The sequence below is a fragment of the Ranitomeya imitator genome, chromosome 2, assembly GCF_032444005.1.
Source record: "Ranitomeya imitator isolate aRanImi1 chromosome 2, aRanImi1.pri, whole genome shotgun sequence".
NCBI classification, from domain to species: Eukaryota; Metazoa; Chordata; class Amphibia; order Anura; family Dendrobatidae; genus Ranitomeya; species Ranitomeya imitator.
In genome coordinates this window covers 579,345,409-579,456,846 of record NC_091283.1, presented here as the reverse complement: position 1 = coordinate 579,456,846, position 111,438 = coordinate 579,345,409, and the positions used below count along the sequence as shown (strand labels likewise).

Here is a 111,438-nt window from a genome sequence, read left to right as displayed (position 1 = left end):
TCTCCTGTGCTCCTCGTGGCGCTATAATGGCGGCAGTTTTGGCGGGAATCTTGCGGCAGATAGCAATACACAGTCTTTGCAATAAATCACAGTCCAACACGTTCCAAGGCACACATGACCCAATTCTTCAGGCTTAAGTACGATCCTGTTGGAGCGCCCCCAGACACAGGGCCACGAGTTCTCGGTACCGGGCCTCTCTGGTTCGGTTCTGAGGCTGTCACGGTGGCTAGACCCGGTCCGTGACCCTGCTAAGGGGCGTCCAGTAATGGGATTTGTACAGTTTGTCAATGGTTCGTGACGCCACCTGTGGTGTTCGGTCAGGGTGACCGACGCTGCTGTGGGGTCCGCTGGGGTGATGGAATGGCAGCTGGATGGTGTACCTTCCCACAGGTGAAGTATATCCCAAGGGCTTCCCAGTAAGGTGGAGGGTGATGGTGTTAGGTGCAGGCAATAACGAGGACACAAGGTTGCAGTCTCTTTACCTCTTTACTCAAGGCTTCAGGATCCTCAATCCAGAGTACGTTCAACCGGGCTCTCAGAGACCAGCCGGTCCGATGGGCACATCCAGAGTTTCTCTCGCAGATGGAAATCGTTGCCAACCAATAGCGCCTGTGTGTTGTAGTCCTACCCTGCTGAGCATTCGGAATAGTCCTCACAACTGCTGTTCTCGTTCGTTCGTTCTCTACAGCTCTCTCTCTCTCTCTCGTTCTTTGGTTCCAGATGTTGCTAGTTTCTAACGTCCCCCAGATATGTTATGGCTAGGACGCCACCTGTTTGACGGGAAGGCTTGGAGGTCTTCAGGGACCCTAGAGACGCCCCTCTCCCAATGTTGCCCCCTATGTCTTCGTAGGTGTAGAAGGTAGACAGCCAACCTATAATCAACTGTCCAGCGGAATTTGAAGTAAGGCCTTAAGTCAGTTACTCCTACGGTGATCCGGCCACCGACTACGCGCCTCAGTAAGATGTTGCCTTCCTCTCTCGGCACGACTCTTACTGGCTCTCCTTTGTGCTGATCTCATTTACACTGTTCCACAATATTCTTCCCTTCTTGTCTCTCTCTTAGGATACCGCCGCAAGGTGTGCAGGCGCGGTTCCGTTACATTCTGTTCTGTTCGCTAGGCACCTGCCAGGTTCCCACGCCTGACAGGGACCCCCCTGTGTCTTCTCCCTGCAACACCCCCTGCCACGGGGTGTTGCATGGTTCCAACCCAGTCAGCTTCTGACTAACTTCCTCCCCAGCCCCTAGTTTTACCAGTGTGAGGAGTGGCCCAATAAATAAAGCCTTTTTCTCCCCCTAGTGGCCGGAGTGTGAAGTGTAATGTGTTCTGGTGATACCTGGTCAGGAGAACTCTTTAGTGCCATCGGACGTACCGCTACTCGCCTTGGGGCCATACTGCAACGACCAGGTCTCTGGGGCGCTGCACAGACACTGGAACATAATATACAAGCACACACAAATGCTCGGATAACACACGCGTGTGCTTGGATAAGATGTTATTTGAGCACGTTCGCTCAACACTAATGCCTTTCAGTTATTATGCCCACAGTGGAACTAATATCCTGCTCTGACAAAATGCTAGCGACAGGGCAGTCCAGCACCTCCAAAGAGCAGAGGGACAGTTCATGCCAAGTGTCCAGCTTGGAAGCCTTAGTGTCCACAAGCCTAAACATCAACATTTCCAAGCCAAGCAGGCTAATCTGCCCCTTTAGTGTTTGGGCCTGTGGGTGGGTGGCTGGGTATTTTCACTTGCATTCCAACGCCTGGGGTAAGGACAGCTGAACACTGCGCTGGGCGAAAGAAGTGGACATGGTTACTGATAGTGCTTGCATATATGAAACAACAGGTGCAGCGCGGGAGGCATCTGTGCCTGAGTCTTGGACAGGGGATTAGCAAGCACGTAGCACAGTGGAAGAGGCAGACACTAATTTTGTACCCAGGTGTTAGGCCCACATAGTCGTGTGCCTTGATGACAAATGCCCCTGCTCATCTTGATATGGCACAAGCTGCAAATAACCGTTCTTTTATTGTCTGCATATTATTAAAAATTGTGACAGACTGGGGAACAACTAAAGGTACCTTCACACTCAGCGACGCTGCAGCGATACCGACAACGATGTCGATCGCTGCAGCGTCGCTGTTTGGTCGCTGGAGAGGTGTCACACAGTCCGCTCTCCAGCGACCAACGATGCCGGTAACCAGGGTAAACATTGGGTTACTAAGCGCAGGGCCGCGCTTAGTAACCCGATGTTTACCCTGGTTACCATCGTAAAAGTAAAAAAAGCAAACACTACATACTTACCTTCCGCTGTCTGTCCCCGGCGCTGTGCTTTCCTGCACTGACTGTGAGCACAGCGGCCGGAAAGCAGAGCGGTGATGTCACCTCTGTGCTTTCCGGCTGGCCGGCGCTCACAGCCAGTGCAGAGAAGCACAGCGCCGGAGGACAGACAGCGGAAGGTAAGTATGTAGTGTTTGTTTTTTTTACTTTTACGATGGTAACCAGGGTAAACATCGGGTTACTAAGCGCGGCCCTGCGCTTAGTAACCCGATGTTTACCCTGGTTACCAGTGAAGACATCGCTGAATCGGCGTCACACACGCCGATTCAGCGATGTCTGCAGGGAGTCCAGCGACTAAATAAAGTGCTGGACTTTCTGCAGCGACCAACGACATCACAGCAGGATCCTGATCACTGCTGCGTGTCAAACTGAACGATACCGCTAGCCAGGACGCTGCAACGTCACGGATCGCTAGCGATATCGTTCAGTGTGACGGTACCTTAACCCTTAGCTTAGGAATTGCATTTAGTTCACAGGCTTCACCAGTCTAAGAGTCCTACTCCTTACAAATGGGAAAACATTTCAGAAATCTCATTCCTTATTCTTTTTTTTCCTTACTGAAATGGAAAACTGCTGCATTTTTGAATGAAGCAAGTCAATTCTTTCAGTGTTTTTGCAGCGTTTTTTCATCATTGAAAGCAATGAGAAAGTGTAAAAACGCAGCAAAAACGCTATGTGTGAACATCGCCTAGGATGGAGGGGACATTTTTTTATTTCAATCTTTTTTTATTTGCCTTATCTACAAGTCATTATACTGAAAATATTGTTTCGTAACCTTTTTTCCTGTAAAATATTATCTTCGATATGTTATGTTTTATTGTCAGTCTGTAAAAGAGGCGCAATACTCTGACAACATGATTCCCAGCAGCAACCTTGGAGTCAGAGATGTATCCAGGCATCTCCACCTGCTCTTCCCATTCCACTTGAGCCTGAAAATGTTCAAGTTTCCCATTGACTTCCATTATACTTGCTACTCGAGATGAGCACTCAAACATTATAAAAAGCTTCTTGCGAGTAACGAGCATCCGAGCATTTTATTTCTTTATCATCACTACTCCAATAATAAAATGATCCACTAGCTGCCACTGCAAAGTATTTGTACAGGCATATTGGACACCTGTAATATGTAGCATATAGCTTCAGGGGTGCAGTTTACAGAGCTAGAGGGACTGAGCTATTCAATTTTATATACCATAGTTAATCTAGAAAGGTAGACAGTGTTTATAAAAAATAGTTGATGCAAAATGGGGACAAAACAATACAGTATATACAAATACATGCAATAAAAGGATTAATGAAAGAGAAGTATGAAACCTGATGTTCCAAGAATTGCTCTTATCTTTATAGAGGGAAGCGCTCTTATAGAGAAAATGGAACACACTAACAGTGAACTGTGTCTTCCAGAAATGAACAATGACAGAAACGCAACCTCTTATTTTTTTTAGATCAAGGTTATACCCACATACCTCCCCTTTGTGATTTCATGCGATGGGCGGTTGTGGGATGTGCTAGTTCTTTTAGATGTTTATGAAATCCCCAACTTTGAGGATATCTTTGCCCCTGGAGGTCCTAGGCAGTAAATATTGTTGTCATGTTTCCTATCACAATTTTACTTTTCTATACAGGTGAAATATTGTCCCGATATTAAGTTGGTGTGATATGTTGTATGCGGTATCATTCTGTCTATGTTAATATTTTTACTGATTTTAGGAGTGTTGTCTAGTTGCTCTGTATCATTCTGTGTATTCCCATTCTCATCTAGAATCTTACCTCTCTGGCCCAGATGTCATCTCTCTGCTGTCCCGAACCCGGAGTGTCTATCAGCCATATCCTCCTTCTTCACCTCTCGCTTCCTAAAACTCAATGTAGGCAAAGCCGAACTCATCATCTTTCCTCCATCTCGCATGTCTCCCCTACCCAACCTATCTATTATGGTAAATGGCATCACGCTTTCTCCCGCACCTGAAATCTGCTGCCTTGGAGTAACTCTCGACTCTGCCCTGTCCTTCAAACCGCACGTCCAAACTCTTGCCAGCTCCTGTCGCCTCAAACTCAAAAATATTTCCAGAATCCGTCCCTTCCTCAGCCCTCAATCTACTAAAACTCTTATGCATGCCCTCATCATCTCCCGCCTTGATTACTGCAACATGTTCCTCTGTGGCCTCCCCGCTAACTCTCTTGCACCACTCAAGTCTGTCCTCAACTCTGCTGCCCGACTAATCCACCTCTCTCCTTGCTACTCCCCTGTTTCTCCCCTCTGCAAATCCCTCCACTGGCTCCCAATTCCCCCAAAAATCCAGTTCAAACTACTAACACTGACCTACAAAGCCATACACAACCTGTCCCCTCCCTATATCTCTGAACTAATCTCCCACTATCTTCCCTCACGTAATCTTCGATCCTCCCAAGACCTCCTACTCTCCTCCACACTTATTTGTTCCTCACACAACCGCCTCCAAGATTTCTCCCGAATATCCCCCATCCTCTGGAATTACACGCCTCAACACGTCCGATTATCCACTACCCTCGGATCCTTCAAATGGAACCTGAAAACCCATCTCTTCAGGAAAGCTTACAGCCTGCAATAACCATTCTGCTGCCTCACCACCACCCGAACTGCCGCCTCACCACCACCACCAGAACTGCTGCGCCCCCAACCTTCTGTCTCTTCCCCATTATCCTGTAGAATGTAAGTCTGCAAGGACAGAGTCCTCTCCCCTCTGTACCAGTCTGCCATCGTAATTTTTTTTTTACTGCAGACGATATCTATAACTTTGTATGTAACCCCTTCTCATGTACAGCACCATGGAATTAATGGTGCTATATAAATAAATAATAATAATAATACTTACCTTACAAAAGGTCCAATAATTGAATTAGCTCAGTTACGATCTGCAGCCTGAATGTGTCCAATGGAAGGCAGTTTGTTTGTCAAAAGGCTTGACAGCAATAATGAGTGTCTGCAGGCATCAGAGAAGCATGGTGGAGGTTCCCTGCAAGGTTGGGAATACATTTCTGCAAATGAAGTTGAGAGTCTGGTCAAGATTAATTGTGTCTTCAATGCTGAGAATTACAGGCAGATAGTTAACCATCATATAATACCAACAGGGATGGGACTGATTGGCTCCAAAGTTATTCTGCAGCAGGACAACAACCCTAAATATACTGCCAGTGCCATTAAAAACTATATTCAGTATAAAGAAAAACAAAGAGTTCTAGAAGCTATGATATGCCCCCCCAGAATCCTGATATGAACATCATAAAGTCTGTCTGAGACAGAAGGATCTGCACAAGCCTATATTTGCAGAAGATCCATGGTTAAACTATTAACACTTCAATTTTTGAAAGCATTCTTACTTGCAGCATTTTCTCCACACCTGTAGTGATTATACTCATTACTTGAGATTTTCCGAGCTTGCTCAGGTGGTCTCCGAGTATTTCGGCATGCTCAGAGATTTAGTTTGTTGACGCAGCTGCATAATTTGCCGCTGTATAATTTGCAGCTGCTAGACAGCTTGAATACATGTAGGGATTGCCTAACAAACAGGCAATCCCCACATGTATTCAAGCTGTCTAGCAGCCGCAAATCATGCAGCTGCATTGACAAAAACTAAATCTCTGAGCACGCTGAAATACTTGGAGACCACACAAGCATGCTCGGGAAATCTCGAGTAACAAGTATAGTCACTCATCACTACACACCTGGCTAAAGCTTTTGCACTGTGCTGTATGTGACATTAGTGTCAATATAAGCCTATCAACAATGTCCATTTGTGTCAGGATTAGTAGCTCATACTAAATATAATTTGGGATATTTTCCCTTTTTAATAGAATAAAACAGATGGCGGTATATTTACGTTCTATAACCATTCCTGGAATAAAGTGATAATTGCTTCCATATCTGGAACGAATAGCCTATTTGTTATGCAACACATCTGTTCAACTAACGTCACTATCATTCCATGATCAATTTTTTGCACAGCAGTGATGTATCTTCATTTTATGTGGACAGACTGTATTCCATCACAGTATAGGTACAACCCCAATTCCACAAAAGTAAAATGTAAAAAAAGAAAAAAAATGCAATAATTGGAAATTTTGTTATTGTCCTATTTGTATTCACATCAGAACATAGGACACAGATCAGAAGGCGAAAGTTAGACATTTTTCCCATTTCATGTAAAAAAAATAACTTTTACAATTTCATGGCATTTTCATATCTCAAAAAAGTCAAGACAAGGCGATGTCTAACATTGTGCAACATGCCCTCTTCTTATTACCACAATCTGCCTGGGAAGTGAGGAGACCAATTGCTGGCATTTTGGGAGAGGAATGTTGTCCTACTCTTGTCTGATTTAAAAAAAAAAAACAGAACACTTTAATATAAGGTAGAAATTAACTTTTTCAGAATAGAACTTTCATTAATAGTAAATACTAAATATGAAATGGAGATTACCCGTTTGGCGTAGCCGAAGAAACGGTCCAAAGAGGAGGCCAGTCATGTCTTGCAGCATGCCCAAAGCCTACGTTGGGGGTTTACGAACGGGTCATTGCTGAATGTTAGTGAGAAAAACCTCACAATTTTTTGAAACTGAAACTGTTTCTGTTATAATGAGAATTACTTGAATAATGTTTGCACCTTTTATTGCACTACCTCAGAATAGAAAAATGTTGACTTGTTGCACTTTGTTTAATAGAGTGATAGTGTTTGAGGGTATGTGCACACGTCGCGGATTCTCTGCGGATCCGCAGCGTTTTTTGAGGTGCAGAAATGCTGCAGATCCGCAATTGATGTACAGTACAATGTAAATCAATGAGAAAAAAAAAATGCTGTGCACACTTTCCGGAAAATCCGCTGCGGAAACGCTGCGGTTTAAAAGAAGTAGCATGTCACTTCTTTTTTGTGAATCTGCAGTGTTTTTGCACCCATTCCATTATAGAAAACCGCAGGGGTAAAAAATGCAGCAAATCCGCAAGAAAAACGCAGCAAAAACGCACAAAAAACGCTGCGGAATCGCACAAAAAACGCGACAAATCCACAGGTGCGTTTTTTGCCAGGAGAGGCAGAATCCGCACCAGAAATTCCTAAGCCTAATCCACAACGTGTGCACATAGCCTAATACTGGGAGTATAAATGTAAACTTTACCAAGAGAGGTGTTTATATTCACCCATACATTCAGATATTAGCCATAGGTAAGTGTTCACACTGGGCAGGTAGGTCAGGGACCCATCAGATTCATGAGATTACCTTGATGGTTGATGGACTCACACTTTTTGGCCAAATTTTATGCTAAACGTCTCGTGTATTTTTCCTAAATTTCAAAAGGCATTTTGCTATTCACATTCCATGCTTTTCACATTGAAATGCTTTAACACTATTGAGTGCAACCATTTTTGCATTTTGATACACAACCTCAGTCACACTCCAAACTCCACTATGGTGAAGACCAAAGAGCTGTCGAAGGACACCAGAAACAAAATTGTAGCCTTGCACCAGGCTGGGAAGACTGAATCTGCAATAGGCAAGCAGCTTGGTGTGATGGAATCAACTGTGGGAGCAATAATAAGAAAACGGAAGACATACAAGACCACTGATAATCTCCCTCGACCTGGGGCTCCACGCAAGATCTCACCCCGTAGGGTCAAAATGATCACAAGAACGGTGAGCAAAAATCCCAGAACCACACGGGGGACCTAGTGAATGACCTGCATAGAGCTGGGACCACAGTAACAAAGGCTACCATCAGTAACACACTACGCTGCCAGGGACTCAGATCCTGCAATGCTAGACGTGTCCCCCTGCTTAAGTCAGTACATGTCCAGGCCCGTCTGAAGTTTGCTAGAGAGCATTTGGATTATCCAGAAGAGTATTGAGAGAATGTGATATGGTCTGATGAAACCAAAGTAGAACTGTTTGGTAGAAAAAAAAACTCGTCGTGTTCAGAGGAGACAGAATGCTAAGTTGCATCCAAAGAAAACTATACCTATCGTGAAGCATGGGGGTGACAACATCTCGCTTTGGGGCTGTTTCTCTGCAAAAAGACCAGGACGACTCATCCGTGTACATGAAAGAATGAATGGGGCCATGTATTGTGAGATTTTGAGTGCCAAACTCCTTCCATCAGCAGGGGCATTGAAGATGAAACGTGGATGGGTCTTTCAGCATGATAATGATCCCAAGCACATTGCCAGGACAACGAAGGAGTGGCTTCGTAACAAACATATGAAGGTTCTGGAGTGGCCTAGCCAGTCTCCAGTTCTCAACCCCATAGAAAACCTTTGGAGGGAGTTGAAAGTCTGTGTTGCCCAGCGACAGGCCCAAAACATCACTGCTCTAGAGGAGATCTGCATGGAGCAATGGGCTAACATGCCACCAACAGTGTGTGCCAACCTTTTGAAGTCCATTCCATATAGTAAAAAAGAAGAATATGTGGCACTCACCCAGAAAAGCTGCTGAATTAAAGTCCTTTATTCATGATGCGATAAAACAGAACACTTTTGGAGAGGCGGCTGGGATCGGGAGATGGTGCTGGGAGGAGGAGAGGTGGACGACGATCGTTTCGCGCAAATGCGCTTCAACGGGTCCAGTGCTGGACCCGTTGAAGCGCATTTGCGCGAAACGATCGTCGTCCACCTCTCCTCCTCCCAGCACCATCTCCCGATCCCAGCCGCCTCTCCAAAAGTGTTCTGTTTTATCGCATCATGAATAAAGGACTTTAATTCAGCAGCTTTTCTGGGTGAGTGCCACATATTCTTCTTTTTTACTATATGGAATGGACTTGATTTTTCTATGTGGAGCACCGCCGTAGTCTGCTTTATCTGTGCTTGCTACACGAATCCTGCGCAGACATTGTGCTGCTTTGCGTCAAAGATTGGGTGCATTTTGAGCCTGGTGCCGTCTATATTCTTTGTTTTGCCAACCTTTTGAAGACTTACAGAAAACGTTTGACCTCTGTAATTGCCAACAAAGAATATATAACAAAATATTGAGATGAACCTTTGGCCTTTCGCAGATTACTAACTCTCCAACGCATGAAAACGGAAACTCCCTCGACTTGGTTTTCTCCTGGCTTTGCTCAGTGGATGATTTCACAAACTCCCCTCTCCCACTCTCTGACCACAACCTTCTTTCATTCTCCATCAAGAACTGCCACCCCACTCAGGTCACCCCTACTTTCCACACATATAGAAATATACAGGCCATTAACACCCAGAAACTTATGAAGAACTTGCAGTTATCGCTGGCCCCTATCTCGTCCCTCTCATGTCCTGAAAATTGATCATATCCGACAGGAAATTATATCCCAATCCCCTCATACCATGCACTGTCCTTCCTCCCCCACTGCATCTAGCTCACTCTCTGACTTCGAACCAGTCACAGAAGAAGAAGTAATCAGGCTCCTTGCATCTTCTCGCCGACCACTTGCACCAGTGACCCCATTCCATCCCATCTCCTTCAGTCCCTTTCCCCTGCTGTCGCTACTCATCTAACAAAAATATTCAACCTCTCTCTCTTCTGGTATCTTTCCCTCCTCATTTAAGCATGACATCATACATCCATTACTTAAAAAACATCCCTCGATCAATACTGTGCCTCTAACTATAGACCTGTCTCTAATCTTCCCTTCATCTCTAAACTGGAACGCCTGGTCCACTCCCGTCGTATCCACTTTCTCTCAGATAACTCTCTTCTCGACCCTCTACAATCTGGTTTCCGCTCTTTACACTCTACAGAAACTGTCCTTACTAAAGTCTCTAATGATCTACTAACAGCTAAATCTAGCGGTCACTGCTCCCTGCTAATTCTCTTGGATCTCTCTGCAGCATTCGACACTGTGGATAGTCAGCTTCTCCTCACTATGCTCCGCTCCATCGGCCTCCAGGACACCATTCTCTCCTAGTTCTCCTCCTATCTCTCTGACCACTCCTTCACTGTATATTTTGCTGGCTCCTCCTCCTCTCATCTTCCCCTTACTGTTGGGGTTCCTTAAGGATCGGTTCTAGGCCCCTCCTCTTCTCTTTGTATACTGCCCCTATTGGTCAAACAATCAGTAGATTTGGTTTCCAATACCATCTCTATGCTGATCACACCCAGTTATATACTTCTTCTCTTGATATCACGCCTGCCTTTTTAGAAAACACCAGTAATTGTCTTACCGCGGTCTCTAACATCATGTCCTCCCCCCTATCTGAAACTGAACCTGTCAAAAACTGAACTCCTTGTGTTTCCTCCCTCTACTAATGTACCTATGCCCGACATTCCCATTTCTGTGTGTGGTTCCACCATATGTGGATTCTATCCAAGACACCAAGGAGAGCAGACGTGTCTGTCTGCTCTCTGCTGGATGAGGACAATAAGGCGCCGTGCTAGTGGCAGCCCATTGCAGCAGCAATAGTTTGTTTTGTTTTATTTTGTTTTGTTTTATTTTACTTTATTTTTTTTTTAATTTGGAATTATTTTTATTTTTGTTATGTGTGAACCTTTTTCTTTCTGAACCTCAGTTTTTGGTACTCCTAAGGAATTTTCTTTTCCCCAGTACCTTCTCCTTCTGAACTTGGATCTGCTGGAATGCTTCCCTTGGATTTATGCTGAACCCTTGGATTTCCCCTTGGCTGGTTGCTTCTGAACCTGGGATCCTCTGATTTGTTTCCCCTGGATGCATACTGCTACCCACAGCTTTCTGGATGTATGCTTCTGATCCTTGGCTCCCCTGGAAGGTTTCCCTTGGATGTTTGCTGCTACCCGCAGCTATCTGGATTTACAGTGCATTTGTGATCACCTTGCAATCTAGGACTGGTATTATACGCACCTACTGCCAGGCGGCCACTACCTGTCTGGGAATTGGCAGAGCTATGTCTGGAGGAGTGCACTGTATGCCTCCCTACATGGAGAGGCTTAGTGCAACTAACATGGGCAAGGTTTTGATTGATGTCCCTAAGTCTGTTCATAAACGTGTTGCTTACTCAAGGGGCCGACTTCTGGAGCTGCGCAGGCTAATGCCTTCTCCTGCAGTGGGCAGACCACGTGTCCCGTGTGAGGTAAGGCGACCCTACAGAGGATGCAGAGCGGGCAAAAAACTTAAGGCAAGGCGAAGACGGTTTAAGCCTGTAGTTCCGTCCATCATCATGGGGAATGTTCAATCACTGGGTAATAAGTCGGATGAACTGCTGGCATTAATACGGACCCAGAGGGAATACAAGGAATGCAGTTTGATGTGTTTTACTGAAACATGGTTACGTGGCGAGATCCCAGACTCAAGTGTCTCAGTACCAGGATTTCACATGGTCCGGGTGGATAGAGACACTATGAAGAGCGGCAAAAAAAGGGCGGTGGAGTTATACTCTACATAAACAATGGTTAATGCAATCAGGGGCATGTGACTGTAAGGGAGCGCCATTGTTGTCCGAACATTGAATTGCTAGCTGTTGGCCTCAGACCTTACTATATTCCTAGAGAATTCTCACTTGTTATTGCAATAGTGTTGTACATACCACCAACTGCAAACCATGAGGCTGCAGGTGAAGTGCTGTCAGGAGTCATTGCTCGGCTCCAGCTGAAACACCCCAACTCGCTTACTGTAATTTCTGGGGATTTTAACCAAGCTAAAATTTCTACTGCCTTACCTAAATTCTATCAATTTGTTAAATGTACAACACGTGACAAAGTTACTTTGGACTTACTCTATGCGAATGTCAAGAATGCTTATTCATCCTCTACCCTGCCGCCCTTGGGGAAGTCTGATCACAATCTTGTACTATTGTCACCAGTCTACCAACCTGTTGTTAGTACACAGCCTGCTACCATTAAATTAGTTAGAATGTGGAGTCCAACAAATGAACAGGCTTTGCAGGATTGCTTTCATCTTACATTTAAAAAACCTGACCGCCACATCCAAACATAGACTAAGTGTGAACAGGTGCTGAACCTAGAGTCGCCAACTCGTATATAGTTAAGAAAATAAGGCAGCACACTGCAGCGCTAGAACATGCAAACTTGAAACATGAAATTTGAACTGCATTACTGCACTAGAAATTTTAAAAATGAGAGCGTTTAGCGCATAAAAATGGCCAATTTTATGTGTACCTGGTAGCCCCTTTACGGCATCTCTCTTATACCAGGTCCTAAACTTGCCTTACCTCACTGAGAATAAACGTCTCCATCTGAATGGGTACATGTGAAACCTCTTCCTAGACTAAAATTCTCTCTCTCTGTGGAGGGGTATTGGACCTGCTGTAATTAAAACACCTGTGGCTAGGAGGCGGAGTGCACGATCAGAAGGCTAAAGAATACATTTCAAAAACCTGACCGGCACATCCAAACATAGACTAAGTGTGAACAGGTGCTGAACCTAGAGTCGCCAACTCGTATATAGTTAAGAAAATAAGGCAGCACACTGCAGCGCTAGAACATGCAAACTTGAAACACGAAATTTGAACTGCATTACTGCACTAGAAATTTTAAAAATGAGAGCGTTTAGCGCATAAAAATGGCCAATTTTATGTGTACCTGGTAGCCCCTTTACGGCATCTCTCTTATACCAGGTCCTAAACTTGCCTTACCTCGCTGAGAATAAACGTCTCCATCTGAATGGGTACATGTGAAACCTCTTCCTAGACTAAAATTCTCTCTCTCTGTGGAGGGGTATTGGACCTGCTTTCATCTTACAGACTGGGATGTGTTGCTTGGGACAATGGACGAGTATACAAATGTTAATGAAGTGGTTGGTAGAGTGACTGACTACATTAACTTCTGCACTGATATGTTGGTGCCGGCTAAAAAGATTAGGTGTTTTGCAAACAACAAGCCATGGATAACAAAGGAATTGAAGCATTTGCTCAACAGGAAAAAAAAGGCATTTAAACTGGGTGACAAAGAGGAAATTAAAATGATACAGCATGAATTGAAGCATAAAATAAAGGAGGCCCAGGAAGCCTTCAGAATTAAACTTGAAAAGAAACTGTCCCAAAATAATAGCAGGGAGGTTTGGTCAGGAATGAAATTACTGACTGGGCTTAAGGTGAGGCCTGAAAATGATCGAGGAACAATGGACAAGGCTAATGAGATGAACGAGTATTTCAACAGGTTTAGTAGTACATGCGCACTGCCAACTGATAGTGGATGGGAACTGGGTGCAAATTCTGCAACATCGATATTGGAGGATGAGCAGACTAAATTTAGAGTATCCGAAAATGATGTGAGGAGGCAGTTTAAGTCACTTAAGATTGGTAAAGCTGCAGGACCTGATGGTCTCAGCTCACGTGTCCTTAAAGTTTGTGCAGACCAGCTGTGTACTGTCTTTACACGCCTATTTAATGGAAGTATACAAACACAGAGGGTACCAGTGTTATGGAAAACTTCCTGTCTGGTGTCGGTACCCAAGACTTCTTCTCCTGCAACCCTAAATGACTATCGTCCTGTAGCCTTAACATTTCACGCTATGAAGGCCTTGGAAAGATTAGTGCTTGCTCACTTAAGACCAAGGGTCAATGCTTTTATCGATCCCCTTCAGTTTGCTTACCGACATAGATTGGGGGTGGATGATGCTATTCTTTCTCTGTTACATAGGGTACATTCATTTCTGGAGATTGACGGAACCATGGTGCGAGCAATGTTCTTCGATTTCTCGAGTGCATTTAACTCCCTGCAGCCACTTTTACTACACAAAAAGATGACTGATATGAAGGTTGAGGAGGGGATGAGAAATTGGATAACTGACTACCTATCAGATCGGCCACAGTTTGTACAGATGGGAGCAGTTGTGTCAAGCAGATTACTGAGCAGTGTAGGTGCCCCTCAGGGAACGGTGCTTGCGCCCTTTCTATTCACACTGTATACTTCAGACTTTCAGTATAAATCTGAACTTTGCCACCTTCAAAAATTTTCGGATGACTCCGTGGTTGTGGGATGCATTAGGGGAGATCAGGGGGATGAGGAATATAGAAGGGTGGTGTCGAATTTCGTGGATTGGTGCAATGGTAACTATCTACAACTAAATGTTAAGAAAACCAAGGAGTTGGTGGCCAACTATAGCAGGATTAAGTTGGAATGCTTACGGATCACTATTGCTGGTCAGGAGGTAGAGCAGGTGGAGAGTTACAAATATTTGGGGGTCCATTTGGATAGCAAACTGGACTGGAGATGCCACTCAGAGTTTGTCTACAAGAAGGGGATGAGCAGATTGTATTTCCTAAGGAAACTGAGGTCTTTTAATGTGTGCAGCAAAATGTTAGAAATGTTCTACCAGTCTGTGGTGGCAAGTGCCATCTTTTTTGCAATCACATGCTGGGGTAGTAGTGTGCGGGCCTCTGATGCTAATAAGCTGAATAAGATTATTAAGAAGGCAAGTTCTGCTGTGGGCTGCAATCTGGACTCTTTTGGGGAGGTAGTGGAGAAAAGAACTCTGAGAAAGTGTATGGCAATTATGAACAATAATGCACATCCACTATATGAGCTATTCATGAGACAGAAGAGCACCTTCAGAAACCGGCTAATACTTCTGAGGTGTAAGAAGGAAAAATATAGGAAATCGTTTGTGCCAACTGCCATGGGAATGTACAACAATAACATTAGGGTTAAACCACCAAGGTGAATGTCTACTTATTTCTTTACATTTCAGTTCACTCATTGTGTATGTCCTATTCTAATGTATAATGTATAATGTTCTTCTGTCAACTCCACTGTCATGTCAACTATGTAATTCTTTTATGATTTTTATGATTTGATTTAAGTTGTGCTGCTGTGATACCATAATTTCCCACGGGATCAATAAAGTGTATTGTATCATATCGTATCGTATCGTACTCCCCAGCAGCATGCCCGCTGTCTTGGTCTCATACTTGATTCCGAGCTTTCATTTCATTCACCCCCTATATCCGATCACTGGCTCGCTCTTGTTATCTGCACCTCAAAAACATTTCTAGAATTCGACCCTTTCTTACTTTCGACTATGCAAAAATTCTCACTGTTGCTCTTATTCATTCTCGTCTGGACTATTGTAACTCTCTACTAATCGGTCTCCCTCTTACCAAACCCTCCCCTCTCCAATCTGTCTTGAATGCTGCAGCCAGGGTCATATTCCTCACCAATCGTTACACCGATACCTCTACCTTGTGCCAGTCATTACACTGGCTACCCATCCACTCCAGAATCCATTACAAACTTATTACCCTCACACACAAACCACTCCATGGCTCAGCACCACTCTACATCTCCTCCCTCGTCTCAGTCTACCATCCTACCCGTGCCCTCCGTTCTGCTAATGACCTGATGTTAGCATCCTCCATAATTAGAACCTCCCACTCTCGTCTCCAAGACTTTTCACGTGCTGCGTCAATTCTTTCGAATGCACTACCCAGGTGCATACGATTAATCCCCAATCCCCCAATTTTTAAGCACCCTAAAAACGCACTTGTTCAGACTGGCCTACCGTCTCAACACATTAACCTAACTATCCCTCTGTTGCCCATTCAAAATTTTTACCATAACCAGGTTCTTTGCATCATGTTCTCACATGCTTAATGTATTTAATAGCCCTCTGTGTCTGTACTGTTGCATACTTAGGCTGACAACCTGTTCATGCAGCATTACATGAACACCCGATTCTTACACTATGGCTGGTCCGAACAACGAAAGCAATTGTTACCATCCACCTTTTGTGTCTCCCCTTTTCCTCATAGATTGTAAGCTTGTAAGCAGGGCCCTCATTCCTCTTGGTATCTGTTTTGATCTATGTGTTTATTGTTATGCTGTAATGTCCATTGGATGTACAAGTCCCCTCTAAAATGTAAAGTGCTGCGGAATATGTTGGCGCTATACAACCCCTGGCAAACATTATGGAATCACCGGCCATGGAGGATGTTCATTCAGTTGTTTAATTTTGTAGAAAAAAAGCAGATCACAGACATGGCACAAAACTAAAGTAATTTCAAATGGCAACTTTCTGGCTTTAAGAAACACTAAAAGAAATCAAGAACAAAAAATGTGGTAGTCAGTAATGGTTACTTTTTTAACCAAGCATTGGGGAAAAATTATGGAATCACTCAATTCTGAGGAAAAAATTATGGAATCATGAAAAACAAACAAAAAAACACTCCAAAACATCACTAGTATTTTGTTGCACCACCTCTGGCTTTTATAACAGCTTGCAGTCTCTGAGGCATGGACTAAGGCCTCTTTTACACTTCCGTTTTTTAGAATCAGTCACAATCAGTTAAAGTCTTGAAAAGATGGATCCTGTGCTGATTGTAAAAAGCTGATGCACTGGATCCGTTTTTTTGACGGATCCGTTGAGGTAGTTGCAGCCAGAATTCTGAGAAAGAGAAATTTTCCCCTGAATGGAAATCCTTCCAGGCATGCCCAGTTTCAAAAAACGTAATCCGTTTCTGGATTCTGTTTTTTGATGGTCAGTGACGGATCCTGCATCCATTGGCTTCCATCATAGCCAACGACAGACAGCGCAGGATCCGTCACTGGGCGATTTTACGACGTACACAAAAAAAGTTTCTATGTGCGTTGTCTGCGCCCGACGGACACAGAATTTACGATGGATCCGTCGTACGACGGATGAAACAGAAGGCTATCCGTCACAATCCGTCGCTAATACAAGTCTATGAGTAAAAAACAGATCCAGCAATCCAGCAGCAACATTTGTTTGATCCTTTTTTTCACAAAACGATGGATTTGGACGGAAACAAAAATACTGTGAAGTGTGAAAGAGGCCTAAATTAGTGGCAAGCAGTACTCTTCATCAATCTGGCTCCAACTTTCTCTGATTGCCATTGCCAGATCAGCTTTGCAGGTTGGAGCCTTGTCATGGACCATTTTCTTCAACTTCCACCAAAGATTTTCAATTGGATTGAGATCTAGGCTATTTGCAGGCCATGACATTGACCTTATGTGTCTTTTTTCAAGGAATGTTTTCACAATTTTTGCTCTATGGCAGGATGCATTATCATTTTGAAAAATGATTTCATCATCCCCAAACATCCTTTCAATTGATGGGATAAGAAAAGTGTCCAATATATCAACATAAACCTTTTTTCTCCCCTGACTGAAGGGAGACGCTGCCCAAATGCTCCTGATATGGAATAAGGTGCCAATCCCCTGATGAATCACTTTTTTGAAGAAACGCGTCGGGAGGCACGCAGGATCAGTCCAGGGCTGGCTAGATATAGGGCTAGCTGTGGACTGCCCTTGTAAGGGGAGGAGTCATTGGGGTACCAGGGTCAGCTGAAATTAGGGACTGACAGTGATTATTTGGACCCAGACTCCAGAATTTGCATTAAAAAAGAAAAAAAAAAGGAAAAAAAAAAGCTGGATATGGTGAGATTGTTCCTTTTTTTTCCTATATTACACTGGTCTACAAAAATAAAAATTTCTGGCATGGACTTTAAGAACAGTTTTAGACTAATTTGAGGGTGCTGAATTCAAATCTGATCTTATAATTTCTCTATCACATCACGTTTTTGAGCTATAGGTATATAGCCCATTTTCATGAATTCCATGATAAATATAAGTAGTGTATGAAAAGTGCCGGTGTATACGGTTCACTAAGGTAAATTTAGTTTTCATTTAGTCTCCCAATAAATGTGAGAATATCTTTGTTTTCTTTGAACATGCATAATTCCCATTTGTTATGATAAGAAAGTAAACAAACAGTTTTCAACGTCCACAACAGTCGTGTGCAGGTACTGTTTTATGTATTGAAATTTTCAATGAATTTTGATATTTATTGTTTTTATCCTGCTGTTTTTCTTTTTTTTGTTTGTGAATCAATACCTAAGGCGTGTGTGTGTATGTGGGGGGGCGGGGAGGGGGGGGGGGGAGGGGAGGACAGAAATTCAGGTAGCTAACATCTTTTATCTTGTATTTCTCTGCAGGATGTTTTGCTGATCTAACAATGGCCTCTATATCTCGCAGAAGACAGTGCTCATATGATCCAAATATTTTTTGTTACATCTGTGGAAACTTTACTGTGAAGACTCAGAGGCGCAACATTACTGACTTTGTTAAGAGGGTGTATTTTGCGTACTTCGAAGTAAAACTTGGAGACCAAGACAAGCATTGGGCTCCTCACAAAGTGTGCAAAACCTGTATTGAGTGCTTGAGATCATGGTCTCAAGGAAAGAATGCTAAACTTCAGTTTGGAGTTCCTATGGTTTGGAGAGAACCAAGCAATCATTTAGAAGACTGCTATTTCTGCCTTGTCAATGTAAAAGGTTTCAATAAGAAAAACAAGCAATATTTGCAATACCCGAGTATCCCTTCAGCTATTCGACCAATTGCCCATAGTGAAGACATACCTATTCCAAAATTTACTGCGCTTCCACAAAACGTTGACATAATTTGCATATTTCCCAGAGGAGCATTGCAGCTTTAAGTCTCCTCACCTCCACATGCTTATCCTGTCACTCTCAGCAAGGAGAAACGAAACGTAATGTGGTGCAGAATTTTCTAGGGAATAAGAAAGCAGACAACTATGAAGAGATTGTGGAAGAGCTACTGAGTCTGCGAAATCTTGGATGTAGAATGAGTAGCAAGATGCACTATTTACACAGCCATTTGGACCTTTTCCAGAGAACCTTGGGGATGTGAGCGAGGAACAAGGGGAGCGTTTTCATCAGGACATTAAAACAATGGAAGAACGGTATCAAGGCCGGTGGGACTCACATATGATGGCTGACTATTGCTGGAGCTTGATGAGAGACAACCCAGAAGCTGTACATCAGAGATCAGCCAAGAAAAGAAAGTTCAAATAACTGCCATTTGTCATTCATCTGTGCCAAATATATGTGTTTTTATATTTTGTAGTTTAATTCTGTAAGTATATTTGATTTGCTGTACATAGACTTTGTAATCTTTGTTATTCCTTGATTAAAAATATACAAAATGTAGTACCGAAAATCATGTGTTTTTATCATAAAACATTAGATAGGAGTAATTTTCATCAAAAATTGAAAATATCTTGAAATCTTGATGTGATAGCCAAAAACGGAGTTCATATTCGTGATCAGCAGCCAAAATTGACTTAAAATATGTTTTAAAACCTTTTGCCAGAAAAATTGCATTGACCAGTGTTATGTATGAAATAATTTGTGGCAGATTTACTCTGACATTAAGATATTTGTGAATAGTATATATAGGAAATAACTCAAGTGGATCTCTCTGAGGTGGGGTTCTGGGTTGTATACTTTGATTCACATTATATATCATAGGTAAAAAATCTATTCCACTCTTATCTCTGACAGAGAATAGGGATTTGTATTATATTCCCCCAGATACCGGTTTGAGGGATCTATTTGGAGATGTGTGATGGGAAAATAGTCACATTGTTTTTATAGAGGTAATGACCTCTTTTTAGATGAGTAACTAGTAAAAGTTATGTTTTAAAACAACATTTTGATTTTTTGCTCATATTTTTTTACATGATGTAGGCACAGATAGTGTTAGAACCAGGGGCGTAACCACCGCGGTCGCAACGGTCGCCACTGTGACTGGGTCTGGTGGGTCAGGGGCCAGGAGGTCAGAGGCACGCCAAGGCCAGCAAAAGCTTCAACTGTATGTGCATCCACGGGTGTGCGCACCACAATACATGCTGCCGGCCAATCAAAGGCCAGCAGCTGATGTCAGTGTGCACATGATGGGGCGCATGACAGTGATGTCACATGCTCCCATTGCACTCTGAAGTCAGCTGCCAGGTTCATAAGAGGACGCATGCGGTGTGGGAACGAAGAAACGTTGAGTATTTATAAAAATAAATAAATCAGGGGCCATATTACTATGGATAACTATGATGGTGCATTATACTTTATAGGATGACTATGGGGTACATTATATTTTATAACAGGGGTGGGGAACCTCAGGCCCCAGGGCCATTTTTGGCCCTTGATGACCTTTTATCATGCCCTCGAGCAGATTCTCAGGGACCGCATTCTTGGGCAGGGAGCTGTATTTTGATTACAACCAGGTCATTAATTTCTTCTTGCTCTGCTAGCACACACACGCAGTGTTCACTACTGAACACTGAAGGGCATGCAATGAAAGATTACATCCTGAAACCAGTGCCAGAGTCAGGATGTACTTTATGGGTGGAGTTTGTACGGCCCCCGAAGGATGGTATAAATATCCAAATGGCCCTTGGCAGAAAAAAGATTCCCCACCCCTGCTTTATAAGATGACTATGGGGTGCATTATACTTTATAAGATGACTATGGGGTGCATTTTATTACTATGAAGCACTATGGGGTACATTATACTGTATTGTGGACTATGGGCTGTGCATTATACTTTATGGATGATTATGGAGGTGCATTTGATTATACTACACGGATGACTATGAACTCTATATTATAATATATAAAGGACTATGGGGGTGCATTATATCATATGGAGGACAATGGGGGTGCATTAAACTTCTTATATGGATTCCCATAACTTCTATGTAAGCCACTGGTGAGTATAATGGTTTATTTTCTTTTTTACATTACAGAACAGCGGCAGAACGAGGTGCAAATGTATACTAGGATGGGGCACCGGATAAGGTACATATAGCAGAATGGGCAATATATATACCAGAATGGGGCCAGAATAAGGCACATACAGTTAGGTCCATATATATTTGGACAGAGACAACATTTTTCTAATTTTGGTTTTAGACATTACCACAATGAATTTTAAACAAAACAATTCAGATGCAGTTGAAGTTCAGACTTTCAGCTTTCATTTGAGGGTATCCACTTTAAAATTGGATGAATGGTTTAGGAGTTTCAGCTCCTTAACATGTGCCACCCTGTTTTTAAAGGGACCAAAAGTAATTGGACAATTGACTCCAAGGCTATTTCATGGACAGGTGTGGACAATCCCTTCGTTATGTCATGCTCAATTAAGCAGATAAAAGGTCTGGAGTTGATTTGAGATGTGGTGCTTGCATTTGGAAGGTTTTGCTGTGAAGTAAACATGCGGTCAAAGGAACTCTCCATGCAGGTGAAACAAGCCATCCTTCAGCTGGGAAAACAGAAAAAACCCATCTGAGAAATTGCTACAATATTAGGAGTGGCAAAATCTACAGTTTGGTACATCCTGAGAAAGAAAGAAAGCACTGGTGAACTCATCAATGCAAAAAGACCTGGGCGCCAACGGAAGACAACAGTGGTGGATGATCGCAGAATAATTCTCCATGGTGAAGAGAAACCCCTTCACAAACAGCCAACCAAGTGAACAACACTCTCCAGGAGGTAGGCATATCAATATCCAAATCTACCATGAAGAGAAGACTGCATGAAAGTAAATGGAGAGGGTTCACTGCACGGTGCAAGCCACTCATAAGCACCAAGAATAAAAAGGCTAGACTGGACTTTGCTAAAAAACATCTAAAAAAGCCAGCACAGTTCTGGAAGAACATTCTTTGGACATATGAAACCAAGATCAACCTCTACCAGAATGATGGAAAGAGAAAAGTATGGCGAAGGCATGGTACAGCTCATGATCCAAAGCATACCACATCATCTGTAAAACACGGCGGAGGCAGTGTGATGGCCTGGGTATGCATGGCTGCCAGTGGCACTGGGTCACTAGTGTTTATTGATGATGTGACCCAGGACTGAAGCAGCCGAATGAATTCTGAGGTATTCAGAGCCATACTGTGTGCTCAGATCCAGCCAAATGCAGCCAAACTGATTGGTCGTCGTTTCATATTACAGATAGACAATGACCCAAAACATAAAGCCAAAGCAACCCAGGAGTTTATGAAAGCAAAGAAGTGGAATATTCTTGAATGGCCAAGTCAGTCACCTGATCTCAACCCAATTGAGCATTCATTTCACTTGTTAAAGACTAAACTTCAGACATAAAGGCCCACAAACCAACAGCAACTGAAAACCACCGCAGTGAACGCCTGGCAGAGCATCAAAAAGGAGGAAACACAGCGTCTGGTGATGTCCATGAGTTCAAGACTTCAGGCAGTCATTGCCAACAAAGGGTTTTCAACCAAGTACTAAAAATGAACACTTTATTTAAAATTATTGAATCTGTCCAATTACTTTTGGTCTCTTTAAAAACAAGGTGGCACATGTTAAGGAGCTGAAACTCCTAAACCTTTCATCCAATTTTAATGTGGATACCCTCAAATGAAAGTTGAAAGTCTGAACTTCAACTGCATCTGAATTGTTTAAAATTCATTGTGGAAATGTCTATAACCAAAATTAGAAAAATGTTGTCTATGTCCAAATATATATGGACCTAACTGTATATACCAGGATGGAGGGTGCATATATATAATTTATTCAGGATGGCAGGGGGCCCAATCCAAATCTTGCATCGGGGCCCATCAGACTCTAGTTATGCCACTGGTTAGGACCCTGCCTTTCCCTGTACATAATCTAGTCGCTGAGGCTATGTGCACACGTTGCAGATTTTGCAGCGGATCCGCAGCAGTTTTCAGTACCATGTAAACCTATGGAAAACAAAATCCGCAGTGCACATGCAAAACGCGCGGAAACATAGCGTTGTTTATTCTGCAACATGTCAATTTATTGTGCGGATTCCACAGCAGTTTACACCTGCTCCATAATAGGAATCCGCAGGTATAAAACCACAGGTGGAATCTGCATAAAATCCGCAAAAAAATCGAGATAAATCCGCCGTAATTCCGTAGGTAATCCGCAGTGCACTTTTCCTGCGGATTTACTAAAATCAGTCCGGAAAAATCAGCACCACTTTCCGCAACGTGTGCACATGGCTTGACAGTAGTGCCTTCTTGTCTCCTGCAATACAGCATGCAATAAATCTAATCACAAAATATACACTATTCTAATTTATTTCAGTGGCTGTGGTTTGTCTACGGGAGAAACAAAGCAATTGATATGACGAAATCCAAAATGTTTCACCTTTATTTCCTGCGGATGACAAGCTTCTTACCTCCAGTACCTTTCCTCAGGAGAGAGTTGTCAGCCCCCATACATATTAGATTGGCAATTTCCCCCAGCCCAGTTTACTTCAAGTATATGGGCTGCATTGCCTTATAATCATTCCAAGAGTTTCTGGCTTTGCTTTTACAATATATACTGTTTATCCAAGTCTACACTTCTCCATTCGTGTCCTATTATTTTTGCTGTAGACTTAGAGGGGTGCCGTCTAGTTTGGAAGTTATCACCTATCCATTAGATAGGGGATAATTTTTGGGAGGCCAATCACTAATCCCTTCAACCGAGGCTTGAAAAGCCCTGTGTGACTGGAGCACTGGTCAAACTCCTGCACTATTCATTGTTGATGGACCCCAGGAGATAAACTCTTTGATACTCCCATATGAATGAATGGAGTGATAGTGCACATGATCAAACACCACTCCATTCACACGTGGCTCTTCAGAGCCCTGCTTCTCAGGATCGGGGGTTCACAGCAGTCAAATAGCTCTGACCAGCGGGCAACCTTAAGACTGACCTGAGTGCTCCATCTTCAGGAGCATACCACTACCCGCAGGAAGCCAAGGAGCAGGAAAGCAGTGCACCACTGAAGCTTGTTCTTGAAAAAACACCTTCAATGTTCTCAGAAAGGAAAATCAATCCTTAGCAGAAATCATAATATTTAGACAAATTTATCTGTGATAACTGGGCGCACCAAGGGGTATTCAACCAATGAAAATAGAAAAAAAAATTGGACTCCGGCTTAACAGGACTGGATTTTCCTTTTCTTTTTTCAAAAGAAATTATAGTGCATACATAAGAAAAATGTACGTGGTCGATATGACCCAGTCGATGCGTTTCAACTGCACTAGGCAGTCTTACTCATTCAACCAATACAAAAAAATATAGGGGTGACAAATCTGAATCCAACTCCGCTTCAGTAGAGCTCAATTTTGCAAAGTGAAAGTTTGTGGTGAAACTATTTAACTATGAAGGTTTAAAGGAACACAACACTTCTCCCAAGTTGTCAAGATTGTGACTAGTATCGCTACCTAATATCTACAGTGGGTACAGAAAGTATTCAGACCCCTTTAAATTTTTCACTCTTTGTTTCATTGCAGCCATTTGGTAAATTCAAAAAAGTTCATTTTTTTTTCTCATTAATGTACATTCTGCACCACATCTTGACTGAAAAAACTCAGAAATGTAGAAATTTATTTTTGCAAATTTATTAAAAAAGAAAAGCTGAAATATCACATGGTCATAAGTATTCAGACCCTTTGCTCAGTATTGAGTAGAAGCACCCTTTTGAGCTAGTACAGCCATGAGTCTTCTTTGGAATGATGCAACAAGTTTTTCGCACCTGGATTTGGGGATCCTCTGCCATTCTTCCTTGCAGATCCCCTCCAGTTCCATCAGGTTGGATGGTGAACGTTGGTGGACAGCCATTTTCAGGGCTCTGGCTGGGCCAGTCAAGAATGGTCACAGAGTTGTTCTGAAGCCACTCCTTTGTTATTTTAGCTGTGTGCTTAGGGTCATTGTCTTGTTGGAAGGTGAACCTTCGGCCAAGTCTGAGGTCCAGAGCACTGTGGAAGAGGTTTTCAGCCAGGATATCTCTGTACTTGGCCGCATTCATGTTTCAATGGCAACCAGTCGCCCTGTCCCTGCAGCTGAAAAACACCCCCATAGCATGATGCTGCCATCACCATGTTTCACTGTTGGGATTGTATTGGGCAGGTGATGAGCAGTGCCTGGTTTTCTCCACACATACCACATAGAATTATCACCAATCTCTCTGGGTATTGTAGCTCCCCATCCCCTTTATTAATTTTGTTGACCTCCTTTGTACTCGCTCTAGTTCCATTATATCATTCCTGAGCACCGGTGCCCAAAACTGTACACAGTACTTCATGTGCGGTCTAACCAGGGATTTGTGCAGAGGCAGTATAATGTCCTTCTCAGCTGTGACACACAGCATACATAGGCTACATTGGATGTTTTTGTTACAAATGCTCAGCTGTGACACACAGCATACACAGGCTGTATTGGATGTTATTGTTTTGTTTTAATACATAGAGTTGCTATACTGAGTAAGTAGAGATGTCTTTTACAAACTTATTTTGTGTGGACAAGGAGGCGATAATCTGTGTAGGCATCATGATTTCTGGTAGGCTGTCTCACATTTGACTTTGTAATGAATGTAAACCATTCATGTCAAGTAACAGGTGTACGTGGTTTTACGAAATGAAATGGGTATATAAGGCTGTTTTTATGTATTGTTCATATCAATGCCTATGATTAAGAACTTTGTTTGAAACGCGTCAGGCGTTTAGGGGCTGCGTCCCCGCATGACGTTTTTTCCCTTGACATGAAAATAAAATATTGAAGATTTTCATGAAGAGATGCCTGGTGCTGAACTTTTTTTTTCCTTTTTGCTATTGCTAATGAGTGGTATCCAGCCACTTGTTCCTGGCACCTGTGTTCATCTGGATTCCGGTGAAAGATTGGAGCACTCCATAGGACCGTGGGGTACTCAGGCTGGGTCCAGCGGTACTTAAAGGTGTGGTCACGGCAGCGGTGACCTGGTCCGTGGCCCTGAGAGTCCAATTAAAGGGGATGAAGTGTAGTGGGAAATAATGTCTATGTAGAAATGTCCATGACGACACCTGTGGTACTCGGCCAGGGATGGCCGTCGCTGCTTAAAGGTGTCCACTGGGGCTGATGGTGTTGCAGTAGAGTTGGTATAGCTCCCCACAGGTAGAGCTTAGTCCCCAGGGCTACCAGTGCTGTTGGTAAGGGATGATAGATGGTGGGATGCAGGACTGAGGGTGCAGGAAATAATGGGAGGACACAGGGTTTGCAGTTTCCTTGAGCTTTTACTGGTGAAGTTCAGGTGCAATCCGGGGCACAGGTTACAGGTGTAGATGGGGTCCAGGCGGCCTGGGAGTAACTTGGGATCCACTTAGCCAGGTGGGTTCGGAGGCCTTTCTTCTGTGCTGAGTTCTCTGTCCCTTGCTGCCTGAAGCTTTACACAAGTTCCTCTCAGTGTCTGTTACTCCTAACCTGTATGGTTAACAGCATAAGCCTTTCATGGGCAGTGTCTTCTCACTGGCAGCCCCAGGCTCCTCACTCGCTGTGGTGCCTCCAGGTACTAAATGGGCCAGGACACCTGCAATCTCCAGCCCTCCGGTTCTAGCTGCTGGGCCTTTAGTACCCGTGCAACTACGGACTGCGGTGTCTAGTTTCTTTTGCGCTTAAGCCTGGGAAGAGCTCAGGCACAGCTCTGCTCCCAATCTCTTTCCTCACGTCCTTCCTCTCCCTTCAGTGTCTCACACTAAACTAACTAACCCCGCCTCCAGACCAGAACTTATAAGGAAGTTCCCCTGAAACCGGGTTTAGAGCTCCCCCTTCTGGTCTGGAGTCAGGAAGGTGTTGCATATTTGTGTTACCTCCAGGCATGACATCACTCCCCTTGTGAGGAAGGCAATGCCATTGTGACAACCAAACTCCTGAGGTGCCACAGCACCACTAATCCCTTTCCCTCCTCCCTGTATGATATCTTGCTTGTGTAGCCAGAGGTGGTCATACCATTGATGCAGCCTGTGCTGCTGCGTATGGGCCCAAGAAGTAACGAGATCCACTTCCACCTCCAGAGCAGCAAGCAGTAGGTCTTACAGACACATAAAGAGCAGCATTATAATGGATTTGCTTGCAATAAGCCCATATACTGTTTTTGCACAAGGGCTCTCCTCTATCTGTGTACACTCCTGCTGGTGACATCCCTGTGACATATTTTAGAAGACCCAACAGCCGCTGACCTTGGATATGCTCATCTGCCACCATCTTGATATTGTTAGCAGTGGCTACCAAGGCAGTGCCAATAACCCATCTAATATCACAATGGTGGTGTCATCACCTGCAGGAACAGCCCTGCAGGCAGGGTAGGCAAAATAGACATCGTGCCAACCAATGCTGCAGTCCACTGGCCCACGGCATTGTCGACCCCGGTTGTAGTCCACACAACTCCACTTAAAGAGATGGTTCTCAGTGCTACTCTGAGCTATACCAGTGAACCCCATAACACTGAGGCAATGTCACCTTCCAGCCAGACTGCTCCTCCATCCTTTCAGAACTCTTCTTCAACGTTGTAGCCATCTTTATCCACAACATCCAATTCTTATACTCCAGTTTCTTGTGGTCTCTGGCACTTAATGCCCGCACTCTCCACCAATTGTAATGATTGACTCGCTCTGTTAGGCATTAGTACTTAGGTAGTGTTCACACAGGCAATGCAGTTTTGGTCCAAACACATGCAGTTTTTATTGCTTTCCACAGGTTGTCCAGCATTAAAAGCTAAGGTATAAACACAAATCTCTAGCTTGTCCAGGTGCTAACTAAATAGTAGAGAATCTGGCTACTCATACATGACTGAACTAGCCCCAGCTTGGTCAAATAAAACAGTTATTGTCCATAGCGACCACTGATACTTGCAGTTCTCTGGTCAAGGCCTGTGCATTTAATCATGATCATATATGTTTGTGAGGGCACACCCAAACCGATTACAGTCCTTTCTCCCGGAGCAAACTTTATGCACAGAAGAGGCACAATCCTACCAGTTTCGGTATCCCTTTCAGCACGAGCTCTGTTGTTTTTTCCTCATCTGAATTCAATAGTTCTGAATTTGATTCTGATAATTTCGTACATGGACATGATAACCACCAACATGAATCATGACACCCTTCTAGTACTCCGGCAAAAAACGCAGGAGGTGCAGGAGAGGAGGTCGGAGGAAGAGAGCAACACACCTGGAAACGTTATCCTGTGAGAAACAGGCGAAAAAGGTATTAGAATCCATTTCCAGTGTCGTGGTTTGACACCTATTGTTTTGTCTTAGGCTCAATTGGAAGTTTTGGAAAAGGGACTGAATTTTTTGCCTACCAAGAAATTTGATTTATTCCAGACTATAAAAGACATAAACAGATTTACAAGATTTTTGATGGTTAAAAGTTAATCAGTGCTGTATAGCCACGTATGGGGTATTGCCGCTTTCAGCAGAAATTGTGTAACAAATTTATGTGCAATTCTAACCAATTTCCCTGTGTGAAAATGTAAAATCTGGGGCTAAAACTGAATTTTTGTTACAAAAATGTACTGTAATTATATTTGTATTTACTTCCCAATGGTAAACCATTCTGTGACACACCTGTGGTGTCAATATGATCGCTGCACTCCTAGATGATTTCATTGAAAGGTGTAGTTTGTAAAATGAGGATATTTATGGGGGATTCTGCTGTTCTCGCACCTTAGGGGCTCTGCCAATGTGACTCCCGCAAACCATTCCAGCAAAATCTCCATTACAATATGGTGATCCTTTTGAGCTTTCCACTGTGCCTCAAAAGTAGTTTTCGACCACATATGGGTATTGGCGCACTCAGGAGAAATTGCATAACAAATTGTTCTGTTTATTTTCTCCTATTATCCCTTTTGAAAATTGCTCACTATCCCCCTGGATGAATTCCTTAAGAGGTGTAGTTTCCAAAATTGGGTCACTTGTGTGGGTTTCTGCTGTTTTGGCATGTCTGACTCTTCAAATGTGACATGGCATCTGCAATCTATTACAGCCAAAATTGATCTCCAGAGTTCAATTGGTACTCCTTCCCTTCTGAGTAGTTTTCCACCTGTGTACTCAGGACTAGCGATGAGTGAGTGTACTCGTTGCTCGGGTTTTCCAGAGCACCCTCGGGTGACCTCCGAGTATTTGTTAGTGTTTGGAGATTTAGTTTTCATCTGCTTCAGCTGAATGATTTACAGCTACTACCCAGCCTAAGTACATGTGGGGGTTGCCTGGTTGCTAGAGAATCCCCACATGTAATCAAGCAGGCTAGTAGCTGTAAATCATTCAGCTGCTGCGATGAAAACTAAATTTCCGAGCAGTCATAAATTATCGGAGGTCACCCGAGTGTGCTCAGGAAAACCCAAGCAACGAGTATACTCGCTCATCACTACTCAGGGCAAATTCCACAACAAATGTTATGGTCCATTTTCTCCTGTTACTCTTGTGAAAATGAAGCAACAATTTTGCGAGAAAAATATATTTTTTCATTTTCATGGCTCAACGTTTTTCAATTCTATAACGCACCTGTGGGTTCAAGGTGCTAACCACACCTCTAGATAAGTTCCTTGAAGGGGTAGTTTCCAAAATGGGGATGCTTGTGGGGGCTTTCCACTGTTTAGGCACATTAGCGGCTCTGAAAACACAACATCGCATCCACTATCTATTTCAGCCAGTTTTCCACTCCAAAAGTCAAATGGTGCTCTTTTCCTTAAAGGGAACCTGTCACCTGAATTTGGCAGGACCGCTTTTCGGTCATATGGGCGGAGTTTTCAAGTGTTTGATTCACCCGTTCCTTACCCGCTGGCTGCATGCTGGCCGCAATATTGGATTGAAGTTCATTCTCTGTCCTCCGTAGTACACGCCTGCGCAAGGCAAGATTGCCTTATAGATCATCCACCATATCTTAATTATTCATTAATAACCTATTGTGTAGAAAGGCAATAAGTTGTGATTGTTGCTCAACTGATATAATTGTTAACATAGATTATAAACAGCATAATGATAAAATATTGATATATGATATTATTTTATTATAACTCCAAAGTCTTAAAGCATCCCCATAGTGAGCATCGTAACATTTTCTCGAGAGTGTAATCCTCACATCTATGAAAACTTTTTCCTGAACTTCTACCTCCCAAATAAGCATATCCACAAATTTAAAATGTTGAATATTTTTATTTTTTGATATGATTCACATAGTCCTAGCAGACATTTTGTTATGCACAGTCGCTACATCAATAGTGAGCTTTCGCAGATGTTCTGCTCAAGTCAAACTTACCCATCTCTGCCAAAACTGACTGTACAGTATGTTACCTGTTAGTTAAGGATTGTTACAAGATTATTCACACGTGTTAAACAGATTTTTTTTCTCAGTGATGGTTAAATTCCTCAAGCAGTTGACTCCTTTTTAGAATTATTAAATAGTCTTTTTTAAGTTGGTAGCAATAAATGTTTCTCTGTGTCTGTTTCTACTTGATCATGATACATAAGGTTTCTCTGAAGCTAGTGCCTCCTACCAGTCACGATTGGTACCCTTATAAAGTCTAACCACATCCATTGGCAAGTCCTCTACACTGTGGTATTGATTTGATTGAGTTTGAGGGATCACCTTAAGTCAGAGACACCTTAGACTTGTGATAATCCAACACAGAACTATCTCTTAGATGAACTTCTAGTGACCAACATGGAATGTTGCTGTATTGTGGAGCTCAAATGGCCTCATTAGTTCCTTGGGTTGTTTCTGCTGGGGCAGTTGGGACAGGACGGTTTTTCTCAATGACTTCTCGGAGACTCATAGAAAAGTGCAAATCACCACCAATAAGAATAAATCCCTGGAGAGAAAAAAATAATGCCATGAATGATGACTACATGGCAATCTCATCCTTACAGTAATATTAAAGGTATGACAATACTTACAGCATGGTGAGTAGTGGTCTCCCGAGTAAAATCCAAACCCTCTGGCAGAGGGATACTAACGCCTTTCTTTGTTCTCTCTGCAAAACATAATTAAACAAGTAGTAAGACCTAGTAATCCTCAAAGCCAGCAAAATTATGAGCTGTGGAGAATCTATTGCCTTACCATTAAGGACGGGCATCACTGTCAACTGTAAAAGGGTCTTTAATGGGCTTTGTAAGGGTATGAGCTACAATATAAAATGGCAAGTTTATCATAATTAGCAGCAAACAGACTTAAATGCTGAGTTCAGAACTATACTTACTGCCAGAGACTCCAGAGCTGACTTGTTGGAGTATATTCTAAACCTACAAGTAAAAAGGGATAGAAATACTAAATATATACCATAAATATAAAAGCCACAATGACACTCAATTTGTTCCTTAACGTTGCCTATAAAACACCAACATATTCTGCATCTTTAAAGACATTGTGAGCCCCAATGCGGACAGTGATGACAATCTAAATTACCTCTCAGTAAGGCTAGGTTCACATTGCGTTAAGTGCAGTCCGTTCAACGCATACGCTAACAGACTGCGTTAACGCAAGTGCTGAAAAAGATCGCGTTTATGCGATCGCGCTAGCACAGATGTTCTATCTGTGCTAGCGGTGATGGACCCGAAAACGCTGCTGACTGCGTCCGAGGGTCCGTCACAGAATGACGGCACATCACTAACGCATGCCGATTATGACATGCGTTAGTGATGCGCTACATAATGGCAGTCAATGGGTGCGCTAACGGATCCGTTACATAGCGTTAGTGCCGCTATGTAACGGATGCCATCAGCAGACGGCACTTAACGCAATGTGAACCCAGCCTATGTCTTTTGCAGTGTTTGGAAAACTAGAGAACCTGGGTGAAAGCTACACAAACATGGGGAGAACATACAAACTCCTTGCTGATAATGGCCCGGTGGGGTATGAACCCAGGACAAGAGCACTGCAAGACTACAGTGCTAAGCACTGAGCCAAAAACACAGGTCTCTAAAGGTAAAATTGTTTGAAAAGTAAGAGGTGATTTTTATATACTTTTGATAGCTGAACGCAGTCAAAATATGGAAAAATTTTCAACACATACAGTTTTTCACAAACACTGACTCCATAGGCATTTTCTTGCACCATACTTTCACCCTTTGCATGACGATTCGTGGATGATTTTGGTGTCATTAGATTGAATAGAAACTAATGGATGCTGTGTTGTAAAACACAAATGAAATCTGTTGAAAAGACTTGAGATTCTTTTAAAGAAGTCATAAAGAAATTTCTAGGTAACAGCAAAGATCTAAAATTTAAGTTCATTGTGGAGAACATACTGAAACGTTCTAAAGCCTTGGGTTGTCTGATGAACTTGGATTTACATTTTTTACATTTCCATTTGGACTACTTTCCTGAAAACCTTGGAGCTGTTAGTGAAGAGCAAGAAGAAAGATTTCATCAGGATATCAAGGAGACGGAACAACGATACCAAGGTATAGTGGCTTGAGAAAGTATTCACCCCCTTGGCATTTTCTGTGTTTTGCTACCTCACAACCTGGAATTTCAGTTTTTTGAGGGTCTGCATTATTTCATGTAAAGAACATGTCAAAACTGTTAACATTTGGTTTTCTATTTTTTTGTGACGCAAACAACAAATAGGACAAAATAACTGAAAACTTCAGTGTGCATAACTATTCACCCTCCTAAAGTCAATACTTTGTAGAGCCTCCTTTTGAAACAATTACAGTTTCAAATTGCTTTGGATAAGTCTCTATGAACTTTTCACATCTTGCCACTGGGATATTTGCCCATTCCTCAAGGCAAAAATGCTCCAGCTCCTTCAAGTTAGATGGTTTCCTCTGGTGAACAGCAATCTTCATGTCTGACCACATATTCTCAGTTGGATTATACTCTGGGCTTTGACTAGGCCACTCCAAAACATTTACACATGTACACCCTTAAACCTCTTGAGTGTTGCTTACGCAGTATGATTTGGGTAATTGCCTTGTTGGAAGGCCAACTGTGATTTGAGACTATCCCAGTCTCAAATCACTGACAGAATGAAAAAGGTTTTGTTCAAGAATATCCCTGTATTTCAACCCATCTATCTTCCCCTCAACTCAGACCATTTTCCCTGTCCCTGCTGAAAAACATGGTGTTCTTGGAGTGATGACCAGTGTTGGTTTGGCCGCCAGACATAGCATTTACCTTGGTGGCCAAAAAATTCAATTTTGTCTCATCTGACCATAGCACGTTCCTCCTTACATTTGGGGAGTTTCCCACATGTCTTTTGGCAAACTCAAAATGAGCCTTACAATTTTTGTGTGTAACTAAAGGCTTTCTTCTGCCCACTCGTCCATAAAGCCCATCTCTCTGGAGTGCACGGCTTATTGTGGTCATATGAACAGATACACCACATACTGCCTCTCTGATTAATGCCCTACTTGCCAGGCTGAGAGTTTTGGTGACCGGCCCTTTCTTGGCAGGTTTGTTGTGGTACCATGTTCTTTCCATTTGATGATAATGGATTTTATGGTACTCCGGGGGATCATCAGATATTTGTATATATTTTTATTACCCAACCCTGACTTGTACTCCTCAATATCTTCGTCCCTGACTTGTCTGGAGATCTCATTGGTCTTCATGGTGTTGTTTGGTTAGTGGTGCCTCTTGCTTAATGGTGTTTCAGCCTCTGTGGCCTTTCAGATAAGTTGTGTGATACTTAGTGAAATAAATTTGCGGAATGAAAGTTTCATAAATTTTCATATAAAATATGGTGTACATTTTTGGCTACAATAAAAATGTTCTGGTTAATCTCACTTATACATAATTTCACTCACTTTTTGTACAAAATCCATAAGTGGTGGTTACAAATAGAAGTGTTTTTTAAACCAGGGCATAAGAAATATAAGAATCACTCATTGGATTTGACAAAATGTCCATAAACCAATAATTGTATACATGTTTAATCAGTCTCAAATAATACTACTAATTCGCCTTGATTTTACACATATCTAGATCTAAAATCACTCAGACTGCATACCAAAGAGATGAAGAACATATGTATACTGCATGTAATAAATCAAGACCTTTGACAGAGGAAGAAGGATAAAATTACAATTTAGGTTTGATTACCTTTTAAGGTCCAGCTGAATCTGTAAAGTGGTCTTCTTCAGAGTCACCTTAGCACTGAGGCGTGATTCCTATGGAGACATAAGCATTTGAAATTAAACTTTACAATATAATAATAAAAAAATACATAGGTATAATAATAAAAAACAATTCCTAGAATAAAAAATGTGTATATGTGATATGAACTTCTCCAAGAGAGCACCTCTTTGAAAAGATGTATAAGATAGATATAAAATATTATGCATTTAGATAAATTGGTTAAAAATGCTTTATATTCCGAGTCAGTTCAGAGAATAACATTTCGGGAATTGAGCTAGTTTTCATTGACATACTAACAGAGAGGTTCATCAATTGATTTAATTTTCCTGCACTCATGATTTACAAATAATGAAGAAGAGATTATTTTTTTACAGCTTTTTCCAAGAGATTTGAATGCATTAGTCAGAGGCTATTTAGTCACAGGAACACTATTAGTACAATTTTCAATAAAAGTGATGGTTGTGTTGTGATTGGCAGGGGCAAAAAAAAGAATTTAATTAGAGTATATTTTGTAAGGGAGTAAAAGTTTCATGTGTGATGAATATACAGGGTGGACCATTTATATGGGTACACCTGGGTGGGCCATGTATATGGATACACCCAAATAAAATGGGATGGTTGGTGATATCAACTTCCTGTTTGTGGCACATTAGTATATGGGAGGGGGAAAACTTTTCAAGATGGGTGTTGACCATGGTGACCATTTTGAAGTTGGCCATTTTTGAATGCAACTTTGTACATGGCCCACCCAGGTGTATCCATATAAATGGCCCACCCTGTACATATTAGTTATAGTAATTGTCCTTTCACTGGTGGTATTCCTTGTGGTCTAAGGTTGCATGGATCAGCGGACCACAATTCACAGTGGCGGATCAATCATGTTATATCGTGGTTGCTGACAGCAGGAATTTTGATATCCCAGTTGTCAGTGTATGTATGTATGTATCTATGTATGACACTGAACTGAGTGTGTGCATTGTTGCGACAGAGCTTTGGACCTGACCTGCTAATAATTAGGCTAAGAACATCGCATATACAGTGAAGAGCAAAAGGGTAACTTTTGACTTTTAGGCTCCATCTCTCATTATCCACTTCTGCTTTGAACTTGAACTTGTCATTTTACAGACAATCATCTTGGATACCTCATACTTAAATTTGACTTGCAACTATTTAGCATAAGATTACTTATGCAGATTCTTGTCATGGCAATGAATTATTACTGTTTTTGTCCTAAAGATGTAAATTTAAATTTTTAGTATTTTGTTAGTATTTTGTAAATCCGTCGTGGCTTTCAACACTGCCTGATTCCTTTTGGCCATGCTCTCGATCAGACTCAAACATGTGTCGAATGAAATTTGATCGCAGGTCTCTTCTACACGTTCCCAAAGTTGGTGCATACTGGGTATATACAGTTTTTTCTTAAATTATACCCACAAATGTTTGATTGGGCTGAGGTCTGGGGACTTGGGTCCATTCCAGCACCTCTACTTCATTGTCATTAAACCATTTCTTCACCAATCTCGATGTATGCTTCATGTTGTTGTCCTGTTGGAACACTGTTGTCCATTTCATACCCATAGTACTTGAGTGTGTGAAGTAACACATCTTGTAGGATGCTCACATATAGCTCAGCATTGAGACCACCATCAATCCTGGTCAAGTATCCAATGCCTTTGGCTGTGAAACAACCCCATATCATTAGGCTTCTTCCACCAAACTTGACATTTCCTTCAATTTCTCAATTGGTTAGCCTCTTTTCTCTTGTTTCTTTCAGACCCATTTGTACCCATCAGAGCTTGTCTATTGACTTTCATGTCATCGCTCAAAATCACCTGTTTCAAATCTTTAAATGTCAACTTTTCGTACTTGCTTGCAAACATGAACCGACTATTCTTATGACAACATTGAAGTTGAGGCTTCTTCACTTTTTTCGGGCCACCATTGCAGACTTGTGTAATGTGCGTCGCATGATGCTTGCATCAACGTCTGTGATCTCACTATTATGAAGCATATGAGCCACTACCACTGCTGTGTTTGTCACACCAGAACTGATAGACCTTGGTATGAGCCAACTTGTTGCCTCCGATATTTTGCCTGGATGTCCATCTTTTGGATTCTGAATGGATGAACAGACTTCATTTTGTATTCTTACAACTGTTGTGGCACTCACATGATGCAGTTTGGCAATTTTCTTGGCCGAGAGACTGCTATTAGTGATGAGCGAATATACTCTTTACTTGAGATTTCTCGAGCACGCTCGGGTGTCCTCCGAGTATTTTTTAGTGCTCAGAAATTTAGTTTTTGTTGCCGCAGCTGAATGATTTACATCTGTTAGCCAGCATAAGTACATGTGGGGATTCCCTAGCAACCAGGCAACCCCCACATGTACTTATGCTGGCTAACAGATGTAAATCATTCAGCTGCAGCATGAAAAACTAAATCTCCGAGCACTAAAAAATACTCGGAGGACCCCCGAGTATGCTCAAGAAATTTCGAGTAACGAGTATATTCGCTCATCACTAACTGCTATCGATGAGCTGGATAATGCAGTTTCTCTTTTCTTGGGAAATCATCTTCATGGCTACTCCTCAATTCAAACCAATGACTTTTCACTTGGGAATCAACCTATTAATACATGGACCTATTATAGAATGTGAGAACAGGTTGTATTTTCTAGTATTCAGATAGAACAATATTTTTTCACCACCAGGAGCAAAACAATTACAATGCAGAGTGATGACAAGAATCTGCATAACTAACTATATGCTAAATAGTTGCAGGTGAAATTTATGTATGAAATAGCCAAGATGATTGTCTGTAAAATGATGGCAGTCTCATGATCAAAGCAGTAGTGGATGGTGAGATATGGAGCCTGAAAGTCAAAAATTCAATACATTGTTACCCTTTTGCTCTACACTGTAAGTGGGTTCTTTGGCATAAGAGCGTAGAGTACAGTTGAATTGCGTATGTTGCCCGGAAAGCTTATGGCTGGCCTGCATGGCTACTAGGTTTCGGGAAAACTAGTGACCAGTGTATAGTGAGCAGCTGGCTTTGCCAAGGACTGTATTATGGCAAATATAGATCAGGGCTCGTGGGAGTGGGGCCAAGTGCATAAGAAGGCAATTATTGGGTGTTATTAAGTTCATCTGTGCTAAGTTTGTCAGTGTGAAAATAACACGGACCTTTGTTATCTATAAAGTAGTTACGATTGGAAGTTGTATTATGTGAAGATATGAAGAAATGTGATTCTGTTGTTCAGCTCCACCAGGGTGACCAGCAGACATCAGGCTTTATTATACCACCTGGAGTTAGGAGTATCAATCAATAATTGTGCGCTCTTCTTCGTGAACTGTAGCCAATGTGCCACCAGTGTGTGAAGTATATAAAGTGGAGTCATTGGGTATTAGAGGGTTTTTTTTCTATTTACAAACTGTAGCATCAGAATCAGTTACAGACAGAAGAGGGCTACTGTGCAAAAAAAAGCACATGGACCTTTTGCTGTCCAATAACTCATCATGATGCACAATTGTACCTGTTTTGGAAGTGAAAATGGGTCCTTATGCTACTGCATGCATAGGTTGCACCAATGGTATGTCCCCCAGGTGTAGTATGGAATTTTTATGGTGTTTTCCCCATTTATAGCAGTAATAATACCCTATCAGCTTTACAGGTAAGATACTTGTTAAAAGGAACCAGCTAGTATTTTTTACTCATATAAGTAGTGGTATAACTTCATAGATCCTTTTGCCTCAATAAAAATAATAAATAGCTTTCTTTGTAGAGATCCCATTATCCAGCAATGAGAAATTAAGCATGGAAGACAATGCATATGGAATAATACATCCAAATACACTGACACACCCCTAGTGCACTTCCAACCTGATTTGCCTATGGCTTCTATGCTTCATTTCTCATGACTGGAAAATGGTATCTCTACAAGAAATGTATAATTTTTGGGGGGTACAAGTGGCTATACAGCAACACCACTAGACCCATATGTAAAAAAGTGCTGACTGGCTCCCTTTAAATCAGGGGTCCCCAACTCCAGTCCTCAAAGCCCACCAACATGTCATGTTTTCAGGATTTCCTTACTCTTGCCCAGGTAATAATTGCATTACCTGTGCAATGCAAAGGAAATCCTGAAAACATGACCTGTTGGTGGGCCCTGAGGACTGGAGTTGGGGACCTCTGCTTTAAATGAACACTAGTTTGCTCAGTTGGTGACACCATGGTTGTTTTTTTTATTTTAAGATCCAATTGTATGCTTTCTTTTTTAACAAGTCAATAAATGTCACTTTCTTTATTACTTGAAGTCAATGGAAGAAAAAAAATCAATGCAAAGGCCACAAAATACCAATGACAGTAATATTCAATAAACTCCTCAGAATATATTGTGCTTTAATACATAGTGTGATAGAACTTTTAAAGAACAGCTAAACGTTTAGAAACTTTTTAATGTGTCCTTTTAATTGCAAGCGAATTGGTGGAGGTTCAGGTCCGGAGTTCCCTTTAAAAAGGCGACAGGAGCATACTGCCTGAGTGTGCACAAAGAGTGGAATACGGATTCAATTGACAGCATAGGATATGAACACTATACGTACTATTGAAACGAAGCCCTGACATGTGTGCGTTCTCAAGCAAGAGATGTGCGCTTCTTTCTCCTAAGCTGCACACTTCTCAGAGGTTATTAGTGTGACGCCCAAGAGACCGGGATACCCAGCACCGGACCAATGGGGTCTGTCTCTTGAGGGGGATGTCACGGGTGGCTTGACCCGGTGCTGTGGCCTCAGGCAATGCACAGTGTAAGGGGTATCGTGAGGGGGACAGGCACTTACTTGATCAGCAGCAGGTTCTCCCAGCGGTGACGATCCCGATCCTGGATAGATGGCTGTTGTCCAAATGAAAGACTGAGGCACTGAAACGTTTAACCAGTTTACTTTAACATAAAAGGATTTACAACCAGTCCTGTCACCGGAGTCTGTATGGGAACTCTGAGTTACTTTGGACCCTGCCGGGGTCTTCGCCTCTTATTGTGCGCAATTTCTGTGTGGCCCTGCTGCTGTATGTGAACTGGCTGCCGGCCCAATCTGTCCCCTCCGGGTCCTGGTTCGACGGGCAACCCGAGTCCTTTTATCGGCTTACCCCCTCCGGGAGGACCGCTGAACTCTGTGTCTGTTGCTGCGTCCGGCCCTAGTGAAGCTGATATCACCTCACGTTTTTCCGGTTGCTGTATTATATATAATGAATACAGCCACAGATCCGGTATCCGTCTTTGCGCCTGTTCTGGGTAGTGATTAATGCTACCCGGTTCTCACAATGTCCCTTTTCTCTGTCCCTCTTCTCCTCAGGCCGGTGATTTGGGCCTGGAAACCGTCATACGGCTGTTAGAAATTCAGCTGTATGACCTCTAACTATCAGCTCCTTGGCCCAACTGCCAGTTCTTCTCTCAGACCAGAATGGATTAAGGGGAGTCTCTGGAGCTCCCCCTTCTGGCCGGAGGTGGTAGTGCAGTTTTGCTATCTTAATATTTGTGTTTAGTGTCAGTAACTATTTTTGTGGCAAATACCCCTAGGGGTGCCACATTAGCAATCGGTGGGAGTTTCTGGACTCGGACCCCCACCAATTTGCTTGCAATTAAAAGGCCACTGAAGCATAAAAATAAAATTTTATAAGGTATAGTTTCTCTTTACCACTTTCCTTCCTAGCTTGGTAACACATAGCCACTATGGAAAAATACAGGAGACTGAAGAAGCATTGGGGCAGATTTATTGTTTCTGACGTCCCAGAATTTTGTCATTACTTGTACATTAATCACTGTAGACACATTTATTATTATTTGCACTAAAATGAACAGATGTTGGCGCCTTTGTAGTTCTATGACTTGGTCTAACTGTAACATGTGCCAGAATTATTTCTGATGTGCGCCAATTTTCAGGTGCAAGAAACATCTCTAAATTATATCACCCTGGGGAATATGTAAAGTGGAAACTGATGTGCTCCAATTCTGTCACACAGCACACAACACTGCTGTAAAGTTGGCACGTTCGGTGATTGTGAAAAAAACTACACATGGAATTATTACAGACCTACACAAAGCCAGTAGTGTTATATCGGAAAATAAGAGCGGCAGATTAAATAGGAAGCTTAGAAATATATAACCATTAGAATGGAAAAAAAAACAGAGTAGAAGCTGAGGGTCCTACCATAGTCATGCTGCTTAGCTGTATCGGGGGCTGGTCTTCAGGAATCAGGTAGATATTCAGAATTGCATTCACCGAAACACTGGTTCCTGATGGCTTTATGGTGAACCTCGGAGGAGTAGAAACACGCAGATCTAATTTCATTGGGGCGTCTGCCACCTCAGGATCCTGTAATGTTAATGAAATAGCATTGTGAAGCATGAACAGTATGGTACATGATATGGCCCACTGAGGAATGCACAAAGCGGGAATACTACTGTCACTAGTAATGCACAACTTGCACTCATTATATTGCACTGCTCTGTGTGGCTCCCCCTGTTGTATGCATGGCTCCTCCGGTCCCCTCATTGTATGCATGGCTCCCCCTGTCCCATCCTTGTATGCATGGTTCCCCCTGTCCCATCCCTGTATGCATGGCTCCCCCGTCCCATCCTTGTATGTATGGCTCCCCATCCCATCCTTGTATGCATGGCTCCCCCTGTCCCATCTTGTATGCATGGCTCGGCTCTCCCGTCCCATCCTTGCATGCATGACTCGGCTCCCCCATCCCATCCTTGTATGCATAGCTGGGCTCCCTCATCCCATCCTTGTATTCATGGCTCCCCCGTCCCATCTTGTATGCATTGATTGGCTCCCCCCGTCCCATCTTGTATGCATGGCTCGGCTCCCCCGTCCCATCCTTGCATGCATGACTCGGCTCCCTCGTCCCATCCTTGTATGCATGGCTGGGCTCCCCCGTCCCATCCTTGTATGCATGGCTCCCCCGTCCCATCTTGTATGCATGGATTGGCTCCCCCCGTCCCATCTTGTATGCATGGATCCTTTCCCACCCCGTCCCATCCTTGTATGCATGGCTCCCCCATCCCATCCGTGTATGCATGGCTTGGCTCCCCCATCCCATCCTTGTATGCATGGCTGGGCTCCCCCGTCCCATCCTTGTATGCATGGCTCCCCCATCCCATCCTTGTATGCATGGCTCCCCCTGTCCCATCCTTGTATGCATGGCTGGGCTCCCCCGTCACATCCTTGTATGCATGGCTCCCCCTGTCCCATCTTGTATGCATGGCTTGGCTCCCCCGTCCCATCCTTGTATGCATGGCTGGGCTCCCCCGTCACATCCTTGTATGCATGGCTCCCCCTGTCCCATCTTGTATGCATGGCTTGGCTCCCCCGTCCCATCCTTGTATGCATGGCTGGGCTCCCCCCATCCTCTCCTTCCTCCACCGTCATACTCATCCTCTTTGTGCCGTCGCTGCACGTCCCTGCATCTCCATTGTCCTGATGGCAGTTCTTCCTGTGCTGAGCAGTCACGTGGCATCGCTCACTAAGGTAATGAATATGCGCTCTACGCCTATGGGAGTGGAGTTCCGTGCATATTCATTACCTTAATGAGCGGTACCATGTGTCAGCTCAGCAAAGGATGCGCTGCTGCGCTGGGACAACAGAGATGCAGGGACGTTCAGCGACGGCGTGACGAGGGTGAGAATGATGTCACAGCTGCCGGCTCCTGCCGCTGCTCCGCTGCTCCCCTCCCCGCTGGCTTTCCGGACCATGACTTGTGTATAAGCCGAGGGAGGCATTTTCAGCACAAAAAAATGTACTGAAAACCTTTGCTTATACACAAGTATATATGGTACTTACTTATGGTTCAACCTACTGAAACACCGCACAACCAGCTCTACCCTCTCCTAGTGTATCCTCACCCATCCCCTGCAGACTGTGAGCCCTCGCAGGCAGGGTCCTCCCTCCTTATGTACCTGTGTGCCTTGTTTTTTGCTCATGTTTAATATATTTGTCTATATTTGCCCCATATTCACATGTAAAGCGCCATGGAATAAATGGCGCAATAAAAATATATAATAATAATAATAATGGTACTTGCTTCTTGGAATAAAGCCCTTTTTGCCAGGGTGTATATTAACTCTTCCTGCATTTCATTAAAGTAGAATTTTATGTTGGATACTACGGTGTGTGTGTACTGTATTTATTCTCCAAGCTCACATATCATATATATATCTAATCTGGCCTTCCACATCAACTGTGGTGGGCCCACATTACAGAGCTGGCCGATGGACCAAAGTCACGAGAATCGATTCACCAATCTCGCAGTGATCTGATGCTGCTTACTTTTTATTTTTATTATTATTATTTTGTATTGTTTATATAGAGCTATCATATTCCATATTACCTTATAGTAATTATCATCACTGTCCCCATTGGGACTCTCAATCTAAATTCCCTATCAGCATGTCTTTGGAATGTGGGAGGAAACAAAAGTTCCCGGAGGAAACCCATGCAAACACAAGGAGAACACAAACTCCTTGCAGATGTTGTACTTGGTGGGATTTGAACCCAGGACCCCAGCACTGCACAGCAACAGTTTCCTTTACCCATTCATAAAACTTTTTTTGATATATTATGGATAGATTTATGTTATATTATTGCATATGACAATAAGATACACAGAAAATGTGCCATATTACCTAAGAAATCGAACATTTCTGTTTTGGGGGAATCTACTATATAATCGTCTAAGGGTCACTTCCGTCTTTCTGTCTGTCCTTCTGTCTTTCTGTCACGGATATTCATTGGTAGTGGCTTCTGTCTGTCATGGAATCCAAGTCGCTGATTGGTCGTGGCAAAAATGCCCACGACCATTGCCACGACCAATCAGCGACGGGCGCAGTCCGGCGGCAACATGGCCGCTCCTTCCTCCCCGCAGTCAGTGCCCGCTCCATACTCCCCTCCAGTCAGCACTCACACAGGGTTAATGGCAGCGCTAATGGACCGCGTTATGCCGCGGTGTAACGCACTCCATTAACGCTGCTATTAACCCTGTGTGACCAACTTTTTTACTATTGATATAAATACCACTGATGCATATCACCGCACAATATCAAACAGGGATTAACCCTAGATGGACATCAGTAACAGGGAGAACTCCACTAATGAATATATCCTACAACGAAAAGGAGTAAATACAACCCATCTCCATATATGATATAAAAAGTAACAAATTTTATTATGAATATATAACACAACATATAAATGAACACAATAAAGACACGGTACACGCAGAGCCAATGTACAATGGACCTAGGACACTGAAAAAGTAACACCATAAGCAGATAGACCTATAGGGGGCCAAACACCTCTGAATAGAAACCCTAGGACAGCTAATGTGTCATAGAAAGTGCATAGTGCTAAGTGAATAATCCTCTTAATTGCATAATACTATTCAGCTCGCCCAAATGGGCACAGAGGAGTCCAAACTCCCCACCCTATCTTACCCATTAATAGGTGCCAGTGTCCATCCAAATAGCCCCGACGCGCGTTTCGCGTTTGCTTCCCCCGAGCTATATACTACGCGGGCTGGGCACTATACTACGCGGGCTGGGCAATGTACTACGCGGGCTGGGCAATGTACTACGCGCGCTGGGCAATATACTACGCGGGCTGGGCAATATACTACGCGGGCTGGGCAATATACTACGCGGGCTGGGCAATATACTACGCGGACTGGGCAATATACTACGTGGGCTGTGCAATACTACGCGGGCTGGGCAATATACTACGCGGGCTGGGCAATATACTACGCGGGCTGGGCAATATACTACGCGGGCTGGGCAATATACTGCGCGGGCTGTGCAATATACTACGCGGGCTGTGCAATACTACGCGGGCTGTGCAATATACTACGTGACTGGGCAATATACTATGTGGCTGGGCAATATACTCTGTGGCTGGGCAATATACTATGTGGCTGGGCAATATACTATGTGGCTGGGCAAATTACTATGTGGCTGGGCAATATACTATGTGGCTGGGCAATATACTATGTGGCTGGGCAATATAGTACGTGACTGGGCAATATAGTACGTGACTGGGCAATATAGTACGTGACTGGGCAATATACTACGTGGCTGGGCAATATACTACGTGGCTGGGCAATATACAACGTGACTGGGCAATATAGTACGTGACTGGGCAATATACTACGTGGTTGGGCAATATACTACGTGGTTGGGCAATATACTACGTGGGCTGTGCAATATACTACGTCGCTGTGCAATATACTACGTGGCTGGGCAATATACTACGTGACTGGGCAATATACTACGTGGACATACATATTCTAGAATACCCGATGCGTTAGAATCGGGCCACCATCTAGTTAATCAAAAGGGGAATTCAGGTTTGCTTGTGCTTGTGACTGAGTTGCCTTTATTTGCATGATGTTGGATAAAACTGGCACATCTTTACATAGAATACTGTCTAGCCAGTTGTTTCTACTCTCCCTAGCCCAACTTTCTGCTACCAGAGTAAGATTTTTTACTTATTTGCAACTTTTTAAATTCTCGCTTCATATATCTGGCTTAACTTTGCTAACCATGTCCACTTGGTGTAAAAATGCAATTTTTTTGCATAAAAACAGCATGCAAAACATGACCAAAAGCCTTGATATATCCCTTAATACCAATTCAAAATATCTATGTATACATAGAGTTTTATCAGTTTATAACATGGGTAAATAATTTATAATATTTGTGTCCTTATATACGGTACTTTATTAAAAAGAAAAAGATGCTAGAAAGACAGGGACCACCTATAAGATTTGTATTTATTAGTTTAAACACCACGCCAAAACACTAAAACCATTTAAAAACAGACATGTGAAATATAACCCATTAGTTTTGTGGTACATTCAAGTGCGGTAGGCATACCCCATTAATGGGTTATATTTCACATGTCTGTTTTTAAATGATTTTAGTGTTTTGGCGTGGTGTTTAAACTAATAAATACTAATCTTATAGGTGGTCCCTGTCTTTCTAGCATGTTTCTTTTCTGTTTAAAATATGTTACTGTATACTGACATGCTTCAGGTTGATCCTATTTCCTGATTTGGGTTGATGGTGCCCTCCCTTCCTTTCCTCTTTTCTAATATATTTTATTAACATAAATCTTTACAATACAACAAGGTTTACAAGGTTAAAAAAAAAATTCCTTACCAGAAGCATAAGACTTCCAAAGTATGAAGTCCGCAGCAAGACTTCCAAGTCCTTAGGCATCTGAAAGACAGACATGATTTAAGTAACAAATGTCCCATAAATTCCAGTGTGTTATATCAGGGGGCAGTATTTTATTACTATATAAAGCTTGGTTCCCCTGTGCAATGTATAGACTTCCATAAAATAGTAGGATCCTCTTATCCAATGTCAAGTCAGTTGCCGTCAATGACAATATATTAGGGGTTTGTTCTTTAAAGATTCTAAATATATTCTGTTTCCCACCTGCGTAGCTGGAGGTGCTATTGAATGGCCTGCTGGCCCTTTAGGGACATTGATCATTGCGTGGAGTAGTACTGTATGTATCAAGATATAGAATAAATACTTACCTGTTCATTTGCAATTTCCAAACTGAGAATATTTGACCGATAGTAAGCGTACATGGCTGAATCAAAAAAATACTCAGAAAGGGCGATGTAGACCATGCGTTCCTTCTGCTTTATGTGGAGTGCTGGGGATGTGTTGGGGATTGTGTCATTCTCCGCATTTAGGGAGTAGAACATGCCCTGAAAATGATGAGAAACAAATTTAGTGGTGCCGATATGACGCATGCAAGAGCATTTTGACCCTTAATGGAGCGTAGTTTGTCACTTTAGATGTCGTTGGTCCATGATGGTTCTTTGCTTAGTTCTGTTTGGACAACTGAAAAAGTTTTGAGATTATCAGGGCAAGAGCTCGATCTACCACCTTGATTTTTTTGTATTATTGTATTAGGCCAGGTTCACATTGCGTTAACAGCAGCCCGTTCAACACATACGTTAACAGGCTGCCGTTAACGCAAGTGCCGATGTGTCATCGCGCTAGCGCAGATAGAGCTAGCAGATGCTTTATCTGTGCTAGCAGTGATGGACCTGGAAACGCTGCAGCCCGCGTCCCATGGTCCGTCAATCAATGACGGTACATCGCTAGGGCACGCCCATTGTGGGCGTGCGCTAGCGATGTGTCCGACATTGGACTCAATGGCGGCATTAACAGACTGCGTTACACCGCGTTATGCCATGGTGTAACGTAGTCCGTCTGATGGACGCCAGTAACGTAATGTGAACCCAGCCTAACGGACTACGTTACACTGCGTTATGCCGCGGTGTAACACAGTCCATCTAACGGACACCCATAACGAAGTGTGAACCAAGCCTTATAAGAAAAATGAGCTCAGCTAAGTTTGTAATCTGTGAAAGCTGGATTGCAATGAGGCAGACACATTTTTCAAGTTTTTTTTTTAGTCGACCTAAGAAACCATTTATTTTTGTTAGAGATATCACAGAGGGACCTAAATAATCTTCTACATCATTTTCTGATGCATCACATAGACCAGTCCAAGAAGTTTGAAAGATAGTTGGGGGAATGGATAGCGTTACCTTTTATAGATCCAAAGACATGCTTATTGTGTATCTTGAGAGGCTATGTGGGGAGTTATGTAAGTGTTCATATTGTATATTGGGAGCAATGTAGTGGTTTATATTGTATATGGGGAGCAATGTAGGGGTACATATTGTATATAGAGAGCTATGCAGGGGCTCATATTGTATATAGGGAGCTAAGTAAGGGTTCATATTGTATATAGGGAGTGTAACAACTCTGCTGGCATCACGTCATGCCCTCACATCTCTCACACTATCTTACCCACTGCTCCAGGTCATGATGTGGTTTCTGTTTCATGCCAGCTCCATGTTCTGTGTCTTTGCTCTCTGCATGCCTCATGGCTATGTGTATAGGGGGCCGGCGCCTGAACTCTCTGGTTCTTATAGGAATCAGGTGCATCTGTCTAATCAGTTCCTGACCAATTATCAAGAGGCCTCCTGTATATAGTGCAGCTCCACCCTGTGCTCTGGGCCTGTGCAATGTGTTTGCTCAGTTAGTGTTTAGCTGCTGAGTTTGCCTGGCCTTGCTCTGAGTTACTCCCTCTCTGGAGGCTTTTCTCTGTGCTATTGCCTTGATCTTGTAGTCCGCCCTCCAGGAGGCAGAATATCCTGGTCCCTGTGTCTTTGTCCCTGTGTCTTGTTCCATTGCCTTGTTTGTACTTAGTCTTATCTCGGTCTTCTTGTCTGTGGCTTCCTTCCCTGCTGTATCTTTCCTTGTGTTCTCAGTCTGCTTACACTCCGCACTCTTGTGGCTCTGCCTGCTCTGTATCTTGGTGGCTTTGCCGCAGCTCCGCACTCCTGCGGTTCTGCTCCGTTCTACTCTGCTCCGCTCCCGTTGCTGCAGAAACCTTTTGCTGCAGTTCCTCTCTGCAATCCTTGCGGTTCCACTCTGCTTAGCTTCTGCAGTATCTCTTGCTGCAGCTTCTCTCCACATTCTTTGTGGCTCTGCTCAGCTTTTGTTGCTACGCTATCTCTTGCTGCTTTTCCACTCCTATCTGCAGTCTTGCACTCCTCTCCTGTGTGAACAGGTCCCTACCTGTTTCTTCATATTACATATCTGTTCCTGCACCTCCAGTGTGAACCGGTCCCTACCTGTTTCTTCATACCTCATTCCTTTCTGCTTGTTTCCTTTCCTGCAACTCCTGTGTGAACAGGTCCCTACCTGTTCCTTCATATTTCATATCACCCAATCCTGTGTTCCTGCCAGTCCTGCCGTTCCTGCCATGCCTTCCAGTCCTGTGTTCTCTGCAGTGCCTCCCAATCCAGTGTTCCTGCCGTTCCTGCCCTGCCTTCCAGTCCTGTGTTCCTGCTGTCCTAGCCAGTCCTGTGTTCTCTGCCGTATCTCTGCCAGCCTACTCGTCTGAGTTCCAGCCGTGCTCTTCTGCCAGTCCTGCCTAATGCCCGCACCAATCCTGGTGTTCCTGTCTCCCAAGTGGGATCAGCATCCACAGCCAGACACCACCCTGGAGTAGCACGAGGCAGCTGCCTGCTGCACAAGCCTGACCTCACCATCAGAGGCTCCAGTGAAAACCCAGGCAGCTGTCATAGTCACGCCCCTTCCAGGGTAGTCTGGTTTGTGGCACAGTGGGGCCACAAACCCCCCGAGCTCACGCCCACCAGTCAGGGCGTGAGCGTGACAGGGAGCTATGTAGGGGTCCATATTGTATATGGGGAGCTATGTAGGGGGTTCATATTGTATATAGAGAGCTATGTAGGGGTTCATATTATATGTAGGGAGCTTTGTAGGGGTTAATATTGTATATGGGGAGCTTTGTAGGGGCTCATATTGTATATGGGGACCTTTGTAGAGGTTCATACTCTATATGGAGAGGCTGTGTGGGGGCTCACACTCTATTTAGGCGCCTAGTTTCTGGTGCCCTCATCCAACACTCACACACACACACACACACAAATACACGCATGGCTCCCCCACTCCTTCCCACGGCATGCTCAATGCTGCATCCACTGACCCTCTTCCGGCTCTTAAAGTAAGCCTGCATTTTGACTACCTGCTGTTATTCCCATTCTGTCTTGCAGTGTTATGCCTATCTCCTGTTGCATATTCCACAATCACTATGCCTCACCACTGGTCTTATCCTGACTTTCCCTACAGCTAAGGCTACTTTCACACTTGCGTTATTTTGAATCCGTCGCAATCTGCCGTTTTGGGCAAAAAACGGATTCTGCAAATGTGCCGCGCATGATGAGTTTTTACCATTGACTTGTATTAGCGACAGATCGCGACGTATGGCCACATGTCGCGTCCATCGTGCACTGGATCCGTCGTGTTTTGGCGGACCGTCGGCACGAAAAAAGGTTCAAGGGAACGTTTTTTCATATGTCACGTCCACCAATTTCTACCGTGTATGCGCAGCCTGAACTCCGCCCCCTCTTCCCCAGACTTTAGAATGGGCAGCGGATGCATTGAAAAACTGCATCCGCTGCCCACGTCATTCATAATTTTCACAACGTGCGTCGGTACGTCGGGCCGACGCTTAGCGAGACCCGTACCAAAGCAAGTGTGAAAGAAGCCTTAGGCCTCCTTCACACTTCCGTCTTTCAGCTCCCATCACAATCCGTTGATTTTTGAGAATGCGGGATCCTGCATTTTCCCATAGACTTGTATTAGCGACGGATTGTGACGGATGGCCATCCGCTTCATCCGTCGTGCACTGAATCCTGCGTAAAAAAAAACGGTCCATCGGGCAGAGAAAACGTTCAGAGGAACGTTTTTTCTGTACATCAGAAAATCGGTCAGCGACGCATCCTGCGCTGCCCGCCACTGGCTACAATGGAAACCTATGGGCGCAGTCATGCGTTGCTGACTGTGAAAAGCAGGAATCCAGCGACGGGTCCCATCTTTTCAAACTGAGCATGCGTGGAAGAATTTCCCGTCAGGAATATTCTCGCTCGCTCGCTCTTTCTCTTTTTACTATTGATGCTGCCTATGCAGCATCAATAGTAACAAGATATAATGTTAAAAATAATGTAAAAAAAAAAAATCGCAATATTCTCACCTACCGACATCCCGCGCAGCGTCACCGATGCTCCCGGCAGCTAGCGTTCCTAGTAATACATTGCGAAATCTCGTGAGAAGTCACGTTCTTGTGCGACCGCGACTTCTCGCGAGATTTCGCAATGTATTACTAGGAACGCTAGCTGCCGGGAGCATCGCTGCGCGGGACGCCGGTAGGTGAGAATACTGCGATTTTTTTATTTTTTTTACCTGGTTTGTGTTGTGTATGCATTTTCGCAACGGAAAACCGCTGCGAAGACGCATACACAACAGGTGCACATAGCCTCGACGGTTCCGTCAGAAAGACGGGCCCAGTGCACACGTTTTCCACAATCTGCACAGGATCCGTCATTTCAATGTCTTGACGGATCCTGTGCAGATTTGGAAGACGGAAGTGTGAAAGAAGCCTAAGCCTGCTCTATGACTACATACAATTTTCACCATTCTGCCTACACTACGTAGGCCTACATATTACCATCCACCTCTCGTGTCTCCCCTTTTCCTCATGGTTTGTAAGCTTGCGAACAGGGCCCTCATTCCTCTTGGTATCTGTTTTGAACTGTGATTTCTGTTACGCTGTAATGTCTATTGTCTGTACAAAGCCCCTCTATAATTTGTAAAGCGTTGCGGAATATGTTGGCGCTATATAAATAAAATTATTATTATTATCAGCATTCCTCCTCATTACTGGTCTCATCTCCCATTACTCATACATATCCCCTTGCCCATATATTTACCTATGCACTACACAGATTTCCATTAATCAATTATTTTTTAATCATTTTCACCTTCCCTTTTCTGAGTTCCACCTTGTCTTCATTTCCAGGTCTACATTCCAACCTTTTGATCCTTATGTCTGTTATTTGAACCAGAGTTACCGGTAATAACTCTGACTAAATAACAACCTTATCCTTTCCTGTACCCCCCACTCTTCGCAGTTTCCCTACTTGTTACCATCATTCATTCCTAACGTTTACCAATTAATCCCATGTTTTTAATACTTTTTTTATTAAATACAATTGTGTAACTTATTTTTATTCTAAGATCTATCAATGAAAATGTACCACTTTAAGCTTATTTCCATATGAAAACGTTCGTCGTTATATTTGATGAGAAGAAAAAACTTCCTCAATTGTAGACATTTCTTTAATAAATATCAAGGTTGGCCCGCAACATTGTCCAAGCTTTTAATTTTGACCCTCTGTGTATTTGGGTTGAACATCCCTGACGTAGAGGCACACAGGCGATGTAGTACGGTATACCTACCCTAAAATCCATATCCAAACTGTCTTCTGACACATCAGGATCGCTAAGAAGAGAATAGTCGATGCCTATGTAATCATCCACTGGATTCTTTACTGCAAAAGAACAATGAATAATAAAAACATATCAAGACATCGTGGCCAAACCCTCAAGTTTACATAAATTTGTGGCAGAGCAAACCTCAACATTCAGACGTTACACCAAGGGCTTTGTCTTCCTACTCACCTGGGATGTGAATACTTTTCTGCCCAATGATGACAGAAGTATTCTAGGAGTGATACCTTTATTGGCTAACCAGAAATAGCCAATAAAGGTATCACTCCTAGAATACTTCTGTCATCATTGGGCAGAAAAGTATTCACATCGATTTTTCTGGCCAACACGGTACCACAATAAAATTTGTTATTGTACATCATGATAATGGAAGATACTCACCTGGGACAGTGTTAAGCATGGAATTTAGCAGCACCATCCCAGCATGTCTCAGTGCTGGACAAATCTGTAACAGAACATCATTTCTAATTATGGGGTTCTCTCAACATTAGGAAATACTTACAAAAAGCGGAATACATGTACCGTATATCAAATCATGGAGCAAAAAAGCTGATTTTACTTATCTATTACAAAGGTCATTATAATTGAGTCAGATGATTGCAGGAAATGTTAGCTATGGACTTCCCATAAGAATTTTCAAAAGTATAACAGTACAGGCATGCCGATCATCACACTTTGATGCTAATGTATATTTAAATCTATACCCTACACTTCGTCTTTGGCATTAGTTCATGGCTATGGGTTTATTTGATTCTATGGGAGTGAATTGAGCTTCTTGCCAAATGCCTGGATTTTATGTACGTTGTTAGATTACCAGCTTTCCTGGGCCAAAGACTGATACCACAGCATATGTTGGCATTACCCAAAGGATCTTTAGGTAGCGCTCCTCTAGTCTGCAGTCAGATTAGTGTTTGGAACATTTGATGTATTGGTAGAAGAATATACTGTATATTGTGCTACATTATGACAGGCAGCACTTGTACCTACCTGTTGGTTTAGTAGAAATCTCATTCCAGTAGTTATGAAAGAAGCCAGAAAGTCATACACCCTTCTGAAATACAAGGAACCCAAGAACATGAGATGTAACATTATAGGAGTGGTCTAAAAGTGTACATGCTGTTTAATTTAAATATGGGGCTGATCAGAATAGAGAGGTGGCCGCAAATGCCACTATGCCGGACAATGAATGGAGCAGTGACATGCTTGAGGGACCATTGCTCTATTTCAATGGGGCATTTCAGAGAGCCACTCTCAGGATAGTTGTAGGTACCAGTAGTCACAATCTTAGCTTTCAGCAAGTCCTACATTGCCTGGGTTCCCCACCAGTCTCTACTTCAAGCTCAATCTATACAAACATATGACTGCTGCAGCCATTCACTAGTCACAATGTTGATCAACACGTCACCAATGTAGCCAGATATTGGGACCAACATGCCATAACTGCAGTCAGTGATTGGCTGCAGAGGTCACATGTTCCTCTGGACCAAACAATACATCTAAAGACAGATGAGAGACCCAGGTATCATGTGAACAGTAACTATAAGGTGAATATTTATTTTATATCAAAGCTTACTGAGATTTATTTCTTTACTTTTCATCGGCTGCACGATATCTTTAAGACTGCCATGCTCAATTTCCTACTACATGTCACACAGGATAGGTGATCACTTGGCAAGTTGCTAATAACCCTGAGATGATCGCTGAACATCTAACAAATCTTGTCCATTATATGGAATTACTTAGGTTAATATACAGTGGGGCAAAAAAGTATTTAGTCAGTCAGCAATAGTGCAAGTTCCACCACTTAAAAAGATGAGGGGCGTCTGTAATTTACATCATAGGTAGACCTCAACTATGGGAGACAAACTGAGAAAAAAAAATCCAGAAAATCACATTGTCTGTTTTTTTTTAACAATTTATTTGCATATTATGGTGGAAAATAAGTATTTGGTCAGAAACAAAATTTCATCTCAATACTTTGTAATATATTTTTTGTTGGCAATGACAGAGGTCAAACGTTTTCTGTAAGTCTTCACAAGGTTGCCACACACTGTTGTTGGTATGTTGGCCCATTCCTCCATGCAGATCTCCTCTAGAGCAGTGATGTTTTTGGCTTTTCGCTTGGCAGCACGGACTTTCAACTCCCTCCAAAGGTTTTCTATAGGGTTGAGATCTGGAGACTGGCTAGGCCACTCCAGGACCTTGAAATGCTTCTTACGAAGCCACTCCTTCGTTGCCCTGATGGTGTGCTTTGGATCATTGTCATGTTGAAAGACCCAGCCACGTTTCATCTTCAATGCCCTTGCTGATGGAAGGAGGTTTGCACTCAAAATCTCACGATACATGGCCCCATTCATTCTTTCATGTACCCGGATCAGTCGTCCTGGCCCCTTTGCAGAGAAACAGCCCCAAAGCATGATGTTTCCACCACCATGCTTTACAGTAGGTATGGTGTTTGATGGATGCAACTCAGTATTCTTTTTCCTCCAAACACGACAAGTTGTGTTTCTACCAAACAGGTCCAGTTTGGTTTCATCAGACCATAGGACATTCTCCCAAAACTCCTCTGGATCATCCAAATGCTCTCTAGCAAACTTCAGACGGGCCCGGACATGTACTGGCTTAAGCAGTGGGACACGTCTGGCACTGCAGGATCTGAGTCCATGGTGGCGTAGTGTGTTACTTATGGTAGGCCTTGTTACATTGGTCCCAGCTCTCTGCAGTTCATTCACTAGGTCCCCCCGCGTGGTTCTGGGATTTTTGCTCACCATTCTTGTGATCATTCTGACCCCACGGGGTGGGATTTTGCGTGGAGCCCCAGATCGAGGGAGATTATCAGTGGTCTTGTATGTCTTCCATTTTCTAATTATTGCTCCCACTGTTGATTTCTTCACTCCAAGCTGGTTGGCTATTGCAGATTCAGTCTTCCCAGCCTGGTGCAGGGCTACAATTTTGTTTCTGGTGTCCTTTGACAGCTCTTTGGTCTTCACCATAGTGGAGTTTGGAGTCAGACTGTTTGAGGGTGTGCACAGGTGTCTTTTTATACTGATAACAAGTTTAAACAGGTGCCATTACTACAGGTAATGAGTGGGGGAAAGAGGAGACTCTTAAAGAAGAAGTTACAGGTCTGTGAGAGCCAGAAATCTTGATTGTTTGTTTCTGACCAAATACTTATTTTCCACCATAATATGCAAATAAATTGTTAAAAAAACAGACAATGTGATTTTCTGGATTTTTTTTTCTCAGTTTGTCTCCCATAGTTGAGGTCTACCTATGATGTAAATTACAGACGCCTCTCATCTTTTTAAGTGGTGGAACTTGCACTATTGCTGACTGACTAAATACTTTTTTGCCCCACTGTAAATTAGGTACCTCAAATTTGCCAGAAAGTTTAGCAACACTGGGCATAATGCATTAAGCTGGGTTTACATCAGTGTTATGAATTGTTAATCTGTTCTGGAATTTGTACCAGGGCTGAATCCATCACGTGACAGACATGATTAGTGCCAGACAGGCCCCATTGATTTATAGTGGGTTAATCAGGGTTCTGTCGTGGTTTCTCTCATCTTACTGGAAAAATAGCTCAGCAAGTTACAGCAGTTGATTCTATAAAAATCAATGAATCTGCAACATTGCCAAAAACACAGATGTGAACCTAGCATGCATGAGACATTTGCTGCCTGGTCATGCGCCATCGAACCTGGGGACAGTATACCTGACTTCATTGCGCATGCCCAAGGAGCAAAGATGTCGTAAACATGGACGAGATTCACATTACAGCAACTGAAGCTGGACCAATCTGGGTGAATAGACGTCCTGCTGGACTAGTCCTGCTCAAGTGGCACTATATACAAACATTAAAAAAAACCACATTTTTATGCAGAGATAAAGCTGTAACATATAATGGTGGTGGTTTAAAAGTGTTGGGGGTTCTGACAGATTCCTATTAAATTGAATGACAGATTCCTATTAAATTGAATCCAGATTGATGATCAAATGATAGTTGTAAATCCACTTCGGAAACCAACGGCAATAAGCAGTTATTGCCGAGAAAAGCTCATTTTGACCTCTACACTGATTATGGACTATTACCTGCATAATGGACTATTTAAGTGAAAGCCCAACCAATAAAATATGGGCATTAGGCTCTTTTTATTAGCAGTTCTTCAGATGGAATATATTTATTCTGTACCATAACAAGAACATAGTAGTAATTTTGAGGTAATGTACATTTGTACTATTGTGTTTTAGCTGATCTCATAGTATGGTAATTCACTTACTTGAGTGTACCGCTGAATCCAGCCTGCATTCTGTTGATTGATGCATTACATGTCATATTGGAAATCTTCAAACGTCCTTTTGAATCTCTGGCAAGATCCAGATCAGTTTTAATGTGCACTCCTTCCGCTGAGGCATTGATCATCCCCACGTCATAGCTGAAGAGCACATAACGTCATCATTCTCTTATTTGACCACAACATGTGGGAGAGATTAGAGATAAGGTAGCACTAATATCCGGATGATACTCACAAGAGCCAGTAGAGAAGTTTTCTCTGGAAGTTGAGGCTTATAGATGCATTATTAATGTCTAATACCAGTTGTCTGTTCGGCTGAAACCACAACTCAGACTGGGACAGCTGTAAGTTTGTGACACGTACGCTGGGAAGAAAGGATCAAAATTCATTCATTTATGAGACAGTGCCTATAGACATTTCAGGACTCAACACCTACAGGATGTCCTACATGTAGCTAGTTACTACTGCTTATTATGGAATAGGTCTACAAATGGAAAAGCCAATGCTGAAAGTCAAGAAACATGTAAAAGTATATCTACCAGTGGCTTCCAAAATTGGAAGGATTTTTTCCTTTAACTTAACTTTTGACTCATCATAACATATATCACGAGATAACATTGCGGATGGTGAATGAGCTGGTATAGTGACAGAGGGGGATTGGTAAGGTATCATTTTTATTTTACAGTTTTCTGAGATTTTAAGTCTTTAACATTCAGTGGCTGGTCAATTTAAAAAAAAAACCTGCTGTATGAAATGCCAATGTTGTTTGTCTATCAATCTGTGGTTGGCACAGCGGATGAAACCATCTGCAAAAACAACCTGTGACAGACTACAATAAGATGAGCAGCAGCTGTTTATTGACACTCATCTCAGGATAATCTTCAAGTTCCAAAATCAGAATGTGATGATTGCACACAATATATACGACGACAATGGAGAATTTACATTGACATTTATGATACACAAGATCATAAACAATTTGACAGGGACATTCATTCAATCTAAGATTACTTACTTGTTTATGCTGTAGCTGAATCTCCCCTCACTTCCATTCACATCTGGAATTGTGATGTTCTCCAGCTCCTGTTCCACAAACTTCAGTCCCTCATGTTTCACTAATTCAAAGAAATGTTCATTTAGTCCCCACACAGCACGAGACAAAAGCTTTATGTATTCTATATGTACATAATACTTATTTGCCTTTGGAGCTATTGCTATCCTATTTGTGGTCATAGATCAGTCTAGCATCTGTCACATTGTAAGAAGAGGGACTGTGCCACGGATACCTGTTCTGTGTCGGCCCCGGAACTATCATGGCTGTCTACTCTGTTGTCCGGGGAAAGCTTAAGGGACCGGACCAATCCTTGCAGGTGGAAGCAAGGGGTGTGGCTAAGGGTACACAGCCTCAGCGCACAGGGATAAAAGGAAGATTTGGTGGGAACAGGCAGCGCGCAGCAGGGAGAAGTGAGTGCTCTGGCCCGTGAGTATCAGTACAGCGCAGGCCCGCGCATGGCCATCATCGCTGACAGAGACTGTGAGGAGAGGCGTTCGGTGTGTCCGTTGGCCACCATGAAGCGAGCGGCCAAAAGCTCCGAGCCCGTGAATACTGTGCGAGCGCCGCCTAAGAGATATTGGGAGCAGGACCTCCATCTGTGCCCCGATTCCTCAATGTATATCTGCCGGACTACAGTGAGCTCAGACTGTGTAGTGGCCCACGTTCCTGCAGCCACATCAGTATATGGACTAGGGGCTCAGCGGAAGGTACCAGAGACCAAACGCTGCCGCCAGAAGATGGATCGTCGATGCCTTTAGGACCTCATTGGATAAGCGCCGCTCCAGCCGTTGTGGTCACCATCACCTGCTCTGTGATCCACCACGTCGTAAGAAATGACTGACAGGATAAGTTGACCCAAGAAGAACTGTTAATACCTTCTCTACTTTTCTTTAACCCTGCATACTATTTAAATTTTGAACTGTCTACCCCCCCCCCCGTTAACCGTTTATCTCCATGCGAGGAGTATTCCAGTGTTAATTAAAATTGTTAACCCTTGCTTTGCCTCCTGTCCACCACTGCATCCCACAACCTGCTTACAACATCACTACCTGGATCTGCTCTAGCAAAGTCTTCTTCTGATGCCATGTATTCACTCTGCAGGAAGGTGATAGAGGAGATGCTATAGCCACTATCGCTGGGCTAATGGGTTTGTGTGCTCTCTGGCAGCCCAGCAGGTGTAATCAGCTCCCTGCTGTCGCTTGTGGTCAGCTATTGCTTGGCTTCTACATTGTGCTTTGGTGCTACATTTGAACTTGACCCTGATCTGCTTCCTAACCCAGATTGTAACCTGACTACATGCATTATATTATTCCAACTTTCTTTGACAAGACAGCCAACATCTGTTGCATGCAACCCAGTGGACCTCAGGAAGTCCAGATCTCTGTATGGTGGTTAAAGCGTGAAGGCAGGGTTCCCCTAGGATAAGCTAGAAAGAGTGGCTTGATCCAAATCTGTCAGAGGTAACCTTTTGGGGTTGATGGCTTATGACATACTTTACAAGATATGTTCACATACCATACACATTTAAATACATTTTTCAAATATTCTTCCAAGGATAATATAAGGCATATATAGAATCAGTATTTCCTAGATATTTCCTCTGCAGAGTTATACATGAAAACCACATAAAAGCCACTGCCTAAAATTGAGCATTGAGGTGCCCATACACCTTCTACAGCTGTCAAAAGCAAAATCTTTTCTTCCAAACCCTCTATACATATGCATGCTCAGCTTCGCTAAGTAGGTATGTGTTTTCAATGGGAAGGGGGAAGTAAGCTGCTAACAGATATCTTTGGTGGCGGCTGATCTCACACTATGGGGGGGAAGAGAGCTGGGAGGCCCTCATCCACGTATGATAGTCATCTGGTCAAGCTGAAATTGGCAGCTTTGGTAAATTTTGCTCTATGGGAAATGAGGACCATAAGCAGTTATTCTCACAAAAAAATTATCCCTTACCCAAAAGGTACATGATAATTGTGGATCACCACCACAGAGCCCCACTGATATCTAGAACAGAATTCTTGATCACCCTTTCCTCCTGTTCTAGTGATCAGCAAACATTATACACATGTTCAGCACGGGAAGTGTGGCTACAGGGAGAAAATTAAGTTATATTCTCGCTGCAGCTCTTTGTTTCTACTAATAGACTGAAAGACTCCCTTGCAGTGTGCACATGAAGCAGTATGGTAGTTAAGATGCACGGAGAGCGATTACAGCGCTCTCACTATATAGTGACAGTTCATGGCCCCTGCACTACAGCGATGACTGGAAGCAAGTGGCTGCAAGGAGAATAAAACTTAATATTCTCCCTGCAGCTGCACTTGCATTTATATTTCTAACATATTTAAAATGCAATTTACCTGCAATCTATCAAGTGCATGTTATAGTTACACTCAAGTCCATGCTGACTGTTTTCTCTTTGTCTCAGTAGTAGAATTGTTTTATGGCCAAGAAGAGAACAGATATACTAGCACAACTTGTTCACTGCTGAATAAGCTTTAATGTGAATATATAAAGGGGAATTTGCATTTTATGCGTCAGTGTTAAGCCATGCCTTTAAAGAAATTAAATATGCAAATTTGCATCTTCCATCATTTATGGATTGGAAACTCAAATTTAAGGCAAAGATCACTTTCTCTAAGCTCCACTTATTAGAATAAAAAAAAGTGCAAGCCATTACGCAAATATGGTATTCACATAATAGGCTACCTTTCTAAACCAGAAATTTTCACTTATATTTGTCTAAGTTAAAAGAAAAAAATAATACAGCAAGGAACTTGATTAGAAGATCCCTCAAAATATAGAACTGCGGCAGGCATTGGTAACATAGTCATGCCAACCGCAGTATCTGCTTCATCAATATATTGTCTCAATAGTTAAGTACAAAACCAAACATTTTTCAATATATCTTCTATAGTAGTTATATTAGCTGTCATGGCTTTACTTAGTGTTAATACACATTTGTTATATTTTAAATGGTTAACCTGTGGACATAGTGACTGAAAAAGTTCTTCATGATGATTACTACTCACCAAACTGAAGACCTTTGGAAGTGATCCGTATTCTGCAACCAGGGTTCTGTGAAGATGACTTTGACAACACAACAGGTAGGACAAGTAAAAGAAGGTACACCAACACCGCCATATTTCCTTACAGCCTAAAAAAAAATTACAATGAAACAAAACTTCAACAACACACATAATGTAAAACATTTAAAGACACTGCATGACGTAACCATGATGTGTGCAGGCCCCATAAAAACGCTGCCTTTTGAAGGTGCCTGAACATTAAACATTAGGGTGAGGTGGTGGTTGCCACGCACAATGTTCTGATGTTGGTGAGAAACTGGACCCAATGTTCTGCAGGAGCATTTGGAGCAGAAGACACCAATGGATTGAGAAGTGTTGTCTGGTCTGGAGTCTGAATTAATAAAGGACTGATTTGTTTAGGGGTCTGGTCTGGCGTCTAGATAAATGTAAGGATCAGCATTTTTTTGTGTGTCACTGCTTTCACCTATAAGGTGACATTTGGGTAGGCAGCTGGATAGTAGCATTAATGGATAAAGAGGATTATATTGATCTAGAGATGGACTGCAGATCTAGGGAACCAAAAAGGGCTAACCATTTACATTTCTACAGTAATCAGGAGAAGTTGTCTTGGCTGCTTGGGTAAGATAGAAAAGTAAAACAAAGTGGACAACTCTAACTAAAAACAAGTTCTCATCTATGAGTCACCAGATAAATTAGTTATTTATTCTTCCAAGAATTGTTTCTGATCAGCATTAAACTCTCTTTTAAAGTCTACAATATCTACTCTGTAGAATATAGTTACTGTAGGAGATTGTTAAATTATTATTGGTAAACATACAATATGGACCAAATTATTGGGACACACCTCGTCATCACTGAATTCAGATTTTCATTCAGTCTCATTGCCATAGGTGTAAACAAAATAAAGCACCTAGCCATGCAGTTTGCCTATACAAACATTTGTAAAAGAATGGGCTGTTCTAAAGAATTTGTGGAATTTGAGCGGGGTCCGAAATGATGCCACCATTGCAACAAAATTGGTTCATGAAATTACTTCTCTCCTAAACATTTCATGATCAAATGAGTGGCATTTTTGAAAAATGGAAGCATTTAGCAACTACAGCAACCCAGCCACAAAGAGGCGACCACATAAAGTTAAAACGAGGTAACAGTGAATGCTGAGGCACAAAGTACATAAAAGGCACCAAGCTCTGCTGATTCAATAACCACAGTGTTCAATCCTCCACAGCACAAAATCTGTACCCCAGGAGCTGCATGTAAGCCTTACATAAGAAAGCACAATAACAATTGTCAGATGGAGTGGTGTAAAGCACATCACCACTGGACTGTGGAGCAGTTGAAATGTGTTCTGTGGACCGTCCAATCACACTTCTCTATCTGGCAGTCTGATGGACTGGTCTGCATGTGGCGAATGCCTGGAGAATGATACCAGCCTGACTGCACTATACCAACTGTAAAGTTTGGTGGAGGAGTGATAATGGTATGGTGTTGTTTCTCAGGGGTTGGCCTAGGCCCCTTATTCCAGTGAAAGAAAATCCAAAGGCTTCAGCATACCAAGACATTTTGGACAATTATATGCTTTCAACTTTGTGGGAAAGTGGGGAAGGTTATGTTTCCGCATGACTGTGCCCTAGGGCAAAAAGGAAAGCCCATAAATAAATGATTGGGTAAATTTGGAGTGGAAGAACTAGACTTGCCTGCCCAGCATCCTGACCACTTTTGTGATGAATTAGTACAGGGACTGCGAGACTGGACCTCTCTTCCAACATTAAGGGTTTGACTTCACAAATGCCCTTCAGGATGAATGGGCAAAATTTCAACATTCCAAAATCTTGTAGAAAGCCTTTCCAGAATAGTGGAATCTGTTTTAGCTGGAAAAGAAGGTCCCACTCCCCCACTCCATATTATTGCCTATGGATTTAAGATGCGATGTCATAAAAGCTCCTGTAGGTGTAATATGTAGGTGTCACAATACTTTTGTCCCTATAGTGTATAAAAGTTTTTTTGTTAAAATATTAAATGTACAATTTTGTGTTTGTACAAGTGCTATGGAAATGACTGGTGAAAAGTCAGTTTTTATAGGAGGTTGATGTTGCACATTTGTCCCCCAGAGTTAATTCCACTTGTGGACCGACCTGGGCAACTCACGAGAGATCTGGTCATCCCCTATAGAAACTATAGTGATAGCCAAAAGCTAAACAGTATTTTTAAAAAGTCAAAAGAAAAAGCAAACGATTATATATACTAGTAGATTGACTGGTGAAATGAGATAGAAATGCTCTTAATGAATGTTTGCCCTGAAATGCCACCCATGTCTATAACTACGTCATGGAGTGGTCACTTGGTCTTGATCATCCCTTACGGTTACGGTACTTCAGCAGATGTGGTCAGTTTATATTCGGTAAATAACAGATGTCAGAACCCTGTGATCTGTTCTTATGGAAAACAAAACCTGAAAGTTTCACAATAAGAATTACAACATTGCTTTAGGACTTTGATAACTGTCTGCAGATGAGTATGTGAAAAGTTAACTGGCATGGAAACTCCGTCTAGATCTCAGTTATAGCTTGAGGTTTAGACAGAACCACATCATAAGTTTCAAAAACAAAACATTAGCTGCTCCAGTCCCTGTCATTATCCTTATAAAGTGTGTGTGGGCAACCAAACCCATATGAGATACTTACAACCCACTCTTTTAGGTACACAATGTACACCTTACGTAATTCCAGCTTTTACTCTAGGCCCCCCATTTACAACCATGTAATTTGTATGCATCGTAAATAAAGTATGGAGAGACATACAGAGCAATTACTCAAAATAAGAACCCCCCCACACAAAAAAAAGACTTAAAAAGAATCCATCAGCACTCCTTATATGTCTATTTTAGGAAATACGTGCATTTACCATGAAATTACAATCCTTTTCTCATAAGGGTTAGACCAGATGATTGTGAAAAGGTTTTTCAAGCCAAACATACATTTTTGCTGTCCATAAGACCTTGTGCAGATGACGGTATAACTTAGTCGAGTGCCATCCGTGGTTTTGACAGATAGCACTTGTCATTGTGTTATTTTATGGGGTTGTGTACATGTCCAATTTTCCCTCGGAGGAAAAAAATTTAAAAAATTGCAATATGCAAAGGTTGTCTACGATAATCGAATGCCACTCGCCATTCAGCTCTATGGTTCCACGGAAAAGAATCGGACTGCCTTTAGATGACAATTGAGTGAGGTCTGATTTTCACAGACTGACATTATAGAGAAGGTGGGAAAAAAAATTCTCTCCACCTCCAAGAAAATCAGATCACACTCTGATCAAACTCCAGGCTTTCCTCACATCACAGCACAGTGGTTCCACCACTCCCGTTACAGATATTATGTACTGTAGATGGAGGGATATTCAGAGTCTTTCAAGAAACATTTTTTGGAAATTGTTCCACAACTTTAAGACACAGTTGATCCCAGATTGGTGAACCTCTGACCATCATTGCTACTGAGAGATTGTGCCTCTCTAACATGCTCAATTTATCTACAGCCATGTGATCCTCTAGCAGTTTTTAATTAGTACCAGTTAGTTGTTTAGCCTTTTGCAAACCCTGTCCCAACTTTTTTGAGATGTTTTGCTGCCATCATTTTCTATTGGAGTTAATTTTTTTTACATATTACACAACGTCCCAGCTTTTTTTAATTGGGATTGTATGTAAGTATTACAAGTTTTCCTCCTGCATATGTGCAACACCCCAGGTGGCCAGTTGTTGCAGTGATGTTGCCTTCCTTTCGGGGAGGGTAATATCATGCTCAGAGGCAATGGAATTCTCTTCACCAGGTAAGGCACCCGCATGCAACACATTCCGAATCCAGGCCAGGAAGGGGAGCGCAAGACCCGGATTCAGGGGAGCTTCCCTCAAATATGGATATATATCCTGGTCTGGAGGAGGACTGGAGTTAGCCAGTCTGAGAGAGACACAAAAGGAGAAGGAAGTCTGAGAGAGCAGACAGAGTGGCCTGGCAGCCACGAGGGAGCTGCAGCCTCTGGAAGGAGAAATGTTGTGAATTCTGCTCTTGGGCTCCCTCCGGTGGTTATGAGTGGTAGTGCTGCGGTAGTTGGATCGCAGCATTTATCAGGTGTATCTATTTTTTGCAATTTGGGCTGGGCTATATAGCCTTGCTTGATCCTTTAGTCAGTGCCAGTTGTCCATTGTTTTTGGAGGATTCACATCCATACCTGGTCTCTCCTGTTCTGCTGTTCATTTCAACAAAGATAAGTTCTGGCTTTGTTTTTGCTGTCCACCTGTTGTGGACCTTATAGTTCTGTGCATTTTCATGTTTTGTCTTGTCCAGCTTTGTCTGTGAAGGATTTTTTTTGCAGCCAAGCTGTGTCTCTGGAGATGCAGATATACCCTCCATGTCTTTAGTCAGATGTGGTGATTTGAGAGAACCTAACAAATACCCCTTATTCTATAGGACGCATATTTCAAAACTAGAGAGAATTAATAGTACAGCGTCCACATAAATACATAGTCAGCACATGTTCTACGCTATAGATATAAAGAAAACATACAAAAAAATGCGTATCTTGAACCAATTTTTATTATAGTACAAAAAATATTGCCTTAAAACCATTTAAACATACATAGTTAAAATCTGGTAGCCAAAAAGAGGGCGCTCAAACTGTGAGCCAAACAAATACATGTGGCACCACTACTGAGAAACCAGCTTTACAAAAACATAATAGTGTCCATATTAACATGTTCTCAAGACAGCCATAGTACTATGTGGGAGTTAGAAAGCAGATACTACAAATGCCTAATACAGGACATTAAGCCATAGTGGCATACCCAGCTCCCCCTACTCACTTATAGTTGTAGCAGTAAGAATCATACGTAAATCAAAATACTTACAAGAGTGTTTAGTGCCTTGCTGGTACTCAGGAGATGGTGCCACAGCCCCTACGCGCGTTTCGGCAGCGTGCCTTCGTCAGGGGAAGTCTTTTTGGCTACCAGATTTTAACTATGTATGTTTAAATGGTTTTAAGGCAATATTTTTTGTACTATAATAAAAATTGGTTCAAGATGTGGTGATTTGTATTTTCTGTGGTGGATATTTTCTAGTGTTTTAATACTGACAACATAGTACTCTGTTCTATTCTTTCTTTTTAGCTAGTATGGCCTCCTATGCTAAATCCTGATTTCATGTCTGCGTATGTTATTTCCCTCTCCTCTCACAGTCAATATTTGTGGGGGGCTGTCTATCCTTTGGGGATTTTCTCTGAGGCAAGATAGGTTTCCTGTTTCTGTCTTTAGGGGAAGTTAGTTCTTAGGCTGTGTCGAGGGGTCTAGGGAGTGTTAGGTACCCCCCACGGCTACTTCTAGTTGCGCTGCTAAGTTCAGGGTTTGCGGTCAGTACAGGTACCACCTTCTCCAGAGTACGTCTCATGCTGCTCCTAGGCCACCAGATCATAACAGTACAACTGGCCAACAATGAGTTAATTGCATCTCAGAAGAAGGGAGGAAAGGTTTTGAGCCATTTTTTTTCCTTAGCCTGTTTGGTCTGTTCCTCCCTCTTAATCTCTGGGTGGCTACGGAACCTAGTAATGACATGGATGTTCAGGAGTTGGTTTCTCGGGTGGATCAGCTTGCTGCTAGGGTTGTTGTGAATTCTGTTGTCGAACTCCCTCCTGTGGTCGTGAATGGTACTTCGGCGAGTTCTGTCTATGGGCTCCCTCTGGTGGCTGTGAGTGAAGCTGCTGCTTCTGAGGTTCCTTACACAGGTGACGTGGTTTATCCTTTGGTTGGCTGTTCTATTTAACTCCTCTCAGATCGTTACTCCATGCCAGCTGTCAATGTTTTTGCATTGGTTCAGTTCGCTCCTGGATCTCTCTGGTGACCTGCCTTCTCCTGCAGAAGCTAAGTTCCTGATAGTCATTATTTGTTCACTGTTTTCTTGTCCAGCTGGTTTTCATGATTTTGTCTTGCTAGCTGGAAGCTCTGGGATGCAGAGTGGCCCCTCCGCACCGTGAGTCGATGCAGAGGTCTTTTTTGCACACTCTGCGTGGTCTTTTGTAGGTTTTTGTGCTGATCGCAAAGTTACCTTTCCTATCCTCTGTCTATTTAGTAAGTCTGGCCTCCCTTTGCTGAAACCTGTTTCATTTCTGCGTTTGTGACTTTCATCTTTACTCACAGTCAGGGCCGCCATCAGGGCATTACAGCCGTGACTGGCGTAAGGGGCCCGGTGAGCAGAGGGGGCCCGCATCGGGCCCCCTCTTACCTGCTCACCGGGCCCCTACCGGCAGCCGCAGGCTGAACCGGGCCCTTAGCGGCGGCCGGCGCTGCAGCTGTACGCTATTGACATGCGGGCCCGCGCCCGCACGTCAATAGTTAACAGCCGCCAGCCGCAGCGTGCAGGTCGCCGGCGTCTGACGTCATTGTCAGTCGCCGGCGAGTGCACAGTGCAGCTGCGTGGAGAGATCAGGAGCGTGGCAGGTATGTAGAACTTTTTTTTTTTTCTATTAAGAGCGGAGAGCGGAGAGCGGCGATCGGGGGGGGGGGGGTTGGGCAGAAGGCTGGACACAGAGGGGGCAGAAGGCAGCTGGACACAGGGGGGCAGAAGGCCGCTGGACACAGGGGGGCAGTAAAGCTGGACACAGAGGGGGCAGAAGGCAGCTGGACACAGGGGGGCAGAAGGCAGCTGGACACAGAGGGGGCAGAAGGCAGCTGGACACAGGGGGGCAGAAGGCCGCTGGACACAGGGGGGCAGAAGGCCGCTGGACACAGGGGGGCAGTAAAGCTGGACACAGAGGGGGCAGAAGGCAGCTGGACACAGAGGGGGCAGAAGGCAGCTGGACACAGGGGGGCAGAAGGCAGCTGGACACAGAGGGGGCAGAAGGCAGCTGCACACAGAGGGGGCAGAAGGCAGCTGGACACGGGGGCAGAAGGCCTCTGGACACAGGGGGGCAGAAGGTCGCTGGACACAGGGGGGCAGTAAAGCTGGACACAGAGGGGGCAGAAGGCAGCTGGACACAGGGGGGCAGAAGGCAGCTGGACACAGAGGGGGCAGAAGGCAGCTGGACACAGGGGGGCAGTAAAGCTGGACACAGGGGGGCAGAAGGCAGCTGGACACAGAGGGGGCAGAAGGCAGCTGGACACAGGGGGGCAGAAGGCAGCTGGTCACAGGGGGGCAGAAGGCAGCTGGACACAGAGGGGGCAGAAGGCAGCTGGACACAGGGGGGCAGTAAAGCTGGACACGGGGGCAGAAGGCAGCTGGACACAGAGGAGGCAGAAGGCAGCTGGACACAGGGGGGCAGAAGGCAGCTGGACACAGAGGGGGCAGAAGGCAGCTGGACACAGGGGGGCAGAAGGCAGCTGGACACAGAGGGGGCAGAAGGCAGCTGGACACGGGGGCAGAAGGCCGCTGGACACGGGGGCAGAAGGCCTCTGGACACAGGGGGGCAGAAGGCCGCTGGACACAGGGGGGCAGTAAAGCTGGACACAGAGGGGGCAGAAGGCAGCTGGACACAGAGGGGGCAGAAGGCAGCTGGACACGGGGGCAGAAGGCCGCTGGACACAGAGGGGGCAGTAAAGCTGGACACAGAGGGGGCAGTAAAGCTGGACACGGGGGGGGCAGAAAGCTGGACACGGGGGGGCAGAAAGCTGGACACGGGGGGGCAGAAAGCTGGACACGGGGGGGGCAGAAAGCTGGACGGGGGGGCGGGGCAGAAAGCTGGACACGGGGGGGCAGAAAGCTGGACACATGGGGGGCAGAAAGCTGGACACATGGGGGGCAGAAAGCTGGACACGGGGCAGAGTGCTGGACAGAGATGGGGCAGAGTGCTGGACAGAGATGGGGCAGAGTGCTGGACAGAGATGGGGCAGAGTGCTGGACAGAGATGGGGCAGAGTGCTGGGCAGAGTGCTGGACAGAGATGGGGCAGAGTGCTGGACAGAGATGGGGCAGAGTGCTGGACAGAGATGGGGCAGAGTGCTGGACAGAGATGGGGCAGAGTGCTGGACAGAGATGGGGCAGAGTGCTGGACAGAGATGGGGCAGAGTGCTGGACAGAGATGGGGCAGAGTGCTGGACAGAGATGGGGCAGAGTGCTGGACAGAGATGGGGCAGAGTGCTGGACAGAGATGGTGCAGGATTGGAAACAGATGGGGCAGGATGGATACGATGGAGACAGATGGGGCAGGATGGGGAGATCATATGGGGTAGAATGGATACTCATGAGGGCAGGATGGGAGAACATATGGCTGGAGCCTGGAATGAGACACACGGTGGCCAGGATGGCGAATATTACCATAGGGGCTAATTAAGGGATATTATTATTGCAGTGATGTATTTATTTTATTTTTTGAGTATACTGTTTTAAATGGGGGGGCGGTCCTGTTACTGTGTAGAGTGATACTATGTTGCCTTCTTCATGTGGTGTAATGTAGAAGTTGGGAAAATTAAGTAATGTGTTCTACAAGCGGAACTCGAGATAACTGTTTTATTTCCTGCAGAGACGAGTCCTGGCTGGATAAAGTGATGGCGGTCTGTGCTGGATGAAAGATGAAGGACTTCACCTAGAGACGTCACTGGTGAGTCAGTGTTACCTATACACTTACACTATACACTGTATACTATATACAGAGGTCCTGTGTACAATGTCACCAGTGATCACTGTATTATCTATACATTATATACAGAGCTCCTGTGTGTAATGTCACCAGTGATCACTGTATTACCTGTACACAGACACTGCTTACTAATTACAGATCTCCTGTGCATAATGGCACTGATGGTGATAGTATTGTGGGTTTTTTTTGTATTACTGATCAGTATTGTAGTATTCAGTCATTGTTGGTAATATGTGGTCTGGTCATGATGTGGAGGTAATATGTGGTCTGGTCATGGTGTAGCGGTATTTGTTCCTTGTATTTTATATTATTCGATCACTGTGGTGGTAATATGTCATCTGGTCATAGTGTTGTGGTATTTGTTCCTTGTATGTAGTATTATAGGTCATTTTAAAAATTGAAAAATAAATAAAAATATACCTAAATTGTATTGCATATTTTAACAAATATTTAGTAGGTTACAGTAGAGTAGGGCCCGGCCAAAAGTGTCTACCTTGTTGTGGTGGCGGCTTAAAAAATCTTTTGGCCAAAACAAAAGCTGCCGGCTATATGTGTGATCTGGTGATGGGAACTGTTAATGTGTGATAGGTGAGAAGTGGAGATTTTCCAAGAGAGAGTGGTGGGACTGTGGACAGATCGTGGGGTGGAGCCTGGAGGCAGGGCTGGGGTGGAGCCTGGGCGGAGTTTCAAGGGGGCCCCGAAAATTTTGCCAGTATGGGGCCCCGAAATTGCTAGTGGCAGCCCTGCTCACAGTCAATATATGTGGGGGGCTTCCTTTACCTTTGGGGAATTTCTCTGAGGCAAGGTAGGCTTTATTTTCTATCTCTAGGGCTAGATAGTTCTTAGGTTGTGACGAGGCGCCTAGGGTCTGGTCAGGAGCGCTCCACGGCTATTTCTAGTGTGTGTGATAGGATTAGGGCTTGCGGTCAGCAGAGCTCCCACATCCCAGAGCTCGTCCTGTATGAGGTTTAACTATCAGGTCATTCCGGTTGCTCCTAACCACCAGGTCAAAACATAGGGTACAGGGTATTTCAGATTATATTATTCAGACTCCTGCCTTAGAACCTAAGATTCCCACTCCTGATTTATTTTTTGGTGACAGATCCAAATTTTTGAGTTTCAAAAATAACTGTAAACTGTTTTTTGCATTGAGACCCCGGTCTTCTGGTGATCCCATTCAGCAGGTTAAAATCATCATATCTCTGCTGCGTGGTGACCCACAGGATTGGGCACTTTCCCTGGAATCTGGCAATCCTGCTTTGCTTAATGTTGATTATTTCAAGCATTGGGGTTATTGTATGATGAGCCTAATTCTGTGGATCAAGCTGAGAAGATCTTGTTGGCCCTGTGTCATGGTCAAAAAGCGGCAGAATCGTATTGCCAGAAATTTAGAAAATGGTCTGTACTGACTAAATGGAATGAGGATGCCTTGGCGGCAATTTTCAGAAAGGGTCTTTCTGAATCTGTTAAAGATGTTATGGTGGGGTTCCCCACGCCTGCTGGTCTGAGTGATTCTATGTCTCTGGCCATTCAGATTGATCGGCGCTTGCGCGAGCGCAGAGTTGTGCACACTGTGGCGTTGTCCTCCGAGCGGAGCCCTGAGCCTATGCAGTGTGATAGGATTTTTTCTAGAGCTGAATGACAAGGATTTAGGCGTCAAAATGGGTTGTGTTTTTACTCCGGCGATTCTGCTCATGTTATTTCTGATTGCCCTAAGCGTACTAAGAGAATCGCTAGTTCTGTTACCATCAGTACTGTACAACCTAAATTTCTATTATCTGTGACCTTGATCTGCTCATTATCGTCATTTTCTGTCATGGCATTTGTGGATTCAGGCGCCGCTCTGAACTTAATGGACTTAGAATTTGCCAGACGTTGTGGTTTCCCCTTGCAGCCTTTGCAGAACCCTATTCCTTTAAGGGTTAAGGGTTAAGATGCTACACCGTTGGCTAAAAATAAACCTCAGTTTTGGACACAGCTGACCATGTGCATGGCGCCAGCCCATCAGGAAGATTGTCGTTTTCTGGTGTTGCATAATTTGCATGATGATATTGTGCTGGGTTTTCCATGGTTACAGCTACATAATCCGGTGTTAGATTGGAAATCTATGTCTGTGACTAGGTGGGGTTGTCAGGGGGTTCATGGTCACGTTCCTTTGATGTCAATTTCCTCTTCCCCCTCTTCTGAAATTCCTGAGTTTTTGTCAGATTTCCAGGATGTATTCGATGAGCCCAAATCCAGTTCCCTTCCACCACATAGGGACTATGATTGTGCTATTGACTTGATTCCAGGTTGTAAATTCCCTAAGGGTCGACTTTTCAACCTGTCTGTGCCAGAACATGCCGCCATGCGGAGCTATATTAAGGAGTCTTTGGAGAAGGGGCCTATTCGGCCATCTTCTTCACCATTGGGAGCAGGTTTTTTTTTGTTGCCAATAAGGATGGCTCCTTGAGACCGTGTATTGATTATCGCCTCTTGAATAAGATCACGGTCAAATTTCAATATCCTTTGCCTTTGCTTACTGATTTGTTTGCTAGGATTAAGGGGGCTAGCTGGTTTACTAAGATTGACCTTCGAGGGGCATATAATCTTATTCGTATTAAACAGGGTGACGAATGGAAAACTGCATTTAATACGCCCGAAGGCCATTTTGAATACCTTGTGATGCCATTCGGACTCTCTAATGCCCCATCTGTGTTCCAGTCCTTCATGCATGATATCTTTCGGAGTTATCTTGATAAATTCATGGTTGTATATTTGGATGATATTTTGATTTTTTCCGATGATTGGGAGTCTCATGTGAAACAGGTCAGGATGGTATTTCAGATCCTCCGTAATAATGCTTTGTTTGTGAAGGGGTCGAAGTGCCTCTTTGGAGTGCAGAAAGTTTCTTTTTTGGGCTTCATTTTTTCTCCCTCATCTATAGAAATGGATCCGGTTAAGGTTCAGGCCATTCATGATTGGATTCAGCCCACATCTGTGAAGAGCCTTCAGAAATTCTTGGGCTTTGCTAATTTTTATCGTCGTTTCATTGCCAACTTCTCCAGTGTGGTTAAACCTCTGACCGATTTGACGAAGAAAGGCGCTGATGTGACGAATTGGTCCTCTGCGGCTGTTTCTGCCTTTCAGGAGCTTAAACGCCGATTTACTTCTGCCCCTGTGTTGCGTCAGCCGGATGTTTCTCTTCCATTTCAGGTTGAGGTTGACGCGTCTGAGATTGGGGCAGGGGCCGTTTTGTCTCAGATGATGTATACAATAAACTTGGCACTCAAAACGGTAGTAAGGTGAAGTTAATCAGCTTTATTGCAAGTCCCAGATACAGTTTCGACAGTTAAACATTTTCGGTCCCACCGGACCTTCTTCAGAACAATTTCCAATTTATCTGGTTAAGCTGGTTACAACGTGTGGAAGGAAAAATCACCTTCTTACGCGAAACTGTGGAGTAATGCAATAAATGAGAAAACGAAAGGGCTCTAGGCGAACTAAGTCGCTAATGGAGTCTGTGGTCCATAATCAGGGTGAGGAGCTCAGATATGCGTGGCACCGGATCGCCAGAGAGGGACGCACTCTCTGGCGATCCGGTGCCACGCATATCTGAGCTCCTCACCCTGATTATGGACCACAGACTCCATTAGCGACTTAGTTCGCCTAGAGCCCTTTCGTTTTCTCATTTATTGCATTACTCCACAGTTTCGCGTAAGAAGGTGATTTTTCCTTCCACACGTTGTAACCAGCTTAACCAGATAAATTGGAAATTGTTCTGAAGAAGGTCCGGTGGGACCGAAAACGTTTAACTGTCGAAACTGTATCTGGGACTTGCAATAAAGCTGATTAACTTCACCTTACTACCGTTTTGAGTGCCAAGTTTATTGTATACATTGACTGACGGGTTGGAGACCCTACTTGAGCACCATCTCTCACCAACTAGCAGAGTGCCGTGTTTTGTTTATTATTACGTTTTGTCTCAGAGGAATTCTGATGGTTCCTTGATGAAACCGTGTGCCTTCTTTTCTTGGAAGTTTTCGCCTGCGGAACGCAATTATGATGTTGGCAATCGGGAGTTGTTGGCTATGAAGTGGGCATTTGAGGAGTGGCGTCATTGGCTTGAGGGGGCCAAGCACCGTATTGTGGTCCTGACCGATCATAAGAATCTGATTTACCTCAAGTCTGCCAAACGATTGAATCCTAGACAGGCTCGATGGTCCCTGTTTTTCTCCCGTTTTGATTTTGTGGTCTCGTACCTTCCTGGTACTAAGAATGTTAAGGCGGATGCCCTCTCTAGGAGTTTTTTTTCCTGATTCCCCTGGGGTTCTTGAGCCGGTCGGCATTCTGAAGGAAGGGGTGGTTCTTTCTGCCATCTCCCCTGATTTACGACGGGTTCTTCAGGAATTTCAAGCTAATAAACCTGACCGCTGTCCTGTGGGGAATCTGTTTGTTCCTGATAGATGGACTAGTAAAGTGATTTCTGAGGTTCATTGTTCTGTGTTGGCTGGCCATCCTGGGATTTTTGGTACCAGAGATTTGGTTGATAGGTCCTTTTGGTGGCCTTCTTTGTCGCGGGATGTGCGTTCTTTTGTGCAGTCCTGTGGGATTTGCGCGCGGGCTAAGCCTTGCTGTTCCCGCGCTAGTGGGTTGCTTCTGCCTTTGCCGGTCCCTGAGAGACCTTGGACGCATATTTCTATGGATTTTATTTCAGATCTTCCGGTTTCCCAGAGGATGTCGGTTATCTGGGTGGTTTGTGACCGGTTTTCTAAGATGGTTCATTTGGTACCTTTGCCTAAATTGCCTTCCTCTTCTGATTTGGTTCCGTTGTTTTTTCAGCATGTGGTTCGTTTGCATGGCATTCCGGAGAATATTGTATCCGATAGAGGTTCCCAGTTTGTTTCTAGGTTTTGGCGGGCCTTTTGTGCTAGGCTGGGCATTGATTTGTCTTTTTCTTCCGCATTTCATTCTCAGACAAATGGCCAGACCGAGCGAACTAATCAGACTTTGGAAACTTACTTGAGATGCTTTGTGTCTGCTGATCAGGATGATTGGGTGGCTTTCTTGCCATTGGCCGAGTTTGCCCTTAATAATCGGGCTAGTTCTGCTACCTTGGTTTCGCCTTTTTTTTGTAATTTTGGTTTTCATCCTCGTTTTTCTTCAGGGCAGGTTGAGCCTTCTGATTGTCCTGGTGTGGATTCTGTGGTTGACAGGCTGCAGCAGATTTGGGCTCATGTGGTGGACAATTTGGTGTTGCCTCAAGATGAGGCTCAGCATTTTGCTAACCGTCGTCGGTGTGTTGGTTCCCGGCTTCGGGTTGGGGATTTGGTCTGGTTGTCTTCCCGTCATGTTCCTATGAAGGTTTCTTCCCCTAAGTTCAAGCCTCGGTTTATTGGTCCTTATAGGATTTCTGAGATTATCAATCCAGTGTCTTTTCGTTTGGCCCTTCCAGCCTCTTTTTCCATCCATAATGTGTTCCATAGATCTTTGTTGTGGAAGTATGTGGCGCCCGTTGTTCCCTCTGTTGATTCTCCGGCCCCGGTGTTGATTGATGGGGAGTTGGAGTATGTGGTTGAGAAGATTTTGGATTCTCGTTTTTCGAGGCGGAAGCTTCAGTATCTGGTCAAATGGAAGGGTTATGCCCAGGAGGATAATTCTTGGGTTGTTGCCTCCGATGTTCATGCTGACAATTTGGTTCGTGCCTTTCATTTGGCTCATCCTGATCGGCCTAGGGGCTCTGGTGAGGGTTCGGTGACCCCTCCTCAAGGGGGGGGGGTACTGTTGTGAATCCTGCTCTTGGGCTCCCTCCGGTGGTTATGAGTGGTAGTGCTGCGGTAGTTGGATCGCAGCATTTATCAGGTGTATCTATTTTTTTGCAATTTGGGCTGGGCTATATAGCCTTGCTTGATCCTTTAGTCAGTGCCAGTTGTCCATTGTTTTTGGAGGATTCACATCCATACCTGGTCTCTCCTGTTCTGCTGTTCATTTCAACAAAGATAAGTTCTGGCTTTGTTTTTGCTGTCCACCTGTTGTGGACCTTATAGTTCTGTGCATTTTCATGTTTTGTCTTGTCCAGCTTTGTCTGTGAAGGATTTTTTTGCAGCCAAGCTGTGTCTCTGGAGATGCAGATATACCCTCCATGTCTTTAGTCAGATGTGGTGATTTGTATTTTCTGTGGTGGATATTTTCTAGTGTTTTAATACTGACCGCATAGTACTCTGTTCTATTCTTTCTTTTTAGCTAGTATGGCCTCCTGTGCTAAATCCAGATTTCATGTCTGTGTATGTTATTTCCCTCTCCTCTCACAGTCAATATTTGTGGGGGGCTGTCTATCCTTTGGGGATTTTCTCTGAGGCAAGATAGGTTTCCTGTTTCTGTCTTCAGGCGAAGTTAGTTCTTAGGCTGTGTCGAGGGGTCTAGGGAGTGTTAGGTACCCCCCACAGCTACTTCTAATTGCGCTGCTAAGTTCAGGGTTTGCGGTCAGTACAGGAACCACCTTCTCCAGAGTACGTCTCATGCTGCTCCTAGGCCACCAGATCATAACAGAGAAATACCCGAAGGGTTGTATGTGGAGGAGCTTCAGAGGGAAGGAGCAGAGGAGAAGAACAGGGCTCAATAGGGAGCTGTGACCGGGCACCCTCAGAGGTGAAGCGCAGTACCGGGTACCGGGAGCCCGAGTCCTTAGTGGAACTGTAGGACTCTTGGCAGAACCGGAGGGCTGAGAACTTTATGGGATTGGCCTACACCACACCTGAGATGCAGCAGCACCTGAAGAGCCCGGGGCATGATAGAGTCCCTATAAAAAGGCTCAAGCTGCCCGTTATGCAGGTACCTGTGTCAGGACAGGAGGAATAGAGGACTCTGCAGAAAGCTCCAGGCAGCAGGGACTTCATATACAGCAAGCACTAGTTGGAAAGGCTCACAGACCTCGACTGGAAAAAGGGAATCTTCCATTGCCTCCGAGCCGGCCGGACCATACCATCACCCATGCCTGGTACCCTGGACTGTGGCCTGCTAACTACAGTAAACCATGTAAAGACTTACAACTTGTGTCCCTTACTCATTTTACCGGCAAATACCATCATCACCATACACTCTAGGACCCCTGAGGACCCCGCTTCACCTGTGGGAAGCGTCACCATCATTGCTACAACAACATCCCCCAGAGGACCCCTTTAAAGCAGCGTCGGTCCCCCTATTGACCGAACACCACAGGTGGCATCACGACAGACTTATTCAGAATTCCCTTTTAAAGACCGTTCCCCTTTACAGTGAGTCCCGGGCCACGGACCAGGTCGCAGCCACCGTGACATCCCCTTTAATAGCCAACCGGACCCGGTACCGAGTACCCCACTGCCCTGGCGGGCGACTCATATGATCTTCCTCAGAGACTGCAAAGCTCTCCTGTCCATAAAACGGCTGCAATGGAGAAACTTGGGACCACACTTATCCATCAGCCTCCTCCAACAGAAAAACAGCTTTCCCATGTGAAATGTTTTTCAATTGTACAAGGCTAATGGGCAAGTCCAGACACATGTTCCTCCATCAGCCGCCATTTTGTGGTCAGTCTGTGAGAAAGGCTGCAGTAACAAGAGCAGAAAGAGTACCTGTAATATTTATATATCAGTAGATGCCACAAAATCATGTCTCCATCACATCTGTTAAAAAAATAATAAAGTGGTCAGTCCCTTTAAGTGTTGGCCATCAGTAATATAAATTAACATGACTGGTTTAATTTATGTATATTAGCTTTTATTGTGTTTCTTTCATGCAATAATATAGTTTTCATAAACTTTTCAAAAAGATAACTTGTTTGTCTTTCAGACTCTGACGCACAATACTGTTGTCTGACATATGCTTCCCTGTGTTATGTCTTCACGGTCCATCGCCCACAAAGGGCCTTGAAGAGAAGCAGAGTACAAATGCGTGACCTACCTACGCTTGAAAGGAAAGATAGACCATGAAATCATATGACTACCAACACATGGATCTGAATATTTCCTCATTTCAAAGTCATCCTGTCTGCAAAATGCAGGGCATACAGATTCTAAAATATGCTTGTTTATGGATTTATCCAAGGGTATAGATCCAGGGGGCAGATGTAGCAATTACTACCGGATTGAGAGCCTAAGTGAGCCCAAAGTTCCCACTACTATAAGACACAGTAGCACGTAATAGGTGGAGCTGTGTAAAAGATTTTGCAGTAGGACCTAGGAGATTCAAGTTATATATCTAGTAATATTTTTGGGCATACTGTTACATTTTAATTTGAAAGGTACAGGTCATTGTAATTTTTTTTACTTAAACTGTTGCTACAAGGCAGTTCTCAATAAAAAGAGCTCATTTTTTTCATATCAATATCTTAAAATATAGCAATCTTGCAATTTTCAGACTTATACTTCCTGTCCTTTCAGGAAGAGTTTTCAGTAGGCTCATTACCATCAGTGCCAGAACTACAATGACAGGTGACACCTTTTTACAAAGCTGATAACACTGGATCCACTGATCACAATAGGTGACGTCACCCCTTACTCTGCTCCCCTTCACAATGGCCTTTGTATTTGCTCATTAGAGACTTCAATACAAAATATAGGGTTGGGGTTTTTGACTATGCTGGCCAATGTACCAGTGTTATTTTCTGAAATAAAAGAAGTTGGAATCTAAAAAAAAAAAAAAAAAAAAGCCCTACTGGCCAGTGTGAAAATTGTAATTTGTAATTTCTCATTCAGATTGTCATATGTAAAAAAAACCATAAACCTTTCCAACATTGAACACAAAAACCTCATTTAGATAGGTAATTTTTTGATGATATCTTCTTTTTAATAAGTGTCTTCACTTAACCCCCGCGTCTCGCCATACCTAATAAAAGTTGTCCATTGAAAATCAACACTGAGTAGTCCAATGGGTGGGCTCAGACAATCCTCAGTGCTGCTGTGACCTTAATAAATCAACCCCATTGTCTCGGATTGCTGTGGATGATATTCCCAACATCATCCATACCAAGCTGCCTGGCTCTGTTGCCAATGAGCTGAAGCCCAGAACATGTGCTGTCTTATCAGCTGCCCTGTATGTAGGCAACAGGTTTCAGCTCAATGGCGACAGTAAGAATCAACTCGGTGTGGAGGATGTAGAGAACATTATATTCAGCAATCAGAGGCAAAGGGGCTTTATTGTCAGGATTGCAGGAGGTGCTGAGGATGGGATGGGTCACTTATCGGACAGAACGGATTTGCAGACAGTACACATAAAAAAGTAATTTTTCTCAGATATGATGGGCTGCAGTGGGGAAATTAAGACACTGTTAGAAAGCTCCTTTCAGGGCGAACAACCCAGTTTAGAACAGGGAAACCTGATGATAGGTCCCAGTTTACTGTGGTTTTCATCCCTGTTTTCTGTGGATTAAAAACATGGCATTCATTCAATACCACAATTACAGTTGTCTGTAGAAATTCCTAGAACTGTTTCTTCAACTTAGAACACAACCGTGACAAAACTGCACATACCAAAATGTGTTCTGCAGGAAAGCCGACCAAACCCACGTAATAGTAAAACTAGAGAATGACAAATAAGGTCTTATCAGGGTAAAATGTATGAATACAAATGCACAATTGTGCTCACCTGGTAAGGTTGTGTTCACACTACTTAGGCTGCTACAGACCCATGAGGAGAAATCGAGGAAGAAAATGGTGAAACAAATAGGAAAACCTGTACTGTAAAGTCGTTGAAGACTGATGAGAAGACAGAAATTCAAGTATTGAGGTTTATTTGTCAATGCGTTTCAAAGTATTAAAACTTCATTGGGACAGAACACCAAATTTCTGTTTTAGAATTGATCAGTCTTTAAAAAAATAAAAATAGATGCACAGTTTAGTTTCCGTATAGGTTAACATTCTGGTCAGACTGTATAAAGCACAATGCAACGTCACGGAGAACCTCGTAGAGGGTCCCTACCGCCCTAACAGTGACTCCTTTCATTGGGGTTGCTGCTGGGTGGTGGCCATTGTTGCTGTGGTTTTGTGCTGGTGGGGCAGCACGATCTGAAGACACCGGGCCGTCTGCGCTGCCTGTGCTTTGCCGCTGTGGCGGTGGCTGGCGCGCGGCTCTGCTCCGTTAGGGCGGCAGGGACCCACTATGAGGTTAGCCGTGACGTGACGTAATCCCTGGTACTGCTCATGAAGTACGGACCAGGGATTACGAGAGAGAACGGAAGCGTCTAACTTCATATGATCTAGATGCAACCACCTTGGCTGAATATCATAAACTCAACAGAATCCCGCGGGGCGTGCGGTGCCATCTGAGACCTACTTTATTCTCAGATAAACCTGAGTTTTGTGAGAAATTCAAGCTAACACTTAACAAGTGCTCTTTGGACATTATTTTACTAACCATAGAAACTTTGCAGACTGCTATCACGGAAACAGCACAGAAAATCACCTCTATCGAGGAACAACTTGGCTCAACTCTCTCTAGCACAGAGTGGCAGAGTCTGAAAACTAAAACAGATAAAATTATCGAAGATCATCGCAAGGCTCTACAGGATAAGAAGAGATCAAAATTCCAGAGAGATTCTGACGACTACATTCAAGACCGGGTGTACAAATGGAGAGATTCTACCAATACGGGCTCTTGGCGAAGAAACTACAATTACAACCCAAGATTTACCGGCTCACACAGTACAAGACAGCGACAGCTCCACTGGCACTTTTTCTCAGAACCGTTTTTTTCAGAAACGACCACCAACCAGAGCACGTGGCCGACATACAGGAGGAGACGCACAAGGAGGGCCGCCCGTAAATACCGCAGATCGGATGAAGACCAGATCGCAGGTAAACCCACCAACTCCATCCTTAACATTTCCTCATATACACTCAGCCCATCTGAATTAGCTATCCTCCAACGGGGGCTGTCCTTCTGCCCCCCCCCCCATGGGATACATTTCAATTATCCCAAGACCTTGAACAATTCTATAGGAACATTCATCTGAAGACAAACTTTGGACATGAACAAGAAACAACAAGGAACAGAGTCCTTCCACCGGGGGGGAACCCTGCTCCCGAGATATCCATTACCAACCTGGGTCTATGAAACCCAAGCAATTTTCACCCCCCACGCTCATTTAACGCCACTGAGGCCTTCACCGATATAGTACATAGGGACACCAGTAGGATTCTAGACCAACACCAGAAAGGTTTATTACCTACATGTAACAATATTACGCCCATTGAAAAACAAGCAATCAAGTCCCTCAAAGACAATAAACACATCGTTATAAAACCCGCAGACAAAGGCGGTGCAATTGTCGTTCAAAACCACACAGATTATGTTAATGAAATCCTTTGCCAACTTTCTGACACCACCACATACTTACCAATTCCCCATGACCCGGTTCTTACAATTAAGTCCAAAATACAGCAGACTTTGTCTAAATATCAAGCCTTGAACACCATTGACTCTAAAACGGCCACCTTTTTAGTGAACCAGAACCCCATTACCCCAGTCTTTTACACCTTACCCAAAGTTCACAAATCCTTGATAAATCCTCTCGGTCGCCCAATAGTGGCTTCTACAGATTCCATCCTAGCCCCAATCTCCATTTTTCTTGAAAAGATACACCATTAACCAAGAAAACCCAATCATTCATTTTGGATACTGGCCATTTCCTCCACTTTATTAGTCAAATCACTAACATATCCCCTGACTGCATTTTGGCTACTTTTAACGTCAAGAGCTTGTACACTTCCATAGAACATGACCTGGGCATCACTGCTGTTGAAAAACTCCTTCAATCATCTAACCTCAGCGATAATTCCACCCAACTATGCCTTGACCTCTTGTCCATTGTTCTGAAGGAGAACTATTTCCTATTTGGGGATCAGTTTTACTTACAGATACGCGGGACCGCCATGGGCACGAACATGGCGCCCGCGTATGCTAATATCTACATGGATAGTTTTGAGCAATAGCACGTTTACAACAACTCCTTAATTCCAACAATACAGCAAATTCTGGTTACGCTTCATAGATGACATTTTTTGTCTTTGGGTGGGTACCCCCGAGGATCTATTGTCCTTCACTGATGTTCTTAATTCCATCAGACCAGAATTACAATTTACACTGAATTGGTACATGACACAGATTTCCTTCTTGGACACCTTGGTGATCAAGAACGATAAGGGGACTCTATCCACGGACATCTTCACCAATGCTACCGATACCAACAACCTACTCCACTATACCAGTTGCCACCGCTCATCCACTAAAAACAGTTTACCTCGCTCCCAGTTTACACGGATCACGAGGATGGTGTCTGATACCAACCTCATCCCTACCCGCCTTGATGAGATGGCCAATAAATTCAAAAATAAACAATACCCTCAGGAACTCCTCTCAATGGAGAAAGCAAGGGCCGTGGAACCTCGGTTGACACCACCCACTGCTCCCACTAAAGAAAGGGTCACATTTGTTCACACGCACCACCCAGTAATGCCCAAAATTTACCATGTCATCCATAAACATTGGTCTATCTTAGCTAAATCCTATCCTAATGTCGAAGCCTTTCACACTCCTGCACTCATGTGCAAACGACGTCCACAGAACGTCAGGGACAGCTTAGTCAGAGCCGACGTAGGGAGTTTCTCCAGAGTCCCTAAACAGACCTTCCTTGGCACAGAACGCAAGGGTACATTCCCGTGCCTCAGCTGTGCCTGTTTCTCTAATGTTCACACAGGTAAACATTACAATATCAAAGGCTTCTACACTTGTGATACCAACTACGTTGTGTATCTCATAAAATGCCCGTGTGGCATACTTTATGTGGGGGAAACTACCCAGCATTTACGTGACAGAATTGCCAGTCACAAGTCCACTATATGCTGCAAGAAGACATGGCTACCGGTCCCTCACTACTTCATCAGTGCGAACCACAGTGTCTCGCAACTGAGAGTTCAAGTCATCAAGCAAGTCAAGCGGCCACGCAGAGGTGGAAACCACATTAAACGACTGAAGGAGAGGGAGACCTACTGGATCTACACCCTTCAAACATTGGCCCCAAGAGGCCTTAACAGGGAACTGGACCTCATAATTAAGTAATTACATCCCCATTCATTGTGGGGACAATGTTAACATTTGTTATCATGTTGTGTAACTCCTGTACCCGTACATGGTGGTGGATACGCAGTTTTCTTTACTACCTCGTAACTAATCTATATCTTATTTTTCAGACACACTAGTCCTCTGCCTCCTCCTTAGGGTGAGTACGGTGCGGTGTACGCCTATTTTTGCCCCTGTTTTATTTCATTTTTTTTTTTCTAATTTTCAATTTTATTTCATCATTTTTTTCATTTTATTATTTATTATTTTATATTTTTTAAAAAAAATTTTTTAGTTTTTCTTTTTTCTTTTTCTTTTTTCTTTTTTTTCCATTTTCTTCATTTTTTCTAATTTTTTCTACTGTTGCTTCAATTTTTCATATTTCTGTTCTTCATATTTTATTTCATTTGCCAGTTTATTTTCCATCTTATTTTCCATTACCCTTTTTTTATTTTTTCATTTATTTCTATTTTTTATTTTTATTTTTTTATCCCCCATGTTTCATGTTTATTTCACATATTCTTCTGTTCTTCCCATTATAATTAGAAATTTTATTACCATCGCGACCATACTTTTTGCTCCAATCATCTCATTCCGCATTTCCAACATATTTATTTTATTTCCTTTTTTTTCCATCATTATTTTACCATTATTTAGATTTATACAATTTTTTCTTTACTTTTATTTTTCTATTTTTATTTCATAATTTTCTTTTTCTTTTTTTCCCTTGCGAGAAAACACAGTATTCTCCCTACGTTGCATATTTCCCCTAAGCTTTCCCATGGTTTTCTTCATCACTATCTGTCCGCACACTAGTTTGTATCCTGATACATGCCACATTTCATGTATTTTGCCTACAAGCTCCTAGCTAGCATCCATGCTGCATTACCAACCAGGGCATGGGACTACTACTGGCCACACTTCTAACCCCAGTGCCTGTAGTGCACTTCACTGAAGAGATCCTGTCCCTTATGTGCCCCTTATCTTCTTTACAGCCTTCAATCACACTGCGCACGCGCATATGACTAGCCCAGAGAGGGATCACCGTTCACAGTGTCCCTCTATCCACACTGCGCTTGCGCAAGCTGGATTCTGTCTCCTGTGCGCTCCAAGCCTCCTTTTGGCCGCTCGTTAATGCGCCTGCGCACCCGGCGCTCCACGCTTCCTGTCGCCCAGCATAAAGGGCGCTCATCTCCCTGGTCCCACACACCACCACCGCGGACACCCGATGCTACATATGGATAGGTAACTATATCCGCTGCCCTATATCTCTCCGCTTCGGTCTCACAGCCCACTTCACTGTACACACCGCTGTGGCCTTCCTTCCTACAGCCCCTAACGGGACTCCTGCACCTCTCCAGGGATTTTGCCCTCCTCTCAGTTTCTACTGCTATAAGGTCAGTACCCAGTACCTATTATACTGCTATCTATGTCCACCACCAGGGTACCTCATATCTTAATTTATGTTGTGTTATAGATATAACCAGTGAACCTCCCCTGGATCCTACATTATAATGTGATGGTTATATCCATGTGTCTTCCATGATACTGTTTTTTCCAGGATACTGTTTGCTTCCAAGATACTGTTTTGCTCTACGATGTTTTTTCCAATGATACTGTTTCAGCTGTGCTCTCCGTTTATTGAGCCCTTGTCATATGGATATCCCAAAGATGCTTGCCTTCTGAATTCACTCCTATATATCACCCCGAGAGTATATGTATAACGGTCCTACGATACCTCTGATGTTACTTACTACGGCTCCTCTTCAGCATCTTGAAGGGTCCCGCTATACTGCCGCCTTATCTACTATTATATGGACATGGTGTGAGCTCTATTGAATAGGGACATTATACTTGTACATATTTGTGTTTCTTGTTTTAGTATGTTATTTGTTCATGTTTTAGTGATACCGTGTATATATTTTTTTCTGTTTCAGTAAGGTTTGAGAAAGACCCAGAGGGTCGAAACGTTACCTTGCAACACTGCGGTGACATTTCTATTTGGTGTTTTTTCAAAATAAAAAACCACGTGTTTGGCTAACAATACTCTGAAGATACTTTTTTGAGTGCGACTGTTGATGTTCATGACTACACTTTGGAGGATCCCTCCATGTTCAGTCTGTACCATTATTAGCAAGAGTGCACGTCTTGTTCTTTACTGTGGCAGTGGGCTTCATACAGTCTGATCAGAATGTTAAACTAAGAACCTCATGTTCATTTATATATATTTTGCCTAGCGGCTTTAGATCAACGTATTTTGGGAGGTGCGGTTCATGCTCTTTTTTTGGTGTATATATATATATATATATATATATATATATATATATATATATATATATATATATATATATATATATATATATATATATATATATATATATATATATATGTACATATACAGGTTATTAGTATATTTTTGTATTAAACTCTACCACTACCAGTATAAAATTTCATTATGAAATTATACATTTTTGGCAATTTTTGAATTTGCATAGAAACATGCCTTATAGAAATCATTACTAAATACATGTATATAGTAGTAAGTATACTGATGTGCGGTTGCATAGGGGTCCTTCAGGCAATAGCTACACTAAAAAACTAAATAATAGCGCTCTCTATTGCCTTTTACACTCCATCACATGTAAAAGACTAGGCTCATTCCTATCTTACAAATACTGGATAATTGGCACATCAGTGAGGCATAATTCAAAGAACCATGAATTACAGGTCCTTCTCAAAAAATTAGCATATAGTGTTAAATTTCATTATTTACCATAATGTAATGATTACAATTAAACTTTCATATATTATAGATTCATTATCCACCAACTGAAATTTGTCAGGTCTTTTATTGTTTTAATACTGATGATTTTGGCATACAACTCCTGATAACCCAAAAAACCTGTCTCAATAAATTAGCATATCAAGAAAAGGTTCTCTAAACGACCTATTACCCTAATCTTCTGAATCAACTAATTAACTCTAAACACATGCAAAAGATACCTGAGGCTTTTATAAACTCCCTGCCTGGTTCATTACTCAAAACCCCCATCATGGGTAAGACTAGCGACCTGACAGATGTCAAGAAGGCCATCATTGACACCCTCAAGCAAGAGGGTAAGACCCAGAAAGAAATTTCTCAACAAATAGGCTGTTCCCAGAGTGCTGTATCAAGGCACCTCAATGGTAAGTCTGTTGGAAGGAAACAATGTGGCAGAAAACGCTGTACAACGAGAAGAGGAGACCGGACCCTGAGGAAGATTGTGGAGAAGGACCGATTCCAGACCTTGGGGAACCTGAGGAAGCAGTGGACTGAGTCTGGTGTGGAAACATCCAGAGCCACCGTGCACAGGCGTGTGCAGGAAATGGGCTACAGGTGCCGCATTCCCCAGGTAAAGCCACTTTTGAGCTACAGAGAAGCAGCACTGGACTGTTGCGAAGTGGTCCCAAGTACTTTTTTCTGATGAAAGCAAATTTTGCATGTCATTCGGAAATCAAGGTGCCAGAGTCTGGAGGAAGACTGGGGAGAAGGAAATGCCAAAATGCCTGAAGTCCAGTGTCAAGTACCGATAGTCAGTGATGGTGTGGGGTGCCATGTCAGCTGCTGGTGTTGGTCCACTGTGTTTCATCAAGGGCAGGGTCAATGCAGCTAGCTATCAGGAGATTTTGGAGCACTTCATGCTTCCATCGGCTGAAATGCTTTATGGAGATGAAGATTTCATTTTTCAGCACGACCTGGCACCTGCTCACAGTGCCAAAACCACTGGTAAATGGTTTACTGACCATGGTATTACTGTGCTCAATTGGCCTGCCAACTCTCCTGACCTGAACCCCATAGAGAATCTGTGGGATATTGTGAAGAGAAAGTTGAGAGACGCAAGACCCAACACTCTGGATGAGCTTAAGGCCGCTATTGAAGCATCCTGGGCCTCCATAACATCTCAGCAGTGTCACAGGCTGATTGCCTCCATGCCACGCCGCATTGAAGCAGTCATTTCTGCCAAAGGATTCCCGACCAAGTATTGAGTGCATAACTGAACATTATTATTTGTTGGTTTTTTTGTTTGTTATTAAAAAACACTTTTATTTGATTGGATGGGTGAAATATGCTAATTTATTGAGACAGGTTTTTTGGGTTATCAGGAGTTGTATGCCAAAATCATCAGTATTAAAACAATAAAAGACCTGACAAATTTCAGTTGGTGGATAATGAATCTATAATATATGAAAGTTTAATTGTAATCATTACATTATGGTAAATAATGAAATTTAACACTATATGCTAATTTTTTGAGAAGGACCTGTATATCTTCAATGGTTAACACTTCACATTCATCAAAGTAGTAGTGTGAAAAAATAAGCCTAAGTGTTGGTCTTGCATAGGTTATTTCTGCACTTAAATATTTAGCCATAAAAAAGTTTTATTATTTCATTATAAACTATATGCACCAAAACTTTTTCTATAATTTGAAATCAGTCTTTCACATCAATACATATTCACCCTGTCCTATTTGTACAACCCTTCTAATTCAGACACATTGGTATTTTTCATGCCCACTGCTCAATTCAAGTCTTGCCAAAGCTTCTTTATTGAGTTCAAGTCAAAACGTTGACTTGGCAATCTGAAATTTAAATTTTGTTTTTCTGCCATTTATATGTAGCCTTACTTTTGTGCTTTTTTTAACCATTGACTGGTCAGATAGGTCAATTAGAATTAAGCCAATCTACTATATAATTGTCTAAGGGTCACTTCCGTCTGTCTGTCTGTCACGGAAATCCCAAGTCGCTGATTGGTTGTGGTCAAATGGCCACGACCAATCAGCGACAGGCACAGTGCGGTCGCGAAATGGCCGCTCCCTACTCCCCTGCCGTCAGTGCCCGCTCCATACTCCCCTCCAGTCAGCGCTCCCAGCCCTGGCCACCCAGCTACTGAATCCCAGCCCCGCAGTGTGTTATGCATTATGCACAGTGCAGGGCTGGGATTCAGTAGCTGGGTGGCCGCACTGCCCGCACAGGCGCAGTCTGCAACCCAGCAGCTGAGGTCAGACGTCCAATGTTCAATGCGCCTGCCCCAGGCAGAAGAGAACAGCGCAGGTGCCGGATTTCAGAGAAAAACAGCGCTGAGGGGGCGGCGACCAGCGCCCCAGAAGATATGACTGACGGCAGTTGGGCGCTTCAAAGAGGGGGGTTCAGACCTGCCTCCAGGTCTAAAGACAGGTATTTGGGCAAAATTATAAATACCTTTATTTTGGGAATAACAGCAACAAAAACTAAAAGAGCCACCTTGGTAGAATGCAGCTTTACTGCTGCACAAGGTGGCTCTTTTAGTTTATAACGGCTGGAGGGGGTGACAGTGTCCCTTTAAGTATAATGACATGGTCAGAATTCTTGACCAAAAGTCCTAGAGCCAGCCTTATTTATATAGGTTCTATACAGATATCAAATACGTGCACTCTAGTAGTTGTAATGGATACATACTGTAGATTTTGAATCATAATTTTTATTTATTTATTATTTATTTTACTATTGAAGTCATGTTTTTAAAGGAAAATATTTTTATGACCTCTAAGGTCAGGGTAAGAAATGACAATTGGATCTTTGAAAAGTTGCCTTGGGAGCAAAATAAAAGGGAAACGGAAAGGTTATAAAACACCCAGCTGAAAGAAAATTAAAAAAGCAAAGTAAAACAATTTTGGGGACTATAACTATTTTTGCATCATGTATGGGTTTTTTTATCCATCCGGAAAAAGCCTGCAAAATATGTTTTGTTGTTCACAAGTATTGATATTATCTTTACAAGGAACTGAATGTTTTAGTTTTCTGGAGTCAAAACAGTAAAAGACTCAGTCAGACTTTGGCTTAAGTCCTGGGCCTTGGGATAAAGGATGTGTTCTCTGATGAGCTGCCAGTATGCTTAGACAGTGAAATAAGGTCCCTTACGGTATAGAATGTGTACAGTTCTCTCTTTTACCATCTTTTAATGTACATTTTAACAAGCGAAAATTGACATAAAGATATATGCGTAGTTTTCTTATTTTATATTTTAACAAGTGTTAGACGTTTTTATTGATACAGTTGGGAAAATAAGTATTTGATCACTTTCTGATTTTGTAAGTTTGCCCACTGACAAAGACATATTATTTTAAGGGTAGGTTAATTTTACACTGAGACATAGAATATCAAAAATAAAATCCGGAAAATTACATTGTACAAATTATATAAATGTATTTGCATTTTGCTGTGAGAAATAAGTATTTGATCCCCTGCCAACCATTTAAGAGCTCTGGCTCCTACAGACCAGTTAGACACTCCTAATCAACTCATTACGTGCATAGTCACTTTTATAAAAGACTACTGTCCACAGACTCAATTAATCAGTCAGACTCTAAACTCTACAACATGGGCAAGACCAAAGAGCTTTATAAGGATGTCAGGGACAAGATCATACACCTGCACAAAGCTGGAATGGGCTACAAAACTATAAGCAAGAGAAGGAGACAACTGTTGGTGCAAAAGTAAGAGAATCGAAGAAATACAAAATGACTGTCAATAACCATCGATCTGGGGCACCATGCAAAATCTCACCTCATGGGGTATCCTTTATCATGAGGAAGGTGAGAGATCAGCCTAAAACTACACGGGAGGAACTTGTTAATGATCTCAAGGCAGCTGGGACCACAATCACCAAGAAAACTATTGGCAACACATTACGCCAGGGGTGTCAAACTGCATTCCTCAAGGGCCTCAAACCATGCGTGTTTTCAAGATTTCCTTAGCATTGCACAAGGTGCTGGAAAAAACTTTTGCAATTTTCAAATTTTGAATTTTTATTCTGTTAAACCAGAGAGTTATGTGACACAAAATAGTTAATAAATAACATTTCCCACATGTCTACTTTACATCAGCACAATTTTTTTGCTAGGAAGCTATAAGGGCAAAAATTTGACCAGCGATTTCTCATTTTTACAACGAAATTTACAAAACCATTTTTTTTAGGGACCACCTCACATTTGAAGTCAGTTTGAGGGGTCTGTATAACTGAAAATACCCAAAAGTGACATCATTCTAAAAACTGCACCCCTCAAGGTACTCAAAACCACATTCAAGAAGTTTATTAAACCTTCAGGTACTTCACAGCAGCAGAAGCAACATGGAAGGAAAAAATGAACATTTAACTTTTTAGTCACAAAAATGATGTTTTAGCAACAATTTTTTTATTTTCCCAAGGGTAATAAGAGAAACTGGACCCCAAACGTTATTGTACAATTTGTCCTGAGTACGCCGATACCTCATATGTGGGGGGGAACCACTGTCTGGGCGCACGACAGGGCTCTGAAGGGAAGGAGCGCCATTTGACTTTTTCAATGAAAAATTGGCTCCAATCTTTAGCGGACACCATGTCGCATTTGGAGATCCCCTGTGTGCCTAAACATTGGAGCTCCCCCACAATTGACCCCATTTTGGAAACTAGACCCCCCAAGGAGCTTATCTAGATGCATAGTGAGCACTTTGAACCCCCAGGTGCTTCACAAAATGATCCGTAAAAATGAAAAAAGTACTTTTTTTTCACAAAAAAATTTATTTTAGCCTCAATTTTTTCATTTTGACATGGGCAACAGGAAATGGATCCTAAAATGTGTTGGGCAATTTCTCCTGAGTACACCGATACCTAAAATATGGTCACAAACCACTGTTTGTGCACACGGCAAGGCTCGGAAAGGAAGGAGCGCCATTTGACTTTTGAATGAAAAATTAGCTCCAATTGTTAGCGGACACCATGTCGCGTTTGGAGAGCCCCTGTGTGCCTAAACATTGGAGCTCCTCCACATGTGACCCCATTTTGGAAACTAGACCTCCCATCCAACTAATCTTGATGTGCGGTGACCACTTTAAACCCCCAAGTGCTTCACAGAAGTTTATAACGCAGAGCCGTGAAAATAAAAAATCATTTTTCTTTCCTCAAAAATTATTTTTTAGCCTGCAATTTTTTATTTTCACAAGAGTAACAGGAGAAATTGGACCCCAAAAGTTGTTGTTCAGTTTGTCCTGAGTACGCTGATGCCCCATATGTGGTGGGGGAACCACTGTGTGGGCACACGTCGGGGCTCAGAAGGGAAGTAGTGACTTTTGAAATGCCGACTTTGATGGAATGGTCTGTGGGCGTCACGTTGCATTTGTATTTGCAGAGCCCCTGATGTGCCTAAACAGTAGAAACCCCCCACAAGTGACCCAATTTTGGAAAACTAGACCCCCCAAGGAACTTATCTAGATATGTGGTGAGCACTTTGAACCCCCAAGTGCTTCACAGAAGTTTACAACGCAGAGCCGTGAAAATAAAAAATCATTTTTCTTTCCTCAAAAATTATGTTTTAGCAAGCAATTTTTTATTTTCGCAAGGGTAACAGGAGAAATTGGACCCCAATAGTTGTTGCCCTGTTTGTCCTGAGTACGCTGTTACCCCATATGTGGGGGTAAACCACTGTTTGGGTGCACGTCGGGGCTCGGAAGGGAGGGAGCACCATTTGACTTTTTGAACGCAAGATTGGCTGGAATCAATGGTGGTGCCATGTTGCGTTTGGATTGATAGCCGTAGGCACAGCTTATGTCAGTGGTGCTCAAGTAGGCGCCCAAACCATATAGTGTAGAAGATAAACTTGGCACACACTTAGTGGGATGCGGTGAAAATTTAATAAAGAGAGTACATACAGCAGACGTTTCGGTCAAACATAGACCTGTTGTGAATTCTGTGGCTGAATTCACTCCTGTGGTCACAAGTGGTATTGCAGCCTCTGGGCTTCCTCCCTCAGGTGTTTTGGTGAGCTCGTTGGCTGCCTTGCTATTTAACTCCACCTGAGTCTGTCTTCCTTGCTCCTTGTCAATGTTCCAGTGTTGGATCTGAGCTACTGCATCTTTCCTGTGGCCTGCTGCTCTGCTAGATAAGTGTTACTTTGTTTTTGTTTCCGTTTTTTCTGTCCAGCTGTGCTATTCTCTTTTGCTGGAAGCTCTGAGACGCAAAGGGTGCACCGCCGTGCCGTTAGTTCGGCACGGTGGGTCTTTTTGCCTTCCTTTGCGTGGTTTTGCTTTAGGGTTTTTTGTAGACTGCATAGTTCTCTTTGCTATCCTCGCTCTGTCTAGAATATCGGGCCTCACTTTGCTGAATCTATTTCATTCCTACGTTTTGTCTTTTCATCTTGCTAACAGTCATTATATGTGGGGGGCTGCCTATTCCTTTGGGGTATTTCTCTGAGGCAAGTCAGGCTTGTATTTCTATCTTCAGGCTAGTCAGCTCCTCAGGCAGTGCCGAGTTGCATAGGTAGTGTTAGGCGCAATCCACTGCTGCTTTTAGTTGTGTGAGGATAGGTTCAGGTATTGCAGTCTGCAGAGATTCCATGTCTCAGAGCTTGTTCTATTGTTTTTGGGTTATTGCCATATCACTGTATGTGCGCTGATTACTGCACACTGTGTTGCCTGATAGCACAGCATAACAGTACAAGGAGACTTACCAATGATTCTCAATAGAGGGAAAAAAGAAGTCCTGACATCATTTTTTTTTTTTTTCCTCAGCTCTGTCTTCAGTTTTTTTTTTTTTTTCCCCTAGACATTAGAGTGCTTCAGGACACAGCTGTGGACATGGATATTCAGGCTCTGTGCTCCTCAATGGATAATCTCGTTATAAATGTACAAAAGATTCAAGATACAATTGATCAGAAATCTATGCTAGAACCAAGAATTCCTATTCCTGATTTGTTTTTTGGTGACAGAACTAAGTTCCTGAGCTTCAAAAATAATTGTAAGCTATTTCTGGCCTTGAAACCTCATTCTTCTGGTAATCCTATTCAACAGGTTTTGATTATTATTTCTTTTTTGCGCGGCGACCCACAGGACTGGGCGTTTTCTCTTGCGCCAGGAGACCCTGCATTGAGTAATGTTGATGCGTTTTTCCAGGCGCTTGGATTGCTTTACGATGAGCCTAATTCAGTGGATCAGGCTGAGAAAAATTTGCTGGCTTTATGCCAGGGTTAGGATGATGTAGAAGTATATTGTCAGAAATTTAGGAAGTGGTCAGTACTCACTCTGTGGAATGAATCTGCACTGGCGGCTTGGTTCAGAAAGGGTCTCTCTGAAGCTCTTAAGGATGTCATGGTGGGATTTCCTATGCCTGCTGGTTTGAATGAGTCTATGTCCTTGGCCATTCAGATCGGTCGTCGCTTGCGCGAGCGTAAATCTGTGCACCATCTGGCGGTATTGTCTGAGAGTAAACCTGAGCCTATGCAGTGCGACAGGACTATGACTAAAGTTGAACGGCAAGAACACAGACGTCTGAACAGGCTGTGTTTCTACTGTGGTGATTCCACTCATGCTATTTCTAATTGTCCTAAGCGCACTAGGCGGTTCGATAGCTCTGCCGTCATTGGTACTGTACAGTCCAAATTCCTTCTGTCCATTACCTTGATCTGCTCTTTGTCATCGTATTCTGTCATGGCGTTTGTGGATTCAGGCGCTGCCCTGAATCTGATGGATTTGGATTATGCTAAACGTTGTGGATTTTTCTTGGAGCCTTTGCGGTGTCCTATTCCGTTGAGAGGAATTGATGCTACACCTTTGGCCAAGAATAAGCCTCAGTACTGGGCCCAGCTGACCATGTGCATGGCTCCTGCACATCAGGAAGTTATTCGCTTTCTGGTACTGCATAATCTGCATGATGTGGTCGTGTTGGGGTTGCCATGGCTACAAACCCATAATCCAGTATTAGATTGGAACTCTATGTCGGTAACCAGCTGGGGTTGTCAGGGAGTACATGGTGATGTTCCATTTTTGTCTATTTCGTCATCCATTCCTTCTGACATCCCAGAGTTCTTGTCTGACTTTCAGGATGTATTTGAAGAGCCCAAGTCTGATGCCCTACCTCCGCATAGGAATTGTGATTGTGCTATCAATTTGATTCCTGGTAGTAAATTCCCTAAGGGTCGTTTATTTAATTTGTCCGTGCCTGAACACACCGCTATGCGCAGTTATGTGAAAGAATCCCTGGAGAAGGGACATATTCGCCCATCGTCATCACCATTGGGAGCAGGGTTCTTTTTTGTAGCCAAAAAGGATGGTTCGCTAAGACTGTGTATTGATTACCGCCTTCTTAATAAGATCACTGTTAAGTTTCAGTATCCCTTGCCATTGATATCTGACTTGTTTGCTCGGATTAAGGGGGCTAGTTGGTTTACTAAGATTGATCTTCGTGGTGCGTATAATCTGGTGAGAATCAGGCAGGGAGATGAATGGAAAACGGCATTTAACCCTGCTGTTCTGTTGGTCAAAAATGACCGACTTTGAACTTCAATATTCTTTAAAATATTCAAGATGCGGCTCTGAAGCCCGTGGCCGACCGACCCATCCTCATTTAAGTCAATCAACCACAAGTTTCAGAACCGCATCTTGAACACCCCAAAAAATACCAAAGTTCAAAATAGGTCTCCCCAGACCGAACAGAACAGCAGGGTTAATACGCCCAAGGGTCATTTTGAGTATCTGGTGATGCCGTTCGGACTTGCCAATGCTCCATCTGTTTTTCAGTCTTTTATGCATGACATTTTCCGTGAGTATCTGGATAAATTCCTGATTGTTTACTTGGATGACATTTTGATCTTCTCTGATGATTGGGAGTCTCATGTGAAGCAAGTCAGAATGGTTTTCCAGGTACTGCGTGCTAATTCCTTGTTCGTGAAGGGATCAAAGTGTCTCTTCGGTGTGCAGAAAGTTTCATTTTTGGGGTTCATCTTTTCCCCTTCTACTATCGAGATGGATCCGGTTAAGGTCCAGGCCATCCAGGATTGGACTCAGCCGACATCTCTGAAAAGTCTGCAGAAATTCCTGGGCTTTGCTAATTTTTATCGTCTCTTCATCTGTAATTTTTCTAGCATTGCCAGACCATTGACCGATTTGACCAAGAAGGGTGCTGATTTGGTTAATTGGTCTTCTGCTGCTGTGGAAGCTTTTCAGGAGTTGAAGCGTCGTTTTTGCTGTGCCCCTGTGTTGTGTCAACCAGATGTTTCTCTTCCGTTCCAGGTCGAGGTTGATGCTTCTGAGATTGGAGCAGGGGCGGTTTTGTCACAGAGAGGTTCTGGTTGCTCAGTGTTGAAACCATGTGCTTTCTTTTCCAGGAAATTTTCTGCTGCTGAGCGTAATTATGATGTGGGCAACCGAGAGTTGCTGGCCATGAAGTGGGCATTCGAGGAGTGGCGTCATTGGCTTGAGGGAGCTAAGCATCGCGTGGTGGTATTGACTGATCATAAGAATCTTACTTATCTCGAGTCTGCCAAGCGCTTGAATCCTAGACAGGCCCGTTGGTCGTTATTTTTTGCTCGTTTTGATTTTGTGATTTCGTACCTTCCGGGCTCTAAAAATGTGAAGGCGGATGCTCTGTCTAGGAGTTTTGTGCCCGACTCTCCGGGGTTATCTGAGCCGGCGAGTATCCTCAAGGAAGGAGTCATTGTGTCTGCCATCTCTCCTGATTTGCGGAGAGTGTTGCAGAAATTTCAGGCTAATAAACCTGATCGTTGTCCGGCCGAGAAACTGTTCGTCCCTGATAGGTGGACTAGTAAAGTTATCTCTGAACTTCATTGTTCGGTGCTGGCTGGTCATCCAGGAATCTTTGGTACCAGAGAGTTAGTGGCTAGATCCTTCTGGTGGCCATCTCTGTCACGGGATGTGCGTGCTTTTGTGCAGTCCTGTGGGATTTGTGCTAGGGCTAAGCCCTGCTGTTCACGTGCCAGTGGGTTGCTTTTGCCCTTGCCGGTCCCGAAGAGGCCTTGGACACATATTTTGATGGATTTCATTTCTGACCTTCCCGTTTCTCAAAAGATGTCGGTCATTTGGGTGGTCTGTGATCGCTTTTCTAAAATGGTCCATCTGGTGCCCTTGGTTAAATTGCCTTCCTCCTCTGATTTGGTGCCTTTGTTCTTCCAGCATGTGGTTCGTTTGCATGGCATTCCTGAGAATATTGTTTCTGACAGAGGTTCCCAGTTTGTCTCGAGGTTCTGGCGAGCCTTTTGTGGTAGGATGGGCATTGATCTATCTTTTTCCTCGGCCTTCCATCCTCAGACTAATGGCCAGACCGAACGAACCAATCAGACCTTGGAAACATATCTGAGATGTTTTGTTTCTGCTGACCAGGATGATTGGGTGTCATTTTTGCCGTTGGCTGAGTTCGCCCTTAATAATCGGGCCAGCTCGGCTACCTTGGTCTCTCCATTTTTCTGCAATTCTGGGTTCCATCCTCGTTTCTCTTCAGGACAGGTTGAGTCTTCGGACTGTCCTGGTGTGGATTCTGTGGTGGACAGGTTGCAGCAGATCTGGACTCAGGTAGTGGACAATTTGACCTTGTCCCAGGAGAAGGCTCAGCTTTTCGCTAATCGTAGACGCCGTGTGGGTCCCCGACTTCGTGTTGGGGATCTGGTTTGGTTATCTTCTCGTCATATTCCTATGAAGGTTTCCTCTCCTAAATTTAAACCTCGTTTTATTGGTCCGTATAGGATTTCTGAGATTCTCAATCCGGTGTCTTTTCGTCTGACCCTCCCAGACTCCTTTTCCATACATAATGTATTCCATAGGTCGTTGTTGAGAAGATACGTGTCACCTATGGTTCCATCTGTGGAGCCTCCTGCCCCTGTTTTGGTGGAGGGGGAATTGGAGTATATTGTGGAGAAAATTTTGGATTCTCGTGTCTCTAGACGGAAACTCCAGTATCTGGTCAAATGGAAGGGTTATGCTCCGGAGGATAATTCCTGGGTTTTTGCCTCTGATGTCCATGCCCCAGATCTTGTTTGTGCCTTTCATGTGGCTCATCCTGGTCGGCCTGGGGGTTCTGGTGAGGGTTCGGTGACCCCTCCTCAAGGGGGGGGTACTGTTGTGAATTCTGTGGCTGAATTCACTCCTGTGGTCACAAGTGGTATTGCAGCCTCTGGGCTTCCTCCCTCAGGTGTTTTGGTGAGCTCGTTGGCTGCCTTGCTATTTAACTCCACCTGAGTCTGTCTTCCTTGCTCCTTGTCAATGTTCCAGTGTTGGATCTGAGCTACTGCATCTTTCCTGTGGCCTGCTGCTCTGCTAGATAAGTGTTACTTTGTTTTTGTTTCCGTTTTTTCTGTCCAGCTGTGCTATTCTCTTTTGCTGGAAGCTCTGAGACGCAAAGGGTGCACCGCCGTGCCGTTAGTTCGGCACGGTGGGTCTTTTTGCCTTCCTTTGCGTGGTTTTGCTTTAGGGTTTTTTGTAGACTGCATAGTTCTCTTTGCTATCCTCGCTCTGTCTAGAATATCGGGCCTCACTTTGCTGAATCTATTTCATTCCTACGTTTTGTCTTTTCATCTTGCTAACAGTCATTATATGTGGGGGGCTGCCTATTCCTTTGGGATATTTCTCTGAGGCAAGTCAGGCTTGTATTTCTATCTTCAGGCTAGTCAGCTCCTCAGGCAGTGCCGAGTTGCATAGGTAGTGTTAGGCGCAATCCACTGCTGCTTTTAGTTGTGTGAGGATAGGTTCAGGTATTGCAGTCTGCAGAGATTCCACGTCTCAGAGCTTGTTCTATTGTTTTTGGGTTATTGCCATATCACTGTATGTGCGCTGATTACTGCACACTGTGTTGCCTGATAGCACAGCATAACATAGACCTTCATCAATGTACCTCTTACAACTCATACATCGTATTGGGTCACTATAGTAATGGTGGTAAGCAAGCGGAAACCAAACTTGCTGAAGAGGATAGAGAATGAGGCCTGAAGACGGCACCGGTGACGAACTGTATAGGACGCGGTGTCCACCGCTTGTCCAGGAAGTGACACCGCGTCCTACTAACCCTAATCCCAACCACAACTTTAACCCCAACACACCCCCAACCCTAACCATAACCCTAACCACAAGCCTAATCTTAACCCTATTTCCAACCCTAGCCCTAATTCCAACCCTAACTCTAATTCCAACCCTAACCCTAAGGCTATGTGCCCACATTGCGCATTCGTGTGAGATTTTTCCACACGATTTTTGAAAAATCCGCAGGTAAAAGGCACTGCGTTTTACCTGTAGATTTACAGCAGATTTCCAGTGTTTTTGTGCAGATTTAAGCTGCGGATCCCTATTGAGGAACAGGTGTAAAACGCTGCGGAATCCGCACAAAATTGACATGTTGCGGAAAATACAACGCAGCGTTTCCACACGGTATTTTCTGCACCATGGGCACAGTGGATTTGGTTTTCCTTAGGTTTACAGATCCATGGTTCAGTATGCCTTCATTTTTTAATAAATCCCCAACAGTGTCACCAGCAAAGCACCCCCAAACCATCACACCTCCTCCTCCATGCTTCACGATGGGAACCAGGTATGTAGAGTCCATCCGTTCATCTTTTCTGCGTCGCACAAAGACACGGTGGTTGGAACCAAAGATCTAAAATTTGGACTCATCAGACCAAAGCACAGATTTCCACTGGTCTAATGTCCAATCCTTGTGTTCTTTAGCCCAAACAAAATCACTTCTGCTTGTTGCCTGTCCTTAGCAGTGGTTTCCTAGCAGCTATTTTACCATGAAGGCCTGCTGCACAAAGTCTCCTCTTAACAGTTGTTGTACAGATGTGTCTGCTGCTAGAACTCTGTGTGGCATTGACCTGGTCTCTAATCTGAGGCTGGTGACTCAGATAAACTTATCCTCAGAAGCAGAGGTGACTCTTAGTCTTCCTTTCCTGAGGTGGTCCTCGTGTGAGCCAGTTTCTTTGTTGCGCTTGATGGATTTTGCAACTGCACTTGGGGACACTTTCAAAGTTTTCCCAATTTTTCGGACTAACTGACCTTCCTTTCTTAAAGTGATGAAGGCCCCCTTGTTTTTCTTTACTTAGCTGCTTTTTTCTTGCCATAATACAAATTATAACAGTCTATTCAGTAGGACTATCAGCTGTGTATCCACCAAACTTCTGCACAACACAACTGATGGTCCCAACCCCATTTATAAGGCAAGAAATTCCACTAATTAAACTTGGCAGGGCACACCTGTGAAGTGAAAACCATTTCCAGTGACTACCTCTTGAAGCTCATTAACCCCTTTACCCCCAAGGGTGGTTTGCACGTTAATGACCAGGCCAATTTTTACAATTCTGACCACTGTCCCTTTATGAGGTTATAACTCCGAAACGCTTCAACGGATCCTGGTGATTCTGACATTGTTTTCTCGTGACATATTGTACTTCATGATAGTGGTAAAATTTCTTTGATAGTACCTGCGTTTATTTGTGAAAAAAACGGAAATTTGGCGAAAATTTTGAAAATTTCGCAATTTTCAAATTTTGAATTTTTATGCAATTAAATCACAGAGATATGTCACACAAAATACTTAATAAGTAACATTTCCCACATGTCTCCTTTACATCAGCATAATTTTGGAACCAATTTTTTTTTTTGTTAGGGAGTTATAAGGGTTAAAAGTTGACCAGCAATTTCTCATTTTTACAACACCATTTTTTTTTAGGGACCACGTCTCATTTGAAGTCATTTTGAGGGGTCTATATGATAGAAAATGCCCAAGTGTGACACCATTCTAAAAACTGCACCCCTCAAGGTGCTCAAAACCACATTCAAGAAGTTTATTAACCCTTCAGGTGTTTAATAGGAATTTTTGGAATGTTTAAATAAAAATGAACATTTAACTTTTTTACACAAAAAATTTACTTCAGCTCCAATTTGTTTTATTTTACCAAGGGTAACAGGAGAAATTGGACCCAAAAAGTTGTTGTCCAATTTGTCCTGAGTACGCTGATACCCCATATGTGGCAGTAAACCACTGTTTGGGCGCATGGGAGAGCTCGGAAGGGAAGGAGCGCAGTTTGACTTTTCAATGCAAAATTGACAGAAATTGAGATGGGACGCCATGTTGCGTTTGGAGAGCCACTGATGTGCCTAAACATTGAAACCCCCCACAAGTGACACCATTTTGGAAAGTAGACCCCCTAAGGAACTTATCTGGATGTGTGGTGAGCACTTTGACCCACCAAGTGCTTCACAGAAGTTTATAATGCAGAACCGTAAAAATAAAAAATCATATTTTTTCACAAAAATTATATTTTTGCCCCCAATTTTTTATTTTTCCAAGGGTAAGAGAAGAAATTGGACCTCAAAAGTTGTTGTCCAATTTGTCCTGAGTACGCTGATACCCCATATGTGGCAGTAAACCACTGTTTGGGCGCATGGGAGAGCTCGGAAGGGAAGGAGCGCAGTTTGACTTTTCAATGCAAAATTGACAGAAATTGAGATGGGACGCCATGTTGCGTTTGGAGAGCCACTGATGTGCCTAAACATTGAAACCCCCCACAAGTGACACCATTTTGGAAAGTAGACCCCCTAAGGAACTTATCTAGAGGTGTGGTGAGCACTTTGACCCACCAAGTGCTTCACAGAAGTTTATAATGCAGAACCGTAAAAATAAAAAATCATATTTTTTCACAAAAATTATATTTTTGCCCCCAATTTTTTATTTTTCCAAGGGTAAGAGAAGAAATTGGACCTCAAAAGTTGTTGTCCAATTTGTCCCGAGTACGCTGATACCCCATATGTGGCAGTAAACCACTGTTTGGGCGCATGGGAGAGCTCGGAAGGGAAGGAGCGCCGTCTGACTTTTCAATGCAAAATTGACAGGAATTGAGATGGGACGCCATGTTGCGTTTGGAGAGCCACTGATGTGCCTAAACATTGAAACCCCCCACAAGTGACACCATTTTGGAAAGTAGACCCCCTAAGGAACTTATCTGGATGTGTGGTGAGCACTTTGACCCACCAAGGGCTTCACAGAAGTTTATAATGCAGAGCCATAAAAATAAAACAAAATTTTTTTCCCACAAAAATTATTTTTTAGCCCCCAGTTTTGTATTTTCCCTAGGGTAACAGGAGAAATTGGACCCCAAAAGTTGTTGTCCAATTTGTCCTGAGTACGCTGATACCCCATATGTGGGGGGGAACCACTGTTTGGGCGCATGGGAGGGTTCGGAAGGGAAGGAGCGCCATTTGGAATGCAGACTTAGATGGAATGGTCTGCAGGCGTCACATTGCGTTTGCAGAGCCCCTAATGTACCTAAACAGTAGTAACCCCCCACAAGTGACACCATTTTGGAAAGTAGACCCCCTAAGGAACTCATCTTGATGTGTTGTGAGAGCTTTGAACCCCCAAGTATTTCACTACAGTTTATAACGCAGAGCCATGCAAATAAAAAATATTTTTTTTTCCACAAAAATTATATTTTAGCCCCCAGTTTTGTATTTTTCCAAGGTTAGCAGGAGAAATTGGACCCTAAATGTTGTTGTCCAATTTGTCCTGAGTACGCTGATACCCGATATGTGGGGGGGAACCACTGTTTGGGCGCATGGGAGGGCTCGGAAGGGAAGGAGCATCATTTGGAATGCAGACTTAGATGGATTGGTCTGCAGGCGTCACATTGCGTTTGCAGAGCCCCTAATGTACCTAAACAGTAGAAACCCCCCACAAGTGACCCCATATTGGAAACTAGACCCCTCAATGAACTTATCTAGATGTCTTGTGAGAACTTTGAACCCCCAAGTGTTTCACTACAGTTTATAACGCAGAGCCGTGAAAATAAAAAATCTTTTTGTTTTCCCACAAAAATTATTTTTTAGCCCCCAGTTTTGTATTTTCCCAAGGGTAACAGGAGAAATTGGTCCACAAAAGTTGTTGTCCAATTTGTCCTGAGTACGCTGATACCCCATATGTTGGGGTAAACCCCTGTTTGGGCACACAGGAGAGCTCGGAAGGGAAGGAGCACTGTTTTACTTTTTCAACGCAGAATTGGCTGGAATTGAGATCGGACGCCATGTCGTGTTTGGAGAGCCCCTGATGTGCCGAAACAGTGGAAACCCCCCAATTATAACTGAAACCCTAATCTAAACACACCCCTAACCCTAATTCCAACGGTAACCCTAACCACACCTCTAACCCTGACACACCCCTAACCCTAATCCCAACCCTATTCCCAACTGTAAATGTAATCTAAACCCTAACCCTAACTTTAGCCCCAACCCTAACTGTAGCCCCAACCCTAACCCTAACCCTAACCCTAGCCCTAACCCTAGCCCTAACCCTAGCCCTAACCCTAACCCTAGCCCTAACCCTAGCCCTAACCCTAGCCCTAAACCTAACCCTAGCCCTAACCCTAGCCCTAACCCTAGCGCTAACCCTAACCCTAGCCCTAGCCCTAACCCTAGCCCTAACCCTAGCCCTAGCCCTAACCCTAGCCCTAACCCTAGCCCTAACCCTAATCCTAGCCCTAACCCTAGCCCTAATGGGAAAATGGAAATAAATACATTTTTTTTTATTTTTCCCTAACTAAGGGGGTGATGAAGGGGGGTTTGATTTACTTTTATAGCGAGTTTTTTAGCGGATTTTTATGATTGGCAGCCGTCACACACTGAAAGACCCTTTTTATTGCAAAAAATATTTTTTGCAATACCACATTTTGAGAGCTATAATTTTTCCATATTTTGGTCCACAGAGTCATGTGAGGTCTTGTTTTTTGCGGGACGAGTTGACGTTTTTATTGAAAACATTTTTGGGCACGTGACATTTTTTTATCGCTTTTTATTCCGATTTTTGTGAGGAAGAATGACCAAAAGCCAGCTATTCATGAATTTCTATTGGGGGAGGCGTTTATACCGTTCCGCGTTTGGTAAAATTGATAAATCAGTTTTATTCTTCGGGTCAGTACGATTACAGCGATACCTCATTTATATCATTTTTTTATGGTTTGGTGCTTTTATACGATAAAAACTATTTTACAGAAAAAATAATTATTTTTGCATCGCTTTATTCTCAGGACTATAACTTTTTTATTTTTTTGCTGATGATGCTGCATGGCGGCTCTTTTTTTGCGGGACAATATGACGCTTTCAGCGGTACCATGGTTATTTATATCTGTCCTTTTGATCGCGTGTTATTCCACTTTTTGTTCGGCGGTATGATAATAAAGCGTTGTTTTTTGCCTCGTTTTTTTTTTTTTTTTCTTACGGTGTTTACTGAAGGGGTTAACTAGTGGGACAGTTTTATAGGTCGGGTCGTTACGGACGCGGCGATACTAAATATGTGTACTTTTATTGGTTTTTTTTTTTTATTTAGATGAAGAAATGTATTTATGGGAATAATATTTTTTTTTTTTTTTCATTATTTTGGAATATTTTTTTTTATTTTTTTTACACATTTGGAAATTTTTTTTTTAACTTTTTTACTTTGTCCCAGGGGGGGACATCACAGATCAGTGATCTGACAGTTTGCACAGCACTCTGTCAGATCACTGATCTGACATGCAGCGCTGCAGCCTTCACAGTGCCTGCTCTAAGCAGGCTCTGTGAAGCCACCTCCCTCCCTGCAGGACCCGGATCCGCGGCCATCTTGGATCCGGGGCTCGAGCAGGGAGGGAGGTGAGGAGACCCTCGCAGCAACGCGATCACATCGCGTTGCTGCGGGGGGCTCAGGGAAGCCCGCAGGGAGCCCCCTCCCTGCGCGGTGCTTCCCTGCACCGCCGGCACATCGCGATCATCTTTGATCGCGGTGTGCCAGGGGTTAATGTGCCGGGGGCGGTCCGTGACCGCTCCTGACACATAGTGCCGGATGTCAGCTGCGATAAGCAGCTGACACCCGGCCGCGATCGGCCGCGCTCCCCCCGTGAGCGCGGCCGATCGGCTATGACGTACTATCCCGTCCAGGGTCAGATAAGCCCAGGGCACCTCGACGGGATAGTACGTCTAAGGTCACAGAGGGGTTAAGGAATGCCAAGAGTGTGCAAAGCAGTCATCAAAGCAAAAGATGGCTACTTTGAAGAACCTAGAATATAAGACATATTTTCAGTTGTTTCACACTTTTTTAAGTATATAATTCCACATGTGTTAATTTATAGTTTTGATGCCTTCAATGTGAATTTACAATTTTCATAGTCATGAAAATACAGAAAAATCTTTAAATGAGGTGTGTCCAAACTTTTGGTCTGTACTGTATGTGGAGATACTTATTAGTCTAAAGGAGCGAGTCAGGAAGAAGCCAACAGGGACTGGCCTCTTGGACTCGTCATCCTAGTTGCATTGTTCTTTGGAATAACAGGTTCCTCCCTATGCACACATATGTCAGTCAGGGGAAATGGGGCAGGGAAAGAACACTTGGAATCTGCCTCTTGGACTATCCGTGCTAGTTGCATCACATCCTCCCTCACAAGTTTTCAACGTTTTTAAAAGGATTTCAGAGTAAATCATAGGTGCCTGAAATGAAGGAGCTGAGCTCTATTTCTTGCTGCTTATGGTTCAAGCAGCATTAATCAGGTGTCAGATTATCTTATCATTATACTTATGAAGTTCACAAAAAAAATCAGAATGGAAGGGGAGCAGAGCAGCAGATGTTTCATGACCGACCTAAATCTCACCTCATGTTCTACAATTTTCCACTACGTCCCCCTAAACCCCTGCCAATCTGTCACAGGCTTTGTCTATCAGTAAGCCAGTCATTGGCATAAACCATCTGGTTTAAAATTTGCCTTCTTAAAACACAATTTTGAACTTCAAATTCCATTTGCAATCCCACAAAGCAGGTTCTGTTGTGAATATACAGCACATGAGTGTAATACTGTTGTCAGAAGTGTAACTCAAGAAAGATAAAATATCTGCTGTACGAGCCTAACGTCTACAAACCAATGTGATAGACCAGTGGTCCCCAACTCCGGTCCTCAAGAGCCACCAACAGGTCATGTTTTCAGGATTTCCTTAGTATTGCCCAGGTGATGGAAGTATTGCCTGTGCAGGTGATGCAATTATCACCTGTGCAATACTAAGGAAATACTGAAAACATGACCTGTTGGTGGCTCTTGAGGACCGGAGTTGGGGAACACTGTGATAGACCTTCAGATGACAACGCACGTCCTCATTATAGAAGAAGGTCGCCAAGAGAGTGTGGGACTCATCATCGAAAAAAAGAGAGCAATAATGGATTGTACAAATACTTGCTTATGGAAATTCTGAAAATATTTTTACAAGACTTTTGACAATCTATGGAATCTACAGATGCTTTCTGGAATTACAAGCCTTGGGCAAACGCTCTCCTACGGCAAGATGTGAAAACACACGGCTGTCTATGACATAATTTTCATTTATGCTTCTACAGAGTATGAATTTGAATGCAATGTGGCCACATCTTTATTGGGGAACAATTACATGACTATAGTACTTATTATATTACCAATGCCGGTACAACTCTGATACATAATATTCTGCAGTCACCATATAGTAACAGATACTGGTCTGGAATGCTGGACTGGGATTCCTAGAAAAGCACAAGTCATGTCTAGAAATTACAGGGTATGTTCAATCTGATATCTTATTTCTTTGAAACTAACCCACACTCCTGTCTGGTGATGTGTGCTGGGTGAAGAATTTCCTCTATGTCAATGGAGGTATTATATATCTGCCATGTCGTATGTTACAATTATTCTTTGCAGAACTTGCATTGCAAAAAATAATGAGACCAGATTCATCATTTGTGCGTTGTTTTTTTTTAAAGTCATTTTACTTTTTTGTCTTGTGGTATTAGTTGTCGCATGTTGTGCAAATTGGCTCCTAAAAAACTGGCATACTCAAAAATACAACAGGGGGGATTGGAGTTGCGACAAATTTTGCAAGATTTTTAGAAAGTCAAAATCAGGCAAAAACATCTGGAATCAATAAACTCCGTTACAAAAAGGGAAACACAAAGCACAAATAAAATAGACTGAAAAAAAAAGGCGCAAATAGAATAGTGAATTGGGTGCAAACAAAAAGAGACAAAAAAACTAGACAAAAAAAACAGGAGCAAGGGCAAAAATGAGTCGGGCCACGGTTTATTAAATACCTAAGCAAAAAGAGTGTTAGAGTGTGGCTGCATGAAAAATTTGTATCTAGTGCTTGAAAAGTAGAATAACGCCTGAAAAAAAGGCATGAATCCATCTAGGTTAGACCATTCGCCTCCAATTTTGATCCAAAGGAAGACAAATATGCCACGAGGCAAAAGTCAATTTTTCTCATTTTAGCCAATGTTCACATGGATTTATTGCACAAATGCCAAGAACGGAAGCAGAAAGACCCCATTGATTATTATGGGGGTATGTCTGTTACATGTTCTTTTTTTAGAGTTGAAGAAAAAGCTTACTATGCAGAATTTGTTCCAAAGGCTATCTCATAATGGAATTCATTAATACAAACAGAACAAACGGAATGACGTAAAGGAAGTGTGAACAGAGCCTTAGAAGCATAATTCATTCCCACTCCTGTCTAATCAGAATAAATCCTCGGATCACCAATCCACACATGATGGCCATTTGGGACGAGGAGGAATAATATAATCCCCTCACTATAAACAAACATATCCTTCATTAATGAGCAAGATATAAGCAAAAACCAATCTCATATCCGGGACTTCTCTGTCTAGAAAGTAGATTAGAAAAACGAGAACCTGTCTATCGCCCGGATAATAGAGCTTTCTTTATGTGCTCCTAGAGGAGGCATTTTCACCAGGCTGAATAATAGATCATTAGCATTAATGAATACAGAGCTGGTGTATAGTAGATCCTGGGGGGTAAGTCAAAGGCCATGTTCACACATTCAGTATTCAGTCAGTATTTTACCTCAGTATTTGTAAGCCAAAACCAGGAGAGAAAAAAAACAGAAGTGGTGACGTGTTTCTATTATACTTTCTTCTTTTTGGCTTACAAATACTGATGTAAAATGCTGAATGTGTCAACGTGGCCAAAGACAGATCATTTTATAGCGTCCTGTCGAATGATGATTCCACAATCATCCAGTAACCAAAACCGTTACATCCATGTCCTATAAAGCAAAATAATGAAAGTGAACTGATATAGCAAAGGTAATAGGAAACTACGGGTGGTTTTGCCAGTTTCTTCTTAATACAAATCTTAATAAATCAGTACAAATGCATAATGTGTAGGGATAAAGGAGAACTGTTGCATGGGTGACAATATCTGTGGAATAGGATGGCGCTATATAAGAAAGCATATTAATTAAATAAAAAAGATGGGTGACTTCAAAGTAATTTGGGAAAAAGAACTCTTTGTTGGCATTGCGAGGGGATTTAACACTGCATATATATTGCATTAATGTAACAGAACATGTTACCAATCTATATGGTTATATATTTGGATATAGTAAAGGAATCTATGTAACCCCCATACATCCATATATATACCGTAACCCCACAGGCAAACCCTAACATAGGTGCAATGACTCCTTTTAGTGAAAATATCAGTATTTATGGATGTTAACATTTAGATTTTACATCAGGTTCTTTAAAAGTGAATGATTACAGTAAGCTGCATTCATTTCTGTAATGACAAGAAGTGATGGCCAGATAGAGAAGTGTTGGGAGATTATGTCATGGAGACCCCATTCCAGCACCCTGTGCACACTCACCTAGCCCCTGCGCTCGCTTGGGTTCTCTTGATTGCGCAGTTCCTGCACTGGGACTAGAGCAGAACACTGCCTGCAGAGGCTTATATACAGACCCTCATACACATTCATACACACACCGCCATAGTCCCTCCTCCTTCCCACAGACCACACAGCTGGACATGGAGCAGACCCCAGGGCAGCAAATCATCTTCTAATAGAGACTTGGACAGGAAAAAACACCACATGAAGACATTATTACAAGGATACAGTACAAAGCCGCAGGAGTCACTCAAACTGCACACAAAAGAAAGACATAGCAACACACAATGGAAGCCCAGCTGGGAGCTAGGATAACACACACACAATGGCATGTGATTTCTTATCCAGATTTCTTGGTGACACCGACACTCGGGATCAAGCTACATTTACACTGAATGATAATCGTGAACAGGGGTTGTTAAGGGTGCCCGTTTCATGATAATCTTTCTGTGTAAACAGGTTGTTAACAGGCAAAACGCTCATTCATTGGGTGAAATGACCTTTTGTGTAGCGCCAAAGATCATCGTTCTCGGCAATGCATTGTCCTGTGTGAACAGGACTCATACTGTCAAGTACTATGGCAGCCTGTGCGCACCGAGCTATCTGTTACACATCTATTATACATCGCTCTGTACGCATCATTTACCGCGGTCTGCCTGTGTAGACAGGTTATTATACAGCATTACTGATCGACATTTATTTAGTGCCGCCGGTCGGTCAATGTAAAGGGACCATTACACCTATTTTAGATGTCTGTAATATTGGATCACTGATTCACAAAACAGACAGATTAGTGTGTACAAATAAAGCATAAATCGTACAAATGATGTACCACACTTCGGGATAGTAAAAATATACAATTTTTTTAAGAACTGTTGAAAAAACATAATATATCACATTCAAACACATATATGTCAGGAAAATACAAAGCATCTATAGGAGTACAATAGAGTAACAGTTCATATAATCAATGATACATAAATCATGATGAGCAGTAGAAAAGTAGTAATAATGAATAATAAACAATAAATAGTAATAATACATAATCAATCCACCAATTTACAATGTAAGTGAAGATATACTTTACATCTGTATGTGATACTATATCAGACAAAACATGATCATTATTACAATACATAATTACCCGAACCACATAAGAGATGATTGCACCCCAGCGCGCGTTTCGCATACTGCTTTCCCCAGGAAATTGCTGCATTTTAGAGTCCCTACCACAACAAAAAGTCAGTTAGCTGTACAATTCTCTGGAGATATGTTTGGTTCCGAAAAGTCACGGGGATCCAGGCAGGGCTGCCATCAGGAATTTCTGTACCCCACACTGGCAACATTTTCGGGCCCCCTTGAGACTCCACACTGACCCAGGTTCCATCCTAGCTCCGCCTCCCCCTGTGACCCTTCCACTGTCCCATGTCCCACTCTTGGAAAAACTCAAATTCTGCACCACGTCCTCACTAATCACACATTAACAGTTCCCATCAAACACCAGATCACATACATAGCCAACAGTTTTTGTTATAGCCAAGGTAGGCTCTTGTCAGGGACCTACTCCACTATAACCTGTTAAACATTTCTTAAAATTTCCTGTACTCTTCTTAGGTATATTTTTCCTTATTTTTCTTTAAGGGAATGTGTCACATACATTTTTTAAACTAATTGAAACCAGATTGTGATTTTTTTTGATAATCTGTACTTTTGATTGAAGATAATTGTATTCTGTTTTCTGTACTTTTATGGTAGATGCTCTCTTGCATGTTTGGAGATATGGACATTGGACATATACATGTATATATATATATCACAAGACATTATAGGGGATCTTGGGAGAGTTTTCTGTACATGGTCTCACGTTTAGTGACACACAGATGTCATTGTGCAGGAAGGGGGAAGAGGTGATCTGTGACACTAACTACTGTGAATGGTGGATTTTGTTATCTCTCATTGTAATCCTGCATGTTATGATAATGAGGTGACTGCTGAAAATGGATCTCTTCTGGATGTATGGGTCTATATTAGAAGAACAGTTTCTGTTTATTATTTTATGATAGAAAGGGTGACATAAACTGATTGGGCATGCAGACGCTCGGTTGTAAAGATCAGCTCACAAGGCAGATTTTCAAGCAGAATTTTGGTGCAGACAGGTCCGTTCTTGGCATGGCTGCAGCTAAAATCCACCTTTTCGTAATTCTCATTGCTGTCTCCCATAAAGATAAATGGGAGGCATGAAGTAAGAGGCCACCGTGGTTATTCAGCAGAATGTCGGTGTGGCTGTCCGCTCCAAGCTTCTGCCATGTGAACTTGCCCTAATAATTATCCCATATGATGAGTATAGGAGATAAGTATTAGGTTACTAGAATATCCCCTTTAAGACAGGCAACTGAACTTTATTGCAGACAGGCAGCAGTGAGTAGGGTTAGACTTAGTAGTACTTAGTACTTTGCAAGCAGGCAGCAGGCCTCCAACTTCACATTGCACAAGCTGGGAGGGGGCACAAGAAGAGTAGCGGATAAGTGGTCCAGCGGGTGGAGAGAATGGAAGGTTGGATGGGTAAGTGGGCCGTTTATACAGTGGCTTGGCTACAAGAAGCAATGGCATGAAACTTAAAGGGAGAAGATACAGATTAGACATTAGAAAAATCTTTTTGACAGTGAGGGTGATCAATGAGTGGAACAGGCTGCCAAGAGATGTGGTGAGTTCTCCTTCAATGGAAGTCTTCAAACAGAGGCTGGACAGACATCTGTCTGAGATGGTTTGGTGAATCCTGCATTGAGCAGCGGGTTAGACATGATGACCCTGGAGGTCCCTTCCACTCTAACATTCTGTGATTCTAAGATTAACATAGGAAACTGTGCTTGGCCCTGTGAATTTTAATAACTGGTGATGTATAAAAAAGGATGGTGTTTGGATGAAAAAAAACATTTTTTTTTGCAGCCAGATAAAAACTTTATTCATTAAATTCATTAAGACTGGTCTTGACCAAGCCAATCCAAATGAAGGGCTCGCTGGAGTGTGGTGCACTAGCTTTTTCCTGAAGCGGCTGTGTCTAGGAAAACCACTGGTGACTCTGCTGTCGGAATAAGGACGTCGCGTGCACATATACCCTCATTAAAGACAGATTTGTAGGCACATTATTACAGCTTTTGAGAGAGAATGATCAGTGCAGGAAAGAAGAAGTAAGTGATAAGTGAAGAAAGAAGCATTTTCCCTTGTAAGATCAACTTCAAAGTTTCACATGTACAGTTCAGTTAAAAATAAATAAAAATTCAATTGTCGTTATTAGTTAAATGATTTGTTAGTGGGTTTACTGTACTCAGGCATTTTTCTGTTTTGCATGTGGCTCCCAGGCCCATGATGTGTGATTCGTTCTCACAACTAGTACATTAGCACCAGGTCTAGCAAACAGCTACTTCTGCTTCTTGTATCTGCAAGGTCTCATGCCCGGGACAATGTACACTGCTCAAAAAATAAAGGGAACACTAAAATAATACATCCAGGCTCGGACTGGCCCACCGAGGAACCGGAGGATCCTCCGGTGGGCCCTGACACTGGCATCTGCTGGCAGGGTCTCCCCCCGCTCCAGGGCCCCCTCCCCTGCTCCAGGGCCCCCCCCCCCCGCCGCCGCCCGCCCGCTCGCTCGCCTGCTCGCCTGCTCGCTTTGAATACTCACCCTGCCTGCTCCAGCGATGGTCTCGGCGTCTGCACTGCACGAGCGTTCACGTGACACCGCTCATTAAGATCATGAATATGCGCATATTCATGATCTTAATGAACGGTGTCACATGACCGCTCAAGCAGGAAGAAGGTGCTGCGCCGGCGCCGCCGCCTGGAGTCGGGACAGAGCGCAAGGGATGTCGGCACGGCCGTGCAGTGGGAAGACAGGTGAGTATGAGGGACGGGGGAACGGGGGGGGGGAATGAAGGAGGACATAAGCCGGCGCGCCGAGCAGGAGCAGGAGCAGAGAGATAAGCCTGCATACAGGGGGGAATATGAGCCATGCAGGGGGGATATGAGCCATGCAGGGGGGGATATGAGCCATGCAGGGGGGGATATGAGCCATGCAGGGGGGGAATATGAGCCATGCAGGGGGGATATAAGCCATGCAGGGGGGGAATATGAGCCATGCAGGGGGGGATATAAGCCATGCAGGGGGGGATATAAGCCATGCAGGGGGGAATATGAGCCATGCAGGGGGGGTATGAGCCATGCAGGGGGGATATGAGCCATGCAGGGGGGATATGAGCCATGCAGGGGGGGAATATGAGCCATGCAGGGGGGGATATGAGCCATGCAGGGGGGATATGAGCCATGCAGGGGGGGATATGAGCCATGCAGGGGGGGATATGAGCCATGCAGGGGGGGAATATGAGCCATGCGGGGGGGATATAAGCCATGCAGGGGGGAATATGAGCCATGCAGGGGGGGATATAAGCCATGCAGGGGGGAATATGAGCCATGCAGGGGGGGCTATAAGCCATGCAGGGGGGAATATGAGCCATGCAGGGGGGGAATATGAGCCATGCAGGGGGGAATATGAGCCATGCAGGGGGGAATATGAGCCATGCAGGGGGGAATATAAGCCATGCATACAGGAGGGGTAATATGAGCTATGTATATGGGATAGGAGGGAGATGAGCCATGCATACAGGAGGGGGGTCATTATACAGTATGGAGCATCATGTGTGGCCGTTATACAGTATGGAGCATCATGTGTGGCCATTATACAGTATGGAGCATTATGTGGGATCATTATACAGTATGGAGCATCATGTGTAGCCATTATACAGTATGGAGCATCATTTGTGGTCATTATACAGTATGGAGCATCATGTGTGGCCGTTATACAGTATGGAGCATCATTTGTGGTCATTATACAGTATTGAGCATTGTATGGCCATTATACAGTATTGAGCATTATGTGGGATCATTATACAGTATGGAGCATCATGTGCGGCCGTTATACAGTATGGAGCATCATGTGTGGTCATTATACAGTATGGAGCATTATGTGGGATCATTATACAGTATGGAGCATCATGTGCGGCCGTTATACAGTATTGAGCATCATTTGTGGTCATTATACAGTATGGAGAACTGTGTGGCCGTTATACACTATGGAGCATCATGTGTGGTGGCCGTTATACAGTATTGAGCATCATGTGCGGTCATTATACAGTATTGAGCATCATGTGTGGTGGCCGTTATACAGTAGTGAGCATCATGTGCGGTCATTATACAGTATGGAGCACTGTGTGGCCATATTTTTTGTTTATAATTATTGTATATAAAACAGTGTGATCAGCAGTGCTAAATGGCTGCGGTTGGGACGTGGATATGGGTGTGACTAGTTGTGAAATGGGTCTAGTCAGAGGCGTGGCCTAAAATTTGCCGCGGCGCACTACGCGCGCCGCAAACTTTATACCTCCTTCCCTTCTTCAAAAGTTGGGAGGTATGGTACCACATTTGCCAGATCACGGCAAGTGCCGCAAATCCCATAGAGAATGACTGAGGCCGAACGCAGTGTTGCCATAAGTGATCCGTTACGCGGCAGATGCAGAAAAACTGCCCGATCTGCTGCAAAAGGCGACTTTCACATCAGCGATTTTTGCCAAAGTCACTGCCGATAGTGTCATACTCACCAAAAGGGGAGGCAGCGCTAAAAGTGCCAAGGGCAGCAGAAACTCTAAATACGGCCCTGGGGGGCTACATTATATTCTGTGGGGGGACTGCATTATACTCAAGGTACTACATTATATTATGGGGGCTACATCATACTATATGAGGGGTTACAGTATACTCTATGGGGGGCTTCATTATATTCTGTGGTGGGGCTGCATTATTCTCTCAGGGGACTACATAATATTATGGGGGCTACATCATACTATATGAGGGGGCTACAGTATACTCTATGGGGGGCTGCATTATATTCTGTGGTGGAA

General features: G+C 43.3%; 1 protein-coding gene across 1 annotated transcript; it reads right to left on the bottom strand.

Moving 5' to 3' along the window:
• Positions 1-30,005: 30,005 nt before the first annotated feature.
• PLTP (phospholipid transfer protein) lies at positions 30,006-105,771 on the bottom strand. Its single transcript, XM_069752205.1, has 16 exons — positions 105,470-105,771; positions 59,292-59,416; positions 56,221-56,320; positions 55,441-55,569; positions 55,191-55,346; positions 51,898-51,961; positions 51,292-51,355; positions 50,860-50,951; positions 45,546-45,722; positions 45,160-45,219; positions 40,154-40,318; positions 33,915-33,982; positions 31,069-31,111; positions 30,930-30,993; positions 30,767-30,843; positions 30,006-30,681 (listed from the first exon to the last, which is right to left on the bottom strand). The coding sequence occupies exons 2-16, from the start codon at positions 59,401-59,403 to the stop codon at positions 30,559-30,561; spliced, it is 1,494 nt and encodes a 497-aa protein (XP_069608306.1). The 5' UTR covers positions 59,404-59,416; positions 105,470-105,771; the 3' UTR covers positions 30,006-30,558.
• Positions 105,772-111,438: the final 5,667 nt, after the last annotated feature.

Excerpts from the sequence above, each read along its gene's own strand:
- PLTP (XM_069752205.1), bottom strand. The coding sequence starts at position 59,403 with ATGGCGGTGTTGGTGTACCTTCTTTTACTTGTCCTACCTGTTGTGTTG. Across the intron at positions 55,347-55,440 it reads AAACTTCTCTACTGGCTCTT|CTATGACGTGGGGATGATCA; the intron begins GTGAGTATCATC and ends TGTGCTCTTCAG. Across the intron at positions 40,319-45,159 it reads TTGGAAGTCTTATGCTTCTG|GATCCTGAGGTGGCAGACGC; the intron begins GTAAGGAATTTT and ends TTAACATTACAG.